This window comes from Sorex araneus, chromosome 3, assembly GCF_027595985.1.
Source record: "Sorex araneus isolate mSorAra2 chromosome 3, mSorAra2.pri, whole genome shotgun sequence".
NCBI classification, from domain to species: Eukaryota; Metazoa; Chordata; class Mammalia; order Eulipotyphla; family Soricidae; genus Sorex; species Sorex araneus.
This window is the reverse complement of record NC_073304.1, coordinates 100,575,372-100,710,106: the sequence shown is the minus strand read 5'-3', so window position 1 is coordinate 100,710,106 and position 134,735 is coordinate 100,575,372. Positions and strand designations below refer to the sequence as shown.

At 41.4% G+C, this 134,735-nt stretch overlaps 2 protein-coding genes and 1 pseudogene across 2 annotated transcripts; all 3 read left to right on the top strand.

The window, feature by feature from the left end:
- Window positions 1–161, top strand: part of LOC129403477 (peroxiredoxin-1-like) — a 587-nt pseudogene extending 426 nt beyond the window's left edge.
- Window positions 162–15,734: 15,573 nt separating this feature from the next.
- Window positions 15,735–23,525, top strand: TMEM202 (transmembrane protein 202). Its single transcript, XM_004611828.3, has 5 exons — window positions 15,735–15,827; window positions 16,043–16,298; window positions 21,625–21,774; window positions 22,120–22,251; window positions 23,356–23,525. The coding sequence occupies exons 1-5, from the start codon at window positions 15,735–15,737 to the stop codon at window positions 23,523–23,525; spliced, it is 801 nt and encodes a 266-aa protein (XP_004611885.3).
- Window positions 23,526–57,390: 33,865 nt separating this feature from the next.
- Window positions 57,391–131,767, top strand: ARIH1 (ariadne RBR E3 ubiquitin protein ligase 1). The gene is made up of 14 exons (XM_055133913.1): window positions 57,391–58,149; window positions 77,103–77,170; window positions 90,448–90,592; window positions 102,330–102,422; window positions 103,071–103,126; window positions 105,829–105,895; window positions 107,502–107,608; window positions 109,960–110,002; window positions 110,426–110,497; window positions 114,062–114,192; window positions 117,918–117,975; window positions 126,460–126,720; window positions 128,696–128,808; window positions 130,965–131,767. Exons 1-14 carry the CDS (start codon window positions 57,766–57,768, stop codon window positions 131,047–131,049), a joined length of 1,683 nt encoding a protein of 560 aa, XP_054989888.1. The 5' UTR covers window positions 57,391–57,765; the 3' UTR covers window positions 131,050–131,767.
- Window positions 131,768–134,735: the final 2,968 nt, after the last annotated feature.

Genomic DNA, 134,735 nt, shown 5'->3' with positions numbered 1-134,735 from the left:
GGGAGCCTGGCAGTGGTATCATCAAACCTGATGTTGAGAAAAGCAAAGAATATTTCTCTAAGCACAAGAGAGCCCAGAGTCATTTTACGGCTGGCTCACACTGGGCAGCTATCAGAAAAGCCTCTTGTTACTATTATTGTGCTTCAAACACAGTACCTTAGACCCTACCTTTATGTGGTATGAGATTGAAAGAGTCTTTTTTTACGGAGTTTGGGGAGGGACCAGTCTTCCCCATGGCAAGAATAGCCAGTATTATATCACAGGGGAGGCAAACTAATAGAGTAGACATCACCTTTGAACTTTTGTTGAAACCAAAAATTTTTGTTGAAGTATTTAACTTGAACCCAGCATTTACTAAAGAGAAGTGATGACTAATGGGATGCAATGCTGTTTCTTTAGAGTAAGAATAGGATCCTATTCATTCAGCCGTGTATGTGGCTCAGTGAGCGAGTGTGCTTGTCTTGCATGTGAAAGACCCTGGGTTTAATCCTTGGCACCACAAAAATCCATAAAATTTCAAAACAAACTTTTAAAAATTTTTTTTATTAAGTCACCATGTGGAAAGTTACAAAGTTTTCAGGTTTAAATCTCAGTTATACAATGCTCGAATACCCATCCCTTCACCAGTGCACATATTCCACCACCAAGAATCCCAGTATAGCTCCACCCCACACCCCCACACCCCTAACCCCCCACGCCCCTAGCCCCCCCACCCTTAGCCCCCCCACCTGTGTAACTAATAAATTTCACTTTACTTTCACTTTGATTGCATTAAATATTTCAACAAAACTCACTATTATTGTTTGGAGAGTCTCTCCCCTAAAGTCAGACCTGCTGAAAAGGAAGCATTAGATAATTTGTTTTCCATTGCTGAGGATGAAGAGGTATGAGGTCGAGTGACCACACTTAGCGGCCTCTCGGTTTTGGGTTTCTGTATTTTAGTAACTAAGTCCAGAGAGATATCTGCCAGAAGTTGCATCATTGCCAACTTGTACTTCTCAGTTACATTATATTCCACATATGAGTGCAATCTTTCTATGTCTGTCTCTTTCCTTCTGACTCATTTCACTCAACATGATACTTTCCATGTTGATCCATTTATATGCAAATTTCATGACTTCATGTTTTCTGACGGCTACATAGTATTCCATTGTGTAGATGTACCAGAGTTTCTTTAACCAGTCATCTGTTTTGGGGCACTCTGGTTTTTTCCAGATTCTGGCTATTGTAAACAGTGCTGCAATGAACATAGAAATACATATGCCATCTCTACTATACCTTTTTGCCTCTCCGGGATATATTCCCAGGAGCGGTATTGCTGGGTCAAATGGAAGCTCAATTTCTAATTTTTTGAGAATCGTCCATATTGTTTTCCAAAAGGGCTGAACCAGTCGGCATTCCCACCAGCAGTGAAGAAGAGTCCCTTTCTCCCCGCATCCACGCCAACACCAGTTGTTTTTGTTTTTTGGGATGTGGGCCAGTCTCTGTGGTGTGAGATGATATCTCATGGTTGTTTTGATCTGCATTTCCCTGATGATTAGTGATGTGGAACATTTTCTCATGTGCCTCTGAGCCATTCGGATTTCTTCTTTTTTTTAAAATAATTTATTTATTTTTAATTAGAGAATCACCGTGAGGGTACAGTTACAGATTTATACACTTTTGTGCTTATACTTCCCTCATACAAAGTTCGGGAACCCATTCCTTCACCAGTGCCCATTCTCCACCACCCGTAAACCCAGCGTCCCTCCCACCCTCCCCAATCCCATCTCCCCCCCACCCCACCCTGCCACTGTGGCAGGGCATTCCCTTCTGTTCTCTCTCTCTAATTAGCTGTTGTGGTTTGCAATAAAGGTGTTGAGTGGCCACTGTGCTCAGTCTCTCGCCCTCATTCAGCCCGCCACTCCCTTCCCCCACATGGCCTTCGACTACAATGTAGTTGGTGATCGCTTCTCTGAGTTGTCCTTTCCCCGGAACGTGAGGCCAGCCTCGAAGCCATGGGGTCAACCTCCTGGTACTTATTTCTACAGTTCTTGGGTATTAGTCTCCCACTCTGATATTCTATATACCATAGATGAGTGCAGTCTTTCTATGTCTGTCTCTCTCTTTCTGACTCATTTCACTCAGCATGAAACTTTTCATGCCCATCCACTTAACTACAAAATTCTTGACTTCCTTTTTTCTAACAGCTGCATAGTATTCCATTGTATAGATGTACCAAAGTTTCCTCAACCAGTCATCTGTTTTGGGGCATTCGGGTTTTTTCCAGATTCTGGCTATTGTAAACAGTGCTGCAATGAAAATACATGTGCAGATGTTGTTTCGATTGTACTTTTTTGCCTCTCTGGGATATATTCCCAGCAGTGGTATTGCTGGGTCAAATGGGAATTCAATATCTAATTTTTTGAGAATCGTCCAAATTGTTTTCCAGAAGGGCTGAACCAGTCGGCATTCCCACCAGCAGTGAAGAAGGATCCCTTTCTCCCCACATCCTCTCCAACAGCGGTTGCTTTTGTTCTTTTGGATGTGTGCTAATCTCTGTGGTGTGAGGTGGTATCTCATGGTTGTTTTGATCTGCATCTCTCTGATGATTAGTGATGCAGAGCACTTTTTCATGTGCCTTTTGGCCATTCGTATTTCTTCCTTGGTAAAGTTTCTGTTCATTTCTTCGCCCCATTTTTTGATGGGGTTGGATGTTTTCTTCTTGTAGAGTTCAACCAGTGCTTTATATACCATTGATATCAACCCCTTATCTGATGGGTATTGTGTAAATATCCTTTCCCATTCTGTGGATAGTCTTTGTATTCTGGTCACTGTATCTCTTGCGGTGCAGAAGCTTTTTAGTTTAATGTAGTCCCATTTGTTGATCTCTGTTTTTACTAGATTGCTTAGTTCCGTGTCACCTTTGAAGATACGTTTATCTTCAATATCGTGGAGGGTTTTGCCGGCACAAGACAAGGATGCCCACTCTCACCACTCCTCTTCAATATAGTACTGGAAGTACTTGCGATAGCTATTAGACAAGAAAAAGAGATTAAGGGCATCCAGATAGGAAAGGAAGAAATCAAACTCTCACTATTTGCAGACGACATGATACTATATCTAGAGAAGCCTAAAACCTCTACTAAGAAACTCTTAGAAACAATAGACTTATACAGTAAAGTTGCAGGCTACAAAATCAATACCCAAAAATCCATGGCCTTCATATATGCAAACAATGAGGCAGAGGAAAGGGACATGAAAAAAGCAATCCCATTCACAATCGTGCCCCAGAAAATCAAGTACCTCGGAATCAGCTTAACCAAGGAAGTAAAAGACCTTTACAAAGAAAACTACAAAACGCTACTCCATGAAATCAAAGAGGACATGAGGAAATGGAAACATATACCCTGCTCGTGGATAGGGAGAATCAATGTTGTCAAAATGGCAATACTCCCTAAAGCATTATACAGATTCAATGCGATCCCTATAAGTATACCCATGACATTCTTCAAAGAAATGGATCAAGCAATCCTAAAATTCATATGGAATAACAAACGTCCAAGAATAGCTAAAACAATTCTTGGGAAAAAGATGATGGGAGGCATCACCCTCCCCAACCTCTCACTTTACTACAAAGCAGTAACAATTAAAACAGCATGGTACTGGAACAAAGGCAGAGCCGTAGACCAATGGAACAGGGTGGAATATCCCTACACACAACCCCAAATGTATGATCATCTAATATTTGATAAGGGAGCAAGAGATGTGAAGTGGAGCAAAGAAAGCCTCTTTAACAAATGGTGCTGGCACAACTGGACAACCACATGCAAAAAAATGGGTTTAGACCTTGACCTGACACCATGCACAAAAGTCAGATCAAAATGGATTAAAGACCTCACCATTAGACCACAAACCATAAGGTACATTGAAGACAAGGTCGGATTTCTTCTTTAGGAAAGTTTCTGTTCATTTCATCACCCCATTTTTTGATCGGGTTGGCAGTTTTCTTCTTGTGGAGTTCAACCAGTGCATTGTATATCCTTGTTATCAACCCTTTATCGGATAGGTACTGCGTAAATATCCTTTCCTATTCTGTAGATTGTCTTTGTACTTTGGTCACTGTCAAAACAAACTTTTTTTATTTTTTTTAAATTTTTTTTATAATTTATTTATTTTTAATTAGAGAATCACCGTGAGGGTACAGTTACAGATTTATACACTTTTGTGCTTATACTTCCCTCATACAAAGTTCGGGAACCCATCCCTTCACCAGTGCCCATTCTCCACCACCCGTAAACCCAGCGTCCCTCCCACGCTCCCCAATCCCATCTCCCCCCCACCCCACCCTGCCACTGTGGCAGGGCATTCCCTTCTGTTCTCTCTCTCTAATTAGCTGTTGTGGTTTGCAATAAAGGTGTTGAGTGGCCGCTGTGCTCAGTCTCTAGCCCTCATTCAGCCCGCAACTCCCTTCCCCCACATGGCCTTCAACTACAATGTAGTTGGTGATCGCTTCTCTGAGTTGCCCTTTCCCCGGAAGGTGAGGCCAGCCTCGAAGCCATGGGGTCAACCTCCTGGTACTTATTTCTACAGTTCTTGGGTATTAGTCTCCCACTCTGATATTCTATATACCATAGATGAGTGCAGTCTTTCTATGTCTGTCTCTCTCTTTCTGACTCATTTCACTCAGCATGAAACTTTTCATGCCCATCCACTTAACTACAAAATTCTTGACTTCCTTTTTTCTAACAGCTGCATAGTATTCCATTGTATAGATGTACCAAAGTTTCCTCAACCAGTCATCCGTTTTGGGGCATTCGGGTTTTTTCCAGATTCTGGCTATTGTAAACAGTGCTGCGATGAACATACATGTGCAGATGTTGTTTCGATTGTACTTTTTTGCCTCTCTGGGATATATTCCCAGCAGTGGTATTGCTGGGTCAAATGGGAGCTCAACCTCTAGTTTTCTGAGAATCGTCCATACTGTTTTCCAAAAGGGCTGAACTAGCCGGCATTCCCACCAGCAGTGTAGAAGGGTCCCTTTCTCCCCACATCCTCTCCAACAGCGGTTGCTTTTGTTCTTTTGGATGTGTGCCAGTCTCTGTGGTGTGAGGTGGTATCTCATGGTTGTCAAAACAAACTTTTATGCAGTGATACTTTCAGCCTCTATCACAGTTGTCAAATGGCTAAATTTGTTCCTTACTCCACATAGTAAATTGCTTTGCAAACAGTAGGCATGCCATTACAATTTTTAATTAAAACAATTCAACTAAATTCAATTATAGCCAGAGTGTATTACAGAAAATATATCATGGATATGTGACCTTTCTCACCATTACTCCCTTACCAGTCTGGATTGTGCCTCTAGAAATCCCTGTGACTATTCCGTTTCCTTGAGATGGAGTGCTAATTGGTCGTGGAGCTCACCAGGCCTGCATCCTGGTCTTAACCCACTACATTCTTCTAAAAAAGGAATGGTTTTTTACTTTGAATTCACATGACCAACTTTCAACTTCATTTATTGATTGATTGATTGATTTTCCTTTGTTTTGTTCTCTTTAGGGGCCACACCAGCGGTAACTGGCTCTGCACTCAGGAATTACTCCTGGTGGTGCTCAAGAGATCTTAGGGGATGTTGGGGGTCGAATCCAGGTCAGCAAGGCCTACTTGCTGTATTATCTCTCCAGTCCTTAATTGCATTTAATACTAACAACTATTCAAATCTTCTCAAAGTCAGTGTGCTTGGCCAATGCTTTAGTCCCTTCATAGTAATTATCTTCCCAAAAACATTCTTGTTGAGGAAAATATTGAAAAACATTCTTATTTTAGTCACATTTGCTAGATTGTGTAGCAGGAGACTAGTGGCAGGATAAAGACTTATTTTGAGTCAACAGAAAGGTAATTAAAGCTTTAACCGTGGAGACAAAGGCAAAAATAGCAATGATTTATCCTATTATTCTGAGGGATAATATGTAGTATAGGGATGCTTCGGAAATAAAAAAAGATTCCTGGGGCTGGAGCAATAGTACAACAGGTAGAGCGATAGTACAGCATGGCCAGCACCAGTTCAATTCCCAGCATCCCATATGGCCCCTGGAACCCCACCAGGAGTGATTTCTGAGTGCAGTGCCAGGAAAAACCCCTGAGCATCACTGAGTGTGACCCAAAAAGAAAAAATAGAAATAAAAATATTCCTCTTGTTCTATGTACAAAAGCTCAAACACTTGATATACTCATCAAAGGTCCTTTAGTTGCAAGAATACCAACTAGTTAAAGAGCGTGGAGTTTATTATTTTCACAAGCCGCTGAACATTAAGGATCTAATTATATTCAGGGTCAAATAATGTGAAATATCCCAGGACCTGTCCTGCCTCTCATCCCTACCACAGAATATGCTTCTTTCTTCCACCCTTCCTAAATTATTTCCTATCTTGTACTGCATATGAATAGTATCATACACATGTACCCTTTTATGGTCTGGTTTCTTTGACTCAGTATCACACAAATTTCACTCAGCTTTCTCATATGCCTATAGATTATTCATATTGCTGTATAGTGAATGTTTCGTGCTAGGAATGTTCCACTCTCTCCATTCTTCTGTTGGTGGGCAGTTGCATAATTTATAAGTGGGGACCTTTTGAAAGCATGCCATTGTGAGAAATTGTAATACATAGAATACATGTCTTTTGGTGGACATGTGAACTATTTTCTATTGCCTGTCAACTTAGAATGAGAAGGGCATGTGCTAATCAAGATCCAGCAGACATGCCAAGCAGTTTTTCAAAGTGATTATACCAATTTACACTCACAACAGAAGCATAAGACGGTTCCATTTGCTGATCTACATGCCAATACTTTGAGCCACTCTGTTAAGTGTGCAGTGAGTGATGTTGCTTATGGACCTAAACTGCACTTCTCTGATTAATGAAGTTGGACATTTTTTGTTTCTTGGTCACACTCAGCAGTGCGTAGGGTTTATCCTTGCACAGAGCTCAGAGGTCACTCCTGACTGAGCTCGAAGAACCATATGTGGTCTCAGGGATTGCACCAGTCAGCAGCATGCAAAGCATGCGCCTAGCCACTGTACTATCTCTCCTGCCAACCTGAGCATCTTTTAATGGCCCATTTTGTTATTTTGTAAAGATTTCATCAAATATTTTCTGATTTGAAAAGATAAGGGCCACGCCTGGCAGTTCTCAGGGTCTACATTACTCCTGGCTCTGTACTCAGGGATCCCGCCTGGATCCCATAGGTAGTGCTGGGTGTCCAACCAGGGTTGACCAAGAACCTTGACATCTGTAATATTTCTCTATGTAAGAGGTTCCTGATTTTTAAAACCTTCCTTTGTTTTGTTTTGGGGTCATACCTGGCAATGCTCAGTGGTTACTCCTGGCTCTGAACTCAGGAATCACTCCTGGAACTGCTTGAGGAACTATATGGGAATTCAGGGATCAAACCCAGGTTGTCTGCATGCAAGGCTAATAATTCCCTACCTGCTGTACTATTGCTCCAGCCCGAGATTTATTTTTAATTTCCTATTGATTTGCTAGAAGACTTTATATATTCTTGCTACTAGTCATTTGTTAGATGTTCATTTCCTAGCCATTATTGCCTTTTTCAATTCCCAGTGGTATTTTCTGGTTAAAAACATTTTTAATTTTAATAAAACAATTTATAAAAATTTTCCTTTGTGATGAGTACTTTTTATGTCCTATTAGATCCTGGTCTACAACAATGTTACAAAGATTTTTTTCTGAATCAAATTGCTTTTATCCCCCTGAAAAATGACATTACTATTCTTTAAAAACATTTTGTAAATGTTTAAAATATTTCAATAAAATAATTTAAATGTTTATACTAGAATTTTTATAATTAAAATATTTAAATTTTTTCTATTTTGAAAAATATGATAATTGAAATAATTTAAATTAATTTTTTTTTGCTTTTTGGGCCACACCTGGCAATTCACAGGGGTTATTCCTGGCTCATGCACTCAGGAATTACTCCTGGCGGTGCTCAGGGGACCATATGGGATGCTGAAAATTGAACCCGGGTTGGCCGCGTGCAAAGCAAATGCCCTACCCGCTGTACTTTCGCTCCAGCCCCGAAATTAAATTGTTTTTGGGTTTTTTTGCCATACATAGTCAGGCTCAGGGCTTAATTTTGGCTTTGCACTCAGAAATCACTCCTGTCAGTGCTCTGGGAAACATGGAATGCTGGGGATTAAACCTCAGTGAACCGCACGCAAGGCAAGCACCCTACCCGCTGTACTATCTCTCTGGCCCAGTAACTGAAAATTTATTTATTTATTTATTTATTTATTGGTTTTTAGGCTGCACCCCAGCAGTTATTCCTTGCTCTGCACTCGAGGATTACTCCTGAAAGGGTTCAGGGGACCATAGGGGCGCTGGGAATTGAACCTGCATCAGCTGTGTGCAAGGCAAATGCCCTACCTCCTGCATTATCACTCTGGCCCTAATAATTAAAAATTTTTTAATAAACGTATTTTTGGCCTTACAAACTGCACTCAGGGGTTTCAGGGGGCATTGCAGCAATACGTTACTAACCGGCACTATTGCGTGCCAAGGCCTAAGAAGGAAGGACTGCCCCAGCCATGTGGTGCCAGGGACAACCAAGGCACCCCATTGATGCCCAGACACCTCCAGAGCCATAGCTGATGATTCTCTGGGGTCATACCTGGTGACACTGGGGTGGGGCAATGGCATGTGGTGCCAGGTTTCAAACCATGTGTGTTGCACCCCACACCAAAGGATCTGACCCTCTGCGGGCACTGAAAGGATGTGTAAGTCCAGGGGCCAGGAGTGTGGTCAGCCTCTGGCATGCACATTTGTGTTAGCACCACAGGGCCCCCCTGCAAGAAGTACAGCCAGAATGTGCCGCAGCACCACACTAATGTGACTCCAAATAAGCACACAGGTGAGCACCAAAACTAAAGGAGTGTGATCCCCAGTGAGCATGATAACCAAATGTGTGAACACCACAGGCAGGCATATGCGCAACCTCTTATTAGTGCAATGATCACCATAATGGAGAGAAGGGGCAGGGGTAATCCTGCGCTGAAGCACCATACAACAGACAAATTGGCATCACGGCCAAGTCACACCCTTCTCTGCACCAAGACTCACCATTGTTCTCAGTACCTGGCCATATCTGTGCATTTCCAGTGTGATTCATGGCAGAACAAAGCTCCTAAAAGCCCTTCTTCAATTTTTAAAATTTAAATTATTTTAATTAATCACCAGGAGATACACAGTTACAAAGATGCTCATGATTAAGTTTCAGTCATACAATGTTCCAACACTGGTTTCTCCTATGGAATAAAGTAGCTTTTCAGTTCTTGGACATTGTAATTTTTTTTGACAAACATTTTTTTCTAGTGTCAGTGATTTACAACAATCATTCCTTAGTCAAATCATGTCTTTTGGCAAGTGCTTCCCATTCAGTTTCCTTCCCAGGTCCTGTGCTAGGGATGTGCTGACTCTGCATCCTGCTGGGGGTCTGTCGAGTCACAGTGGGGATGGCTGAAGTGGTGGATTGCTATCTGACTAAGTACAGGTTACAGGCCACAGGTTTTTGTTGCTGTTTTCAAAACTACATTCTCATCTATCAAATTTTTTCTTCACAGACCAATACCCAAGCCAGCTGAATCCAGTTCCACATTGAAGGGCCCAGTATGAAAGCTGAGCTCTATACCCCACAGTCTGAACCACTACCATCTTCAGACCTTGAATTTTCTGGTCCAGTTGTCCAAGAATATCAGAGAATGGCACCTGACTCCCCGAGTACTGCTTGGAGGCCCTACACACATACATACACACAGATACACAAACATGCACATACATGCTCACATACAATCACACACTTTTATGCCAATCATACACTTTTATGCATGCACACACACAAGCAGAGGTTCAGGTTTCTGCAGGAAGCACATATAGCCTCACAATCTCCCCACAGCAGCTGTGTGCCCTGGGTTCATTGCTTGAAGCTCTAAGTCCACAAGCTATGGCCACTACTCATCCATATTCCACAAGACTGTGACCAGAGCGATAGTACAGCAAGTAAGACACTTGCCTTGCATGCGGCCAAGCAGGGTTCCACCCCCGGCACCCCATATGGTCCACTGAGCCCATCAAGAGTGATCCCTGAGTACAGAGTCAGGAGTAAGTCCTGAGCACTGTCAGGTGTTGCCCCACTAAGAAAAAAGAAGATTCTATGGGCCCATGAAGTGGCTACATGCATGTCCACTAACTGAGGCTCCCAAACTGCTTTTTGAAAGTAGATGGAATGATGTTATAGACAGAGATGAATGAACATTTGTTCTGTTATTTATATCACAGGCCCTAGTAAGATTTTTAGGCCTGACGTAGGGCTGAGAGTTGAATAGTGCCTAACTTGTTCCTTTTACAAGGGCCAGGAGGATTGGTCCATGGTTGGAAGCCTGCTTGAAGTGTTGGAGGAGAAGAAGACAGTTGGGATAGAGAAGGGACCACTATGACAATGATAGCTGGAAATAATCACTCTGGGTAAGAACTGCGTGCTGAAAGGAGGTAAAGGAACAAGCATGATAAACCTCTCAGTATCTGTATTGCAAACCATAATGCCAAAAGAGAGAGAGAGAGAGAGAGAGAGAGAAGGAAAGTGCTTGTCATTTAGACAGGGGGAGCAGGAGGGAAATTGGGGGTATTAGTGGTAGGAAATGTACACTGGTGGAGCGATGGGCGTTGAAACATTGTATGACTGAAACCCAATCATGAACAGCCTTGTAACTGTGTATCTCATGATGATTCAATTAAAATAAAACTCCACACCTCTAAGAAAAAAGGAAAAACTTTTATTATTCACTACTAATAACTGCAGCTCAGAAAATAAGTTTTCTAGTGAATCTTGGTGGTTGTTCCAGTTCCAGTTCATTAGAGAATGGGTGATGAAAGAATAAAACCTAAGTTGGCTTGCCAGTAAAAAACCAAAAATAAATAAATAAAAGACGTATCACTTACCAAATGAGATACTATATACAGAATGGCTTACTATCCCAAGGTAATTTCAGTTTCATCTCTTTGGTAATTGCTTGTTTGGAGTCAGTCATGAGGGACTGATGGATGAACACATCCTTTCAAACTGCATTCATATCACATATGTTCATATTGGCCTAGGCTAAGGTCATACTCAAGCAAACATGGAGAGAGAGTTTAAAAATACTCACTCAGGGGCTGGAGTGGTAGCACAGTGGGTAGGGCATTTGCCTTGCACGCAGCCGACCCAGGTTCATTTCCCAGCATTCCATATGGTCCCCTGAGTGTAATTCCTGGAGTAATTCCTGAGTGCAGAGCCAGGAGTAACCCCTGTGCATTGCCAGATGTGACCCAAAAAGCCGGAAAAAAAGTTAAAAATGCTCACTGATATTATTTACTGAGAATTTATCAATTTTAAAATATTAACAATAAAATATATCAATGCCAGAGTGATAGTACATTAGGGAGGGCTCTTGCCTTGTATGCAGCTGACACAGTTTAAATACCTGGCACCATATGCGGTTCCCTAAGCTTGCCAGAACTGATCCCTGGGTGCAGAGCCAAGAGTAAGCCCTGAGCCCAAGTCCTTACACTCGCTGTGTAAGGTACCACAGTCAGGTGTAAGTGAACCCCCCCACACACAAATTTATCAGATCTGGGATAATAGTACAGAGATTAAGGCACTTTCCTTGCACACGACCAACTCAGGTTCAATCCTCAGAACTGCATGTGGTCCTCCAAACACCACCAAGAATAATTCTTGAATGCTGAGCCAGGAGAAAGTTCTGAGCGCTGCCATATGTGGACCCAAAGCAAGCAAACAAAAAACAAAACTAACCAAAAAACATTATCAATACTATATTAACATATCACATGTCAATAATATATGCCAATAGCATCAATATACATCAAACAGTATTTATTTTGCACTTATTAGGGCACTGTTAAGAGTTTGATGTACACATTACATTGCTGATGGGAATGCCGACTGGTCCAGCCCCTTTGGAAAACAATATGGACGCTTCTCAAAAAATTAGAAATTGAGCTTCCATTTGATCCAGCAATACCACTTCTGGGAATCTGGAGAAACAAAAAAGTATAGTCGAAATGACATCTGCACTTATATGTTCTTCGAGGCACTGTTTATAATAGCCAGAACCTGGAAAAAATCCGAGTTCCCAAGAACAGATGGCTGGTTAAAGAAACTCTGGTACATCTGTACAATGGAATATTATGCAGTTGTTAGAAAAGATGAAGTCATGAACTTTGCATATAAGTGGATCAACATGCAAAGTATCATGCTAAGTGAAATGAGCCAGAAAGAGAGGGACAGACATAGAAAGATTGCACTCATCTGTGGAATATAAAATAACAGAGTAGGAGACTAATACCCAAGAATAGTAGTATATAATACCAGGAGGTTGACTCCATAGCTTGGAAGTTGGCCTCACGCTGGGGGAAAGTCATACCAAATGGAGAAGGGAACACCAAGTAAAATGTGATTGGAGATCCCGCGTGGTAAGGGAAATGTGTGCTGAAAGTGGACTAGTGACCCAACATGATGGCCGCTCAATACCCCTATTGCAGACCACAACACCCAAAAGCAGAGAGAGAGAACAAATTGGAATGCCCTGCCACAGAGGCAGGGTGGGGTGGGGGGATGGGATTGGGGGGTGGGAGGGATACTGGGTTCATTGGTGGTGGAGAATGGACACTGGTGGAGGGATGGGCTCCCGAACACTGCATGAGGGAAAAACAAGCATGAAATGTATGAATTTGTAACTGTACCCTCACTGTGACTCACTAATTAAAAATAATTTTAAAATGTGCACTAGTAACTTATCAAATCACTGCAAAAATTCTAGGAAGTTTTTGGTGTGATGCTGGGGACTGAATCCAGGTTCATGCATGCAAAAGCATGGTCTGGTCCTAGGAGGTAGGGCTACCAGAGAGATTTCAATGGCTGGAACACATGTTTTGCATGCAGGAGGCCCAAGTTCAATTTATGACACCTCAGAGTTTCCTGAGCACCATTTGGAGTGACCTTGAGTATGATTCAGGATTAGTACCTGAGCATCACCTGTTGTAGTCCCAAAGCAAACAAACAAACGAACATTTTAGAATGAGATAGAAGACAATACAGCAGGTAAGACACTTGCTTTGCATGTGGCAAACATAATTTGATCCCCAGTACCATAAATGGTTTCCCATAAATGGTTTCACTACTACTTCTTGTAGTGATCCCTAAGTACAGAGCCAAGAGGTAAGCCCTGATTACATCCAGTTGTGTCCCCACCCAAAATTTTAATATTTTGTACAATGGAGAATTACAATGCGTATTAGCAGAATCGCATGATGTTCACGGATTTCTGCCTTAAAATACATTGCTCTCTTTGTCTCAAAGGCCCCTCCAAGAAATAAAAAAGAATTTTTGAGAAAACCATTTTGAAACAAAAAGTTTTAAAAGGCTGCCCTCCCACAATTACCAGCCACATTGGTTTCAAATCTTTCTCACTATAACTTCCAGTAAACCTTCCCTAATGTTCCTCTGACAAGTGTTTCTCTGACAATGGTCAGCCTCTGACCTCTGAAATCTCTGTACTTATATCAAAATGTATCACTTATTTATTTGTTGAACATTAAATACTATGTCTTCAAGTTAGTAGGCTAAGTAGCATGGAAGGAAGAGAGTCAAATATTGCTGCCAGAGTAATGGCACAGTGGGTGACGTGCTTACCTAGTATGTGTTTGTCCCGGGTTCAACTCCTGGCATCCTATGTGGTTTCCTGAGCATCTCCAGGAGTAGTTCCTTAGGGCATAGACAGAAATAATCCCAAAGTCTCACCGGATATGGCTCCAAATCACCACCAACAAAAATAATGCTTGTTTCAGAGGTTTAGATACTAAAGCATGCACATAGAGAATAGTTGTTCCCATAGCTGTCCTCAGGAATAGCTTCCAGTTTCAGGGGGTGAGGAGAGACTGAGCTGGACAAAAAGTGAGGCAAGGTACTCTGACTCAGCACAGACTTAGAAACAAAGTTTATCTGTTTATGAACAACAAAACTGATCGTTAAGGGCCAGGGATGGGACTCAGTGGTAGAACTTACCTTGCATGTGTGAGGTCCTGGGTTTGATCCCCAGGACCCCCAGCACTATCATCCAGATGGACATTTATTCCAATGTTTATGTCGTGAAATAAACTAGCATCCTTTTGGCATCTTCAATTAATTTTTACTTAGTTTGGTTTTGAGGTGATACCCAGCAACATTTGGGTACTACTCTCAGCTTGGTGCTGGAGTAGCCCCCACCCTATATTGGAGGCTGAGAATTTTATGTTCTTAAGGGACTGGAGAAATAATACAGCAGGCAAGACATTTGCCTTGCACATGGCCTACCTGAGGTTGATCCCTGGCACTCCATATGGACCCTAGAGCCCAACAGGATTAATACCTGAGCACAGAGCCATGAGCACAACCAGGTTTTTTGGCACCAAAGCAAAACAAAGTCAAGTAAACAAATGAAGAATAAACAAATCTCAGAGTTTACGTCCTTAACCCAACTCTCAGTGGAATTTTCCAACGGCTCACGAACTGCTTTCTCACCCACAGTCCTTCCTGCACCCCTTGCTTGTTCTGGTGCCCTCACTTCAATACTCTCATGAAGCCATTTAAGTGTACTACATCTCTTTTGCTGCCATTGCTGACAGGGTCCACTGGGAAAATGCAGTGTCCCGAGTGCAGGAACCTCCTGACCAATGTCTCAGCACAACCACTTCAGACATTCAGAGGAGTTGTTTGACATACAAACTAGGGGAATGGCCTTGGTGCCACAGTCCACACAGCTTGTGCCAGAGTGTCTCCCAGTCTCTTTTCAAGTCACCTTATCAGCACTGTCTCTAACTTTTCTTCCATCGGGGAGAAAATCCAAAATCAATCCAAAGGCTGCAGAGATGGCCGGAGCTATAATACAGAGGATAGGTGCTTGCCTTATACATGGCTGATCCAGGTTTTGTCCATGGCACCCCATACGGTCCTCCAACTCTGCAAGGAGTGAGTGCAGAGCCAGGAGTAAGTCCTGAACACAATGGGATTTGGCCCAACAACCAAAAAAGGGGTAGGGGGAGGCTAGAGAGACGGCTCAGAGTGCTGGAGCCCATGCCTTGTCTTGAGGACCCAAGTTTAACCCTCAGCAACCACATGGTCCCTTGAGAACCATTGAAGTGTGGCCTCCAGGTTCTCCATAAGAAACTGTGTCTTGGGGGCTAGAGTGATAGCACAGCGGGTAGGGCATTTGCCTTCCATGTGGCTGACCTGGATTTGATTCCCAGCATCCCATACGGTCCCCTGAGCACCGCCAGATGTAATTCCTGAGTGCATGAGCCAAGAGTAACCCCTGAGCATTGCTGGGTGTGACCCAAAAAGAAAAAAAAAGAAACTGTGTCTTGTTCATCTTTGTGTCCCAGGATGTAGTGCAAAGAGCAACACACAGCCACTGCTGACAAGGCACTGGTGGATTGCATCGGGAAGTAAAGCAGCCAGCGGAGGGAACATGTGACATACATGTATGCATGTTTAAATGGCATGTTTTCCTTCAGATAGGACCAGACCTGGAATATGAAACAGAAATGATATCAGAGTCAAGGGTGATGACCCCTTCAGAATCTACCAACATGTGTGAGGTGATGTGGGAAAAAGTTCCGTGACAGTTAGATGGTGCAATGGCTGCTCAGAGGAAGGGTAGGGAAGAAGTGATCATGACCTTCCATATTCCTAAAGTTCCCAAAATTAAGGGGGACCGAAAATACAAAAGGGTAAGGAGGCAGTGAACCGTAGGCAGATGGGCGGAAGAAAGCTCACTTCGAGCAAGGCCTACGAGCCCAAAAGACCGTCCATGTGGGTTTTTAAGGAAGGGGTAGGGAAAGAGTCACAAGCCAAGAGCACCTAGGGTTGCCGGATGTGAGGAGAGGGTCTCCATGGGCATCAGGGTCATCCTTCTGGCCAGGCAATATTTCCCTCATCCTTGTAGGCTACCCTCCCCACCAGCAGTCACCCAGGTGCATCGATGTCACCCCAGAGGCGGCGGCATCATGTGGATCAGACACACATCTACTTCCGAATGTTCTGTGGCAGCCTCTGCGGGTTCGGCATCCTCATGATGCTTAGCACGTCCCCAATGAATTGGGTGGAGCTCCTGGTGATCAAAAGCGGCCATGAGCTTTACGAAGGACTCTGGGTCACCTGCAGCCACGAACTGTGCTGGCGACAAACGGAAACATCATCTTGTGAGTGCCACCAACTAAACGCCATAGGGGCTGTGGCTTCAGAACTTTCTATCATATTGCTCCTTATTCTTTCTTTCTCCAAGACCTTTTGGCTCTGATGAAAGTTGTCAAACTGAGAAGATAAACCATTCTTTGGGTTTTTTTTTTGGTGTCTTCCGTATACTTTTCTTCCCTACTTCCCCAGACTGTTTTCTCTTCCATACTATGCATTAATATTCTCTTTACTTTCTAGGAACTCTTTGGTAGTTTGCATGTTTATTTATTTGTTTTGGGGAGGGTCACACCCAGCTGTGTGCAGGGCTGACTCCTGGCTTCGTGCTCAAGGATCACTCCTGACAGGGCTCAAGGGATTCTGTGTGGTGCTGGGGATTGAACCTGGTCAGTCATACACAAGGGAAGCACGGGCCTGCTGTGCTATCATTTGGCCCCTTGAATGGTATTCTAACAGGCTTTCAAACAGAGAAGTACTTGAGCATACCTGGGAGTTAGAGCAAACGTGTCTTAGTCTCCATCAGATTGAGCTTTCAAGGGCAGCTTGTCCTGCTAGCAATAGAAAAGTACAGACGCGACTGTCAGATATGAAGTCTAAATCAAACGCAGCTATTTATTAAAAAATCATTGGCAGCTACTAGGCGTGAATTAATAATGTATATTTTTATTATTAAATAAAATCTGAAAATTCAGCACAATACATTTTAAAATAAGCTTCAAGGAGGTCGGAGTGATAGTATAGATAGGGCATTTGCCTTGCTGTGGCAGACCTGGATTTGATCCCCAGAACCCTATTTGGTCCTCCAAGCCTTCCTCTGAGTGTGGAGCCAGGAGCACCAATGGGTGTGGACCCAAAAATAAAAAGAAAACAAAAATAAAAGCTTCTAGAGCAAGAAGATGTCATGTTCATGGATTTTCCAGCCAGAGTTAGAGGCAGGAGAGAATTACACTAAACCATTTCCCCATAAATCTCAAGAGATACATTCCCACAGAGAAATAGTTGTCATGAAAGAAAACATATAAGTGGGGCCAAAGTGATAGTACAGCAAGGAGGGTGCTTGCCTTGCACATGCTGACCCAAGTTCAATCCCTAGCACCACTAATGGTCCCCCAAGCCCCGCCAGGAGTGATCCATGAGCATAGAGCAGGAGTAAGCCTTGATCACAGTTGATGTGGCTCAAAAAGAAAAGAAAATGTATGAGTAAATTATTTTTTCTTCTTAGATAAACAGGGGTCCCAGATGTTCTAGGATGGGGTCTTGCCTGGGCCCATGTACAAGGTAGCACATCAGCTACTTGACCAGGAACAATAGTATTTGGAGCTAAAGAACAGAATCCTGAAGCAAGATCTTTGGAAGATATAAAAATAATTGGCAGAAAGATATTACAATTTCAACTAAATAAGAAACAGCAGAAAAAAGTTTGGAAGATAAAAGACTCAAGGTCAGACCAATAGTACAGTGGGGAGAGCCTTGCACACAGCTGACCTGAGTTCAATCCCCAGAATCCCATATGGTCCCCTGATCCTGACCAGGAGTGATCCCTGAGCGCAGAGTCAGAAGTAACCACTGGGCATCTCTTAGTGTGGCCCTAAAACAAAAAAGAAAGAAAGACAGAAAGAAAGAAAGAAAGACAGAAAGAAAGAAAGAAAGACAGAAAGAAAGAAAGAAAGAAAGAAAGAAAGAAAGAAAGAAAGAAAGAAAGAAAGAAAGAAAGAAAGAAAGAAAGAAAATATGATTCAGAAGGGAGAGGGATATAGCTCGGCAGTAAAGCACCTTCCTTGCATGTGTGAGGTCCTGGTTTGATCTCCAGCACCAGAAAAAATAAAAGAGAAAAATATTAAAAATACATATACCTAAAGAAATTAATTTTCTGTAAGTAGAAAATTCACAAAATAGAAATTACAAATGTCTAATAGCCGAAGGCAAAACAATTTCAACCCTAATCATCCCTATAGGAAGGCAAATCAAGTGAATAAAATTTTCACTAAGACATTGCCAGAGGATTTAACTAATCATTTTTGTAGTGTCAGAAATTAAATCCAGGGCTTCACACAAAACAGAGAATTTTATTAATTAATTGATTGATTTGGTGAAGCAATCTTGTTTTTATTGAAACTTAAGATGTGAGGGGAGAGAACGGGAGAGTTGTGTATTTAAGAGAGAACACAGGCGGGGCTGGAGCGATAGCATAGCCGATAGCATTGCCTTGCACTTGGCCAACCCGGGTTCGAGTCACAGAATCCCATATGGTTCCCTGAGCACCGCCAGGAGTAATTCCTGAGTGCAGAGCCAGGAGTAACCCCTGTGCATTGCTGGGTGTGACCCAAAAATCAAAAAAAAAGAGAGAGAGAGAGAATACAGAATACAGGCTTCTCCACAGTGGCAGGCAATACGCAAGCAAAGAAACAGAGAGGCAAGTGACAGATACGTGCTCAAGGAAGAACACGGGCTTAAGCTGCAAGCCAAAAGAGAGAATTTTAAAATGTTATTCATGATGCTGATCATTCTTATACACCCTGGGGTCCATGCAAATGGGGATAACTATAACAATATATCAATGATATTCAGAGATTTTCTCTCATAAATGCCATTTTTAAAAGAAACACAGTAAAAGATAATGAATTTAAACAGCAATTAAATTTGTGTCACCCGGTATCAGGCTAAATAGTAGGTCTTAAGATTATTATCTAGATCTTTAATAGGCGGCAGTCCTGAAACGTTGTCCCTCAGTGTGCAAACAGTCTATTTCTTGGGGCCTTGAATTTACTAAAGATGCTGTTAACTGTTAAAGAAATTTGATAATGCAACTCCTTTAAGTACAATAATTATAAGTCAAGTACCATCCTGTTTTCTTTAGAACATTTTAATGGTCAAATTTATTTTAAAAACATTTTAATGAGGGCCAGAGAGAGAGAGTACAGTGGGTAAGGCACATGACTGACCCAGTTTTGAAACCTGGCACCCCATGCGGTCCCCTAAGTACAGAGCCAACAGTGATCTCTGTGTACAGCCAGACGTGTCTCCAAACCAAAACCAAACACACACAAGAAAAAATTCTTTTGAAGCAACATTTGTTCATAATAGTATATATTTATAAGTTGTACTGCCTTATAAATTAACACTTTTATATACTATATTATGTCTGATTTTCATACTTTACCAAACAATTGACCCTTTTCGCCTGCTTTAACCACAGTGCCTACCCTCTTCTCTTCTATTTTGTTTTTTTTAAGTCCTATTTTTAATGTTTATATTCTAAATGTTTTGGTTTTGGACTACACCTGGCAATGTTGGGGTATTCAGTCCAATTAATGTCCGATGGTATTCAGAGTACCACATAGCCAGGGTAGGCTGCAAGCAAGGCAAGCAAATGAACCTCTGTACCATCTATTTTCAGAGTTAACTTACTAAGTGTAGGACATAAACATAATCAGTGTGTCCAGAGCTCATTAATCTTTGACAATAATACATTAATCTTCCAAATACATTATTGGCTAAATTTGAGAAATTCTAACTTTCACCTACTGAATTGCAAGAATATAACCCTCTTCTATATGGCACAGCCAGTTGTTTCTGAGAATTGCTCAGGGCTAATTCAACTGTGTGTGGTGGGGGGGTTTCTTCAGTCTGAGACCTCCTTTCCTAGCCTCCCCATTTCTAGGGGATTCAGAGCTGCTAACTAGTCAGTAATAAAGGATGGAGGGACAGGAATAAAGGATATCATTTTTCACTTTTATCCACAGACACACCTTTTTAAAAATGTATTTGTGTTTTTGTGTGTGTGGGTGGGCCACACCTGGCAGTGCTCAGGGCCTACTCCCTGCTCTACACTCAGGGATCACTTCTGATGGTGCCTTGGGGACATATGGAGGGCTGGGGATTCAAGCCTCGCTGGCCAATGTGCTGTCACTCAGGCCCAAACAGAGCCTTCTTCTGAGTCTGTCACATCACAGCTGAAGTCAGAGCAGAGTGTAAGGAAAGGCGCTGCCTTGTTTAGGGTGGGAAGGACGGGGAGGGCTCCCAGTGCAGGCGCCGGGCACTCCAGAGCCAGCGCCGTGGAAATCACCAGGCAGACACAGTTCCAAGCTGTGTGTAATAAAGGACTCTGATGCGCCAGCCTGCTGGTGAAAGAATAAATACTAGGCAGGTTTCAGGCCCAGAAGATAGTGCAGCAGTCAACCTGGCACACACCCAACCTGGGCTCAGTCCCTGGCACCACATGGTCCCTTGAGCATCACCAGGTGCAGCTCTGCAGGCCCCTGGGCACTTTCAGGGAGGTTTGCAGTGCTTAGCACCCCAGGACCCAAGCAGCACTGCTCCCGCGGGACTGGGTGACCAAGTGTTGCTGAAAGTGGCCCTCTGGTCCCAGAGCACCATTTGTGGGTTCCATGCTCATGTCTCAAAATACTAGGCAGGCCTTATACCCTCATCTCCGGGATGTGGGGTCCCCATCCGGAATCACGATTTCTGGGCAGGTTCTATGATTCTGATATGGTTCTGTCTTGGCTTTGTGTGTTGGAAGAAAAGCATAATAGCAGTAGCATGGAGATTTTCATTTATTTGACTATAAAAGTGTGATTCAGGGGCCGGAGTGAAAATACAGTGCGTAAGGCGCTTGCATGGCACGTGGAGTACCAGGGTCCGATCCCCAGCACTCGTAATGTCCCCTGAACCCCACTAGGAGCATTTTCCCCATACCCTTTTAAAATTTTGGTGATTTTGGGAATTAAAATCATCTGTGCTGATTGTTCTAGTCGATTACATATACTGCTAATTCTGGATTGCCCAGCCTTCAGAAAATGTGCTGCTCTCAGGTTTCAGTTTATTTTGGGAGAAATGTGGGGTCACACCCAGCTGTGCTCAGGAAGGTTTTACTTCCTGTCTCCTTAGGGGTCACACCTGATGGTGTTTAGGGGACCATATGGGGTGCTAAGGATTGAACTCCAGGAGTGTGCAAGGGAAGTGCCCTTCCCGCTATGCTATCTCTCCAGCCCCTGGTTATCATTATTATTTTTTTGCTTTTTTGGGTCACACCTGGAGATGCACAGGGGTTACGCCTGCCTCTGCACTCAGGAATTACATCTGGCGGTGCTCAGGGGACCATATGGTATGCTGGGAATCGAACCCTGGTTAGCTGAGTGCAAGGCAAATGCCCTCTCTGCTGTGCTATTGCTCCAGCCCCAAGCCTCTGGTTATTAATGTAGATAACTTGTTGGGATCACAGAGCAACTCACCTCCATAGTAGGGATGTATTTTCTCTGAATGGAAATCACTGTTACTGATCCTTCTACTAAGTGCTAAACTCCAGACTTTTATTTCTCCTTCTCTTCACAGATTATCTCCAATATTCCAGGGCCACCTTCATCATCTCTGCCCTCTTCATCCTCAATGCACTTGGCTGCCTTATCGCCTCTTGCCTCCCTAGACGAGGAGGCATAGTAGACAACCTGGATCTGAAGCTATCCATACTCAGTTTCCTGTCAGGTACAGACCTAGAATGACAGGGTAATTATCAGAGTAACATTGTCACAAGGAAAAAATGTCTCTATGGGGTATCCTCCTCCTTCACATGCCTCTTTTCTCTTCTTCAGTACCACAACACATTGCCAGCTACCTGCCCTTTCTTAGTCTATAAACATAATTTGGCTGACTTATCCCATCAGAGAAGGACAAGCCCCTTTCGCTCTTCCATGTTGGCTAATCTCCCAATTGGGATCCTTTTGATCCGTTTTGTACTTATGGTATGTGTGGAAACAGAAGATTCGGGGGTGGCAATAAAGGCAAACTGGAGACACTGAGGGGACCTGACATCTTTTCTTCTGATCCTAGCCATCTGCTTGCTCCTCTGCCTCGTCCTATTTCTGGAACAGGTTAATTGGCACGCGAGGGATATTATGGAGGTAGATTTTCTATGGACTTATCATCTTAATTGTTGGTGTGACCTCTTGTACACCCTTGCTGGTGAGTCATTTCCTTCCCTTATGCTGGAAGAATGGAAGAGGAATTTACTTCTTGCATGGGAGATAGCATCCAGTAGAGGCATAAATGCTGGCTAGTGCTTTTCGGAAAATTGATACCTTGATAGGCAGGTGTGTGCTTGCTGGGGCTTGCACTGTTTAGTTGTGGTACTCACTCACATATGGTTGTGTGAAGCTAGAAAGAATGGTGAAGAAATATGGAGTTTGGAATCTAAAAACTTACTTTATTTTCTGGGGGTTGGTCCATACCTTGCAGTGGTCAGGACTTACTCCTGGCTTAGAAGACCAAAAGCAGTGCAGGAGGATCGAACTCAGGTTGATTATGTGCAAGGCAAGTGCCCGATCCCGTACTATTTCTCTGGCCCCTGAAAGCCAACTATTTATTATACCTCTAACTGAGGTAGATATGTTGATAATTTGTTGATATGTTGGGTAATTTGGCCAAGACCACACAGATATTAGTGGACCTATGGTTTAAATTCATGTTGTTGGGGTGCTGGAGTGACAGCACAGTGGGTAGGGAGTTTGCCTTGCATGCAGCCGACCTGGGTTTAATTCCCAGCATCTCATATGGTTTCTCAAGCACCACCAGGAGTGATTCCTGAGTGTAAAGCCAGGAGTAACCCCTGAGCATCGCCGGGTGTGACCCAAAAAGCAAATAAATAAATAAATAAATTCACGTTATGGGGCTTTTTATTAACCATGTGAGAAATACTGTAATGCAGTGGGTACACAGTAAGATAAAATAATTCTGGGGCCAGGGCTATAGTACAGCCGGTAAGGCATTTGCCTTTCATGCAACTGACCTAGATTGGATCCCTGGCATCCTATATGATCCCCCAAGTACTGCCAGGAATAATTCCTGAGCAGAGATCCAGGAGCAAGCCCTGCATATTGCCAGTGTGACCCAAAAAGCAAAAAAAAAATTCTGCCTGGTGGGGGTTGGGGGTGTATGTGAGAGGGGTGAGTCTTACTGGAAACAAGGGTTTTTGTTTTTGAGCCAAGTATTTATCCAATGAGCAAGAATTTCAAAAGCCAAAAGATCTGATGTCTACTGAACTTCACATAAAATTCTTTACTTCTCTAGGGATTATTTCCTTCCTCAACCACCTACATGCCAGACAACTTCCTGAACAAAATGTCAGTGCGAAACCTGTAGAGAAGTCAAGGCTGGGGGTTGGCCCTGTGACAGAAGCAGAACTGTTTGAAGTCAAAGGACCAGCACTTGAGAAAGAAGCTTTACCTGTGAAGACATAAAAAACCCAAATGCAGAACTGTGATGGCTCCAAGAAAACCCTTACCTGCCTTATAACACACACATTGGGGAGAGGCAGATCGGGCTCAGAATGATTGTGCAGAACCTAGGAAACTCCTGATATCATGTCTGCATTACTGAAGGAGACAGAATTAAAGCTGATAAATGTCCTATGTTGTGCACTGGGTCAAAAATATAGAAGCAAGTCATAAAGAAACTCACAAATCTCCCTTAAAAATATTCTGGGGGGCTGGAGCGATAGCCCAGCGGGTAAGGTGTTTGCCTTGCATACGGCCAACCCGGGTTCGATTCCCAGCATCCCATATGTTCCCCTGAGCACCGCCAGGAGTAATTCTTGAGTGCAGAGCCAGGAGTAATCCCTGTGCATCGCCAGGTGTGACCCCAAAAAGAAAAAAATCTAGGATTGGAGCAATAGTAGAGCAAGCAGTTGCACACAGATGACTTGAGTTTGATCCCCACTATCCCATATGGTCCCCTAAGCCTGCAGAGAGTGTTCCTTGAGTGCAGAGTCAGGAGTAAGTCCCGAGCACTGTTGTTTGGGGCCCCAACACAAAACAAGGAGGAAAATTCTAAAGTAAAATATAATTGTTGAGTGTCATAAAGGAAAGAAACCAGCGATCAAGGCAGTGTGGGGAACAAAGATCTTGCTGGTCTTCAGGGAATCTTCTGGAACAAAATGGTCTGTGGCGAGAAATGTTACCCATCTGTTTGAGATTTTCTTTTTGATGTGTAACTTTGGATTTAGTCAAGATGGAAGGAACATGAACACAAATTATTGAATTTGAACTGGAGATCATTACCAGAAATGGAATGATCAATTCCACTGATGCCAATGAAGATAATACCTACTACCCAAAGGAGTTAGAATTGGGGATGGGGTGGATTCTAGAGAATCAGTTTCTTTGAGGATCCCCATTTTTTTGAGGGTCACTATTTTGAAATCAATCAATTATGTAAACTTACTATCTTAGGCTGGGAAATACCTTGACTGTGCATTCACAAACTAAAAAAAATTGTGAGAAATCAGAGATATAGTCCAGTGGGTGAGGAGAACTCACCCCATATGAGTGAGCCCGGTGAGCCCTTCCAGGAGTGAGCCCTGAGTGCAAAGGAGTAAGCCTTGAGTACCGCCAGGTGTGACTCAGAAAATGTTGTTGTTGATTTTGGTTTGGGGTCCTGCTCCTGACTTATCCCTGGCTCTGTGCTCAGGGATTACTCCTGGTGAGGCTCAGGGGACCATATAGGGTTCTGGGCATTGAACCTGGGTCAGCTGCATGCAAGGCAAGCTCCCCACCCGTTAAACTACCATTCCAGCCCCAACCCCAAAACTTTATACAGAACTTCCAACACATTTTTCTGTGAAGGCGACCATAGACTATATCAGATAGTTGACATCCATTGTTATCTATTTCAAGCTTATTGGTTTGTTGTTTTACTTTTGAGGGGGAGGGACCACAGCCAGCAGCGCTCAAGACTTACTCCTATTCGTGTGCTCAGGGGTCACTCCTGGCAGGATTCAGGGATCATATGGGGTTCCAGGAATCAAACCTGGGTAGGCCATGTACAAGACAAATTCCCATACCCCATCTTTGGTTTTATTTTTATGATTTTGCTTATTCTCCATTTTCCTTCTTGTCTTTGTGATCTCTTGATGTTGTTGCTGCGGTAACCAGTGTTCTCATATGTGTGCTTGCACATGTGCTTTCTGGGGGTTCACATGCCTGACCACAGAGTTTTCACATCTTTTTTGGTCATGTACTTGCTGAAGGGTGCACCTTTGGGTTGCAGTGCACACACATACCTGCCTGTGGTGCAGCTGGAAATGACTTGTGAGAGCAGAGCCCCAGGATCATGCTCAGCGCATGCAGCAGCAGCAGGGACCAAACTCATGGCCTCGTGCTTGCAAGGCAGGTGCTTTATTCATTGAGTTATCTCCTGGTACCCTTGTTCCTTAGGCATCAATTACATTTCGTTAGCCAAAAGGGGCTAAATACCTTCTTCAATTGGTGTGTGTGTGTGTGTGTGTGTGTGTGTGTGTCTGTGATAGGGATGGAGGGAAAGAGAGAGGAGGGAGAGAGGGGGGGGGTACAAAAGACTGACATAGCTAAAAGGTTTCTTTAATGTAGGATGCTTCTTTTGCACAGGCCTGACCCGGGTTTGACCCCAGCCTGGTTTGGTTCCCACAGGGCTCCTGCCCCAGCACCCTTGGGCCCCAGCAGCACACCATCCCCTGTCCTTGTCCTGAATGCCGCTCACTATGAAGAATCGCTGCTTGGGTCCCCAGGCCTCCTGAGCATACTTGGGCGGTTGGTTCCCTCAAGAAAGCTTAAAAAAAACTCAACAAGAAATCAAGTGGTAATTACATAAAAAAGTTCAAATTTTCCAGTAATTAGGGAAACAAAATAAATCAGCAGTGATAAAATGTTATTATAATAACATCACTACATATTATAGCATTTAATGTAATATGAGAGTCAGATGCGTAATTAAGTATTAAATTAAAAAGCCTGACATTAGCAATTGCAAATTGGAATTTTATACACCACTGGTGGTAGTGTAAATTGCTTTAAAAATGCTTTGATTCTCCCAGAAGAGAGCGACATAGAACGTTCTGGAGCGTACGGCCGCTCTTATACACTGCACAACTGAGTATACACTATACTCATGCACGACCTCTTATACACTGCCCCCTGATGCACCAAAAGTAGCACACATTTATTTGGGTTTAACATACATGCTTAGAATCTCTTCTATAAGGGCTTAAATGGCTCCCCAGATGAAATACAACAATCTTCACACACTTTCCTCTTATATGATGTGAAGGTACATTATGGTGGGATTGGTGCTTGAATATTAACTGCAATGAACTATAGTGAACAACTTTAAAAAAATAAAATAAAATAAAATAAAATGCTTTTATTGGGCCAGAGAGAGAATGTGGAGACAAGGGACTTAGCATGCGTGTGGTGGATGCAGATTTGATTCTCGGCAGCACATATCATCCCCTAAACCCCAATAGGATCCCTGAGCAGAGCCAGGAGTCTTGAGCTCCCCAACCCTCCCTCATTTGTTAACATTCTGGAAGATACACACAACCTACCTGTGGCAAGCTACCCGTGGCGTATTTGATATGCCAAAAACAGTAACAATAATGGGCCTCATTCCCCTGACCCTGAACACGACAGGGATGAATGAGACATTACTGGCGCCCACTCGAGCAAATCGATGAGCAACAGGACGACAGTGATACAGTGATATACACAACCTATAACTTACTAATTGAATCATTTGTTTTGTTTCTGGGCCACACCTGGCTCTGCTTACTCCTGCCTCCGTGCTCAGGGATCACTCTTGGTGAGCTCGGGGGACCTTATGGGATGTCGGGGATTGAATCAGCGTCGACCAAGTGCAAGGCAAGCACCCTACCTGCTGTACTATCTCCCCCACCTATAATTCCACCTTTAGATAGCAACCTTCAAGAGAGATGTTGGCACATAAATAAAGGCATATATAAGGGTCTTCAGCATAGCATCATTTGTTACAGTCAAAAATAAAAAAAGAAATTAGAAGTCAGGGATAGTACAGCAGTTAGGGGTCATGCTTTCCACTGGCCCAACCTCATTTTTTCCCTGGTGCTGCAGGGCCTTCTGAGCACGACAGGGTACAGCCCTGGAGCGCCCCAGAATCATCTGGGTGGCTTTGTAATCCCCAGTACTGCAGAGTCAGTGCTACACCATCTCCTCAGGCCTCTGCGTTGAACTACTGACCAGGTTGGCGGAGTCTTGCTGGCAGTAGCCCCTGGGATTCCTGAGCACTGTTTGGGATCTGCCCTCCCAACAAATTAAAAACAACTTCAATATGCCTGGACAGAAGAAAGAATTTTGTATCTTACTGCAACCTCCTGCTCATTCTGCAGTCATAGCCATTTCCTCGTACTTCCTTGAATTCATCCAACATGCTTCCATCTCGAGGCTTTTGCATTATTTCCTGCCGTGCTACAGCATTAACCCTGAAACCTACTCATCCTACACCTGCACTTCCTTCAGGTCTGCCCAAACGTCACTTTTCAGAGTCTTTCCTTGGCCATTTTATCTTAGAAGAAATTGCTCCTTCCACTCATCCTCTATGCTCTTACAAAGCTGTAAATTTGAGATATGTATATATATAATATATTATAATAATATATAATATAGTATATTGTACATATATCTGTACTTTCTGTCTCATACTCTTTCTTACTTATCATTACTTGCTTCCTTTCTTTCTCTCTCTCCCTCCCTCTTTTTCTCTCTCCCTCCATTTCCCTCTTCCCTCCCTCCCTCCCCCTTTCTCTCCCTTCCTTCCTTCCTTCCTTCCTTCCTTCCTTCCTTCCTTCCTTCCTTCCTTCCTTCCTTCCTTCCTTCCTTCCTTCCTTCCTTCCTTCCTTTTCTTCTTTCTTTCTTTCTTTCTTTCTTTCTTTCTTTCTTTCTTTCTTTCTTTCTTTCTTTCTTTCTTTCTTTCTTTCTTTCTTTCTTTCTTTCTTTCTTTCTTTCTTTCTTTCTTCCTTTCTTTCTTTCCTTCCTTCCTTCTTTCTTTCTTTCCTTCTTTTTTCTTTTCTTTCTCTCTCTCTTTCTTTCTTTCCTTCATTCTTTCCTTCTTTCTTATTTTCTTTCTCTCGTTCTTTCTTTCTTTCTTTCTTTCTTTCTTTCTTTCTTTCTTTCTTTCTTTCTTTCTTTCTTTCTTTCTTTCTTTCTTCCTTCCTTCCTTCCTCCCCTCCCTCCCTCCCTCCCTCCCTCCCTCCCTCCCTTCCTTCCTTCCTTCCTTCCTTCCTTCCTTCCTTCCTTCCTTCCTTCCTTCCTTCCTTCCTTCCTTCCTTCCTTTCTTCCTTCCTTCCTCTCTCTTTCTTTCTTTCTTTCTCTCTCTTTCTTTCCCTCCTCAGGTAAATTTCTTGCACAGAATGAGTTGTATAAGCAAACACTGAATAGGGCTGCAGAGTCCAGGGGAATTAGCTTAAAAATATTAAAGATCTAGAGAGAGATACAGGGGTTAAGTGCTTACCTTGCATGTAGCTATCCCTGGAATCATATATGGTCACCCAAACACAGTCAGGAATGCCACAGGATATGGCCCTAAAATCAAAAAGAGAAAAAGAAAAATCGAAGATTCAGGACATCATATTAAAAAAGAGCAGTCCCCAGTAACTTTTTCAAGTTTTTTTCAGAAGATGACACAATTCAGTTTGCTTTATTCTGGGAAATCTCATTAAAATTCGCCATGGGATCTGGAACTTTATCATCATATGCTCCACAAGCAAGTTAAACTTTTCCTTCCACAGATTGTTGGGACAGAATTGCAGCCAGGCTCTGCAAACTCACTCAAAACTGTAGTTATATGGGTTTTTTCTTGGTTCATCACTCTGTCACCTTGTTAAAGCAGAAATGGAGCCACATCTTTTTTTAAAAAAATATCATCTGATAAAACTGTTCTATAAACCACAGCCACCTTCCTCTGCGTGTGAGCACTTCCGGTCCTAACAATGCACACATATGCATGCAGTTTGATGATTTTTCACTATTTATTTTTTGGTAGGGGTTGCTCCTGATAGTGCTGAAGGCCTACTTTGGGCTCTGTACTCAAGGATCACTTCTAGTGGGGCCAGGGGGACCATATGGGGTCAGCTGCAAGCAGGGCAAGCACCCAACCTGCTGTCCTATCTCTCTGGCCTCTTTTTTGGGGGGTGGGGTGGGGATGGGAGTAAACGATTAGAGTTTATATCCTTTATTAACCTATACTGCTAGTTATTTGTCTTATGTTTTGTTGAAACAATAAGACAGACAACATTTTCCATACTATCCGTCAAAATAACTGGCCATAGGAAGTCATCTGAAGAGCATTTGCAGCAAAGAAGACTTTTTGAATGTATACGTTAAAGTTTGACAAAAGCTTGGGGGCTGGAGTGATAGCACAGCGGGAAGAGTGTTTGCCTTGCACGTGGCCGACCTGGGTTTGATTCCCAGCATCCCATATGGTCCCCTGAGTACCTCTAGGAGTAATTCCTGAGTGCAGAGCCAGGGGTAATCCCTGTGTATCACTGGGTGTGACCCAAAAAGCAAAAAAAAACTATTTAGAAAGTTTGACAAGTTTGGGACTGGAGAGACAGTATAGCAGGTAAGGTACTTGTTAACATTTTCTCCAAACCTGTGCCTCTACACTCAGAGATCAGTCCAGGGGAAGGTCCTCGGGCCCACTATTTTATCAATGATTTATTTCATGAACTGGATATTTATTACATAAAAAACCACCATATCTGAGCCAGGAATAACCCCTGATCACAAGATGTGGTTTCCCACGCGCCCTCCCTTCCCCCCTCCGCAATAATCATTATATCTGCATGTCACCAATTTTCTATGTCATCTTCTAGTTTGGTAGCTTTTTACTACACTGAGATCTATAGTTCACTTTGAGTGAAATTCTGTGAAGAGTATTAGCTCTCCATTTAAAAACATTTTTCAGCCTGTGTATGCCCAGGTATTTCAGCACAATTTGTTTTCTTTTTAATTTAAAAAAAATTTTTTTAGTTTTTGTGCCACACCTGATCGTGCTTAGGGCTTACTCCTGGTTCTCTGTTCAGGGATCACTCCTGGCCAGGCTTCAAACTCAGGCTAGGGCCCTTCCTGCTGTACTATAGCTTCATCCCCCAGTCCCGTGTGTTGAAATACTATCTTCTATCCCTTGCAAGTCCTTTGTTCTCTGTCAAAGATCAGCTTGTCAGCTAAATTTTCTGTGGGTTCATTTTGTAGGTTCTGATTGCTTCCATTTCTAGTGGTGTATTCTTCCTTCATTATAGTCAATATTTTCTTGATTGCTGTAGCTTTATGATGAACCTTGAGGTTAGGTAGTATCATTCGTCCAACTTTGTTATTCTCCTTGAATATTGCGTTGGTTGTGCTGGAGAAGCAGTATAGCAGGTAAGGTGCTTCCCTTGCACACCTCTGACTCAGGATCTATCCCCCAAACCTGCTAGGAGTAATTCCAGGAGCACAAAGCCTGTGAACACAGGAGAGTAATGGGCCCCCCAAAATGAAATAAGCCATGATCACACACCTCTTATTTGCCAGAGATGCAGCTTCACCTTATCAATGTTTATGCCACATTGTTGCCATTGGGAGAGAAAAAAGAGAAGGAAGTAGTTTGTGGTGGAAGATAACCCACGGGGTTTAAGAGGAGGGGGAACAAGCATTTTTGTTGATAAACATTCTTGTTGGGTTTCAAAAGCAGCTGAGCCAGAGGGCAGTGGAGGTTCCCAGACTGATTTGGCCTACCTCTTTCCAAATATTCTTTACCTGAACAAACAGAAAGCATCCCACGCCAGCTGCACCTGAGACTACTGCCACCTGCCTGGATCGCTTCATTGCCACCCCAGTGCCCCCCACCCCACCGGGGCAAGTATCTCCCACCTGGGAAAACACTGGGTTAGAGTTAAGGAACATGTGAGGTTGCAGGCTTGGGAGCTGCCTGAGGAGAGGAGCGGGGAAGGGAACTGGCAAGGATGCGATTCTGGGGAGTACCGGCACGTAAGGGACTCGGGGAAAGGGGCTCGAGAGAGAAAGGAGAAGTTTTGAGAAGAGGGTCAGTGATGAACCCGCCACATCGTTCTAAAATGGGTGCCACCTCCTCTGCCTGGAATCAGATCTTGGTGGTGCCTGTGGCTTGCGTGTGAGTGGCGGGCTCGCGTCTCTGCCTCTGTTGCCTGGCCCCGTCCCTGGCTTCACTCCGACCTTTGGAACCTGACTTGCTCTTCTCCAAACAGTCCAAACTCTCCCTTCTAACTAGGCTAGTGTCACTGTGTCCAGAGACGATTTCCTTCCCGGGATCTTCACCTGTGCAAACTCCTTGCATGGACTTCGTTGTCTGATAAATCTGACCTTGCGTTTAGGATCCTTCAGTCCGGCCTTTGAAACATTACCGCCCGGCCTCCTTTTCTCAGCCGAAAGCAGTGATGCCCCTTCGCTGGCATAGAGCGTGGGAATGGGTGTGAGCTGCCTGAAGAGCCGCCCCGCCAGCAGTGCACAGAGGGACCAGGATATTGCCGCCCTGTCCAGAGCCAGGGCCCGGCCTGGGACTGTTGCCTTAGGGCTTTCTCTCCCAAGACTTCTAGAGTTTACAGGGATTAGGTTAACTCAGAGTATCTCGGTGCCGCAGTGGGGAAGAACCTTCGGAAACATTTTAGAGACGGGCAGTAGGGACCACTGTCCTTGCCTCTTAGGCATTTAGAGTCCAGCTGAGGCACCCGGCCCCCTCCCCTCCTCCTCCAAGTCAGGCCTAGGTCGGGTCCCTTTGCCCTGTGTGTGCAGCAGCCTCGTGCTTCAGGAATTCACCATCTAGTGCCTTGCTTTGTTTCCCATTGTTTTCTTGCATCTGTGTTTGCTCTCCAAAATCTTACATGCATTTCCATTGGAATTCTACATGTTTCACTTGAGTATAATTTTTGTCTTTGGGTTCTTTCACACACTCCCTTGATTTCCTCTGATACCAAAGCACTTGGATTAGAGCAATAGCACAGGGGGTAGGGCGTTTGCCTTGCAAGCAGCCGACCCGGGTTCGATTCCTCTGTCCCTCTCAGAGAACCCCGCAAGCTACCTAGAGTATCCCACCCACACGGCAGAGCCTGGCAAGCTACCCGTGGCATATTTGATATGCTAAAAACAGTAACAGCAAGTCTTACAAAAACAGTAACAGCAAGCCTCACAATAGAGATGTTACTGGTGCCCTCTCGAACAAATCGATGAGCAACGGGGATGACAGAAGTAATAAGGATTATAAAAGAGGTTAGCACAGAGTGCTTTATCTGCCTAAGATCTAGGATTGAGGATTGGATTCAGTGACATCTTCCTGGAAAAGTTGAGACTGAAGTATCTGTATATTTTTAGTTGTGTTTTGGGGTATTTTTGCTTGTTTGTTTGTTTTGTTGTTGTTTAATTTTTGACTGGTGGCACACTCAGCAGAGTTTCAAGGCTAATCCCAGCTCAGGCTTGGGGGGATCATGCAGTAGCTGGGATCTTACCCAGGCCTCTGGCATGTGGAGCAGGCTCTACAACATGTTGCACCATCTCTCAAGCTCCTAAAACCTATCCTAGTAGGAGCTGGAGCAATAGTATAGCGGGTAGGGTGTTTGTGTTCCACGCAACTGACCCGGGTTCAATTCCCAGCATCCCATATAGTTCCCCCGAGCACTGCCAGCAATAATTCCTGAGTGCAGAGCCAGGAGTAACTTCTGAGCCTAGCCGCGTATGACCCAAAAAAGCCAAAAAAATAAAAATAAAAAATAAAAAAATACAACCTATCCTAGAATGCCATTGACAGACAAAATCAGGTGGGAAGTATAAAAACCCCATGGGGAAGATGATACTATTTGAACCCTGTGCAAAGGAAGGAATATGTTTGATTTAGAAAAATGCACGGGAAAAACAACCCTTTGGAACCCCAGCCACGAAAGGAGAGAAAGCACCTTCGTGTTGCTAGGGCTTCAGATCCGATCCATGACAATAAGGAGCAAGCCCAGCAGGAAACAGATGGTTTACTCAAAGAAGGTAATCTGGGAGAGTTAAAGGATTATTTGCAAAGTCTCTTTTGAATTAAAAAGGATTTGGGGGAAGAATCTTTACCATCCCTAAATCTGATCTCTTAAGGGAATAAGTAAACTGACAGAAAAGGGTAATTCCTTGGAGATGGTGGTTTTCCAGGATCCTTAGGTAAAGAGATGCAACAACTCTCGGTAATCGGGTAAGAAAAGAACCAGTGCATCAACACATTGATCACTGGACCTTTGATCTTCTGACTGTAGCTGCCATTGATCAAGCTGACTTAGAGGCTGCAGGGCAATGAAAACCACAGAAGTAGTCCTTATCAGTCAGCGTCCCTAAATAAGGAAGGAGAACAAATACAGATGAGACAGGGGAGACGGCCAAGACTTCACTGCTGGAACCCAAGTAAGGCTTTGGCATAGAGGAAGTATTTAAGGAGGTTAGAGAGCCACAGATATTTAATCTTTTTTTTCTTGCTTTTTGGGTCACACCCGGCGTTGCACAGGGGTTTCTCCTTGCTCATGCACTCAGGAATTGCTCCTGGCAGTGCTCAGGGGACCATATGGGATTGAACCTGGGTCAGCCACGTGAAAGGCAAACGCCCTACCCGCTGATATTCAATCACACCAGCCCCCAGATACTCAATCTTGCGAGTTTACTAACTCATGCTCATATTTTAACTCAAACCTAATCTCATGTTTATGTGGAGAATCAGTATTTAAAGCAGTGGACATTACGTTTTGCCTTTTATTTTATTTTATTTTGCCACACCCAACAGTGCTCAGGACTTATCCTGGCTCTGTGCTCAGGGGTGCCTCTTGGCAGGGCTGGGTGGGATATACTGAGTGAAGGTACAGGAGGCCAAATCCTGCTGTGAGCAAAGCAGGCACGCTGCCCATTGTAGTAGCTCACTGGCCCAGTGATTTCATTTCTAAAAGACTGCTTAGTTGCACTGTGTCTAAAAACCCAAGGCTTAGCAGTTTTCTGTGGGTATCTGGGCCTCAGCCTAGATCTGGGTGGGAGAAAATCACTCAAAGTGATCAGCAAATGAGGCAAATACACTGTGCTTATGTTATGTGTTCTATCCCCTGCATGGGGGGAGGGTAGGAGAGGGTGCAGGGTCCTGTGGGTTAGATTCTATGGCAGTTGAGATCAGCCGTGAGTCAGAGCTAGGATGGAAAGCAAGAAAGTACACTCCATGTCTTCCTTGGACAGTGCAAACTGGGTGAGGAAGCCTGTTGCTGGGGTCATGCTCGCGCCCTTTGAGGAAAATGCTTGTATGTGGTCTGGGGAGAAATGCCAAGGTAGGACCCACAAAGCTTACACCCCCTGTCTTAAATTGAAGGGCAAATAATAAAGAATATTTTGTGGGGCCAGGATAGATACAATGATTAGGACACATGTCTCGTATGTGTCCAACTCAGTGCTCAGGGCTTACTCCTGACTCTCTGCTCTGGTATCACTCCTTGTGGGACCTCATGGGGTGCCAGAGATTGAATTTGGGTTGGTCACATGCAAGGCAAACACCCTACCTACTGTACTATCTCTCTGGCCCCCAAATAATTTGTCTTTTTAACTGTGGGAGACTCTCGCGCTGGAGTAGAATAAGACCCTGCAATCTGGAGGGAAGAGTCCCCTGGAGCAGAGGACCAAGGGCATGTGTTTCTGAGAGCGAAGAGATACCCAGAAGGAATTCCATTTTTTTAAAAAAATTTTATCGAATCACTGTGAGATAGTTACAAGCTTTCATGTTTGGGTTACAATCACACAATGATCAAAGATCCATTCCTCCACCAGTGCACATTTCTCACCACTGATATCCCCAGTATACACCTCCTTTCCCACCCTCCCCCTGCTTCCATGACAGACGATATTCCCCATACTCTCTACTTTGGGGATTATGACTTGCAACACAGACATTGAGAGGTCATCATGTTTGGTCCATTATCTACTTTCAGCACACATCTCCAATCCTGACTGATTCCTCCAGCCATCATTTTCTCAGTGATCCCTTCTCTATTCCACCTGCCTGCTCCCCTCCACTCATGAAGCAGGCTTCCAGCTATGTTCTCCCTTCCCCACCACAGCCGGTTCTTCCTCACCACCAGTACCACTACCAGGGACACCTAGAGTTGACCTGAATCTTTGCCCGCAGGTTCTATCTTTCCTCCTGGGCTTCAGCACAGTTCTGCTGCTCTCCAGGTCCCCTTCACAGTGCGTGCAGTTAGAGGAGCCAGAAAAGAAGCAGCCACTGATGGTGGGCTCCGGACCACATGTGACAGTGCTCTGTGCCAGAGCCAAACCCTGGAAACACTCTGTGAGCACTTTCCAAACCTGGCTCCACAAGCTTGTCTCCCTCCCTTCCCAAACCTGCCCATTCTCCCCTTTGGATTCACTCGCCTGTGAGGAATGTCCCCATAAGCTGGGTGCATTTGATCAACTTTGTTTTTATTAAATGGCCCCTTTTTCGCCTCCATGATTGGAAAGCCACACCCTCTGGATGACTAGAGGCCTTTGGATTTCTCTTAGTTTTGCGCTCACAACTTCCCTCCAAAATTTCTTTCCACTGTTTTTGGAAAGTTGCCTCAGACTTGTCAATATTATACTTGCAGTTTCAACTTTTTCTCACTATAGAGGCAAAGATTTCTTTGCTTGTGAAGAGAATTCCAGGCATTACTGAAGAGGTGGAGGAAGGGTCTGACTGGTATTGGTACTGTCTGCTGAGCACATTACATGGAGGGTAAGCCCTGACTTCATCCACAGTCCCTCACTCTCTTTCCTAACTCTATTGAGTCCTCTTTAAGGCCAGTCACCTCTCTTTCTCCTTTCCCCTGACAGACCACCTCCATTGGTCCAGGTCCTTCTTCATTTTTTACAGTGTCACCATCTTCTTTTACTATTGTGTGGGTCAGATCCTCTCTCACTATAAAACAAAGAGACAAAACCCACATAGGTCTTGGCACATCCATCTCCAGTTTTGTTGCAGGTAATGCATAGCAAGGTTGGAAAATTTTGTTCTCCAAGTCCTTGCATTACGTTCCCTTCCCACCCAATGGCCCCATCTTTTACTGAGTTATCTCACACACAGAAATACTGCTACTATGGAACCCATGTTTCTTCTCAAAGGGAGGAAATCTTTTGGATCAACTTGGACTCCTCATTGAGCTATTGCCTTTTAAAATAGAGGCACCAAAGGGGTGATGCTTAAACTATCTTAAACATCTCTAGGAGTTGTTACCTAGTGAACTAATATGGGGAAATATTGAGACTGGAGGATCTTCTGGCTTCCACAGAATTGCCATACAGCCACCTCTCCCCCTTGACAATCTTATTATAGTCAAAGCAGAAGCTCTTTGCTCTCCCATGTTGGTAATTTGCTAAGTAGGTTTTCCCAGGAACACTACCACAAGAGACCTCTGTGGCATAGTTAAGAGGATTGAGAATAACAAAAAGGAACAAAGGCAGGGAGGAGGATGCAATGGGAAGGAGAATAGAGGCAGGAGGTGGGGCAGGGGTGAGGGAGTGACGATGAACAGTGATAGCTCTCATTCTGACCGTATTTACCTTCCTAAAACTCTGCCTCATTTTGTTCAAGATCAAGTAAAATTATTTACCAAGAACTTATTGCAAGCCCATCATGAACGAACCTACCACCTTAACAGGTGGGGCAGTGTCTTCTGCTTGATAATTGGTGAGTTAATATTCTTGTTAAATGCAATTAATTTTCTTGTTAAATGAAAGTACAGAAAAGGTAAATCTACCTGGTTGTTCTTTTTCTCTCCTCTCTCTCGGCCTACTGGTATGTCATCATTTGAAATGGCTCCGAAGGAGTCATTTCTGTGTTGCAATACTTAATAGAAAGTGCTACTTACTCTATCTAGCACATGAATTTGTGATGTGACATCTGACCCTGCGGGTACAGGAGCAAAATTCAAGAAGTAGAGGAAGTAATTTTCTTCATCGGCCACATACCTAGAGTTGAATTACCCTTCTCTCCCAGAAGGGAGCATAATATGATGCACACCATAACCATGCCGCCAGCCCCTGCGCCAGGCTGCTTCACTTGGGGCACCTGGAGGGGGGCGGGTGAGACCCAAGGGACCCAGCCCCAGTAGCCGAAAACCTCCGGAACTCAACGGCTGCCATGCTCACAGCCGTTCTCCACACTCTGGGGCCGAGCCTCACCCAGAAGTCAATGTATTTCTGTACTGTAAGGCTGCATTTGCAGCTACAAGACAACTCATACCTCATACCACCCATACTCCAAGAGTACCACACCACATTTGATGGGGTTTAAAGTAGGAGGCAATCAATCTTAGAGGTACATATTTATGCATATATATGTATATATATACACTGTCACTGTATCACTGTCATCCCATTGCTCATCGATTTGCTCGAGCGGGCACCAGTAATGTCTCCATTGTGAGACTTGTTACTGTTTTTGGCGTATCGAATACGCCATGGGTAGCTTGCCAGACTCTGCCATGTGGGACAGATACTCTCGGTAGCTTGCCAGGCTCTCCGAGAGGGACAGAAGAATCGAACCCTGGTTGGCTGCATGCAAGGCAAACGCCCTACCTGCTGTGCTTTCGCTCCAGCCACACACACACACACACACACACACACACACACACACACACATAAACACAAGCCTCAACCTTTAACAACATGTTAGTGATTTTTTATAGAAGGGCTTAATGGCCCCTGGTGAAATACAACAAACTCCACACTCTTTCCTCTAAGGAAACTTATTGGAAGAATTTCAGCAGTCTTTCATAACAAACAATACAAAATAAATGATTTTGGTTCTGCTTTGGGGCAGGGGTTGGGATTTGGCATGGAAGTATCTGAAAAATGGTGGCGGGAAGGTGTAATGGTGATGGAATTGGTATTCAAATGTTAAATGTAACCAAATATTGTGAACTACTTTATAAAATAAACATTAAAAAAATTTAAACTTTTTAAAAAGTAGAGGAAGGCATAGATGACTGAGCTCTTCAAAGTTCTTCCCTTCCAGAATACAGCGCCTAAGTCCCCTGCATATTTTTTATCTCTCTAACCTATCTATATGGATATCTAAGATAAAGTGTGAGCATATGATTCTCTTTAATAATTCCAACAAATGCAAAATCAATAGCATAGGAATTTAGCAGGTATAACACGTCCCCTTTTTTTTTAACCCATATACATTTTTTGAGGGGTAGGTAGAGTCCTACCCAGTGGTGCTCAAGACCAACTGCTGGCTCTATGTTCAGGCATGACCCCCGGTGGTACTCATGGAACCATATGTGTTGTCAGGAGTTCTGGCCTCCACTGCCACATGCAAGGCAAGAGCATGCTCTCCTGTTCTGTTGTCTTTCCAGCTTCCACATGCCTGTTTATTTTAACTAATAAGGTACTAACTTCAGTGGTCTCCAAACCATTTTATCAGACACACACAAACACACACCCCATAAAACATTCTATTTTAGTTAGCATCCCCCAAAATACATGATTATTTTAAAATTTTATGTATTACAGTACTTATTACTTATATATCCATAAAAATACTCATATATAACACTTACGACATGATTTGTTAGAAATACAAAAAGAAACTTCTTTCTTATGCCCCAATAAAATGACTTTCATATTCCCTGAAAAACACTGAATTACAGGTAAAGTAGGATAAATGTTTTGATCCCCAAGACCCCTGTAGATAAAGAACAGGATATTAAAATATTTTAATTAAATCCCATTGTAATTAAGCAAGTGCTACTCTTCTGGGGTGTTTAATACCTTGGGATTTTATCTATTTTTTTTTTTTTTGCTTTTTGGGTCACACCCGGCGATGCACATGGGTTACTTCTGGCTCTGCACTCAGAAATTACTCCTGGTGGTGCTCAGGGGACCGTATGGGATGCTGGGAATTAAACCCAGGTCGGCTGCGTGCAAGGCAAACACCCTTCCCGCTGTGCCCCAGGATTTTATCTATTAATCTATTTTCTATTATCTATAATAGAAAATAGATTCTATTATCTATTATCTATTTTATCTATTAAGCAGATAGTTTCCTTTTTTCTCTAGGATTCCTTTCTGGATTCAATCACCTAAATTCTGATTTCTCCTTCAAATCCAAACTAGTTCCCTATGACAAGAATGATGATGGGAAATGCACTCTCAAAGAAGTGGAAATAACTAAGACAAATGTCGGTGAGTCTGCCTAAACTGAAAGATGGTTCCCCAAAATGGCACAGCTAAGGAGCCAAGCAAAGGCAGAGACCTAGACAGGGTGAGAGAACTCTAAAGTACTAGAAAGTTAGGACCAATCAGGAGCACAAGCTATATCAAGGACCCTGGCGGAGCCGCTGGTAGGGTACAAATTAGTCATCAGAATCAGATTAACAGCTCACGCAAGGTTAGCTACTGAGATAAAGCCAGCTGACATTGCAGTTAATGCCTGAGATAGAGATAGTATTAGAGGTTGAGACAGGTAATAATACTGAGTAGCAATGAAAGGAACATGACTGAAAACTGGGATAACAACCACAGAGACCCCCTTCAGGAGAATGCTTACTTGTGGCTGAAGTGACAGTACAGTGGAGAGGGTGTTTGTCTTGCTCGTGGTGTATCTGGGTTGGATCCTGGCACCCTGGTCCCATTTCCTCTGAGCATCGTCAGGAGTAATTCCTGAGTGCAGAGCCAGGAGTAAGCCCTGAGTACCACGGGGTGTGGCCCCAAACCCAAAAAGCAAATAAATAAAATAGAATAAAGATAAAGAGTGATAAGACAAATATCCTTAATGGAAGTTAATAGAGAGAAGAAATACTTTAAAATAAAAATAAAAGGGGCAGGAGCAATAGTACAGTGGGTAGGGCGTTTGTCTTTCATATGGCTGACCCAGGTTTGATCCCTGGCTTCCCATATAGTCCCCTGAGCACCATAAGGAGTAATTTCTGAGTGCAGAGCCAGGAATAACCCCTGAGTATTGCCGGGTATGGCCCTAAAACAAACAAACAAACAAAAAGAAAGGAAAAAAAGAAAAAATGCCAGGTAAATTGTTGGCCTGCTTGAAGAGCAGAAGATTATTAGAGGTAATTCTAAGACAACTACATAACCACTCTGTGGAAGCCTTCTTAGGGTAAACGTCAATATGGAACATGTTGATACAATGGATGCATGAGAGTCATTGGTATAGGTCAAAGGCATCAACAATTAAGAATCCTAATGAAAGTGATGAAATGCTCATTAAACATTTGATGTTGGAATGTGTGCTGTGACTGGAGAAAGCTGGCAATAATTAGATGCTCATGCCACCAAGTCTTGTCAGATTTCCATGACCCTGCAGCAGGACATCTCAGCAGAGTGGAAAGAGCATTCTGTTTGGAATTCAAAGTCTCACTTTTAGTCCCCTCTCTCTCTTAATTATTTAGATGGACTTTTGGAAAGAGATGAACTTTCTTGAGCTTTAAGATTCTTCATTGACCCGTGAGACAACAAAGATTTCTCTTGTGCTTTTTTATGCTGGTAACGATAAACAATAGAGAAGTTATTCTTGTTAACCCACACATTCCCAGGTTATTTTAGTGGGCAAGTTAGTGTAATCAGTAATGAAATTCAATACTCTACCTCTGAACTTAACTTTTGGAAGCTTACAAAAGCAGAGTTATTTTTTATTTAACTATAAATTCATAGATGATTCCCACTATGTTCAACTAGTTGCAGTAACTAGAAAAGGGCAAGAAAACACATAGAGTGGTCCCAAAAGATAGTACAGTGAGTAGGGAGCTTGCCTTGCACGTGGTCAAGCTGAGTTTGATGCCTATTATCCCATATGACCTCCAGGACTGATCTCTGAGGACGTCAGAGATCAGTGACGTGATCCCCAAACAAACAAGACCCAGACTGTCTGAAATAGACTGTACCATCTACGCCTGGAATTTGAGTGAGTCCTTCAGTGGTTGTGCCCTTGAAAGCCAAAGTTAGTCGTTTGGTCAGAAATATTGGCAATTTACCAGGAAAGTCTACTCCTAACTTTCTACTACTGCTGCTTCCTGCATGTATGTGTTTGTGTTTGTGTGTGTGTGTGTGTGTGTGTGTGTTTTAAGGGCCACACCAGGCTGTGCTCAGGGCGTACTTCTTGGTCTGTGCTCAGAGATTACTTCTGGATGGCTCAAGGGACTATATGGGTTGCCAGGGTTCAAACCTGAGTCAGCTGCATGCAAAGCAAGTGCCTTACCCGCCGTACTATCACTCTAACCCTGCCTGCAACTCCTAATGGTCAAATTATCTAGCCTTAAATTGTGTCATTTCTGGGGCTGGAGCGATAGCACAGCAGGTAGGGCGTTTGCCTTGCATGCAGCCAACCCAGGTTCAATTCCCACAATCCCATATGTTTCCCTGAGCACCGCCAGGAGTAATTCCTGAGTGCAGAGCCAGGAGTAACTCCTGTGCATCGCGGGGTGTGACCCAAAAAGCAAAAAAAAATGTGTCATTTCTATAAGTAGCTTTTGTTTTTGCTTTGTTTGTTTGTTTTATTTTGCGGCCACACCCAGAGATGCCCAGGGCTTATTCCTAGGTCTGTGCTCAAGAATTACTTCTGGCAGTGCTCAGGAGACCATATGGGATGTCAGATATGCAAGACAAACGCCCTACCCACTGCACTATTGCTCCAACTTCACAGCCCCACCATTTTTATGAGTAGCTTTACCAATTGATGTCATACCTTTCCATATAGTTTACTTTCTGAACCATTAGAAAAAAGACTAAGAATGAGCAAATGACAGACAGGGCAGGAGGTATTCCAAGATACCGTTCCCCCTATACATAATTAGCGAATGCTAATTTGAAAGTATAAATCCTCTAAAGGGATTAGTTAAAATATTAATCATACATTAATTTAGGTTACTTAAATTGATCAATTACATAGTCAAATACCATGAAGTTGATGTGTTGAAAGCAGAGAGAAGTGAATGAAGAAAACTTTTGCAAGGCCTGGGAGACAGTACAGAGATTGAGGCAGAAATTGTAAAGGTTGCATCCCATGAGCACTAAGGCTGGAGGGAAAGTACAGCTGGTATCCCTGGCACAGCATATGGTCCCCCAAATAATGTCAGGAGAGATTCTTAAGCACAACCGGGTATGGCCCTTCCCAAACAAAAATCAATAAAAATAAGCATGTAAGTATTATATAATGTAGCAAATACACTCTAAGGCATTCATCCTAGAGACAGAAAACAATCTGTAAAAATATAAACATGAATGATTGTAGAGGTTTTATTCATAATAGCGCAAATCAAAACCTAAGTGCACTTCAGAGATTGAGAGGCTAAACTGTGTTCTATAAATAACAAGAAATATTGTCAATTAAAGGAATAAATCAATGGTAACACAATTTGGATGGATCTAAAGGAATTATGAAAAAATTCCACAGCCCCATAATGAATGATTATATTCATATAACATTTTTTGTTTTCTTTTCCTTGGCCATACTCAGCAGTTCTCAGGGGTTACTTCTGGCTCTGTGCTCAGGGATCACTCCTGGCAGGCTCAGGGGGCTGTATGGGGCATATGGGATGCCAGGGATTGAACTCAGGTCAGCCACTTACAAGGCAAATGCCCTACCCACTGTACTATTGATCTGCCCCCCATATTTTTATAACATTCTTGAAATGTTGTATCAAAATGAAGGAGAAAATTTGGGCCACGTAGAGGCCTTAACGGACTGGCGTGCATGTTTTGTATGCAGACCTGGGCTGGATCCCTGGAATGACATGGTGCCCAACGTACTTCCAGGAGTGACTCCTGAGTGCAGTCTGGGGTGTTACTCCAAGGTGAGGAAAATGATTTTGGGGGACTTTTGGGTCATACCGAATGATGCTCAGGGGTTATCCTTGGCTCTGACTCAGGAATTACTCCTTGTAGTGCTTGGGGTTGCCAGAGATTGAACCCGAGTTGGCTACGGGTAAGGCAAATCCCCTACCCACTGTACTATCACTCCAGCTCCCAGAAAGCGATTTCTTAATGAGTTAGGTAGAGGCAGTAGAGGCAGTAGAATGAAAGGCTGTTACAGTTATTAAAGGACAATCAAAGAGACCCTTATACACCCTGTCCCATGTCTGGTGTCTGGTGGCTATGCCAGACTGGTGATTAGACTGCATAAAACCAAATACAATAAGGCTACAGAATAAAACTCAAGTGGATATATTTGTGACATCAGGCTGAGCAAGGACTTTTAAGCAGAGTCTCTCACACTGCCACCATAAAATAAAACCACACACACTGGATTTCAGTCACTGTCACTGTCATCCTTTTGCTCATCGATTTGCTCAAGCAGGCACCAGTAACGTCTCCATTGTGAGACTTGTTGTTACTGTTTTTGGCATATTGAATATACCACGGGTAGCTTGCCAGGCTCTGCTGTGTGGACAAGATACTCTCGGTAGCTTACCGGGCTCTCCTAGAGGGGTGAAGGAATCAAACCCCGGTCAGCGGCATGCAAGGCAAACGCCCCACCCGCTGCACTATCAGGCAGCTCCACTGGATTTCAGTAAAATTAAAAATTTTATGTCCATCAAAAAGTAACATTAATAAGGGGGAAATTGAACCCGGCATATGACTCTGTAGCATGTCTTGTATGCACGAGGTCCAGAGCTGGATCCCTAGCACACAACAAAAAATAATGGGCAGAGAAATCATGTCAACTGGGAGAAGATAACTGAAAAGTGACTTGAATTCATGGAGGAGATTAGTTTGAACTTTTCCTTTTTAAAAAATCGCATGTTATTATATTACTGAGCAATCCTATTTCTAAGATTAGGATTCTTAACAAATGTATCTTTGTGTTCACCAAATTCTATGCAAAAATGTTGGAGAAAGAAAATAATATAGCTGATAAGGTGTTTGACCTGAATTCAATCCCTGGCACCATATATGGTCCCTTGAGCCCACCAGGACTGACCCCTTAGCACAGAATCGAAAGAAAGACTAGAATATGGCTGGAGTGTGACACTCCCTGCCCGCTCCCACCATGCTCGCCCCCCCACCCCAGCACACACACAAATGTTGGTAGCAGTTTTATATTAGCCACAAGCCAAAAACACTCAAAATGTCCATGAGAGAATAATGGATAAATCTATTTGGTATTTTCATACAAATGGAACACTACAAAGTAATTTCAAAGAAACACTGATACAAAAACATGAATGAATAGCACAGATGCTATGTTGAGCAACAAAGACAGATGCAAAAGTTATGCCTACGTAATCATTGTATGGAGTAAGCAAAATGAACCAACAGGAACAGAAAGAAGAACACTGATTACTTGTGGCAAGGGACAGTAATGAGCAGGGTATTGGACATGTACATGTTATCTTGGGGAGGAGAGATAGTATAACAGGGATAGTGCTTGTCTTGGATGGGTTGGACCCAAGGTTCAATATCCAGCACCCCATCCAGTCTCCTCAGTTGGCCAGGAGTGATCCCTGAGCTCAGAGCCAGGATTAAGACCTGAGCATAGTTGGGTGTGGTCCAAAAGCAAACAAAAAACCTGACAAAACTATAAAACATTGAAGGAAGCGAAAGATCTAAATAAAGGAAAGATCTCCTTTATCCGTATATGGAGAGACAATGTGTAGAGAGAAGTCTTTGCCAGATTAATTTTCATCCAGGTTCAACACAATCCTTATCAAAACACCAATTTATTATTTCCTTATAACAAATGTATAAGCTGATTGCAAATTTCACACGGCAATTTACTATATCTAGAAGGGTCTCCATGAAGTAGGGAGTAGGCAGTGGAGTGGGGAGAAGAGGGAGATGACTCAAAAGGGCTGGAGCACTTGCCTGGCATTCACAGCATCCCGGGTTTAACATTGGGACCACTTGCCCTCTCCAGCACCACAGGGTTCATCCTCGGGATCAGGTGGAGGCAAAATCCATAAATAAAAACAAAGAGTCATTATGAGACTACTATATGCTGACTGCTTTAGCCTGATAGAGCATGAACTAACAGGCACAGTGTGTATGTATATGCGAGGAGGGAGAGGGGATTACTGTGTTTGCACTAGTTAAAATAAAGCTCCTTAGGCTATGGATTAGGTTAGCTTCAAAGAATCATATAGACTTCATGAGAGAATTAAGGATAATTGAACAAAAACAAGATTACTTGGAAGGAGAAGGGGAAATTAATTCTGAAATTAAGTTACATTCCTATGCTATTTATAATAGTCAATAGCTTTTATAATAACTTGCTTGCTTCTCTACACATTTCTAAATGATATATCCAATGACAGATTGATAGATTTTCTTTTGTTTATCAAGTCTAACTTCATTTACTTTCATGAATTAAGACTGAGGGCCAGAGGGCTGGAGAGATAGTACAGCGGGATCCCCAGCATCCCAATGGGTCCTCTGAACACTGCCAGGAGTTAACTCCTGAGTGCAGAGTCAGAAGTAACCCCTGAAACCTACTGGTTTTGCACAGCATGAAAACTGGTCCCCACACACTTGCTCTCAGGAAACCATGGACTCAGGCTGGAGTGAGGAATTGCTTATATTTTGTTTCACTGGTTGTCTTTGAGCCACACCTGGAGATGCTTAGAACTTATTCCTAACTATGTGCTCAAGGATCACTCCTGGGCTTTTTCAGGGAACCACATGGGATGCTGGGGATGAAGCCCAGGTCCCTTACTGGTTCTCACCATATTTACAAAAAGCAACTATTATCTGCGGGTCAGAATTTGGGTGTGGCTCAACCTTATCCCCAGTCTGTCCACAAGCAAACAAAACAGATGTTGGCCAGGACTATCATCACAGGTATTGGAGGCCAGAGCAACAGCTCAATGCCAAGCCAGTAAACCCCTACCACAAATAAATAAATAAATAAACAAATAAATAAATGAAAAGCAAAAAAAATCCCTCAGCTAATGCTTGACTTTCAAATTTGCTCATGTGATTAATTATATGTAGCATTTATCTACTCAGAGGCTTTGGAAGCAAGATTTCCAGATTTTTTTTTTTTTGCTTTTTGGGTCACACCTGGCGATGCACAGGGGTTACTCCTGGCTCTGCACTCAGGAATTACCCCTGGCGGTGCTCAGGGGACCATATGGGATGCTGGGATTCGAACCTGGGTTGGCCGAGTGCAAGGCAAACGCCCTACCCGCTGTCCTATCGCTCCAGCCCCAAGATTTTCAGATCTTGATACTTAAGGATTCATTCCTTTCCAGGCAGTTAGCAGGAGATATACCTCAGCTCCTTGACACAGAGACCAGGCAAATTTAATTTTGTCCTGAAATTGGGTACTTTAATTTTGAAAAGTGGTTGAGAAAGAATATTGTGGCTGAAGAGATACACAGAGGGCAGGGAAATTGCACTGCACATGGCAGACCTAGTTTCAATCCCGAGCACCACCAGGTATGAGTCGTGAGCACTGTACAAACCCTTTTATTGTTCCCCACAATATTTTTTTTGCTTTTCATTTATTTATTTGTGGTAGGGGTTTACTGGCTTGGCATTGAGCTGTTTCTCTGGCCTCCAATACCTGTGATGATAGTCCTGTTCCCCACAATAAAAGGGTTTGTACAGTGTAAAAACATAACATTCAAATTCCTAACTCTGTAATGGGGACTAAAATGAGTGTGTACACTGTGAACTTTCTGACTGGCATACTTCTGGACTGTGTATCAAATAATAATGTGAATGAATGAATGAATAATATTAATAGAGAATTATATACTGGAGAGGACAACAATTTGATAACAGATAATAATGGCAGAGAAGCTTGAGATGATGATTGTAGGCTAATGTTGAAATAATCTATGAACTTGAATTTCTCTTGCAACAATCACATTATGGTTATAGCTTCAAATTATTTTCTATCTCTTTTTCCCTCCTCATCATCCACACTAATTGCAGCAGCTCTGAGCTAAACCAAAAGTATATCTAGCTCTGTCTCTATATCCACATAACTATTTTTTGTTAATGCTATGTTTTATTTTTAACTCAAGGGATTTAATTTTTAATTGTATGTGATCTTTGATAGAATTTTACCAAAATTCTAATTTGGAGGCACCTTATATGGTCCCCTGAGCCTGGCCATGAGTTATCTCTGAGCACAGAACCTGAGCACTGCTAGCTGTAGTCCAAAACTTAAAAAAAAACAACTAACACAAATGACCAGGGGTCCTCTATCTATCTATGCGCAGCAATGGTAAGGACCTATCGCCCATCTCTCTAGTCTCTTATCAAATGCTAAGACCAGACTTAGCATTGAAGTCTTACCCTAATAATTTTAAATTCCTAACATATACAGTATTGACACCCCCTCCTCAAGACGGCAAAAACTTCTTTGAAGGGTAAGTAAAGACATGGGATTTAAAAATTATTTTATTTAAAAAAATTTTTATGAATCACCGTGATGTACAGTTACAGACTTACAAACTTTCGTGCTTATGTTTCAGTCATACAATGATCAAGTACCTATCTCTTCACCAGTGCTCATTCTCCACCACCAATGATCCCAGTATCCCTCCCACCACCCCTAACCCATCCCCCCCACCGCCTCTGTGACAGGGCACTCCCTTTTGCTCTCCCTCTCCTTATGGGTGTTGTGGTTTGCAATAGAGGTATTGAGTGGCCATCATTCGGTCTATAGTCTACTTTCAGCCCACATCTCCCATCCCGAGCGGGCCCTCCAAGCAAGGACCTGGGAGTTTTACATGTAAAGCAGAGATATGCATGTCCCAAATAAATATACACTATATATCATATTAAATTTTCATGTGATCTGGGTAGAAAAGTCTAAAGATGTTTCACTAAGGTTGCTAATAAAGGAGGAAAAAGTGAGGACTAGACAGATAGGACAGTATAAATAGGATAGATAGATATTTGCTTTGCATGTGGCCAACATCAGTTTGACCCCTGATACCACACATGGTTCCTGGATTTGTGCCAGGGGTGATTCTTGAGCACAAAACCAGGGCTTATACCTAAGTACACTTGGTTGTGAAGCCCCCCCAAAGAAATTTTAAAAAGAATAAGACACTCTGCTATAGTGCTAAGCTTACCAGCAGTTAAAAGAGCTCTCTTGCATTCTTTGTTGTCAACCCTTCCAATCATTTCCTACATTAGAATGGAACTTTTACACACTTTGGTGGGTGGGCACATTTTTTGGTTTGTTTTGGTCCACTCCCAGCAGTATTTAGGGCTTACTTCTGGCTCTGTGTTGAGGAATTGCTCTTGGAGGTGCTCGGGGAACCATATACAGGGATTGAATCTGGGTCAGCCATAGGAAAGGCTAGTGCCTATTCCCCTAGTGCCCAGTCCAGCCCTTCTTTTTATTTTTTATTTGTATTTGGAGAGGGGTTTTGGGGTCACACCTAGAGGTGCTCTGGATAGACTCCTGGCTCTGTGCTCAAGAATCATTCCTGGCGGGCGCAGAGAAACATATGTGGAACCGGAGATCCAGCCAGGGAGAGAAGTATGTTAAGCAAATGTCTTAACCCCTGTACTAGATATCCAACAGAATGTAAGTTTTTTTAAGGGCAGAAAATATATCTTTCTTGTATTTTTAATAATACCTAATGCAATTATTTAACTACCATTGTACTCAGTAAATGTATTAATTGAATAATTCATTGAATTAATATGGAACATAACTCCTTTTTAATCGCATCCTATTGCCCCATATAATCTAAACGTAATAATGAAAATTAACAGAGCAATTAATGTGACATTGTCCCTCACAACAATCATAAGAAAATAATGAAAAGCTTGATTAGAAGACTACAAAATCTTCACTGTACGTTATCCTTTGGAAACAGACAAATTAGGACTTGGATTTCTACCTCTACTGTTGTAAGTCGTAGAACCTCTAGTCAAGTTATCTGAAGAGGAAGGGGAATGAGAAAAAAAAAGAATGGGCAGAGGGAGAAAAATCTCACAGGGTAAAGAGAAGGGACAAGGACATTTGTAATTGTCTTCTATATACAGCCACATTTCAGGAAGTTTTCCAAACAGGTCATGTTTAAGTTTTCCAGGTACTTTTTTGGCTTTTTCTTTGGGCCACACCAGCAGTGGTCAGGGTTTACCTGAGCATTACCTAAGCTCTGCATTTAGGGCTGACTCCTGGCAAGCTCTGGGGACCATATGGAATCAAGTCCAAGTTGGCTCTGTGCAAGGCAAGCTCCTTACCTGCTGTACTATCACTCCAGCCCCCTCTATACACTTATATATATCTTATTTACATACCCTACACACTTCATATCCAGAACATCAAGTATATTCCTCTCTAATATCTAGTGCAGGTCACACCTAGTCACATGTCAGGAAGCCTTCCAAAGCACCCCTGTCTGCCTCCCACACTGAAATGCCTATCTTCTTGCTTCCCAGAACATTTAAACCATACTTCCTTATAGTAGTTGTCATGGTACAATGTAAAGAATGGCTCATGTGTCTATTTTCCTCACTTGTCTTAGTGTTTTGAAAACTAAAAATAGCTTTACCTGGGGCTGGAGAGATAATACAGCAGGTAAGCTACTTGCCTTGCATGCTGCAGACCTGGATCCAATCTCTTCACTCCATATGGTCCCCTGAGCCCCACCGGAGTGATTCATGAGTACAGAACCAGGAGTAAGCCTTGAGAACAGCTGGGTGTGGCTTAAAAACAAAATAATAACAATGAGAATTAAAAAACAGCTTTATCCTCTTATTGTCGACATCTAGCACATGGCCTGACATACTGTTGATGCAAAACTGGCTTCCTGAATTAGCTAATAAAAGGACAAGCACACAAGAAGAGCACAGAAATGTCTTAACAGCACATTGAGAAATGGATAAGGGTCTATACTCTTCAAAAGGCCACACTTTAGTGGTAAATAATCACCTTGGCAAAATCTCAGGTCAATAACCAAGTGCTGTGCTCTCTGTGCCACATGTGCTAATTTCAGTCCTATGTGTTAGCTCAGGTCATTGGTACAATCCAATATAAAAGAACCTATTTCAGTTAGCATTTTTTTAAAAAGAAAACCTGGCCCTGAAGGGAGTAATTTTACTAAAGTAAATTTACTAAAGTCCTATCACAAGTAAGACTTCTAAGGGGCCACAAAGATATTACAGGAGGTAAGGTGCTTGCCTTTGTTTGAGGCTGACTGCAGTTCAATTTTTCCACAATGCTAGGATTGATCAATGAGTACAGGGTCTGGAGCTTACTAAGTGTGACCCAGAAACAAAAATCTAAATGAAACAAATAGGTGGGACTTCTAGTCCTGGAGACCATGGGGCTTCACACTACAATGCATCTTAAAGCCAGCCAAGAAAGAATATTTACTTTTGTACAAAATGTCCATTTGTACATGTATATTGTACATATACCATCTACAAGGAAACAGATTTCATACATACAGTTTGCTATGGTTGATAAAAATATCTTCAGGGGCTGGAGCAATAGTACGGCAGGTAGGGCGTTTGACTTGCACGTGGCCGATCCATGTTTGATTCCCAGCATCCCATACGGTCCCCTGAGCACTGCCAGGGGTAATTCCTGAGTGCAGAGCTAGGAGTAACCCCTGTGCATCTTCGGGTGTGACCCCAGAAAGCAATAAAAAACAAAAAAAATATCTTCAAATATTTGTGTCAATTTAAAATGATATTATAGGGACCAGAGAGCTAGTACAGTAGGTGGGGCACTTCCTATGCACATGACTGATGTAGGTTTGTCCCTGGCATGCTCTGTATTTCCTCAGGCATAGCCAGGAGTGATCCCTCAGTGCTGAGCCAGGAGTAATCCCTGAGCACAGGAAGATGTGTCCCCAAACCCCAAAACCAGACCAAACAAACTATGTTATAACTCTTTAGGAGGACTCCTTTTAAATAATATTTAGGTACCATGTAATGACTTTAATTATTTTATTGACCTTTCAAAATCTTTAAAAAGGGAAGTCTGTCCATTGTTCCTAGGCTTTCTAGGGTGTCCAACCATGCATCCAACAAGGTGAATTATCCTTTCATGAAAACAAAATGTGAAACAGCTCATAAAGAATCCTGGACAAGGAACCATGTACCACAAGTCCTCCCTTATTACCTTACTGATGATGTCTGAGGGTATAGTTGGCAGAAGAGAAAAACCGGTTCTTGCCACATTGCAAAACAACTGCAAGGAGTGGCGTCTGGTTCCTGGAGGGGGCAGAGGCGACTATGCCTTTTTAATCATGGCATTGTCTCAAACTAGATAAAAAACCAAACTAAGATCGAAATCAAAGAAGAAAATAGAAAGCCAAAAAGAATGTGCAAAGATTTCATTTCTAAAAGCTGCACAGGGAGGCAGATTTTCCAGGTTCTGCTGGTTTCTGGTTTCCCTTGACTAGGCCACTCTTCAGGTCCTTAAGGCACTTTTTTTTGGCTTCCTACTTGAGTTTTTGCTCATTCATAACCAGGTTATATCAGTGTGTCCAATCTGTTGAATTCCAGAACTAATCCTGTTTTGTTTGAAATATAAAATGCCCAACTACCCCTGAGGGTGGGAGAAGTGAGATGTGCAATTACCCCTCCCCACCAAAAAAACCAACAAAACTGAGTATGGAAACTGTGGAGGACAGAACATTATGCCTCCTCCTTGGTCACGTACCCTTCAAGTATTCATGGAGCCTTGGAGAATAAATAGGTAAGATCACCAGTGTTCATAGGATAGCTGCAAGATTCAATACACATTGAGGAATAAAGCAATTACCTATTGGTTTACAGCTTTAGATTTATGTTGATCTATCAATCAAGACTGTCTAAATCAAGATAATCAAGACTATCCAAAGCTTGGAAGTTTGTTAGAAATGTTATATACATAGACAATTCAAGTTTTAGAAATAAATGGCCAAGAGGGCCAAAACGATAGTACAGTAAGTCAGGAGTTTGCATTGCATGCTGCCGACCCAAGTTCAATTTCTGATATTCCATACGGTCTCCAGAACACTGCCAGGAGTGATACCTGAGTGAAGATTCAGGAATAACCCCTGAGTACCACTGGGTGTGTCCCAAGACTATGAAACAAATAAAAAAAAAAAGAATAGAGTAGAATCTTGTAAATAAAGGCTAATACTTCAATTTTATCTTTATTTCCTAGTTTCCAGAAGGAACGAACATTGCATACAGTCAATGTTTACACTGCCAATCTGGACAAGGATATACTTGATAGCAATTACTCCATTATAAAACTACCAAAATACATTTTAGAACAGGAATAAGAACTTATAATTACTGAGAATTACATGGTAAAAATGGTGGCCTTGAATTTGAAGAACTTAGATTTGAATCAAATCTTTGCCACCTATTTTGACTCTGAAAAGTTATTTATTTTTTATCTTGGCACCTTTATCCTCATCTATGAAATGAAGTAAAGAACTTCGATTTCAGAGTAAGAACAGTGGGCAAGGCACTTGCTTTGTATGGGGCTGACCCAGGTTCGATCCCTGGCACTCCATGTGGTCCTTGGAGTCTTCAAAGAGGGATCCCTAAGCACAGAGCTAGAGAAACCCCTAAGCATCACTGGGCATGGCCCCCCAACAAACAAAAATTTAAAATTTCACCGAATCATAGTGAATCTACTAATTGTGGTGAGTCAATATTACCCACTTCCCCCCATTCATCAAATACATATGATACCATAGAGATACTGTGAACCATCGGGAAACTTAGTCTTTTCAAGGATACTGACTGTTTCTTCAAGAGGTTTTGTCTTGGGACAGCCACATGATTAGTTGGGGATGGGGATGACTGCTCAGCTACTTTTGCTGGACTAGAAGCACACAATTAAGCCACGTAAATGTGTCTTGCAATTACAAGGAACACAGACATCATGGTTTTGCACATTCGTCTAATTGTATGATGACATGTACTCTAGTTTTAGTCCCAACATCATCTTACCACATGCTGTAGATAATTATTTGAACAAAGACACAGGCTCAGTAATAAAGTCCTTAGGCCTGGTTGTTCAGAAGAAAGATAAGACAGAGAGTTATCTTAGCAAAAGGAATTCCAGGGTCTATTTTTTGCTATTTCTATCTCTACCAGACTTACAGTGAGGCCTGTAATCTTATTTCTCTAGGCCTTGTTATTATTTACCACAAAAACTTGTATGATAAGATTTAGTTCTCCAAAATCATATATTTTAAGGTTGCTCAAAACAAATTTTGAAATACTGATATAAATAAAAGCAAAGTACTTTGTACTTTTGCTTAATTTTAAATTGAATTTGTATTTAATTATAAATTATCTTACTTTCCTGGTTGGTAAACTTAACAACAATGAAAATATCTTTTTAAAATTTTATTTATTTATTTATTTTTGCTTTTTTGGTCATACCTGGCGATGCATAGGGGTTAACTCCTGGCTCTGCACTCAGGAATAACTCCTGGCGGTGCTCCAGGGACCATGTGGAACTCTGGAAATCGAACCTGGGTCGGCTGCATGAAAGGCAAACACCCTACTCGCTGTGCTATCACTCCAGCCCTAACAATTAAAATATCTTTAAAAATAAACAAAGTGAAATGTGCTGTATCAAAACAGTTTATAAACAAAATTACAAAAAATAATTTTACATAAATGTATTTCAGTTATACACATATAATTTTTAGTAGGTCTTATCTTTCCTTAGAAAAATTCCAATGTCACTTAATTTTCTTTCTTTTTTTTTGCTTTTTGGGGTCACACCCAGAGATGCACAGGGGTTACTCCTGGCTCATGCACTCAGGAATTATTCAGGTGCTTAGGGAACCATATGGGATGCTGGGAATCAAACCTGGGTCGGCCACGTGCAAAGCAAATGCCCTTCCCACTGTGCTATTGCTCCAGCCCCTCCCTTCCTTCCTTCCTTCCTTCCTTCCTTCCTTCCTTCCTTCCTTCCTTCCTTCCTTCCTTCCTTCCTTCCTTCCTTCCTTCCTTCCTTCCTTCCTTCCTTCCTTCCTCCCTCCCTCCCTCTTTCCTCTCTCTTCCTTCCTCCCTCTCTCTTCCTCCCTCCCTCTCTTCCTCCCTCTTTCTTTCTTTCTTTCTTTCTTTCTTTCTTTCTTTCTTTCTTTCTTTCTTTCTTTCTTTCTTTCTTTCTTTCTTTCTTTCTTTCTTTCTTTCTTTCTTTCTTTCTTCCTCTTTCTCTCCTCCTTTCTCTTTTTTCTTTCTCTCTTCCTTCCTTCCTTTCTTTCTTCCTCTTTCTTTTTTAATGAGGCAAATAGTTCCCTCTCCCCCATCTCTTTCTTTTTGGTTTTTGGATCACTTCAGTCCTAATGAAGCAAAGAGTTTTATTTAAAGAAATTTACTTAGAGAAATGTAAGGGGGAGAAAAGGAGAGGTACTTATTAAAGAGAACATACAGGAGCTGGAGAGAAGACAGTACAGCAGGTGGGCCACTTATCTTTCAAGTATCTGACCCAGGTTCTATCCCCAGCATCCCGATATGGTCCACTGAGCCCTGCAAGGAGTAATCCCTAAGAATAGAGTCAGGAGCACCACAGAGCACCACTGGGGTCCTCTCCGCAGCTCCCCTGCATACATATCCTTCCTGTTAGTACTACATCCGTGATCTTTGCTGCACACACACATAAGTATGGTTTGGCTCATGACTAAGTTACATGTGTATTAAGTTAGATGTATATTTTCACCTTACTAGGACGTGGGGGCAGTGGGAGCACTGGATTACCTCCAACAATTTTTGGCACTAATGGAAAAGTAGCAAGTTCATCGCCTTTTTCAAGGACCTTTTCCTGTTATTGTTTACAGACTATTATAATCACCATACCCAGTAATCACCATAGCTGAGAAAACAGTAACACAGGCAATGCCTTTAAGATCAAGTCACTTAAAAAAAACATTGTATGTGGGTCATCCCTTGGCCAATTTGGGACCAGTGAGAAGTTGTTATACTGGTTTCTTTAAATAGCACTAAACCTAACCTGATTCTAAGAGTTTCCAAAATATCAATGCCTTCAAAAATTCAAAACCTTAACCTTTAGCTTTTCCTTCTCAGTACCTTTTCACCTCTCTTAAATTCTGTCTCCCGTCCTAATTTTTCATGAACTTCATTCTTGTGCATTAGTATGTAGACTTGCCTGCCCTCATTATGTGTAATGAACATATGAGACCTTTACTTTAATATGTAACAAGTACATCAAACAAAATAAATAACCATTCAGTATAGTTGCTTAAGCCCCCAATCTAGTAGGCATTCTTGATTCCTCTATGAACTTGTTAAGCCATAAGCAAGTTTGCTGGTTCTGCTTTCAGTTGTACTTTATTCTGAGTGTTTCTCATTATCATTACAATTCCAAATTGTCACTATCATTCAACTTATCTGAACTATTTAGAGAACTATCAAACTATTGAGGTTTCTATTTTCACAGTCCATTCTTCATCTCATTTTATTTATCTGCTTAAGACTTTAAGGTTCTTTCATTGCAATGATATAAACTTAAGATGTCAAAATACTGCCTCCTGACTTGATTTACCTTTTTAAGTTTATATTTTTTGGGAGAGTACACTCAATGATACTCAGAGCTTACTCTTGACTGCACAAAGGAATCACTTCTGGTGATGCTCTGGGGACCATATGGCATACTGGGGATCAAACTTGTATTGGCTGTGCTCAAAGGAAGCACCTTACCTGCTGTACTATCTCTCCTGCCCATTTTCCTTTTCAAACACCCTCCTCCCAGAACCCCCAAATTTTTTCCTTAACATTCTCTTCTTTGCTCGGCTTGCAAAAATGTTCCTAAAGGAACATTGGTCCTTGTGACTTCTAAATGATGTAGAGTGACATCTACTTTGACAGAATTGGAAGAACAGACAGGGTTTTGAGATAATTGGTGAATATTTTAAAGAGTTTCCTAGAGTGAAAAGAATAAATTAGAAAAATGTAACAGGATTGCTGAATGGTTGAAGGTTCAGAGTGCTTAGTGATTGTAAATAGTAACAATGCTTAGGGTTATACAAATTTCTCCAATAGTGGCCAACTGCTCCAGTAATTGAGGGCAAGATATAAATAGTAGAGTTCATTAGAGGTAAGGTATGATGAAAAGACAGGGCAAATGGGGTTAGGGAAATGGCAAGTGATACTGAGTTTTTCCAACAGGAACATAATATTATGAGTAGAGGGGAGGGAAGAGAAATGACAACTTTTAGTTATCCCAGTAGAGTAATAAGTAAAATTGCTAAATAGAAAAATAATCAAAGAACCAAGCAAGGATGGTAAAAGGTTTAGTTTGAAAATCCTGAGGGTTTTTTTTTTTTTTTTGGAGGGGGGAGGCATATCCTAGGGGTCCAGGAGTTGTTCCTGGGTCTGTGTTCAGGTGACAATCTGTGGGAGCTGGAGATTCCAAATGGAGTTCGCCACATGCAAGGCAAGCGCCTTAACTCCTCTATCTCTCCAACCCTGCATGCTAGTTTTCCTGTGTGTGGCGGCGGTGGGGGGCCAGGGTGGGAGGGGGGAAGGCATACAGGACAGTGTTCAGGGATCACTCCTGGCAAAGCTTGAGGGTTCATCTGCAGTGATGCTTCCCCCACATGAAAGGCCAGCGCCTCTCCTGCTCTCTCGCCCTCTCTCTGCCCCAGATTATGCATTAACTGTGATTGACATCCTAGCTGGCCCAGTGGCCGCAAGTTTGGCAAAAAATTTTGGGCAAGTTGTTCTGTGGTTTAGGCACAAAGTGTGGTTTAGGCACAGTTGTTCTGTGTCCATATCGGAATGGGAGATCACACACGAAGCTCTTCTGCAGTGCTCCGTTAGGAGAAACTGGGCCTGCATACACCACCAAGCCCTAAGAGGGTGCTTGCTGAGTTCAAGAGAGCCTTTCCCCCCCAGAAATGGTGTCACTAAAAAACTTGAAATCCACGACATGCGTGTTCCGGGGCCCAGAAGCAAACAAACCAACGGCCTAAAACGCGGGCCCCTTGCCCATCAGAGGTTCCACAGGAACCAGACTTCCACGCAGTAGCCCCGGCAACAGGAATCTTCGCTGCAGCGCTGAGAACTCCCGGGACTACTCCGGGGCGGCCAGGCCCTTCCCCACGGGAGCGCCGAGGGCGCGATCTCGATGGCCGCGGGGTCCGGACCCAGGGCCCCCCCGCGTCTCCCGGCGCGACTCCGCAGGGGCGCCGGTCCCCGCCCCCGGCGCGCCGGGACCAGAGCGTCACGGCGGCCCCAGCTCCGGGGCGACGCCCGCCCGGTTCGGCCGCCTGGGCTAGGCCGTGGGGCCGCCGGGGTCTCCGGGCGCCGCGCGCAGGGGCGGCGGGCGGGGCGCGGTGACGTCAGAGTGACGCGCCGACGCAGCGCGGCGCGGTGACGCACGCCCCTTTGTTGGCTCAGTAGCGGCAGCAGCGGCCGAGGAGGTGGCGCCGGGGACTGTTTTCTCTCGGACGCCGGAGAGGAGCCGCGTCTGACTGAGGCGGGCGGCGAGCGGCCCCCTCGCTCCCTCCGTCCCTCCCGCCTCCGCCGCCCTCCCCGCCGCCGCCGCCCGCCGCCAACCGCCAACCGCCGCGCCCGGGGAGGAGCCGCGGCCCGCGGGGCCCGCAGCCAGGCCCGCGCCGGGACCTCCCGTCGGCGAGCGCCGCGGGAGCGAGAGCCGGGCCCGGCCGTCCCCGCCCTCTCCGCCGCCGTCTCGGGGCCCGCGCCGGCCGGCGGGCGGCCCCGCGCGCGTCGCACCATGGACTCGGACGAGGGCTACAACTACGAGTTCGACGAGGACGAGGAGTGCAGCGAGGAGGACAGCGGCGCCGAGGAGGAGGAGGACGACGACGACGACGAGCCGGACGACGATAACCTGGACCTGGGCGAGGTGGAGCTGGTGGAGCCCGGGCTGGGCGTCGGCGGCGAGCGGGACGGGCTGCTGTGCGGGGAGACGGGCGGCGGCGGCGGCGGCAGCGCGCTGGGGCCCGGCGGCGGCGGCGGCGGCGGCGGTGGCGGCGGCGGCGGCGGCGGCGGGCCGGGCCACGAGCAGGACGAGGATTACCGCTACGAGGTGCTCACGGCCGAGCAGATCCTGCAGCACATGGTGGAATGCATCCGGGAGGTCAACGAGGTCATCCAGGTGAGGGTGGCCGCCGTGCCCGCCGCCCGGGCCGCCCCTCCGGGGGCCGGCCGGCGACCCCCGGGCGGGCGGGCCCGGGCCTGGCGGCGCCCCGGCTGGCGGCGCGCCGGTGTGCACCGCGGGCGGCGGAGGCCGACGTCCGCGGCCGGCCGGGCGCGGGGAGGTGCTCGGGGGCGGTGCTTTCCGGGCGCGGCTATGGCGGAGGCCGCCCGGGCCGCGGCTCGCGGGCGATCGCGGCCGGTGCCCGGGCCCGGTGTCCTTCCCGCGGACGGCGGACGGCGGAGGGCGGAGCGCGGCAGGAAGCGGGGGGCGCCCCGCGGCTGCCTGGGCCACGGGCACTTCTGGAAGGGGTGCTTAGGCCCCGGAGCGGCCCGGTGTACGGTTGCCCCAAGCGGGCACCGGTTAATAAAGAAATGGATCTGCTTGGCAGGCTTAAGTGCCTGCCTGCGGCGGGGGGAAGGGAGCGGCTTCTCGGAAGAGGTGCTGATGGGCTCGCTTGCATCTTTTTACGTCTCTGCCGGTCGCTTTGGGACTTAGCTGCTACTTCTTCCGGCGGTGCCAAAGGACTTATTGAAAGACGGAGTAGTTTTGCAGACTGCAGTGGAATGGTTCTTGCAGATTGCGAACCCAGCCTTGCAGCTCACAGCGGCCACCACCCCGACAACGACAGGACGCTTGTTTTGTGTATTCGCTAGCAGAGGCCTTTTCTGTTTCTGGACGACTTTTCACTTGACGCTCTGGTCGTTTGTTTCGTGGTCCGCAAGTTAGGCCCGGTGGCAGTTGGTAACTTCAGCTCATTTGACCTAGTGGCACCGAATTTTACTTTTCGGAACTTTGGGAAATTAAAGGTTTTCATTTGTTTTAGGGGAGAAAAATAGGGCTAGAGGTCTGGGGAGCGATTGAACAATAAAATTGCAATCTTGATTCAGCGCTACTTCCAGGAAGCATTACAGTAGTTACCTGGAAGGAGCAAGTTACCATTGCCTACTTGTCAGTTACTTTTTTTCTTCGCTTAAAATTGGTTGACTACTGATGAATTAGCAGTGAGTCATTTTCATTGCTTTTGTTTTGAACTTGTACGATTTAACAGATTCTTAGTAATTAGCACTGTGTTTTGAATATTGACCCGTCTCTTTAAAGAGACCCATCTGAAATTAATAGATTAAATTTTTTCCTGTTACTGTTGGGTTTTTGTTTTTTGATTTTTATTTGTTTTTCATTTGGGAGCCGCACCAGGCAATGCTGGGGCTTATTACTCCTGACTCTGAACTTCGGGATTACTTATGGCCGTTCTCTCAAGATTGTATGGGATTCCAGGAATCAAACCCCTGGTCTGACGGGTGAGGCAAGGGCCCTACCTACGCTGTACTATGTCTCTGGCCTCATGGCACTGTGTTTTTAAACTGGAAAATTCAAACTTTCGTAGATAAGTTTCAGGAGATAATGCACTTTTAGGAAATAAAATGGTGGTGGAAGGTAAATTTTACTCCTCTTTCTGAGTTTAGAAGTATGACAGTTGAGTTCTGTGGTCACTGAATTGAGCACTTTCTTTTTGAGACAAAAACTTTTAAAACCTTGGTTTTTATTTTACTACTATATAAATAATGTTATGTTTTTAAATAAATGTATTTGTTTATTGGCATCTTAGATTTGTGACATCACAGAGGTGTGGCTACTGCATATGATATTATTCTTTCTTTGGTAGTTTAGGAGAAAGAGAATAAAGTTAGATGAAAAGAATTCAGTAAGGATTTTTTTTAATGCCCTGCTTTCCCCATGTTTCCATGCCTGCTTTTTGAGAACTTTCCTAGTATGTTATTTTATGTTAAGGATGCTCTTGATAGAAATTTTTTTGTTTTTTTTAACTTATTATTTTTATTTTTTGGTGACACCCATTGGTGCTCAGGACTGACTTCTACTCTGCATTCAGGGATCATTCCTGGTGGGGCTCTGGTGATTAGATAGGGTGCTGGGGATAGAACCCCAGGTCAGCTATGAGGCGCCCTACCTGCTGTACTGGTCCCCCAGGAATCCTGATGTTACAAATACATATTTCTTGTTAAATGTTCATATCTCAGAATATTAGTAAAGGATAGGTTGTGTCCCTTATCTCAGAGGTCTTTTCTCCAAATTACATCCTTACTAACTTTAAACTGCTGACTATGTCGTAGGTTATGATGGTAGATTTAAACTTTAAAAGTTATGCAGGGAGCACATGTAAGAGGGAAAAAAAAATTTCTGCCAACCAGAGAGATAGCCCTAAAATTAGCTTTAATAGGTTTTTACTAACAGAATTATTGTGTGTCATTTGTTTTCAACAGAGAAAGACAGGTAACAAAAATAGTGAATCTAACTTTCTCTCAAATACTCTGTGTACAGAGCTTGTCTTAAATCAGTCTGTTATTGGGCTTCCTTTTTTTTTTTTCCTAGTTTCTGGCTTTTATAAATTTAATGTAAGAATACCCTCACAGATAAGTCTCTGAATGGTTTAATATATATGTGTATATTTCTTTATTTGTTGGTTTTTGGGCTACACCCGGAGGTGCTCAGAGCTTAACTTCTGACCCTGCTTAGGGAGCACTGCTGGTGAAACTCTGGGGACATATGCCTTGCCTGGGATCCAAACCAGGTCTACAGGGATCTAAAACAAGTAGCAGGGCAACTGTTCTACCTTCTATACTGTCTCTCCAGTTCCTGATATTTCCTTAAAATAAGGGTTGCTGAACCAAAGGATTTTCTTATTTTTGTGGTATTAAGTATCACCACAGTGCTTTCAAAAAAATACCAGTGTTTCTTTCATCATTAGTTAGTGCTTGATTGGATAGAACAGTTAGCAGTGATTATTTTCTTTTCATATCATTAGTAAGGACTGGAGCGATAGCACAGCGGGTAGGGCGTTTATGTTGCATGTGGCTGACCCAGGTTCAATCCTCTGTCCCTCTTGGAGAGTCCGGCAAGCTACAATTCTTCCGTCTCTCTCAGAGAGCCCAGCAAACTACTGAGAGTTTCCTGCCCACAGAGCCTGGCAAGCCACCCGTGGTGTATTTGATATGCCAAAAACAGTAACAAGTCTCACAATGAAGATGTTACTGGTGCCTGCTCAGGCAAATCAATGAATAACACGGGACAACAGTGCTACAGTGCTACCAGTAGTAAGATCAAAGTTTCAGTGTGTTTATGTGTATGGGTATATTTTTTATAAATTGCCTGTTGCTTTTGCTCATTATATACCCCACTTGGGATATTTCTCTTTTCATGATTACAATACCTATGTTCCATCCTTATGGTGCTGGAGATTGATGGAATGCCCAGGGTCTCTCAGATGCTAGGCAAGTGCTCTACCATGAAGCCATATCCCTAGCCCTTATAAAATCTCCTTACGGAACTTCAAATGTCATTTGTCTAGGTTCGTTCTCTCTCTCTCTCTCTCTCTCTCTCTCTCTCTCTCCCCCCCCCCCCCCTCCCTCTCCCCCTTTTCCTCTTTTGCTTTTTGGGTCACACCAGATGATGTTCAGGGGTTACTTCTGGCTCTGCACTCAGGAATTACTCCTGGTGTTGCTTGGGGGACCATATGGGATGCCGGGGATTGAACCCTTGTCAGCTGTGTGCAAGGCAAACACCCTATCCACTATACTGTCGCTCTGGTCCCATGTCTAGGATTTTCAGTTAAAAATAAACTAATGCTAGAGCTAGAGAGATAGTATAGCAGGTAAGGCACTTGATCCAGGTTCGATCCCCAGCACAACTTACGGTCTCCTGAGAGCCCTGCCAGGAGTAATCCTTGAACACAGCCAGGAGTAAGCTCGAATACCTTGGGGTATGGCTCCCCCAAACAAATCACATCCCTCCAGTTAATGTTGGTTTTAATGTGACAGGTTTTAAGATGATCAGGTTGAAACTTTGATTAGTTATTATTGGTTTGCTGTTTATTCTGAAAGTATTAGTCCCTGAACATCACCTTTCTATGTGAAATCAGATATATGTTACTAGTAAACTTAAATAAGTTTTTAGGAGAAAAAGATTGAAATGTAAATTGCCAAATTATTTTGAGTTTTTCTTGGAATTTGATTGCTTTTTTTTCTTGAAGAGTGTTTATGGGCCTCAACAGATTATCTGCAGGTTCTAATCTGTACACACATATACACACACATTGCCATACCTGGTGATGGTCAGGGACCTCAACTGGTGGTGCTGGTAGACCACATATGGTGCCAGGGATTTGAACCAGGGTCATGACTACAACTGTGTGCAAGTCAAGTACCTTGACTTCTGTACTCTTTTCAGCCCAGGATTATTAATTTTATATTTAATACTATTTTTTGTTTAGGGGCCACACGTGGAGATGCTCAGGGGTTACTCCTAGCTCTGCATTCAGGATTACTTCTGGCAGGGCTTGGGGGACCATATGGGATCCTAGGGATTGAATCCAGGTAGGTCCGGTGCAAGTCAAGTGTCCTACCCATTGTACTACCTCTGTAGCCCCAGACTATTATTTTTATTATTTTTGACTTTAGACTATACCAATGATAGATAAATGCTTAAATTAACACTACAGTTCTGTACTGTGCACTACACTTTGTGGAATGTATAAACATACTAATTTCTGTTCCTGCCTGATTTTTAATAAATGCTGGTTGTTAAATGCATGTGCCAGTCCTATTAAAGAGCAGAGGACATGGTTTTTTGTCTTTTCCTGGTAATTTCAAAACCTTAAATTCTGCATTTATTTTTTAGAATCTGGGTAGTAAAAAATTTAGAATTTACTACATTGGTCTTTAGAGTTTATTTAATATCCTTTACAACCTCAATTGCTTGATGCTTTTATTATTATTATTAATGAATTGAATTCAAGGGCTGGGAAATGACAAGTTATAAAACTGGAGTTCATGTTTTGCATATGGAGGCCCTGAATTTGATCCCCCAGCACCTAGAGTTCCCTGAGCACTGCTGGGTGTGGCCCTAATGAACTGCCAGGCCTGAGCACTGCTTGGGAATTCTCTTCCCTTTGGTGAGCCCGGCAAGCTACCAAGAATATCTTGCCCGCACAGCAGAGCCTGGCAAGCTACCCGTGGCGTATTCAATATGCCAAAAAACAGTAACAAAAGGTCTCACAATGGAGATGTTACTAGTGCCCGCTTGAGCAAATTGATGCACAGCGGGATGACAGTGACAGTTGGGGTGGGGGTACAGAAAGAAAATGGTTCAAGAAGCCAGATAGGTAGTACAGAGAGTAAGACATTTGCTTTGCACATGACTGACCAGGTTTATATCCCCACACCACATACAGTCTGTCCCTGGAGCCATGCCAGGAGTGATCTCTGAGGGCAGAGCCAGGAAGTTAAGCCTTGAGTATCACTACATATGCTCCCCTCACCCACCAAAAAAAAAAAAGAAAAGGATTCAAGTATGTATCTCAAGATCCACTTAAATTGACTAAAAACTGCTTTGGGTAGGTGGGGAAGAGGTGGAGATAAGAGGAAGACATAGTTGGTATTAAGCATTTTCTGTAGTTGATTTCTCTTGAAATTTTTTTGTCCTATCCCAGTAGAGCTGTAAGTCTTAAATTACATTAATTTTTGTTCTTGCTTATGGCAAAAGGTCTTTATGGATTAGGAATACTAGAGATGAAATCCAGCAATTTGAACAGGGTGGTGCTGAATCAAGCTAGTTTGAGAGCCACTGATCCACTGAAGTTTAACAGCAGTGTTTCTTCACATGTAGGGCTAGTGATAGATTATTACAGAGCTAGGTTAAATAATGGAAGATATGTTATTTAAGAAACTAATAAAGAAAATTTCAAGAGCTTGGACATACATTGTATGATGGATGTTTGTCAGCTTTACTGCTCTCCTTATATTGATTGGTTTATCTTAAGGTGGTCTTTATTTCAAATATTAAAATACCTCACATTAGATTGGAGCACTTGATGGGGGGAATATACTCTGCAGTGCTCAGGACTGGTTTCTGGCTTTGCACTTAGGGAGCTCTCCTGGCAGTGTTGGAAGACCATCTGGGGTGCCTAGGATTGAACTGGTTCGACCACATGCGAGGCAAACCTTCTGTACTATAACTGACCCCTAGAGTGTTTGGGTTATTCTGTTTTTTTTCCCCACCACAACTTATTTATCTTAAGGATGGGGGTAGGGAGGAAGAATGAGAGAGAGGGAGATGTAAAGGAAGAGGGAATGTAACTTTTTTTTAAAAATCTTTGTGCTACATCTGGCTGTGCACAGGGCTTACTCCTGGCTGTGCTCAGGGATCATTCCTTCCAGTGCTAGGGGAACTGTATGGGGTACTAGAGAATCAAATTGGAGTCTGGGATCTGCTGCACGCAGGGTAGACAGGAGCTTTATCCAGCTCCACACCCTTAAGTATTGACTTGAATGTAGTTCTCTAATTTAGTTTTTTTAACCCTGAGAATGTTTGTTTTGGGAGGTGCTACACTTGGTTTGCACAGGGCTTATTCCAGCCAGGTAGGCATGAAGGCTCTCTTCACACCTTTCCCACCCCCACTAAGTGAATTCCAGGAGTTTGGATCAGGTATTGTCATTAAACAAATCACTTATTTTAATGCAGAACCAGGGATGAGATGCTTTTTTTATTCTGTGTCTTTAAGAATCTGCTCTGTAACTTTCAGGTCTCTAGCTACAGATAAAAGACAAATTTTGCCACTTAGGGGATTCTAGTGTTTAAGGCTTAGTTTGTTTTGTTGATTTTTGGGCCACACCCAGGAGTTCTTAGAGGCTACTCCTGGTTCTGGTAGGTGCTTAGTGTTTTCTTGATGCTGGATCAAACCTGAGTCAGAAGTGTGCAAGGTAATGCAACCACTCTAACAAAACTGGTAGTTAAGCTTCTTGCCTGTGGCTTTTCAGTGTTCTGACTGGTTTTTTTTCTTTCCAATTGAAATTCAAATCCTCTGAAGTAGTATTGTCTCCCATTATTCTTAGGATTTGCTTGGTTTTTCTTTTGTTTCTGGGCCACATCCAGTGGTTCTTAGAGCCTGTTCCTTACTTTTGGGCCACATCTCGCAATGCTTAAGGGTTACTCCTGGCTCTGCACTCAGGAATTACTCCTGGTAGTGCTTGGGGACCATGGGATGCCAGGGATTGAACCCCAGGTCAGCCACATGCAAGGCAAGCACCTTACCCACTGAACTATCTCTTCAATCCTATAGCGCGCTCTCTCTCTCTCTCTCTCTCTCTCTCTCTCTCTCTCTCACACACACACACACACACACACACACACACACACACTCTCACACTCACACTCTTCCCCCCTCTCCCCCCTCCCCCCGCCGTGCTTTCCCATTTTCAACAGGTGTTTATTAAATAAAATCCCTGGTGTGGATATGTTATGACTTCTGACATTTTTGATGGGTATTTCTTTGAAACTCCTTTGAAAAGCCACATGCACTGCCATTTCTTTGACCTATATACCAGTTTACCATTACTGAAATTTGAACATCTGTGACTAATTTTTCTGCATTTCCCACATCCAGTTATCCCTGATGAAGTTATCCCTAAAATTTGTCTTAACAGCCTCCCCGTTGTTCTTTTTACTAATCTTAATAGCACTTCTTTATTTTGACTCATCTCTATGTTTTCATGTGTCATAGTACCAAATGAGACAAAAAAGCCATTTTCCTGCTAGAAAGACATTTTTGTATCCCATACCTCACCTCCCTTTATTATAAGTCTAGTCCTGGTTGCTTAATGTGGCATTAATAACTTTATCTTTCTTTTGTTTGGGGCCAGTATTAACTAGTTAGCTCCGAATAAAATGTTCTGCTTCCTTTTTGATCTCTGGGCAGTTTAAGTGCAGTGCATACTTTTGTGAATTAGGATTTTAAAATTTTTACAGAAACTAAGTTGCATGCTGCCGCCATTATAACTGATCTCCATACCCTGAGTATTAATAAACTATTTTAAAAACTATTTTTTTTTGTTTTGATTTTGGACCACATGTGGAGGTGCTCAGTGCTTACTCCTGGCTCTGAACTTACTCTTGGCTCTGTGTTAGGGAGTCTCTCCTGGGCTGGGCTTTGGAGGGCCATGTGTAGTGCTGGGGATCAAACCTGGGTCAGTTGCATGCAAGGCAAGCACCTTACCCGTTGTACTATCCAGCTCCAGTGCTTCTATTTTCTTTTTCTTTTTTTAAAAATTTTTTATTTATTTTTTGCTTTTTTGGGTTACACCTGACAATGCACAGGGGTTACTCCTGGCTCTGCACTCAGGAATTACCCCTGGTAGTGCTCAGGGGACCATATGTGATGCTGGGAATCGAACCCGGGTTGACCGCATGCAAGGCAAACACCCTAACCGCTGTGCTATTGCTCTAGCCCCCTGCTTCTATTTTCTTAACTCAAAATTCAAAAAATATGAAAATCAAAGTAAGACATTTCCTACCATCAAACATATTACCTTGTTTCCTCCATTAGAAATACTTAAAAAGAATTTTTGAATTGAGGTTCTGTGATTTACAACGTACAGAACCTCATGTATCATAAATGATGGATTCCAATTTCAACACTCCACCTATCATGAGTGTATCTGCCTCCCTCCCCCATGGACTCCAACTACAAATAAAAAAGATAGAAGAACCATCCTTTATCTAACCCATTTTTTGTTTTCCCTTTAGTATTCTACATATTATTATGATTTTATGACTATCTGTGTTTAGTGCATCCCTAAAAATAATGTTTTTGTTTAGTTGAGTCAGCATATAAGTTGGAACTTCATAAAAATAATTTTGGTAGGGAGTGGTGCTTGAGATTGAACCCAGGGTCTTATGAGTGCAAAGTATGTACTTTACTACTTAGCAACATCTCCGCACGCCATGATTTTTACCATGCAGTCATTTGTTTAGCTGCTATGTTATACTGGAAGAATAGAGATACTGAATAGCTCTTTAAGGAGGCATGTATAGGAAAATGATAATGTTACAGGTAACAGTAGCATTACAAGGTCAAAGGAGTGTGTAATGCTATTTTCTGGAGCTACTTACAAATCCCTCAAGGTGGAAATAGGTGTGAAATGTAATTTTGAAAAATGAAATAAATAGCTAAAGAGGCAGATATGGTGGAGAAGACATTGGTCGGGAAGAATAGGCTTGTGCATATACAGAATCTATTAATGTCCTGGCATGTTGTATATTAAAATTATTGGAAAGTAGGAGCTGTCTTCCTTTTAGGAAAGACTTTAGTGCTACATGAGATGGATTTATTCCCCTCAGGCCAGGTGAAACAGCTGTAATCTTTGGGATTAGTGGATTAAGGCCTCTTTACCTTGGTATCACATGTTAAAGACCAGTCGGAAGTCCACTGTGTTGGTAGTATAGGGAGTAAATGAGAATAGGATAAGATTAGGAAGCAGGATGAGTAGTAAGAACTCTATTATAGTAATATGAAGAAGATACAAGTTAGCAAGACTGCTGCCCAGAGGCATTCAAGGTGTATTGGAAGATCTAGTCAGTAAAAATTTGTGCACTATTTTTATAGGGAGATGGAAATAGCTTGTCTTTGGCAAAATAGCTTTCAGTTCCATCTTTTCCTGTTATTTGTGGGGCAGGCACATCTGACAGTGCACAGGGCTTTCTCCTAGCTCTGCTTGGACTGGCAGTTGAATCTGGATCTGCCATGTGCAAGTCACCTTACCCACTTAATTTGAGAACTTTATGATATGTGAATAATTGTTTGAATGGATTGTAGATAAGGGGAAACATAGCTTTTCTAAACATACTGTTCTGTTATATGTTAATAGTCTAAATGGTACTGTTTACACATGTATTTTAATAGAGACCTGCAGTGTTTTAATAGAGACCAGAACACCAGGGCCACATTCTGTGGTGCCGGGTTTGGGGTCATTGTGTGTTGGGAAGCAAAACTCAATGCCTCATACATAGCAGGCGTGTACATTCGAACCTATACTGTTCGAACCACATCCCTTGCCCTATACATTGAGCTATCTGCCAGTGATACTAACAACCATTGTAACAAAGAATATTGTAGGATAAAGATAGGATAAAATATTAATTTGTAGAAGCACTGCACTGTAACACTATCTCTTTTCATCGATTTGCTCTAGCGGGCACCAGTAACGTCTCCATTGTGAGACTTGTTACTGTTTTTGGCATATTGAATATGCCACGGGTAGCTTGCCAGGCTCTGCTGTGCGGGCGGAATGGTCTCATTGGCTTGCTGGGCTCTCCTAGGGACGGAGGAATCGAACCCGGGGCAAGATGAAATGGTGAAATACAACTTTTGTTCAGTTATTTCAAGCATACACCAATCACATAGACTGTGGCGTCACAGTAGAAATTTTCTGAGTATGACTATTACCATTTTAATTTTGTATAATTGGAAGTTGTTCTGGAATGTGAGTTTCTTGGACTGGAGCCATAGTACAGTGGGTAGGGTCTTGAACGTGGCCAACCTGAGTTTGATTCTGAGCACCACCAGGAGTAACCCCTGAGCACAGCTCGGTGTGATCCAAAACCAAAACCAAACCATTTATTTTTAAAGTGAGTTTCTTGTATATACTTTGTGCATTAAAATACACAGTGTTTACCTGTGGTAGCAGAGATAACACAGGTGTTAAGGCACTTGCCTTGCATTTGGCCAACTGCAGTTCAAATCCCTGGCACCACATATGGTTCTCTGAGCATTGTCGGCAGTCAGTTCTGAGGACAGAGCCAGAACTATCCCTGAACACTGTCAGGTGAGGTCCACCTGCCAAGAAGGAGAAGGCTTGAAAAAAAATACAGGGACTAAAGCACTTGCCTTGCATGTGGCCTACCTGGGTTGTCATTGTCCTTTCACACCCCCCACCCATTCTCTCTACTGTATAGGGTCACCTGAGCACCATTGAGTGTGGCCCAGTTAACCCCATCTCAGTCTTCCCTCCTCCCCATGCCCTGCTTTCACACACCTTCTGTTTGGAGAAATTGTGTGGCATGGTTACAGAAGTGCGTTTTATAAATTAACAGATGGTGTTAAAATACCGGTTATTTTGTCTATTGCATTGGCACTATTTCTGCTTGAAAAGAATAAATCAACAGTTTATTTGGGTATGTGAATGGGAGAGCTGCAAGTATCGATTTCAGATATTTTATTATAGATTACTGGTGGATATCTTTTATTCTGTTTCCCCCTCCCTTTTATATACCTTGATTTTAGTTTTTTATCAAGTCTGTCTATCTGGCCTTTGCCGCTGTGGCCCATTGATCTGTCCATCTGTCTGTTACAGTGCATATTGGGTACTTCCAGAAGTATGAATTCAGTGATGCAAAGGACAGGCGGGCTGCAGCAGCAAAGGTAGGACAGAATCATCCCAAAGACAAGTCATTAAAGGACCATTAACCACATATATTTGCACGCACATATTGGTAGCAGTACCTCATTATTTAAAGGGCACGTAGTTTTTTTTTAGTCGGTAAATATTTTTGGGGAACTTGTTCTTACATGAAAAAAAGTTTGTTTTTTTTTTTTAATAAAGGGCCCAGTTTTGCTAATTGTTAAAGCAGAAGCTTGCATTTGCCAACATCACTTTTCTAAAGAAGCTAAATTGGAGAAATTTAATAAGTGGGGGCTGTTAATGGTATTTGCTCAATTCATAAACTTGGCTCATTTTCAAAACGATGGTGACAAAGGATTTCATGGTAAAAGTGAGAGCAGAAACATAGAAGGTTGATCTGGACATGTGTTTAATATTTATAGCTCCAGATTTAAAATATTTTGATGGGGAAGGAATCAGTCTTGCTCTTTAACTTCACCAAAGAGGATTAAGACTTTTTTTTTTTTTTTTTTTTTTTTTTTGGTTTTTGGGTCACACCCGGCGATGCACAGGGGTTACTCCTGACTCTTCACCTAGGAATTACTCCTGGCGGTGCTCAGGGGATCATGTGGGATGCTGGGATTAGAACCTGGGTCGGCCTAGTGCAAGGCGAACGCCCTACCCGCTGTGCTATCCCTCCAGCCCCAAGATTAAGGCTTTTTATTTAAATATTTGTACCATTTTCTTAGATACTTGTATCCATTTCCTTGCTACATGATAGCAGTTGTAATAGGAATTCCTGGTTTCTTTTAAAATACTGGCTTAGAATGCGAGAGCAATAGCATTTTGTATTATTTGTTGTGGAGCTGACTCACAGCAGTTCTGGAGCCACCAGGGCTCAAACTAGTGCCACATAATGTGCAAGGCAGGGGCTTGACCACTTGAACCAGTTGGGGCAAAAGGCCCTAACCCATGTGCATCATCATTTATCTAAGGTAAATGCTAAGATCTGAACCACAGGCAGGTGTTAAGGATATAAATACAATGTATTTTGAAGAAAAATGGAAGTTTCAAGTGCTAGATTGTTTACTTTTATATTGCTTTGGTATTAGATGTGGAGCAAATTACTTTAGGGATTTAGCAGAAACAAGATATTTTTATTACTTTGCAGTTAGGTTTCTGAAAGGAAGGTGTTATATTTTTATAAATAAGTTAAGTGTTTCTCAAGTCTTTTCAAAGAGGCAGGAAGACTTTCAATGAGGATGCTAGCTTTTCAAAATGACCTTGAAAGATCTTTTTCAATTTAAATTCTGGTCCAAAATGCTGATTGTTTTATGGGCTGGGCTGTGGCTTAGCAGTAGACTAACTACACCTCATTTTCCTCAGACCCTGGATTCGATTCACAAACCCCTATATTTTTGTGGTCTGTTACATTGATTCTTGGGGGGCAGTGTTGGGCCACATCCAGTGATGCTCAAGGGCTTATTCCTGACTCTGCACTCAGAAATCACTCCTAGCAGTGCTAAGGGGGCCTTTTTGGAGAACTTGAGATGAAAACTTTAAATGACAAATGTAAATCAGGGGGGTCCAGAGAGAATATACTGGATAAGTCACTTGCCTTACCTGGATTTGCTCTTCGTCATCCCTGAGGACCACCAGGAGTAGTTCCTGAATACAGAGCCAGGACTAACCCCTGAGCATATCTGGGTGAGAACCCAAAGCTTTTAAATAAAAACTAGATACAAGCCCTTTGTCAGATACGGTGATAGACAAATATTTCTTGTCTGTGGTGTATTTTTAGGTAATAGTGCTTTCATATTTTGATGAATTCCAGTTTTCAGTAGTCATCAGCTATTTTTTTTTACCTATTTGTTTTTTGGGCCACACCCAGCAGTGCTCAGGCTTAATTCCTGACTGCGCTTAGGGGCCAATCCTGTGAGCTCAGGGGACCATGTATGGGATGACAGGGATCAAACCTGGGTCGCCCGTGTGCAAGGCAGACATTCTGCCCAGTGTACTGTTACTCTGCCCTTAAGGATTCTACTTTTAGTATCATTTCTCATAACTGTTTCCCTGATTTATGGCTACTAAGATTTTCCCCTAGAAGTTGGTATCTTATATTTGACATTTGTTTCATCCATTATTCTGTAAAGTCTGAGATGCAGGTTAAAGTTGATTTAAAATAACACGTGTGTTTCTAGAGCTAGGACTATAGTTTAGTCTTGAGTACTTGCTTTGCATGCAGGAGCATTTACCCTGGCACCGCAAGGTCCCCTGAGCATCACCAGGAACAACCCCTGAGCAACCTGTAGGAACTATTAGCCCCTAACTACTGCTAGGTGTGGCATCAAACCCCCCCCCCAATATTTCTTACTTATTACAGAAGTAATGGATATTTTCAGTCCCTATTGAATTGTTTTAGCATCTTTGTAAAAATAAAAACTTTAGTTGATCTGCGTATTCTTTTACCAATTCTCAAGGAGATTTCTTCCTCCCCCTCTACCCACCCACCTGCTCCCCAGAGTTCTTTGGGCATGGTGGATCTACCAGGACCCCACCTATTGTTGCACGAGACCACCAGGCTTAAGCATGATCTCCTTGGAGACCTTGTGGTATACTGGGGATCAAGTTCTGGGTGCCATATCAAGACCCGGGCCTGAAGTGTTTCCTTGGCCCCTGACTAAAATATTTTTGTATATTACTGACTTTTATAAATGTACCTTTAGTTGTGACTTGCAGGGAATTCTTTTGAATGCTGAATGTCCTATGCCCCTTCTGAATGCAAGTCCTCTATTGTATGATCTTGTGATTTTCTTCACATCTTTCCTAATGTATTGCTAGGATTTACTTTTTGATAATTTGTTGAAGATTCTATATCTTTGTTTTTAAATTTATTGCTCTTTTTCTTTTTCTCCCCTCTACTTCCTCCCCCCTCTGCTTGGGGGGCCATCTGGAGTGTTGGGGATAAAACCCAGGTCAGCTGAGTGTAGGGCAAGCTGCCTACTCCCGGTACTATCTCTTCAGCCCTAAAGTAATTTCTTAGAATGTCTGACTAGTTTTGATATTAGGGTAATGCTGGTCTTGTAATGAGAATTGAGATAGTTCCCTGCTGTTCTGTTTTCTGGGCTAGAATGTATAAATGTATTTGTTGTTACATTAAGTAGTAGAATGTACTAGTGAAACCATTGGATATTGTGTTTCTTTGTAGAAAGGTCTTAACTAACATGTTCAGTTTGTTTCATAAATGGAGCAACATTGATAAGTTTTTTCCAGCAGATTTCAGTAGTGAATTTAAGGAAGTCAATTTTGTTTTGGTTTGGCTTTTGTGCCACACACTGCAGTGCTTAAGGCTTACTCTTGACTTTTCGTTCAGGGATTGCTCCTGGCAGTGATCAAGGGATCATAGGGACTTCGGTGATCAGTCAAGGCAAGCACCCTACCTACTGTACTGTGTACTGGCCCCTAAGGAGATTTACTTGAAGTTGTAGTAGTAGCTTTTGATTTTGTTTGCTTTTGGTTTACAAGTCCATTAATCTTCACTATTATTTCTTTCTTCTTTTAGGGTTTAGTTTTCTAGTTTGCTTTTAAAAAAGTAATATATGACATTTGATCAGCAATTAGTCCAATAAAATTTCTCTTAAAAGTTAGCTACATTGAAAAAGTTTTGATGTTAATTTAAATTTTCTCCAACTCAAGATAATTTCTATACTGAGTGTAGAATTCTATGCAGCTTCTGACATTCCACAGGACTTTAAAAGACACCCTTCTTTCTGTGTGTGTGTGATACCAGTAATCAAAATCAGCGCTCACACATAGAAGGCATGTACTCCACAAAAACCGCAAACTCAGCTCCAAATATTACTTTTTAAAAAAAATTGTTTTGGTTCACACCCAGCAGTGCTCACGGGCTACTCCTGGAACATTACTCAGAGGATCTTGCAATGTAGGGAATGAGACTTGTGTCTACTGTATGCAAAGACTGTACTCCAGGGGCTGGAGCCATAGGACAGCAGGTAGGGTGCCTGCCTTGCACACTGCTGATCAGGGTTCATCCTCAGCATCCCATATGGTCCCCCAAGCACTGCCCAGAGTGATTCCTGAGTAGAGAGCCATAAGAAACACCCACTGGAGCAGCATCTGCGCGCGCGCGCGCGCACACACACACACACACACACACACACACACACACACGATGTATTCCAGCCTTTTGCTTGTCTCCTTGGCCCTCTGCTGTAGTTTTCTTGAGCACACTGTGCATTGTAATTTCATGGCTGGCTGTCCTCAGAGAGAGCTGAAATAAAGAGAAAGGGCTTTCAGCTTTTTGTCATATCCTTTTGAAGCAGAGTCCTGTGGGTGGAAAGCTGACCCATAGAGTTGTGGCATGTGCTTTGCATATAGAAGGGCCTGGGTTCAATACATGGCACATCATGTGCTCACCTATAGTACCCTGAGTACTGCTAATTAAAAATTAGGTTCAGATTTTCCTAGGGTTGGAATTCACAGGTTTTCTCTGTGTTTTATTGGATATATATATATATATATATACATATATATATATTATATTGCTTTTTGGGTCACACCCAGCGATGCACAGGGGTCACCCTGGCTCTGCACTCAGGAATTACCCCGGTGGTGCTCAGGGGACCATAGGGGATGCTGGGAATCGAACCTGGGTCGGCTGCATGCAAGGCAAACGCCCTATCCGCTATGCTATCGCTCCAGCCCCTTTATTGGATATTTTTGTAACATTTTGGAGACTGATCATATAGCTTATCTAAAATAAGCTGTATGATCCTTTAGGTGTGAGTTGAGGGGGGGGCGGGCAGTGGTCATGACATCCAGCTGTGCTTAGGGATTAGTCCTGACCTGGTACTTCGGATTGCTTCTGGTAGTGCTTGGGAGACCACGTGCTGAGGATCAAATTGAGGCCTCCGGCATGCTCCAGAGATACAGCCCATTGATCGCTCTCATCAGCCCCTTACTTTAATCTTTTAAGAATTAAATGATTTCTAAAGTTCAAAGGTCTTAGTAAAATTGTTTGATGCACAGTAGGCTTTATTTTCCTGGCACTTTTTCTGTATTGCAGTGCACATAAATCACTGGAGTTTAACTGCACTGAAATGGTGGTGTGGATGTATTAATTTAATTTGTATTCTAAAATCCCATTTCCCCAGTGCTGGTTGAATATAGTTGTTTTGATATTATTATGCTATTGTAGTTTTGAATTTTTTCCAGGACTGGAGAGGTAGTTTACAGGTAAGGTGCTTGGATGGCATGCTTCCAACCCTTGTTCAATTACTGGCACGACTTATAGTCCCCCAGCACTGCCACAAGTGATCCCTGAGCACGTCTGTGTGTGGCCTCAAACTCCCCTCACCCCCCCAGCCCCTTAATGTTTTTCTCTTGAGAAATACCTTATTGGGAAAACTTTTGGAGTGTGTATGGGCAGTGTGGTCAATCTCAAACATGCGATGCATCACACAAGTTCTCAAAGGACAAACCGTTGGTATCCTGTGTTCTTCACTGCTGCAGAGGAATAAGCGTCTGGGTCCTCTTGGTAGTGAGCATGTTTGTAAAGGTCCTCTTTCTAAACCTATATGAGTGTGGAAACTAGGAATTTGTTTTATCAGTACCAGTAGCAGACTTGAGCCTGTGACCAGTGCTACTAACTGAGTTCAAGTTTAATGCTTGAAATCAAATAGAAAAAAACAGTAGTGACATCAAGTCAGAGAATGCATTTCTTTGTCTAACCCCTTTCCTTACCCTTTCTGCCAGGGCCTTTCAAATGCAATTCAGCAATGTGGTATTGCTGAACTTCATCTCTGGGCCCTTCTTGTCTTTTTTTACCCCCCTCTGTAAGTTGAGACTATTGTAACAATTACTGAAATAGTTTTCTCCATACTCCACTTCTAGTGGCAAAAAGTACAGTGTTTTGGGTGCCATAAAATTATAGTCACAATTCTAGAGAAAACCAGTAAATTTAATTTTCCCAGGAGTTATAATTAATGCCCATATTTTACCAATTACTAGTCTGTCAATGCAAGAGAAACACCCTGTCTGCTTTACTAAGTCTATGGACCTGAGTGAGTAACTTTTATTTGTAGTTTCTGTTATCTAAAATCTTTGTCGGGCTGGTAGGCTGTGGGGTTTTGGGGTTTGTTTGTTTTTTTCTTTTTAAATTTTAAATCATATTTCTAAGAGACGTGACAATGTAAAATTTGATATAAAAACATAGCTCAATGTTCTGTCTTTCTCTTCTGTTTTTGCTTTGTTTTGGGGCGACTGCTGGGAGTACTCAGGGATTACTCTTGGTTTTGTGCTCAGTAATCATTCCTGGTAGGCCTTGGGGGACTATATGCAGTGCTGTGGATCAAACCTGGGTTGGCCGCATGCAAGACAAGCACCTTAGCCTCTGTACTATCTCTTCTGCCTGACAAAGATTAAATGAGAGTAATCTATTTTTTATGACTTTTTCATACAGGATCACTTTAAAACTAAATTAGTATATTAATGAAGTCTGTGCTTTTACTGGTGAAATAAGAGTAGTTTGTGTAACAAGACTTTTAGAAATACTCTTTGATGCTGATACAATAAAATTACGAAATACAGTCCTAGTCCCAGATTTGAGTTCCATCTTTAATATTATCACTGTGAGCGCTCTCTCTCTCTCTCTCTCTCTCTCCCCCCCCCCCCCCCCCCAATAAATGGGTCAGGCTTTTCCCATCTTGTGGAATCTTCATTTTATTTTTTTATTTTTAGTTTTGGACTACACCTAGCTATGCTTAGGGCTTACTTCCTGGCTCTGCCCTTGGGGTATTAGGGGTGACTTACAGGATGCCAGGGATGCCTGGGTCAGCCACATACAAGGCAAGCACCCTACTAACTATACTATCTCTCCAGCCCCAGGACCTACATTTTAAGTGATTGTTTATTTTTAACCATGCTGAGTAAACTCACTAGCTTTGAAGGAAACAAAAAATATCTATGAAAGCATTGAAAGGTAGAGTAGTAAACTTTAAATCTTTTTCATGGCATTTGCTTTTTTTCTAGAAATGAAATAGCAACCTAAGACTATACCTCATGAATTACTTCAATACATATTTTGTCATTGAAATAAAATAGCTTTGAAGTATAATTTGAGTTAAAAAATTGTGTATGAGGACCAGAGTGATAGTACAGCGGGTAAGGTTTTTGCCTCGCACGTGCTGACCCCGGTTTGATCCCTGGCATCCTGTATGGTCCCTCGAGCACTGACAGAAGTGATCACTGAGTGCATAGCCAGGAGTAACCCCCTGAGCACTGTCAGGTGTGGCCACCTCCCCCACCCCCCAAAAAGCTGAACTTGTGAACTATTCAATCTATAAGATGTGAGAAATTTTATTGGAAGTATATTAATGTGGCAGTCTCTTAAATCTTAATTGAAAATTTTTATTTTAACCAGTGCTTGATTCAATACAGTAATTTTCCACCAGATTTATTTTTCACTTATCTTGAATTATACCTTAACATTCTGACAGTGTGGCAAACTTTTAAAGTGGTGTTGATTTTTAAGTTTTGTGGATTTTTTAGGGGGAATAAAAGAATCTTGGCTAAGTCATACAGAAATTAAAATGCAATCAGAAAGTTCATGGCATATCATTACATTGCTATTACCTTAAAATGACTTTTTTTCCCCTTCTTTAGAATCCAGCAACTATTACAAGAATACTCCTTAGCCACTTCAATTGGGATAAAGAGAAGCTAATGGAAAGGTAAGAAACTACATTGTCAGCCTTGGCTTAAAAGTAAAACAGAAATCCTTTAAAATGAATTTGCACGAAGGAATTGATTTTTGCATATCAATGTGTGAACAATGTATGAACAACAAACCAACGTGGAAGTGGTATTTGCTTTACATTTTTCCATCTCTGTTAAGTATGTACTTTAAAGTATAAACTTAAGGAAACCCAGCAGTCTTGTGTGTTTTTTTTTTCTCCCTAGAATAGAGGTGGGGCTGTGCTTCATTATTTACACATGACCTCAAGTACTGAGAATAAAGATTTAGATAGTACTTGTTACATTCTTGGCCATATAAATAAGATCTTTTAATGAAAAGTTTCTGGTTCGTTGGTCGGAGCAATGATAAAGGTGGGTGGTAGGATGCTTGCCTTGCAAGCCTGAGTCTGCTAGGAGTGATTCCTGAGCACAGAGCCAGGAGTAAGTTCTGAGCACTGCTGGGTATGGCCTGAAAACAAAAAACAAGTTTTTGGTTTGTAAACCTTTAAATTTCTATGAGGCATACTAATGACATATATTCAGTATAAACAACATAAAAGAAGTTGCTCAGGTAACCTGGCCACCAAAACAGATATTGATACTAACTCTCTGATTTTGGTGTGGGATTATATGTTTCATTAAGGGTTTTTTTTTTTTTAGTTTTGGGTTGATTTATTTATTGTTTTTCTCTTTCTGAAAACCACTAAAAGGGGGGAAATATTACTGTGACTAAAAAATGCTAATCTTAATGCTATTACTAATTTTTACTCAAATTGGAAATGTTTTAAGGTAGTAATGGCAGTCTGTATTTATTCTGTTAGCCTCATTCTATCAATCTGAAATTATCCATCCTGATTTGTGGGCGGGGAGCATTTGAGTCATACTTTGCTGTGCTTGGGGCTCACTCCTGGCTTTGCTCAGGAGTAGTGCTCGTGATGGTGCTGGGGAGACCATGCATGGTCCTGGGAGATTGAGTCAGTGCCCACTGTGTGCAAGACAAGTGGTTTTTCCATTGTGCTGTCTCTCCAGCTTGTAGTTCCAATTTTAATTTAAAAATTAGCTGGTTGGAAGCTGAAAACTAAAATATTGGGAGAAATAAATAGTAAATATTTTTCATTTGATTTCAAAATTGAGAGTACTTTGTATTATAGTCTTATACCCAGTCACAGTTTAATAATCTTAATAGTTAAGGGGCCAGAGTGAAAGTACAGCAGGTAGGGCTTTTACCTTTCATGTGGCCTGCCCAGGTTTAATCCCCAGCATCCCATATGATCCCTTAAGGAGTGACCCCTGAGCATTGTTGGGTGTGACCCCTCCAAAAAACTTTTAATAGTTAAATAGTTCTCTCTCTCTCCCCCACTAATTATTGAGCCCTTTGTGCTAGGCATTATTTCACATTCTTATAGATTTGGGGGGGTTAGAAACTATTCATGTGTAATTGGTTTGGAAATTAAGGTCTAAAGCTTAATATATTTAATTCAGTTTTGTAATAATAAGGAGTTGACAATCAAATTTAGATATTATATACTACACAGCTTTCCTAGAGTCAGTGATGATGAAACTGATCATTGGTTGTTGTGATTCTTCCCTCTTGACATTCTCTGTCGACGGTGGGTTTGATCATCTCTTTTGAAATCAAGGTATTTCTTAATTTTGTAACATGGCTTATTCTCTGGTACCTCTGTTAGGAAAAGGAGTTTCTTTGTTTACATCAAATACTCTTCTAGTGTAGTAGACTCACTCAGTTTAATCAAATGTGCTTGTCCAGAGGCATTCTTGAGAACTTTGTTCCATCACACTGACATTGTTGTGAGAGCATTTTTCACTAGCAGTGAAAAGGTACAATTAAAGGGCAGATAGCCTCTAAGAAATTGAGAGCACAAACTTTTGATTGTGTACATACGTACATATATACATACATATGTGCGTGTGTTTGTGTGTGTGTGTACACGGTTTGGGATTTTGGGCCACACAGTGGTGCTCAGTGTTTACTCCTGGCTCTGTGTTTAGTGATCATATCTGGCAGGCTTGGGGAACCATAGGAGGTGCCCGGAATCAAACCCAGGTCAGCTATGTGTAAGGCAAACACCCTGCCCACTGTACTCTCTCACTAATTCCTAGTGTATACTTTTTCATTTCAGTTTTTATATATGTATTCTGAAGGTAAATTTTTTGGTACATAGAAATCTTTAGTGTTTTATAAATTAATATGCAATATCTTTTATTTTAACGGGTTTCAATGTCATGTTGCTTGATATGTGCCATAGTTTATGACTACTAGTATGTTTACATATAACTTGCCACTTTAAATTGTTCTTTATAATGTTTGTTATTTTATTGCTTCAATCAGGTTTACTCCACCCATCCTCAATTAATTTCCCAGTTAAATAAATTTTTTTTTTGCCACCCTCTAAATAAACTTTTTTAATGATCACCCTTACATTTTGTGTATGCGTACTTAAAAACTATAGCACTGCACTGTTGTCCCGTTGTTCATTGGTTTGCTCCAGCGGGCACCAGTAACATCTCCATTGTGAGACTTGTTACTGTTTTTGGCGTACCAAATACACCACAGGTTGCTTGCCAGGCTCTGCCGTGCGGGCGGAATACTCTCGGTAGTTTGCCGGGCTCTCCAACAGGAACGGAGGAATGGAACCCGGGTCGACCGCATGCAAGGCAAACACCCTACCCACTGTGCTATCGCTCCAACTATACTTTAATAAAATGTTTGGTGTTTATTATTCATGCTCTGTATGGGACAAAAGTGGTGGTATATTTCTATGCTCAGCTTGATAGGTTAGTAAGATTTGAATTTTTGTACATTTAACTGTTTTACTGTTTTTTTTTTTGGTTGCCATTCACTATTACTGCCATTCTGTAGATTGACCACTTTTCCTCTATGTCATTTAATTGTTCAAGTTTCATATCTGGAAAGTTACTATTTTAGAGAAATCCTTAATATTCTGAGAGTTGGAATGGATAGTGAAAACATAGCCAGTTGAGATGAGGGTGTTGTTTGGTATTTAGTTCAAGAAAATTCATAGCTGTTTTTTCTTCATGAGCTTTTTTCTCCATTCTGATAATTATTTCTGGAATTCCTGTTAGTATCCTATTAGAGTTAAAGTTGCTCTCTTATAACTCTTACATCACTATGTGTTTTATGTATATATATATATGTGTATATGAGTGTATATTGTTTGTTTGGTTTTGGGTTACGCCTGCAGGGCATATGGTTTATATGCAGTGACAGGGATCCAACCCGGGTTATCCTCTCAAAAAGCAAGTGGCCTTTCCCCTGCTCTATCACTCTGGCCCCAGTTACCTTTTTGTTTTTCTGCTATTGTTATAAAACTTCTAGTTTATCTTTTCTTTTACATTTTTGGGGGAATATGTTGTGGCCACATCAAGAGATGCTCATGGGTTACTCATGGCCTTATATCAGACTGGGGTTGACCACGTGCAAGGCAAACACCTTAACCCTTGTACTATCTCTTCAGCCCCTACCTTTTCTCCCTACCTTACAACCACCTCACTCCATGGCTAAGTGATTTATTTATTTATTTAATGACAGGGCAAAATAATTTAAACCACTAAACCATTTTTTAGCCAGTCTTTAATTTTAACTTTAATTATCTAATAAACTTTTATTAAAATAAGTTATTTAAACTATATCCAACTTCTTTAATCATTTTTATTTTGTAAGTTGCTATCTCTTGTCTTGATATATGATTATTTTATTGTTTTCTTCTAGATTCTTTATCAGTAAGCAATGAGAATTTAAAGTATTTTGGTACCTTTAAGAGTGTTTTCATGGCCACAGCCAATAGGGCATTATTTGCCTTGCATGCAGTCGACCTGGCTTTGAACCCTGGCATCCCATATAGTGGGAGCTAGGAGCAATTCCTGAGTGCAGGGCCAGGAAGAACCCTTGAACATCTCCGGGTGTGACCCACAAAGCCTCTCCCCTTCCGTCTCCCCCAAAATAAATTGGTCACATTCTAGACTGTAATAAAGTCTAAGGAAATATATATTCTATATTAATACTTTTAAATACCTTAGATTCCAAAAGTGGAATCACTAAAATAGAACTAAAAATTGAGAGTATGTATGTTAAATAGGACTAAGGGGGGAAATTTATAAACTTAGTATTTTCATAAGAAAAAATATTATACCTTTTGCAACAGAAGAAAATTACAAAGTAAACCCCAAAAGAATAGAATAAGAAAAATGAACATTAGTGACCGGCTAGAGAGATGTTACAGAGGTTAAGTGACATGACTTGGCATGCAACTGGTCCAGGTTTGGTCTCCAGCACTGTATGATGCCCTGAATATCTGTGATGCAGTCCTGAGGTGCACTGTCACTGGTACAACTTAGGTCATCCCTGACACTTGCTGCAACACATCCTTGGGCTCTTATGTTAGCTAGGAATGTAGAGGCGAGCCCTTCCCTCCAGACTCCTGAGCATCATTTAAAAATTCTCCCCCTAAAAGGAAAGATGATGCGGGCCCAATATAGACTAGAGACTGAACACAATGGCCACTCAACACCTTTATTGCAAACCACAACACCTAATCAGAAAGAGAGAACAAAAGGGAACACCCTGCCATAGTGGCAGTGTGGGGTTGGGGGGAGACAGGACTGGGGGGGGGGGAGGGATGTTGGGTTTACTTTTGGTAGAGAATGGGCACTGGTGAAGGGATGGGTTATCAAACTTTGTAAGGGAAAAACATGAGCACAAAAATGTATAAATCTGTAACTGTACCCTCACGTTGACTCACTAATTAAAAATAAACTATTAAATTAAAAAAAAATTCTCCCCCTAAAAGGAATTTCAATAAACTGGGCAAAAAATAATAAATTTCTGGGCTGTAGAGAGAGAATACAGGAGGAAGGCACTTGCATTGTGCACAGCCAGCTTGTTTAAATTCCCTGGACCACCAAGAATGATTCCTGAGTATTAGCAGGTATGGCTCAAAAACCCAAAAAATAAATGAAAGTTCTTGAAATAGATTTAAAACAAAGAACATAGAGAATACACAGAACTAAAGACTACAACAGAAAAATTTCAATTTAAAAATGAGTGAAAATTGGCTTAGACACCTCACCAAAGAAAATAGACAGTTTTTACAATTAAAACAGCATGGTACTGGAACAAAGGCAGAGCCGCAGACCAATGGAACAGGGTGGAATATCCCTACACACATGATCATCTAGTCTTTAATAAGGGAGCAAGAAATGTGAAGTGGAGCAAGGAAAGTCTCTTTAACAAATGGTGTTGTCATAACTGGACAACCACATGCAAAAGAGTGGGCTTAGACCTTGACCTGACACCATGCAAAAAAGTCAGATCAAAATGGATTAGAGACCTCAACACCAGACCACAATCCATAAGGTACATTGAAGACAAGGTTGGCAAAATCCTCCACGATATTGAAGCTAAAGGTATCTTCAAAGATGATACTCAACATCAACCAAGTGGAAACAGAGGTAAACAAATGGGACTATATTAAACTAAGAAGCTTCTGCACCGCAAAAGATACAGTGACCAGAATACAAAGACAATCTACAGAATGGGAAAGAATATTCACCCAATACCCATCTAATAAGGGGGTGATATCAAGGGTATATAAGGCACTGGTTGAACTCCATCTACAAGAAGAAAACATCCAACCCCATCAAAAAATGGGGCAAAGAAATGAACAGAAACTTTCTCAAGGAAGAAATATGAATGGCAAAAAGGCACATGAAAAAATTCTCTTCATCACTAATCATTGGGATATGCAGATCAAAACAACTATGAGATACCACTCACACCCCAGAGACTGGCACACATCCAAAAGAACAAAAGCAACAGGTGTTGGCGTGGATGTGGGGAGAAAGGGTCCCTCCTACACTGCTGGTGGGAATGCTGACTGGTTCAGCTCTTTCGGAAAACAGTATGGTTGCTTCTCAAAAAATTAGAAATTGAGCTCCCATTTGACCCAGCAATACCACTTCTGGGAATATATCCTGGAGAGGCAAAAAAGTATAGTCGAAAGACATCTGCACTCATATGTTCATCGCAGCACTGTTTACAATAGCCAGAATTTGGAAAAAAATGGAGTGCCCGAGAATATATGACTGGTTAAAGAAACTTTGGTACGTCTACACAATGGAATACTATGCAGCTGTCAGAAAGATGAGGTCATGAACTTTGCATGTAAGTGGATCAACATGGAGAGTATCATGCTAAGTGAAATGAGTCAGAGACAGACATAGGAGAATTGCACTCATCTGCAGAATATAAAACAACAGAATAGGAGACTAACACCCAAGAATGGTAGAAATAAGTACCAGGAGGTTTGCTCTGTGGTTTGGAAGCCAGCCTCACATGCTGAGGGAAAAGGCAGCTCAGAGAAGGGAACACCAACTAAGGTGTGGCTGGAGGGCCCACTCGGGATGGGAAGATGTGTGCTGAAAGCTGACTATAGATTGAACACGATCGCCACCCAATTCCTCCATTGCCAACCACGACACCAGAAGGAGAGAGAAAAGGGAATGCCCTGCCACAGAGGTGGGGGGATGGGATGGGGAGGGTGGGAGGGATGCTGGGGTCATCAGTGAAGGAGAATGGGCACTGGTGGAGGGATCGGTCCTCAAGCATTGTATGACTGAAACACAAGCACGAAAATATGTAAATCTGTAACTGTACCCGCATGGTGATTTATTAATAAAAAAGTAATAAAAAAGTAAAATAACAATATTTGAAATTAAAGAAGAGAAAATAGATAGTTTTTGAACAGAGATTTGAATGAAAATGGTGAATTTGATCCCTGGCACTGCATGCCTGCCTGCTCAGTACCCCAGGGTGTGGCCCATCTATTTAATGCCCAGGTGGACTCAACCTCTGTACCTTTCGGGACCTGAACCCCCTCTTCAACTGCCCTCTTCCCCCCATCCAATATAATGTATCATTTAGCCCATTTTTCTTTAAAAAAAAAAATTTGGGGGGGGGTCACACCCGGTGTTGCTCAGGGATTATTCCTGGTAGTGCTTGGGGGAACCATATGGGTTGCTGGGGATTGAGCCCAGGTCAGCCATGTGCATGGCAAATGTCCTACCTACTGTACTATTGCTCTGGCCCTCATAGACACACCTCACTAGAAACACCTCATAAGAGTGTTTCTAATTAAAGCAAGACATCAACAAAACTTACAGCTTGGAGACAGTCTAGAACATCAGCAACACTGAACACTAACATGGTGTGGAGCAAAGGAATTGATAACTGTTGGTGGGAATACAAAATGGTCTGGCCATTTGAAAAGACAGTTTGTTATTTCTCACGTACTGTATACAGTCTGGAGTCACATTTCTTCATATTGATCCAAATGAGTCGAAAACTTAAAATCACAGAAAACTGCATATAGATGCTCATAGCAGCTTTGTTCACAATTACCAAAAACTTGAATGCAACGAAAGCATTCTTCAATCAGGGAATGGGTGAACAAACACTGGTACTTTCTTTTTTTTTTTTTTTTCCTTTTTGGATCACACCTGGCGATGCACAGGGGTTACTCCTGGCTCTGCACTCAGGAATTACCCCTGGCGGTGCTCAGGGGACCATATGGGATGCTGGGATTCGAACCTGGGTTGGCCGTGTGCAAGGCAAACGCCCTACCCGCTGTGCTATCGCTCCAGCCCCAACACTGGTACTTTCAAACAATGGTATATTCATACCATTTAGATAATGGTGTGTGTATGTGTGTGTATTTTTAGCAATTAAAAAAAGATGAAGGGGCTGGAGAGATAGCACAGCGGGTAGGGCGTTTGCCTTACACGCGGCCAACCCGGGTTCAAATCCCAGCATCCCATATGGTCCCCTGAGCACGGCCAGGGGTAATTCCTGAGTGCAGAGCCAGGAGTAACCCCTGTGCATCGCCAGGTGTGACCCAAAAAGCAAAAAAAAAAAAAAAAGATGAAGCCATGAAAAGAAATGAAGACGTTTTAATTGTCTACTAGTATAAGAGAAAGCTGGCCTGAATGAACTACATGTGATATTACTACAGAAATACAAGTTTATTAAAGGCATAATCATGGAAACAACAAAGTTACTGTTGGTGGATTGCAGGGGAGGAGGAAAGAAGCAAAAAGAATTGTTGGGGCAGTAAAATTGCACTGTACGAAACACTGTGGTTGAGACATGTCACTGTACGTTTGTCTGGACTCAGTGGACAACACCGAAAAAAATTCCTATTGTGAGTCAGTCTTTGGTAGGCTCATTGATTGTTTCATATGTACATTCTTGGTGCAGAATATCAGACAGATGGGGGTGGGAGGAGGAAGAGAAGAGAGTGAGTGTGTCTGTGTTGAGTAGCTGCTTTTGAATGATCAATGCTTTATGCTCCAGTCACCACAAAAAAAAAAAAGCACCTTACTTTATATAAATGGAAGAAAAATAAAACCTTGGCAAACATGATGGAGGTGAGGCAGAAAAGCACAAACAAATAATTTGGAAAAATACATAATTATGGAATGGAAAATGTAAAGTTAAAATGCTGTTAGCCACTTTTACCCCCAAATTTTGAAAATTTAAAAATGAAAGCTTCTGTCTCTCCCCACAAGAAGTATAACCATGAAAAGATAGTAAATATACTGAGAAACAAAACCACCATCTCTCCCTCAAAAGCAGTAACTGGGGTACGTGTATGTTTCTTTGTCTGTCTTTTTACCAGGGATTGAGCTCAGGGCACCGCACATGCAAAACAAGTACTCTACGACTAAGTGTGTGGCTTGACAATGCATGATACAGGCTTAGGGAGGGGATCCCAAGTGATGCTTATGGGACGAAGGGCTACCATTCCATTGCTAGAGCCCTTGAAGTTGTGAAGCTGCTTGTCCCTGTTGATCTGGGAATCAGACTAAGGCCTGGTCCTTGCATGTGTTCTAACCGTCTCCCCAGGCTCTATTCTATCATAGATCATTTTATGGACAAGTTCTATCTAATAAACCTAAGAACTATCAGTTTCTATTAAAAACTATTTGAGATCTAAATATTTGCATTTAAGTATATGACTTGTTATAACAAAATTTGGTTTTTGATTTTGGGGCCACACCCAGTGGTGCTCAGGGCTTGCTCCTGGCTCAATACTCAGGGATCACTCCTCGAAGTCCTTGGGGACTCATGGGATGTCAGGATTGAACCCAGGTCAGCTTTGTGCAAGGCAAACACCCTAGCTGTACTATCTCTCTGGCTCCATATCATTTGAAACTCTTGTTAGCTACATTAGTAGTAGTATATTGTATGACAGTAAAGTTGTAAGATATGAAATATAATTTGCTAGAAATCTGGCTGTTGTAATGGGATTTATTATTATCCTTCTATAATGGTTTTGGTTTCTTATTTTTTTTTTTTGCAGGGGAAGGGGGTTTGGATTTTGGGGCCACACCCAGTGAAGCTCAGGGTCTCTGCTGGTATCGACCATATGCCAGGCAAGCACCTTGATAGCCCTTCCCACTCCCCCTGCTCTATTTCTCTGACCCAATATAATGGTTTTTCATTTTTAAATGCTTCAGCGGTTTATGTTGGTGAGCAGTTTGTGCAAAGTGGGAAATGTGTCCTCTTTTGTTAAAGTGGTCACACACAGGGGAGCTCTTACCACTGACTGGAACTTGGGGCTATTTCTCTCTTAGTCACCATTTATGAAGTTTCATTTCTTACCATTTTGTTATCCTTAATATTTTTACTACCTGAATAATAAATAAATTCCAAGACTGTTTTGGTTTTTTGATGACAGGGATGGTGCGTACAGTTTACTCCTGGCTCTACCCTGAGAGATCAACTCCGGGAAGGGCACTGGGAGCAGTATGGGGTGCCAGGGATCAAACTCAAATCTGCCATGTGCTGGGAAAATGTTTTATCCATTTAACTTGTTTATTCTGGCCACCCAACAATGTTTTTGAATATCATCTTTGTTGAAGATTGCACAGGGCTTTGGTGTTACAATGTTCCAGATACACAGTTTTACTAAAGAGAAATAATATATTTTTTGAATATATGACTTTCTGAAAGGATTTGCTGATGAAGTGACATTTGATTGAACTTAACAGGGTGTGGGTTATGTTAGAAGCTGGAAATTTCAGGTGTAGGAAACAAGTGCTTTGTGGGAGTTGAAGAGAAAGGGCTTGGGGATCACACTAGTGATGTGGATAAGATGTAGAAAGGAAATACTTTTTAGATTGGTTGTCATACATTAGAAAATGGAGATGAGGGGCTGGAGCGATAGCACAGCGGGTAGGGCGTTTGCCTTGCACGCGGCGGACCCGGGTTCATATCCCAGCATCCCATATGGTCCCCTGGGCACTGCCAGGAGTAATTCCTGAGTGCAGAGCCAGGAGTACCCCTGTGCATAGTCAGGTGTGACCCAAAAAAGCAAAAAAAAAAAAAAAAAAAGTAATACTAGTTCTTATTGGAGGGAGGATAATGATCTTAAAATTTTTAAAAACTTTCTGTTGTGGAGCTTCTTCCTGATGGGGAGGGAGTAGGGATAAATGTGTAAATTTACAGGGACCAGAGTGATAGTACAGGAAGTAAGACGCTTGCTTTGCACGTGGCCACCCAGATTCAATCCCCAGCACTCCCTATCGTCACCTGAGCCCCACCAGGAGTGATTTCCAGCTTAGAGCCAGGAGTAAACCCTGAACACTGCAGCATGTGACCCAAAAACTGAGGGAAACAAACAAACAACAAAAATAGACTCCGGGTCCACTTGACAGGTGGGAAGTCTTAATTGTGATGGGGTCACACTGCTTGTGCTGGGAAGAGTCTGGGGTCTCTCCTACTTGTGCTGGGGTGAGATGCCATCTAGAGCCAGTGTTCAAATTACAGAATCCTGTACATGCACGCCATGTGCTCCTTCACTTGAGCCACATGCTCCATCTTAGAAAAATCTTAAAAATCTCAAAAAGAAATGACCATTAAAATTTGTTTTAAAATACATGAGATACATTGGGGTGGGAGTGATAGCACAGCACGGAGGGTGTTTACCTTGCACATGGCCAACCTGGGTTCGATTACCAGCATCCCATATGGTCCCCCGAGCACTGCCAGGAGTAATTCCTAAGTGTAGAGCCAGGAGCAACCCCAGTGCATTGCCAGGTTTACCCCCCCCCCCCAAAAAAAATACATGAGATATATTATTTAGAACTAATTTTAAGGCTTACACAAAAATTCCCATGCTTTGGCGTGGGAGGGGGGCAGTGGTGGGGATGGGAAGGTTGGGCATTCCTGGACATAGCCATCAAGGCAGCTGCTCAGTGTTGGGACCTTGGATGTGGTCCCAGCAGGGCTACTTCTGAGTGCTCTTGGGCCTCCAGAGCTCGCACCCAGAGGTGTGCTGGGATCAAACCTGCCAGTGCTTGGGGACCATATGTAGGCCAGGGATTGATCTGAGACTCACCCTGTGCAGGGGCACATTGCCTTTACTCCTGCACTATCGCTCTGCCCTCCCTTCTCCCTTTTGTTTTTTTTTTTGTAAATGAAGACAGGTTATGGTCAAGGATGCAGTAGAAGACTTGCCTTGCATGTTTACTATCCTGGATTCAATCTTTACACTCGAAAAACTATAGAAAAATGGTGCTTAACTTTTTTTTAATCTAGTCATATTGTGTTTTGGCTTCATATCATGTTTGCCTTTCAGATAAACTTTGGTTCTCAGATGAAATTTTTAGGAAAGCATTTGTATGTTTAGTATTTTGATTTTTGAATCATTAGGGATTACTTTATATAAAAAGTGCCTTTTACAGTATGTTGGCATTTTGGTTGATAATTTGATTGTTAAAGTGTACTATGAAAAAATATTTATTAAACAGATGGTCTTAGAGCTGTTTCTTACACTCATTTTAGTGATTTTAGTGATTTTCTGTATACTGCTCAAAAGTAAGTGCTTTGACACAGAGCCTGATAGTCCTTCAGTACAGTTTTTTTGGGAAATCTCTTCGAGTATAATTTTTTTAAAAATTTAAGCATCTCTTTAAGAAGGTCTTTTATATTTTTTTGGTGGGAAGGGGTTAATTTTTTGGGTCACACCTGGCGATACTCGGGGGCTACTCCTGATTTTGCACTCAGGAATTACTCCCGCCGGTGCTCAGGGAACCATATGGGATGCCAGGGATAAAACCCAGGTCTGCTGCATGCAAGGAAAGTGCCCTCCCCCACTGTATTATCATCGCTCCAGTCCAGGTTGAAAATTCAGCTTTGCAGCATAGTTCTTTGGAGAGTCTCCAACCCCACATATGATCTCTGAATACAGTGAGGTGTGAACCCCAAACCAAGGGGGTGAAAAGTAATTGGTAGGGGCTGGAGAGATAATATTGCAGATTAGGTGCTTGCCTTGCACACAGCAACCTATGTTTAATCTACAGCACCCCATATTTTTCCCTGAGTGCAGAGCCAGGTGTAATCCCCAAGCATTGCTTGCTGTGACTCCATAAATAACAACAACAATAGTAATTGACCAACTTCTGATCAATCTTTTTACTGGATACATTTAATTGTAGGTTCTTTTAAGAATATTACAAGATTTGTGCTCGCCTTGGCAGCACATATACTAAAATTGGAATAGTACAGAGAAAATGATGGCTGGAGGAATCAGTCGGGATGGGAGATGTGTGCCGAAAGTAGATAATGGACCAAACATGATGACCTCTCAGTGTCTGTGTTGCAAGCCATAATGCCCAAAAGTAGAGAGAGAGTATGGGGAATATTGTCTGCCATAGAGGCAGGGGGAGGGTGAGAAAGGGGAGGTATACTGGGGATATTGGTAGTGGGGAATGTGCACTGGTGGAGGTATAGGTGTCTGATCATTGTGTGATATGATTGTAACCCAAACACGAAAGCTTGTTACTATCTCACAGTGATTCAATTAAAAAGAAAAAAGAAAGACAGTAAAATGGAAATAAAAGCACCATTACTCTTCATTATGTATTAGAGATAGCAAAACTTTCAGCTTTAAATTGTAGTTATTATAAGACTATAAAAATAATAGCTTACTTTATGAATAAAAATATTTAAAAAAATCAAAATAGCACAGAAACTTAATACCAACTTTCATGTATCTAAACCGCTGAGTACTATAATTTGTAGCCATGCAATTTCTTTCCTCTAACCAAAAAACAGGTTATGAACTTGGTATGCTTTTAAAATTCATTACTTTCCCCTATAGAAAATCAGATTTTGGAGAGCTCTCATAGTGTGATTTTGCTGGCTCTCATCCTTTCTGTTTAAATGATGCAGGTACTTTGATGGAAACCTGGAGAAGCTCTTTGCTGAGTGTCATGTAATTAATCCAAGTAAAAAGTCTCGAACACGCCAGATGAATACAAGGTCATCAGCACAGGATATGCCTTGTCAGATCTGCTACTTGAACTACCCTAACTCGGTGAGTATCTGGTAGTTAGCAGGCTAGCACTGACTCTTGGGGGGTTAAATAAATTTTTATTATTAGACAATGGAAGATCTGGGTGTCTGAGAAAGCAGCAACATATCAGTATGTTAAGGATAAACAAAGGAAGAGAAATAATAAGAGTTTGTTCTCCCTGACACTCCCCTTTGGTTTTTACTTTTTATTTGTATTTATTTTTTTAAGCAGCTTGTGATTATACACCCAAATCTTTTAAAATTTCTTTACCATCAGCAGATATTATTCAGTAGGTAGACTGCATTGTGTAGAATTATTTTTATTCTAATTAAAATAATTTTAAATTCAAGTTATTTAAATCTCCAAAATATGAATGTCTTTTATAGTTACTTTGGGGAGTTTTCCAGATTTCATAAAAAAAAGTTGCACTTGTATGGATCTGTTCTAACATGCTTAAATACAATAATGACATTTGGACAGATACTAAGACCAAAGTAGTTGATGTTTCTTTGAAGTAAAGGTATCCTTAATTTTAAAACCTGTTCAATTTAGATTATTAACTTGTAGTAAAAACAGTTTAGGTTTAAGGATAATGTTTTTTAAAAAACTATTAGGAACCATGTTAAAATTGTTTTCGGTAGATAAACGTTTCTAATTACTTGGAATTCACCTTTTAACATGTTTCAAGATACCTCAGCAATAACTTAATCCTATGGTAATTATAGCTATTTTATTTTTAGTATTTGCCTTATTAGCACTTTTTAATAATGACTAGGTTTTATCAGAGAATTATTGTATATTTCACCACACATCATCACCTCATAATTGTCTTATCTGTTTTTAAGTATTAGCAGCACATTACAAAAAATAAAAGACTTCAGTAATGGCCTCAATCCACTTTTTCCCAAAAAAATTGGTATAAAATCTTCAATAACTATATAATGAATTGTAGTACTTTAATGCACTGAAGTACTGCAGAAAAATATATCTGACTGAGTTTCATATATTTCTCTAAAGAGACCGATTTGAAGAAAACTAGTTTCACATGTACAAGAGTTTAGCAAAAAGGGTTAAGAAAAAGTTTAGTAAGTCCACTTAGAAAAAAAAATTTAAATAAAAATAATTTAGATAATATTCTGAATTTAATTTTTCAATTTCTCAAGTTTTGCTTATATCTCTTAATAGCTACTTGAGGGTTGGAGTGATAGCACAGCGTTTAGGGCATTCGCCTTGCACAAGGCTGACCAGGGTTTGATTCCCAGCATTCCATATGGTCCACCGAGGACTGCTCGGACTATTCTGAGTGCATGAGCCAGGAGTAATCCCTGTGCATCGCCGGGTGTGACCCAAAAATTGAAAAAAAAAGCTATTTGACTTTGGGCAGTAGATTAATTTTAGATAGGCCTCAGTTGTTTTATCTTTCAAATGAGTTGAATAGACAATTAAAAAAGGGCTGGGTATATGACCCAGTAGTAGAGCACTTATGTTGCATATGTAAAGCTTTCAATTTGATCCCTAGCAAGCCCCGGTTCCCCCCCCCCACACACACACACAGATATCTAAATCCATTGGGGGCGGCGGGGGGAGAGAGAGGGAGAGAGTTATTTTAAATTTTCTTCCAGCTTAAGAGTTTTTTTTGTTTGATTTTCAAGACTAATGAGAAATCAATATGACTATTAATATGAAGTTAAATGCATGTTTTAGCCTTTTTGTTTTGCTTTGTTTTAGAGCCACCGCAGTGGTGCTCAGGACTGTGTACTCAGGGATCACTTTAGGCAGTGGGGGGACCATTTATGATATTGGGGATTGAACTCAGGTTGGCAAGTGCCCTGCTCTGTTATCTCTATGGCCTCATGTTCTTGGCCATTTTTATCCATAATATATTCTTTGCAACTTGGCCTTCATTTTATATTAATTTATAAATATTCCTGTAGAATATCACTGGAATTTAAATAATGTGTTGTAGGTCATACAGTTTTTCTTTTCTTTGGTCTTCCACTGCTCTTTCAGTCCCTCCATAATTTAAATCTTAAATAAAATTTGGATACTGAAAGGTGTTTGCAAATCCATAACTTTCTCAGTGACCTTGGTATAGTGTAACAGTTAACAAATTAGAATTGAAAATCATGAGATTTTCAGTGTAAAGTTTGCTTGCAGTTCTAACTGATAATGAATAATGCATTGTTTATTCAACACAGCAGGTACTGTCCTAAGTATTAGAAACAGTAGAAAATGGAAAAAGCATAATGCCTGGGACTGGGGATATTCAAAGACTGTCTTGTGAAGGCCCCAGGTTTGAGTCCCTGTGTTTCATGGGCCTTCACACACCACCAAGGAGAACCTAGTAACTCCAGCCCCAGCTCCCCCTGAGCACTGCTTGGGATACCCCCAACCTCAACCCCATAATAATAAAGATAAAATGCCTGCCTCATGTAATTTGTAAGCTACCTGGCAGACACATAAAGTGATATATTCAGACACATAAAGTGATATATTCAGAAAGAATGAAACTAATTTTGATGCTATGGAGACATGTTAGACATCTAAATCCACTTGGGATCTGGGAGGGCTTCTACAGACGTTGGCTAAGTGATCCAGAAAAAACTAGAATGGTTAGTGTTAAAAAAGTGTCAGAGAAAATAACTGAAAAGTGAACTTGGAATTAACAATGAGAAATGTAATGACCTTGGAAAGTTACTTTAAGAAGGTGGTAAGGTGAGAAAAAACTGCTTGCACTGAAGGGGGATTAACTTGAAGGTTGGAAACGAAGTGGAAGGCAGTATAAAACAAGTTAGGAAATTTGGATTTTCAGTAAGAGCACAGAAAACAAACAGCAACATGGGTTGGAAAGTGAATTTGAAGAGTTATGGAAACTATAGTGGGTGTTATGAAATATATAGCGCTGTCATCCCATTGTTCATCGATTTGCTTGAGCGGGCACCAGTAACGCCTCCATTGTGAGACTTGTTGTTACTGTTTTTGGCATATCGAATATGCCATGGGTAGCTTGCCAGGCTCTGCTGTGCGGGCGGGATACTCTCAGTAGCTTGCCGGGCTTTCCAAGAGGGATGGAGGAATCGAACCTGGGTCAGCCACGTGCAAGGCAAACACCTTACCTCCTGTGCTATCTATTGCTCCAGACATGAAATATATACTTATGAAAAAACTAGGACTTTTTTCATAACAGCTTAATTTCCATGTATTCCGTTTTAGAAGTAAAGCAGTTTTTCATTGAAGCTTTATTAATTGAATGACTGGTTTCTTGTACTGTGAAAATCCTGCATTTCAGTTTTCCTTTTTCTCTTCAAACACTTGTCCTTGTTTTGGTGCCAAGAGTTGAACCAAGGCCTCACATAATGCAAGGCAAGAACTTGACTCTAAAATGCATGCTTGGCCCTATACTTGCTTTCATTATGCACTTTTCTTCTCAAAAGCCTCTAAGCTTTATGTGGTGCCACACAAAAATGGGCTTTTAACTTAGTTAAATAACTTTAGAAAAAGGAGTTTGCTGAGACTTCTTATGTTCTCCATCCCCTTTTTGTTCTACATATATATATACATACATATATATATATATGTATATACATATATATTTATTTATTTATTTTGGTTTTTGGGTCATACCCGGCGATGCACAGGGTTTACTTTTGCTCATGCACTCAGAAATTACTCCTGGTGGTGCTTGAGGGACCATGTGGGATGCTTGGAGTCAAACCCGTGCAAGGCAAACACCCTACCGACTGTGCTATCACTCCAGCCCTTCTACCTATACTTTTTACCCTTGGGCTATTGTATTTTTTATGAAGTAATTGATATAAGAAAAAAAAATACATTGAAGATAGTGAGGGTAGTCTGTTCTCCCTCCCTCCACCCCCCAAATTGGGAGGACTTTTCACCTCTCTTCCTCTTTAATTTTTAGCTCAGTCCATTTGGTAAGGGAATTACTTCCCTGATTATTTTTTCATTACTTTTTAAATTAGAGATTTTGTGGACAGCATGAAACCTTGCAATACCAAGATCTAACTTAGGGTTAGCTGAGTGCAAGGCAAGTGCCTTAACCCCTATACTATCTCTTTGGTCCCAATATAATTTTTTCTTTATAGAATGCCCTTCTCATTATAGCCTTGAAAATCATCTGGTGGTCTGGCAACAAGTTAGCCCAGTTGTCCTTCACTGGTGGGGAATAGTGGGGATATCTTTGTTTCCTAGCTCACCCTTGCCTGTCCGTCCCTCTCCCTCCCTACGTTCTTCCTTTTTCCCACATCTGGAGGTGTTTAGGGCTTACTCCTAACTTTTCACTTAGGGACCACTTCTGGCAGTGCTCAGGAACCAAATGGGGTGCCTGGGGTTGAACCTGGTTCGGCCCCATGTGTAGTGATGTCACTCTGGCCTCCCCCTGCCTTTTTTTTTTTCTTTTAATAAACACGAGCATTGATTTTCCTAATGTCTATCTTCACCTGTTCTATGAATTAGGTTAAAATCATTGGCTATCTTAATAGTAGCATATTTTGCTTCTCTGTTCTCAGCCGTGCTCTGAGAATGGTTCGGTGTTAGAGATTGGGCCCTGGCCTGGGGCCTGTGAAGTACACACTCGGCCCACTGCACTCTCTTTGGCCCCCCGCTATAGAAGTATAACCTGTTGCTTGCAGTAATGCTATGGGGACCATGTGGTTCCAGGGATTGAATGCAGAACTCCTATCTATAGAAAACAGACAATAGCACCAACAAAAAGCCACAAAGGGTTGAAGAGATATTTCAGGAGGTAAGGCACTGGCACTGCCCTTACATGCGGCTAACTCCAGTTTGACCTGAGTATGACATGTGAGTACTGTTAGGAATGACTCCTGAGCACCACTGATGTGTCCCAGGCTTTCCTCTTCTCCCAGCTCCCCCAGCACACACACAGAGCAACAGAAGCAGAGTGGGGATGTGTCTTAGTGGTACAGTACATGCTTTTTATGTGTGAGAGCCAGACTTGATCCCAGTAATGTGCACATGTTCACAGCACACAAAGAACAAAGGGAAGTAGGAATAAATTTGGCAAGAATGTGAAAAATCTCTGAAAGAACTTTGTTTTTTTTGTTGGGGTCATTGCCCATCAGTGCTTAGGGTTTACTCCTGACTCTGCATTCAGGAATTGCTCCTGGTTGGCTTTGGAGACCTTATGGGATGCCAGGGATCAAACCTGGGTTGGCTCCATTCAAGGCAAGCGCCCTACCCTCTACTATATTTTTTAAGTAAAAAATAACATTTCTAAGAAGGAACTTGAAACACTAATGAATAAAGGATAATGAATATTTTATTTTATTTATTTATTTTTTTAATCTTTTTATCTATCTATTTTTTAACTTTTTATTAAATCACCATGTGGAAAGTTACAAAGTTCTCAGGTTTATGTCTCAGTTATACAATATTCAAACACCCATCCCTTCACCAGTGCCCATATTCCACCACCAAAAACCCCAGTATACCCCCCCGCCCCTGCCCCCCACCCCCTACTGTATAACTAATGAATTTCACTTCATTTTCTCTTTACCTTGATTACATTCCATATTTCAACACAAAACTCACTATTGTTGTTGGAGTTTCCACCCAAGAAAGACAGCCCTACTACCAAGGAAGCATTTGATAATTAGTTTTCCATTGCTGGGAATGGAGAGATATGTAGCCCCACTGCTCCAAGTACATAACTCTTTTTTTTTTCTTCTTTTTCCTTTTCCTTTTTTTTTTTTCCCCTCATCCCCCTTCCCGCACCTCATAGTATGGTGTATGTCATGCCGCGTTTCTCCCTGAAAATGGGAAACAACCTGGAAAGAGGGATATTTCCTCTTCTCGGCCGGCGTGGGGCTTTTGCTTAGTTCACAGTCCAGAGAGGTGGCTGCTACATTAATAACCTTCAATATTTCAACAAAAACTTACTGTTATTATTTGGAGTTTCTCCCCCCCCCCAAGTCAGACCTGTTCAAAAGGAACCGTTTCACATTGCTGACAATTATAGATGTTAAGTTGCGCGGACGCGGCAGCGTCCTCGCGGTTTTGGATTTCTGTATAAAGTCCAGGGAAAATTCTGCCAGAAATTGTATAGCCCAGCTCACAGTCCCAGTGCATTGCTGTAAGAAGTCTCTGGAATCTAAGTCTTTAGGTGCAGAGGGTCCGCTTCACTCTCGGCAGCTCCGAATTTATCTGGGCCGAGGGCGTGCTGGTTACACCCACTTCCTATGAGTCCCTAGGAGCCCCACGTGTAAAAATCGAATGCCTCTGGGTTAGGATTCTTAGAAGATGGCGCCTGCCATGTGGGTGCCACCGCAGCCACCGTTTTCCGTGCAGGAAGACAGGGTGGGGAGGAAAAATCCACCCCCGGGCAGCACAGAGTTGCAGCCCAGTTCGCAGTCCCAGTGCATTGCTATTAGAAGCTGCGCTGGATGCCCTAATGTGTTAGGTCTCTGGAATCAAAGTCTTTAGGTGCAGAGGGTCCCGGATAATGAATATTTTAAAAGAAAAATTTAAAAAATGTTTTAAAAATAATAGATTGGTGCTGGGCTAGGTGGAAGCTGGTCATTCTTAGAAAAGGTGATAATAGGAGAATTTAGTATATAAAGAAGGATACATTTCAGGTTCCCTGGAGTTCATTGAGAGGTTTCCTTGTCTTGCACATGTCCAACCTAGTTCAATATCTGAGTACATCCTGCATCATTGACCAATAACTGCGGTCCCTACCTCATCCCACCAGAAAAGAACCTAACTTTGTTTGTTTGGGGGAGGCTACACCCAGTAATATTCAGGGGTTACTCCTGGCTCTGCACTCAGGAATTAACTCCTGGCGGGTTTGGGGGAACCTTGTGGAATGCTGAGGTTCAAACCTGTGTTAGCTATGTGCAAGGCAAACACCCTGCCTGCTGTGCTATCACTCTGATCCCAAAAGAATAAGGCTTCTCGTCTTGTTTTGGGGTTTCTTTGGGGGCCGTGGGGGGAAGCACACCTTGTGATACTCAGGAATCACTCCTGGCAGGGAGTCAGGGACCATATGGGATGCCATTGAACCTGAGTTGGTTTGAACCTGAGTTGGCTGCATGGTACACAAGCATCTTAACCTGTTTTACTATTTCTGCCATCAAAAATAATCTAAAGAGGATGCATTTCACATCAAATGGGTTATTTAATTGATGAGTCTGGAACAGTTCTGATTACATCTGTGTTGAAAGAATGACTGAGGGAGAATTACTTTTAAACATGATTTCCAAATGAGATGAAAACTATGCCTATATAGTCCCATATCAAAACTAATTGATTTTAAAGCTTTATTATTTATTTTATTATTATTATTTTGCTTTTTGGGTTACATCCAGCAATACTCAGGGGTTACTCCTGGCTCTGCACTCAGGAATTATTCCTGGCGGTGCTTGAAGGACCATATGGGATGCCTGCAATTGAACTTGGGTTGGCTGTGTGCAAGGCAAATGCCCTATCCGCTGTACTATCGCTCCGGCTCAGAAGTTTAAATTTATATGATTACATTTTGTTGCATCTAAATAAAAAGCTGCTACATAACAATAACTAAGAACAATAAAAGCTAACACTAAAAGAAACTTAGAGCCATTCTATTTCCTAAATAAAATTTTTGAAGATAGTATACAGAAAAAGAGCTATATAGCTCTAAAACTTTTTTCAAATAATTAAAATTTACTCATAGTAAAAGGAATTAGAATCAAATCTGATAAAATTTGTTCATCTACCAATTAGACTGGTAAATATAAGTGGTTGGATCACATACCATGTAGACTCATTATACTACCATATAAACTGCCATAGCCTCTGTGGATGAAACTTGCTGATGTGTCAGATTGTATTTGGGTGCCTTAATGATTCCACTGGTACAATTTTGTCTTTAGAGACATCTATAGGACCACAGTATGGGTCAGTCACATATGTCGTCAGTGCAGTTAGTGGAGCAGCACAGGGAAGAAATTTGGCTGCCTAAATGTCCATCCATGTTGGTTATATAAATGACTTGTGGTGCTCCAAACATACTGTAATAAAATGGTGAGCCCACTATACTAATATTAGTACCCCATCAAACAATATTTTAATTTTGAAAGTGTATGTAGAAGAGAGTGTGTTTTCTTCATTTTATGTATGTGTGTTCCTGTGTGTATAACCTTTTCTGTAAAGATACGGAAGGTAATGTAACTAGTGATTGCTTTTAAGTAAAAGAAGTAGAGGGAAGGTATGAGAATGAGGATGGCTTTTTTCCCACCACTTTGTTACTAACTTAAAATAATTTAATAATACTGTAAAATATTTTTTAAAGTAGGGGAAATAATTGAGTTTTTAAAAAAATTATTTTATTGAATCACCATGTGGAAAGTTACAAAGTTCTCAGGCTTATGTCTCAGTTATACAATGCTCAAACACCTGTCCCTTCACCAGTGCCCATATTCCACCATCAAATACCCCAGTGTACCTCCCACCCCCACCCCCCCACCCCCACCTGCATAACTGATAAATTTCACTTCATTTTCTCTTTACCTTGATTACATTCCATATTTCAACACAAAACTCACTATTGTTGTTGGAGTTCCCCTCCCCCCCAAAAAAAAAGCCCTACTGACAAGGAAGCATTTGATAATTAGTTTTCCATTGCTGAGAATGAAGAGATATGAAATTGCCCTGCCGCGGTAATGGCCATGCGGTTTAGGATTTCTGTATTTTAGTATTTTAGTAATTAAGTCCAGGGACATTTATGTTAGAAATTGCATAATTTCCCTTCCTGGGGTAGTATGGGACAATGGCTTAGTTCACAATCTAGAGACATGGCTGCAAGCAGTTTCTGGGACCAAAAGTAGTCTATCTGGCCTCCGGATCGTGTTCAATCAGCAGCAAAGCGGCCACACCAAAGTGTGGCCGCCTGGGTCGAGTCTTGGTGGAGTGTGAGCTGGTATCGGCCCTGGCCTGAGACTGCCCAAGAGTCCCGCTGTTCCAAGTACATAACTTTTTTTTTTTCTCCTTCCCGCACCACCAAGTTCATACCTGCTTATAGTCCTCATAATATCAAAATAATTGAGTTTTTAAAAACTAAAGTTTCTTTAGCAATTATTTGTGGGGCCACGATTAGAAATTGAGCAAATCAGGGAGGTTCACAACACAAAACTTAGGGGCCAGCCAGTAGAATGGCAGGGGTGGGTGGTGGGTGGGAAGTGGCACTTTAAGGAAGGAAATAAAAGTCAGGAGGTCACAGTTGGAAAAGGGCTGAGAAATACAGCTCTAGACTCTCCAGTACTGAAGAACTTGTGTAATATCCCATAGCAAAGTTTACTTCCTTTAACCATCTCTCAAATAACATTTCAAATCATATAATCTAGAATTTTACCAAAATGTTGCTGTTACTTAATTATCTGAATAATCTTTGGGTTTCCAAAGTATTTTATTTTTTAGGTTTTTATTCCACACAATTGCACTCTTTTGTGTGACCTTTGCCGGTGTGGGGAGCAGGCTATCTAGTGCCTCTCAGTTTGTATCCACTCCACATGATACTCAGCCGTGGGGCCAGCAGTTCAGTTCCTGAGGAAGCCTGAGGTCTTGCAGAACCTGCTGTGCTCAGGGCCTACAGAGCTACACCCAGCAAAGTGCTTTGTGCTTTGTAGGCCTTGTGCTTCTGGAATTGAACTGGGCATGTATCCTAGCCCATATACTATTTCCTAGGCCCCTGTGTCATGTTTTTTATAATAGCTTTATTACTGCTATTCAATTATATATAGGTATCTAGCATATAGTAAATATGATGCTATACATACAGTTTACCTGTATATAATCGGGGGCTGGATTTGAGCCACACATAGCTTTGCTGAGGGATCACTTCTGGTGTTGAAGGATAAGCATATGAAGTTAGGCGCCTTACTTGCTGTAGTATCTCTCCACCCCCATCTATGTCTATATCTATTAATTTTTTAAATATACTGTTTAGTAGGTGTTAGCACATTTTGTGCAGAGGATATTTATAACCAAAAGAAACCCTGTACTCTTGTACGGTCAGTTTCCAATACCTCCCTGTACTCCCAGCCCTCGGCAACTACTGATCACAACTTTACCCTTAAGTTGCCTATTATGAACTTCCTAATTGGACACTGTTGTTTTTAATGACTCTCTGCTTTTACTTAACATGTTTTCAATTTTCAGTCATGTTATAACTTGTATCAGTATTCCCATTTTGTGGCTGAATAATATTTTGTGGATATTACATGTTTCATTTATCCACTTACTAGCTGTCGATCATTTTAACTTCTTTCCATTTTTGGCAATTACAGATACTTGTTGCTGTGAACCATGATTGTACCAGTTTCTGTGTGAATGTGTTTTCATTTTTTGCGTATGTACCAAGCAGTGGGATTGCTGGATTGTATGTTCCTAATTTAATCTTTTGAAAAAATGCCAGAGTATCTTCAAAGTTTTTACATGTTTGCATTCTCACCTGCATAGTATGAGCATCTTAATTTCTCCCACATCTTGCCAACACTTTCGTTTGTTCTTTTTATTAAAAAAAAAGTAAATGTGGGTGCATTGGTAGTGGGAAATGAGCACTGGTGAAGGAATGGGTGTTGGAACATTGTATGACTGCGACTCAATCATGAACAGCTTTGTAACTATATCTTTAGGTGCTTCCATTTTTTTTTTTTTTAAGTAGGTGTAGGTGGAATCATCTTGTGGTTTGGGTGGGAGGAGGTGATGGGTGTTTGTTGGGCTTCACCTGGTCCTTGCTCAATAATTACTTCTCCTGGCAGTGCCAGGGATCAAACTAGGTTTGGCTTCTTGCAATGCAAGTAATGTTCAGTACTATTCTTTTAAAATGTCATTGTGATTTTAAGGCTGTTTTGACTGGAGAGACAGTACAATGGGTAAAGGCATTTGTCTTGCGCTCACCCTGTTGGCTTCAATTGTTGGCACGTTGGCACTCCTTATGGTTGCCCAAGCTCCACCAGGAATGATGCTAGAGTGCAGAGCCAGGAGAAATCCCTGAGTACTGCTGGGTGGAGCCCATAATTGCAAAGCAAAACAAACGCTTCCTTTTGGGGGATGGTGGGGGTGAGGGCAGTTTGGATCACACTCCTGCTCAGGCAAGCTCTCTGCTCAAGAGTGACTCCTTGTGGTTCTTGGGGAGCCATGTAAGGTGCTTGGAACCAAATGAGTAGGCTATGTGCAAGGCAAGCGTCTTATCTCCTATACTATCTTTTAACCCCCTATTTTGTTTGAATTTTTTATAATGCTTGGGATTGAGCTCAGAGATTCACATCTATCATATGCTTCTTGGTATATAACATTTACAATGTAATACAGGGTCTGAAGAGATGATACTGTGGGTAGGGTGTTGGCCCTGCAGGCAGCTGACCCTGGTTCAGTCCCTGGTATAGCATATGGTACGGAGCAATCCCCTGAGTACAGAGCCAGGAGTAGCTCTTCAGCGTAACTGGATGTGGCCCAAAACAAATAAAATTTATACAGAGTTAATAATAATAATGTGTGCCTTTCCTAAAATTATTAATGCTGTAGATTCACTTCCCATTCTCATTGGTGTTTTCTGTTCATTGCATATGCGCGTCTAGATTTTACCACCTAGAATTTAATTCTGTGAACTCATCTATTATTAAATAGGTATTATAGGTACCATGAAAAACATGACCTAAAATAACCTTATAGGGATTTTTCTGGTAATACAAGGTATTTGTTTAGTTGTTGTTGTTAAGTGTTTGTTTTATTTTTGTTACAGTATTTCACTGGCCTTGAATGTGGACATAAGTTTTGTATGCAGTGCTGGAGCGAATATTTAACTACCAAAATTATGGAGGAAGGCATGGGACAGGTAAAGATGCCAACTTGGTTGTAGTTTTTATTCAACTTCTACGGTGTCTGGGTCATTGCATAAATATAAACAGGTGAGGTTTTATGGATTATGATTACATAGGAGAGCTTGTTTTTTATTTATTTATTTTTGCTTTTTGGGTCACACCCAGCGATGCTCAGGGGTTACTCCTGGCTCATGCACTGAGGAATTACTCCTGGCAGTGCTCAGGGGACCACATTGGTATGCTGGGAATCGAACCCAGTCGGCCGCGTGCAAGGCAAATGCCCTACCTGTTGTGCTATTGCTCCAGCCCCAGGAGCTTGTTTTTTAAAGATTAAGATAACCAAAAGATAATTAATGCCTTTTTTTTCTATTTGATACGGGGCGTTTTAGTGTTAAGATCCAGTCTAGTAATTCTCAGCAGACGTCAACTTTTATATATTTCAACTGTTTCGTCAGGTTACTTGCTTTTGCCAGAAACCAGTTACTCAGGTCAATAATGCTAGAACCTTGTGGTGATAAATAACTTGACGTAAATAGCCCATACATTTCCTTTAATACAAGGTTGTCAAGAACCTACCAGTGTTGCTGCTTTCCTCAAGTGTAACAGTGGTGAAGGTTCAGTGAGTATTTGTTGAATGAAGACAGTTTAAATTTCTCTTTCAGACTATCTCATGCCCTGCTCATGGTTGTGATATCTTAGTGGATGACAACACAGTTATGTAAGTATTTCTTTTAGCTTCTGCCTGGTGAATATTAGTGAAGCCAGATTAATTTAGAACTTTAAAATTTTTTTTTTTTAACCTCAAAAGAGGTGAAAAGCTTAGTCTGAAGGGCTTTTGCAATTTCTCATTTGTGTGATTTAAAATCCATTTGTAATTGGTTAAATTCCTTGTCACTATTCTGGTAAACTTGGCAATACATAATAGTTCCCGTAAACCTTGAAATTGTAGCATAGTCTATTGAGGTTCTCAGGGAAGCATGCTTCGTACTATTAAAATAAGATAAGGAGATTAACTCTTGACAGCTTTGATACAGGGTAAGGAGAATGACAAGTACACCAGATCTTGGTGTACATCTCATACCATTAAAGAGAGAGAAAGAAGGAAGGAGAATTCAGTAGGAATAGATTTGCAATTGTCTCTCACAGTCTCGTGGGTGACCCCAGCACGTAGATTGCCCGCAGAGGAATGCCTTCAGAAGTAGGAACGCCCAAGCCTCAGGATCCTTAGCCTTCTCAGTCCTTAGCTGTGAATTATGTGGCAGAAATGTGGCCTTCACTGGAACATTGCTTCAGATCCCAAAGACTGCTCAGGGGCCTGGAATGCAAGCTTCTCAGGGTCTTGGAATGTGCCCCTAATGATGAATACTAAAGCTAGAATGTATGTGAACAAAACAAAAGGGGTTATCGCCTGTTGAACACTGAAACTCATTGTGGGAGCATAGCCACCGAATCTGTATGTGAACCCCAGTTATTTCAACGAAAAACAGGGACCATGGTTAGAGTTTGCATTATCCAGGTATATCCTGTTATTTTATGCTCTGATCTGTCTGACTTACTGGTCACTCCTACATAAATTCATAATATTAATACTTAACTCACTGTGTTTTTCCAAAGTTTGTTGCCATCCAAGGTGCTTTCAGAGCTCTTTTTATAGTCCATTATATACATCAGCACTTTGTACAAAACAGAGTGTACAAAACATAGTCTTTATGAAAGATTTTAATGAGGTTGGACTCTGATGTAATTTTCCTGCCTTTTCAGTGGTTGCTCTTTTTTTTTTTTTTGAGTGTCTTTCTCATTTATTGTTTCTCTCTTTAATATATATTTTTTTAATTTTATTGAATCACCATGTGGAGGGTTACATAGTTCTCAGGATTGTGTCAGTTATACAATACTCAAACACCCTTCCCTTCACCAGTGCCCATCTTCCATCACCAACCCCCCCAGTATACCTGCCGCCCCCTCCCACCTCCCCAGTCCCCACCCTTGTAAGTGATAAGTTTCACTTTGTTTACGCTTTATCTCGATTACATTCCATGTTTCAACACACAACTCACTACCGTTGTTGGGGTTTCCCCCAAAAAAGAAAAAGACAGTCCTATTGCCAAGGAGGCATTTGATAGTTCTCCATTGCTAAGAATATAGAGATATTAAGTCCCGCTGTTTGTTACATAGCTTTTCTTTTTCCCCCTTGCCCCGCGCCACCGAGTTCACGCCTGTTTAGTAATCGCCACGCTGTCTGACAAAGGGAAAAAAACCGAAGAGGATGGTTATTTCCCGTCATCAGCAGGCGTGGGGCTCTGGCTTAGTTGATAGTCTAGTAGAGTGTCTGCAAGCAGTTTCTGGAACCAAAGGTCTTGCGCTGGTATCGGCTCCGGCTTGAGATTCCACCAGCGTCCCACTGTTCCATGTACATAATTTTTCCCCTTATATCCCATTCCCACGCCGCCAGGTCTGTTTGCTTAATGGACATCACACTATGGTTGACGCCACGCCGTGTTTCTTCCTGAGAAAGAAGAAAATTTCTTCTCAGCCGGCGTGGGGATATAGCTTAGTTCAGTCTAGAGAGATGGCTACCACTTTGATTGCCTTCAATATTTCGGCAACAGACTTACTATTCTTGTTAGGATCTCCCACAAAAGTTTGACCCATTAAAAAGGAACCATTACATATTGCTGATGCTAAGATGACATTAGGTCGAGCGGCCGCTACCGTGGCCACGCGGTTTTGGGTTTCTGTATAAAGTCCAGGGAAAGTACAACCAGAAATAACATCACTACAAACTTTTACCCTTTTATGGTGCTCATAAGATGGAGAAACCTAGAGAGAGGCTCGGCGTCTCCATTTTGCGCTCAGAAAGCCGCGGACCCTGCACGGTGCTTGGGAGGAAGGGGTTGAGAGAGAGAGGTTAAAAGAATTGGGGGATGCCCGGTTTCCACTGTTTCAGCCCGCCGTGGGTTCTCCAATCCCGTGCCGGAATTAGTTCAGTGGGCTGCTTGGAGTCCAAGGGCGCTTCCTTGGGCTCTTCCATCATGCTCGCTCCGCAGCAGGGTCCAAAGGGAGTGGTTGCTCTTTGTTTCTCTTTAGTATCTTTCTTAAAACTGGCAGAAATGTTTATCATTTATACTAGTGAAACAAATTTTAAGGTTCATTGTTTTCATTGATACCTAGAAATTGCTGTGAATTACAGAATCTTCTAGATTGACGAGAGAAGCCTAGAATGCATGTTTTGCAGATTTGAGGCCTGCTTTTATCTGTGGTACCACATGGTATACCTAGAGCACCACTGGTGTTAGCCACCAAATACCATCAGCCTTCATGGCCACCAGTAGAAATTTCAAATTATGGCAGGTTTTGTTTTGTTTTCTTTGTTGAAATATTTAAACCCTTAGCTAAAAATGACTCTTCATTGTTTTTCAGGCGCCTGATTACAGATTCAAAAGTTAAGTTAAAGTATCAACACTTAATAACAAATAGCTTTGTAGAGGTAAGTGATTTAGGTATTTTTATTTATTTTCTTTCATTTGCAATTCTGCTCCCCCTTCCTTCATTGTAGATATTGATGTTTTGCTCTACATGCTTGGCCATGTTGCTTGCACATTTTAATTTTATTATTTTTTAAAATTTTAACTTTTTTTGGTTGGAGTCTACACCAAGCTGTGCTCAGGCTTACTCCTGGCTCTGCACTGAGGGATCACTCCTGGCAGTGCTCAGAACCTTATGCCATGCTGGGGATCAAACCATGGTCATCCCTGTGCAAGGCAAGCACCTTAACTCATGTACCGCCTCCAACCTGCTTGCCCATTTTCAGCTGTTCTGTTTGGTGGGATATTGCATCAGCTTGTCTTGCTTGCACTCTGGGCTGCTGTGCTCATTGAACTTTTATTCAGTGCTTACACATGTTCTTGTCAGGATTGTTCTTTTAGTTGAGACATAAAGCATGATATGCTTGCTTGCGGATTTACTGCAATGTTCACTGGGGGTTCCACTGTTTTGTTTGTGATGCTTGCACACACCTGGCGCTGGAATGCTCAGAAATGGCTTGCAGAAGGCTTGCCTTGCACAAGGCTGATCCAGATTTGATCCTGCATCCCATGTGGTCTCCTGAGCACCACCAGGATTATTTTCTAAGTGCAGGGCCAGGAGCAACCCCAAGCACTGCCAGAAGTGGCCCAAAAAACAAAGGAAAAAAGAAAATAAATTGCTTATTGTGGGGCTGGAGTGATAGCATAGCGGGTAGGGCGTTTGCCTTGCATGCGGCCGCCTACGTTCGATCCCCAGCATCTCTTGTGGTCCCCCGAGCACCGCCAGGAGTAATTCCGGCGTGCATGAGCCAGGAGTAACCCCTGTGCAACACCGGGTCTGACCCAAAAAGCAAAAAAAAAAAAATTGCTTATCCTGTACTGGCACTCACACACAGCAGAGCTACTGGCTAAAATAGCAAAATTGTCAGGATTATATTTGTCACATGGGATACTGTGGATTTTAACTCATGATCTCTGTGTTTCTCAAGGCCCTTCCTGCTTTTAGTAAAAGGAATTTTGTTTAATCATGGAAATACTTGTTTTTCATTTGTAAAAGTAATTATGTCAGAGGGATAGTATAATGGGTATGGCAGGAAAAATGCCTTTTCAACAGCCAGTCCGGCTTCGATTTCAGCTACCTGTACGGTCTCCAGACCCCTACCAGGAGTGATCCCTGAACACAGAGTTAGGAATAAGTTCTTAGCACAGAGCTGGGAGTAGTACCTGAACACCACCAGGTATATCCACAAAAGACAACTTACAACCTTTTGAGAAAATTAAATTACATTTTGGCTGTGGTTAGGAATTGGTTTTGTTTATTTTTGTTCTCAGTGGAATTTTGGGATGAAACAGAAGCTATTTTATGAAACAGAGTTCAAAGGATCTATAATCTGAAAATGTGCATCCAAAAGCATTGCTATAGGACCAAATACAGGAACAGTATTTGTCACCATGTTCTTTTACCCCTTTCACTAGAGAAATAATAAAAATAACTGCTTGTTGTGCTAGGAAATCTTTCATTGTGGCTTAATTTACTGTCAGTTTTTAATTGTGTAATTTGTATTTCAGTGCAATCGACTGTTAAAGTGGTGTCCTGCCCCAGATTGTCACCATGTTGTTAAAGTCCAGTACCCTGACGCTAAACCTGTTCGCTGCAAATGTGGGCGTCAGTTTTGGTAAGCAGGTGATTTCATAAGTCGGAATGGTGCCCTTAATTATTCTGCTCTCTCTGTTCTCGGTAGAAAACAGTAGAAAATTTGTTGACCTCAGGTGGGTGATGTTACTCTTTACTTTTGAATCTTTGTTGGGGGTGGTATGAATTAGGTTAAAATGCCTCATCTTTTAAAAATACATATAGAAAGCTAAGTCTTAAGTGAGTTTTTGTTGTTGTTGTTCAAGTTCTGTATTTTTTTAATGGGGGAAAATACAGCTACAATAACTTTTTTGTATGCTTCTCTGAAACATGTATGGTAGTGAACTAACTTAGAGACTGGGCAAGACAAGAACTCGGTTGTCCTTTCTGGTTGATTATTCTGTCAAATGATGTTTTCCCTAAAAGCTTATCATGCTTCTAAAATTATATATATAGTTAAATTTGAAAAGATAAAACTGATTAGTTGTGCTTTTTTAAAGTAAAATGTGTTCTTCTCTGGCTTCTTTGGCCCTAACTTTCATAGTAACCTGGGTTTTTTTGAAAACTCTTAACATATTCTTCAACTTTTAAATTCTGGATTTGACTAACCAGAAATTCCCAAAACTGTATCACAGCCTTTTTTTGTGAGTGTTTTAGGAATGCAGTCTAAAACAGTGCTGTAGCAGTAATACAGCAGGCAGGGCACTTGCCTTGCTAGGGTCCATCCAGGTTTGGTCCTGGCATCCTGTACAGTTTCCCAAGTCCACCAGGGATAAGTTCTGATGACCACTGGGTGTGACCCAAAACAAAGCAAACAAAAAAGAATATATAATAGAGAAATAGCTTAACTGGTTGAGAATGTATTTTTGCTTGCAGGAAGTCCAGGTTCAATTCCTGGCATCACATGGTCCCTCAAGTACTTCCAGAAGCAAACCCAGAGCACCAAGTTGGGAGTAACTCCTGAGCACTACCAAAAACAAAGAGAGGTCAAGGTCAGGAGATGGCTGAAAGTGCTAGTGCTCATATTTTCCTTAAACCCTTGCCTCAGATTCAGTTATGGCATGGTGTACCAGCACTGTTGGAGCAACCCCTGAGCATCTCTGGGTCTGAGCCAAAAACCAAGAATGAGAGGCCAATCTAGAGGCTCTGGAGCTAGCATATAAGCACTTAATTAGTATCTCATACCATTCTATTTTTTTCTCCAGACATCTAGAATGAGATGTTCATTTTCTTAATACTTCCAGGGGCCAGAGCAATAGATAGTACAGCCAGTAGGGTACTTGCATTGCACATGGCTAACTCAGGTTCAATCCCAGATACTCCATATGATCCCCTCTGAGCGCTGCCAGGAGTGATATCTGAGCACAGATCCAGAAGTAAGATCCAGGAGTAAGCCCTGAGCATCCGTGGGTGTGGCCCCCAAACCAAAAACTTCTCCAAAAAGCAGGCAAATTAATTCAAAGTATGTATAAAATATGCATTGAAAGTTCATTCAGTTATGCAGCAGTATCTTCATTCTTAACCTACTTTTAAATATAACTTAAATTTTAAGCATTTGAATCTTAGATTTAGACAGAATAATTATGAGTACTTAGTAGCTGTAATATTGTTGAAGGTGGTTTTGGTTTGTTTTTTTTTGGGGGGGTGGGGGTTGATTTGGCCATATCTGGCAATGCTCAGGGATCTCTCCTGCCTCTGCACTCAGGGATCATTCCTGGACCATATGGCATGCCAGGGATCAAACCTAGGTCGACTATGTATAAGGCAAGCACTCAACCCAGTTTATTATCTCTACAGCCCTTCGTTTTCTTGTTTTGCATCTTGTTCAGTACAGTTTATCGATTATGTTGAGATTCATTTGTGTGGATTATGCAAAGATATAGCTTGTTTGCATACCACATATAGTTTACTGTATATTAGGCATAATAAATTATATCCAAGTAAGTATTAATTCATACTAAGACATGTAAAGTCATTTCAAAGCTTTAAAAAAAAGATAATGTATACTGATTTGTTGTAATTAGACTCAAATTAATAAAAATTATTTGTTCAGTTTCAGTTAAAGAATGGTTGCAGCAAGAAACTATATTAAAAAACTCAGGAAAGTACAGATCTAACTAAACCGATTTTTGTCTTACCAGTTTGGTAGCTTTTAATTAAGATAGAATTATAACAAAATATCCCTTCATACTTTAATCATTCTTATACATGTATTGAGTACTCAGTACATACTTGTCCTAGTACTAAATTCTAAATAACTTACTGTGAAATAAAGCAGACATGGTTCCTCTCCTTGTTTTGTTAGTTACTAGGGAACTATAAATCATGACACAGTATGTTTACCTTCCTTAATAGGTGGGACTTAATTATTTTAACTCTTGTGTTACTTGACAGCTTTAACTGTGGAGAAAATTGGCATGATCCTGTTAAATGTAAGGTGAGTTTTGCATTTTCATTTTTAAGAAGCATAATACATGTATTGCTTTGGCAAATTGTTCACGATTTGTTACTTAAACAGTAGTAGCTAGATTTTATTTTGTGGTTTTTACTTAAGATGATCATTGCCTGGGTCTAAGCTCTTGTACGGGTCAGGCGCTTGTTTTGCATGCAGTCACCCAGGCTTGATCCCCAGCACCACAGTTGGTGCCCTGAGTCCACTCGGAGTGATCTCTAAATACAGAGCCAGGAGTAAGCCCAGAACACCAAAATAAATAAATGAAAGGAAATAAACTTATAGATAATCATGTTTGGATTTTATATTTAAGGTTTATTATATACAAATATATTATTTGTTAAAATGATTTTTTAATCTTTAGCCTTAATCTTTTGTTGTACTGTAACAATTGTTGTTTTCACACAGTGGTTGAAGAAGTGGATTAAAAAGTGTGATGATGACAGCGAAACCTCCAATTGGATTGCAGCCAACACGAAGGTTGGTATTTTTCTTTATTAAATTCTATCACTAATGAACCTGATAATGATAGTTGTTTTAGTTACCGCAGAGTCAATAAGATTTCCTAGTCATGAGTCTTGATTTATATTTATCTCACTTATTCTCCCCCCTGATTAATTTTCTGTTAATTTTTCTTTGAGTGTTAAGTTTTTGGGTTTGAATTCTGTAATGCTTATAAGTGTAGTACTCTGCTATAGGAGATTTTAATTAGAAAATAATTTCATTTTTTAAACACAACTATAAAAAACTAAAGCGACACTTTCTGTCATCTTGGACTTTTATAATGCCTTCTCATATTGTTCTTGGCTTCCTTTTAGTAGAAATAGATTGTATTAACTCAGTTGGTTTTATTAATTTGTTTCTTTTTCTATTACATTTCTGCTTATAAAAATTTCCATTCTTTAATATTGAAGGAATAATTCTTTAAAACAGCAGTCAAGCAAAGTAAACTTTTATTATGCAATGGAACTGACCTCAACAAATTTATTTCATGTTCAGTGTACTAAATATGATTTATTAAGAGATTTTTCCTGAGAAACAGATTTTTTAGTAACAGTGTCCCTTGGTTTTTTGTTTTCTACTTCTTGTTTTCTGATACGTTGAACTTCGTTAACACTTCTTAATGTCTTAGAAATGCAAGTACTCTTCTTCTTTTCTATCACCAAATAATAGCCAAAAATTTGAATCACAGCTGTGTACCAATCTCTCAATAAGAAAATTTTATAAATATGTAATTGTTAATTGAATATTCATTCTGTTTTTATAGGAAATTACTTGGGTATGAATGATAAGGGTATTCATGTACTGTTAATTTTTATATACAATTGTCTCTCGCCTGTAAAGATAATGCTTTAAAGAATACTGAGTTGTTTGACCAGTATTAACTAAGGCTTTGCACTATTTCATCATTCAGTCATAGGACAACAGTAGGAAGCAGTGCTTAAATAATAAAATTAATGAACCAAATTTTATATCATTTTATACCTGCTACCCCAAAAATATTATCACTTAAGTATACATTTTGATTTCCCAGAAAGCATTAGCAGTGAAGCAGTAAGTTCTTTCATATAAAACAAATGCCATATCTTTGAGGAATGTATAATTTTAATATTTGTGTGCTTTCTGAGACTTGTGATAAATAAATGTCACACAAGAAAACATTACAAAATACATAGTGTAATGCCAGAAAATAGCAATTACTTTTGTTATTGTAAAATTTTCCTGGGGCCAGAATGATAGTATAATAGTGGGTAGGGTGTTTCCCTTCCATATTACTGACCCAGGTTCAATTCCCAACGTCCTATATGGTCCCCCAAACTACCAGGAGTGATTCTTCAGTGCAGAGTCAGGCGTTAAGTCCTGAGCATAGCCAAAAACCAAAAACCAAACCAAAACAAAACCCTCCCCAAAATTGTTTTCTAGCCAAGCATTGTCTATTGAAAATAGATTTATATATATAACATATATAAGTAATACATATATCCATTAAAGTCCCCAGATCTTCAGATGTTTTTTGAAACAATAGAATATGTAAGAGTTATATTTTCACTAAGAAGAGTGATTAGACTGTAGCCCTCATTCTACATTTAGAGAAATTTGCAAATACTTTAAATTTCCAAAATGTATAAAATAGGAAGTACAGGACTGAATATGGTAGACTAAGTTATTTATACAGGAAAAATGGTAATTTGTAGTAACAGATTTATCAACTTGGTAGTTCGTGAAAAAACTGAAAATTTATTCTCCTTAGAGATTGTAAAGTTTTATTATTACTGCCTTAAGATTTTAATCTATAGAGATTGATATCATGTGGTTAATTATAATAGTATTATGTGGTTAATTATAACATGTAGAATAAAATGTACTTTTAGGCTTTGAATTTGGGAAAATATAAAATTTCTTATGTGTAATTTAAATTTTTGATTAAAAATATATAGTTAAACATTGTCAGGCCCAGTGAGATCACTCAGTGTTCAGAGGGGATAACTTATATGCTTTAGGACCTGAGCTGGATTTTCAGCACTATATGACCCATCTCTCTAGCACAGCAGGGGATAAGCCTGGTGGCCCCAAGCACCACTCATGTGTCTTCTCTTGTCCTGACACATCACCCTGACACCAACCAAGACGACCTTGCAGATCCAGGCAGTACACATTGTTGGACCCAAGCATTGACATCATAGACCCAGTTGGCCAGTTATCAGAGTGCCCCCTGAGAACATCTTTGGAGACTTTGCTAAAAACAACAACAAAAAAATTGGGGGGAGTGGTGAGACTCTTTGGAGTATTTAAAATTACTGTTGTTTAGATATGGAGAGATAGTACAGAGGTTAAAATGTTTGCCTTACACACAAGAGACCTCAGTTTGATCCCCCACATTGCAACTGGTCCCTGGCAACACTAAGAGTGATCCCTGAGTGCAGAGCCATGAATAAACTCTGAGCACTGCTGGTGGCCCTCAAACCAAAAACTGATAATAAAATTAATGTACTTTTTATAGCAAAGTATTCTGTTTCATAGAGGCTGAATTATGCAAATAATGTAATAAATAGTGATTGTGCCTCCTGCAGGAGTTTCTAACATCAAATGCAATCTTTTAATTTTTATACAGTTATGTTAAGAATGAGTGTTTTCTTTTTTAATTTCGAGAAGGGAAAAAACAGTAAGCTTGTAGGGCAATGACTTTAAGTCCCTAGCAGTCAAGAAAAAGATAAAGGTGGGGTATGGGGGGATGTGATCACTATAGAATGGTTGTAAACAGATCACAGTAAAAAGAATTAAAACATTGTATTTGACCCAAAATAGTAGTGGTGACCACAGAGTTCAGTAACCTCAAAAGAATTTACTAATAATCCCCCTCTCCTAACTCTTGAGGCCACATTGCTTGGGTTTGCCTCCTGACTATCATTTGCTACCTATGTCACCTTGGACTAGCTTTCTTTATTATTTCTCTTTCCCTTAGTTTATTCATTTGACACATTGAAATAGGAATAGCACTATGATAAGGATTATGAGTTAATGCATGTAAAACACTGAGAACAGTGTGTGGGGTACAGGAAGTTCTCAATAATTTCTAGATTATATTAGAGGGTGTGATTACATTGAAAAAGTTTTCCCATGGTGTTGGAGAGATATCTCAAAGAGCTGGAGGGCATGCTTTGCATGTGGGAGTCCTGGGTGTTTGAACCCTGTCAGCACACGATCCATCCCCCCAAGCACTGCCAGGTATGGCCTAAAATCAAAAAAGTTTTATCTCCCATAAAAGGTTTTTGTACTATATGCATGGTTGAAGTACTTAAAATGATTTTTTTCTGCCAACCCCACTAAATTCTTAAATTAATTGCACATTATAAAAGCCAGTAATAATGGTAAGCTTGTTTTCAATGGAATATAAGTGTTTAACACTGTTCTAAGTGCTTTGCATGTATTAATCACAGTAAAGATGATATATAAAATAAACCAAATCTAGAATTGGCTTCTCCTCAGTGGTAGTAATACAACCTAGTGTAGCATTGACACCAACTTTATAGTTTCTCTTCATAGGAATGTCCCAAATGCCATGTCACAATTGAGAAGGATGGCGGTTGTAATCACATGGTCTGTCGTAACCAGAACTGTAAAGCAGAGTTTTGCTGGGTGTGTCTTGGCCCTTGGGAACCACATGGATCTGCCTGGTAGGTTGGGGAAATGAAGGGAAGATTATGTTCACATAAGTATGTGATATGTGCCGCGTCTTATGATTAAGGTTCTACCTCCTGGAAATCATGTAACTTGGGACCTAAATAAATGAACACAGGGTGTGGTCAGTGTTACAAGAGAGGTATATGAAGATCTACAGAAAGGAGGATTTATTGGGCATATTTCACAGGGGGCCTAATAATTAGGTTAAATTTTAAAGAAGGACCAAGAACTGAAAATGTGTTAGGAAAGGTTAGGAAATCTATAGATAAGTGATAGAATAAAAGTGGTAGGAAAAACATGTAGCCTGAAAGGAACATCATAAAGGCAGAGTGATGTGAAAGGAGTATATTGTCTGATTTGTCTTTTGACAACCAAGAAACTTGACAAAAACTACACATGCGTGTATTTTACTTAATATACATTACTAGGAAAAAAATCTTGCCCAAAACTTAAAGAAAGTAAAAAATTACTTAACATAACATTGAAACATTGAGATTTTTGGCTTCTCTTTGAAACATACACCTGTTTTTTAACTTCAAAAATCAAATTGGGGCCAGGGATAAAGTAGCAGAGTATTTGCTTTGTATGTGCACTGGATTCAATTCTTAAAATCCCATGTTCCTTTAAGTAAATTTTAGATTGTGGCTGCCTTGAATGTTGAGAAAATTGGAACTTAACACATCTTGCACCAAAATAGAACATATCTGGTATAATGATATGTATATGTGCCACTTCACTAATTTGTGTTACCTGCTTTTCTCCTTTTGGCATTTAAGTTTGTGACTTCATAAATTATATGGAATAGGAAAAGAGAAAGTAGACTGGATTTCTGTTGGCGTTATCAGAAAGCTTTTGAGTTAGAGTGATACAGCAAGAGCTATAATTATAAAGTCTTGTATTATGTATCTTGTATACATTGTTAATAGTTGCTTTGTAGAGTGAATAGGACGGGAAGAAATTAGATAAAATAAAACACAGGTCTTCTTAGTTTTATTAAATTTTTATTAGATTCACTGGAGGAACAAAAAGAAGGGTTATTGTGCTGAAATTCTAAACCAGGTAAAAATTAATTGGGGAAGTGAAAGTAAAAGTAGACATGATTTAGCACTGTCAGCCAAATAATGGATTTGAGTTTATCAGTTCTGTATTATAAGGAGTGACTTGGAAGATTAATGTGTTCTCATAAATGAAGTTCACCATGGTGAATTTAAACAAGCCTAGTGAAGAGGAGCAGTATTAGAATAGAGGAGTTACTGAAGATTTGTTATGTTTGGGGAGGGTGTGTGTGAGTGTGTGTGTGTGTACATAAATGTGTATGTACATGATAAATATCCTTGATCTCAACTTATCTTTTAAATGAAGAATATTAGAAACTGTAAGGGATATAAAATAAATTAATATAGAGGAATGACTAATAGTCTGAGCCAGGAATGACATAGTGTTATTTCTGTTCTACCATTATTAATGGCAGACACTACATATGGGAAAAAACTTTTTTTTTAAAATCTTCAAAAGAGCATTCCAAGAAGCACTGATTGTTCCATTTGAGTTAGAAGTATAAATAAATCTTGGGGCCAAAGAAATAGTACAGCTGGTGTTTTGCACGGGCCAACCCAGGTATGATTTTCAGCATCCCATATAGTCCAACAAGTACCACCAAGAGTGATCCCTGCACACAGAGCTAGGAGTAACCCCTAAGTACATCTGCATGAGGCCCCAACCACAACAACGGTATCCTATTTGCTTTTTTGTCTTTAAAATCCTTGATAGGAGTGTTTAATATATAACTATAAGTAGCTATATCAAAGGGAGGAAAGTTTTTAGGGATTGTATGAAAAAGATGAGGTGCTTATTTATAGTTAACCAGTAGAGGGGAGGAAGGCATTCTTTGAGTTAAAGTTCATCTAATCAACACTGGTAAAAGAAGCCTGTGAGCCATTGTTTGTTTTTTTTCTGAGTAATTGCAGCTAATAGGTGCCAAGACTGGAGAGATTAAATCTGATCCTGATTTTCCAAAATTTGTGATTGATCTACAAATGATATGAACCACATAACTTGAGTTTTCACTATGTGAAATCACAGAATCAAATATATCATTAGGGTGATAGTTTATAAAATGTTTTATTAAGGTTGTCAATATAGACTAAGAAGTTTGAGGCCTAGTCTGTAAATACAGAGAAGAGTTAATTGACTGTTTCTCGAAATATGAGAGATTTGAGTCCTCCTATTGGAATGCATTAAGGATTTGCTGAAAGGTTTTATCCTTACCTTTTTTGGTTTGTTTATTCATATAAAGTATATGCTTCTTTTAAAGACCAGGGATGTGGCTCATTAGTAAAGTGTATGCCTTTCATGCATGAGACCTAGTTTGATCCTTGAGACCTCAGGGCCAGTGGTATATACTGCTTTCTGACCAGTTTCTTCAGTGACTTACTTGATTGAACTAAGAATTTTGTATATGTTTTGGAGTAACACCAAAGGGGGGAGAAATTGAATACATAGACAATGAAAATCATGAATGAATAACGACTAGAATAAAAAATGGGTAATTTAACAAGATTAAAATTAAATTAAATTTCTTTTTAGTTCTAAAAAGATGACTAAAGATGTTGAAGACATGATAACAGCATGTGAATTATTTATTCACTGGTTAAAGGGCACAGTCCACTTGGCAGATAAGCATATGTTTAATTTTTAGCTCTAAAACTTCTGTGACTTTAATGTTACAATGCTTATCTTCTCTGAACCTAATTTCTCATCTGCTAAGTGAGAATAATACATAATTTCTTGAGGATTATGTATTATTCGATAATACATAATCAAATTCGATAATAAAGGTTTAAAGTCCCTATTAAGTGGATGGGTTTGTGAAAAATCACTCAGCAGTTATCAATGATTCCTTTGTTATATATTTACATCATTGTACACTGACATGAAGGAAGAGATAGAATAATTTGGAAAGGAAAAACTAATTTATCTTTACTCTGAGTTGACCTCACTGGGCAGATCTCCCCCTTCCTTCTTCTGTTTGCATATTCAGTTTTCAGTGAGTCTCAGAGTATAAGCATGTAAAGTACATAGCATTTCCTGCATGCTTTTATGGTTGTCCCTTTGGTTTATAATAAAAGAAGGTGAGTAATATTGGGTAAATTGGCGATATTTTGTGGCTGGAGAGAGGGCTCAGCAGACTGAGCTCATGCTTCCCATGCAGCACGCCTGGGCTGAATTCTCAACACCACATAGTTCCTCGGCACTGCTGGGAGTGACCTCCAATCACAGAGCTCAAGTGTAACAACAACAAAACACTATTTGGACCCACTCAGTCATACACAGCTTTCTAGATGAGATAACATCTTCCTTCATAATTTGGGTTACAAGCTCACATTATAGTCAGTGAATACATGTTCTAGGATGACTGTTCCTCAATGATTATAGGTGGACTGATTTGGAATAGAATGCCTCAGAAGGAGGGGAATTCTTGAATAGGAAACTGATTATTATAGGTGGTTCAATAACAATTTTGGTTTCTTTCAGTGTGGTAATTCTGTGCTTTCAGTGGTAAAACTCTGGGTATTTTAACACCTCAGTTTATCTCTGTGTAAAGGAGAAAATTGGTCTGGATAACTCTCTAAAACCAGGCAAAAATCTCCACTTGTGGTTTGGTTTTGGTTTTTGCTCTTGTTTGTGGCTTTATGGAATTCTTTTCATTTGCTTTAAGGTACAACTGTAATCGCTATAATGAGGATGATGCAAAGGCAGCAAGAGATGCACAAGAGGTATGTACATTGATTTTCAGGGTGGTGCCTTGTGTAATCTTTAGGGAAAGACTTAGCAGAAGTTTTCAATTCTAAGAAGTTTGTAGAAAAGCATTTCAGTCAGTGCTGAATACCTGCATACATGTATGAAGGGATTCATTGAAAATGCCCGGCAGGAGCTTTCCTAATGTAAGTTTGTTTGCCTTTTAAAATCTAGTCACTTAGGGGCCAGAGAGAGTGCAATGGATGAGGATCCTTGCCTTGCATGTGGCCAACCTGTGTTGTGTTTGATCCTTGGCACCCCATATGGTCCCGGAGCCTGCCAGGATTAAGCCCTATACAGTGCTGTTGTGACCTCTAAATCAAGAATAAAATCTAATCACTTAATACAATTATAGGTTTTGCTAGTCTTGGACAAGATTTTCTTTCCCTAGGGAAGAATGTAAGAAGTATTTGTTAAATATGTTAAATATGTATGTAAGAAGTATTTGTTAAATTGGTAGCTCTATTGCAATTTATTGGTAGTGTAATATTTTTAATAATTTAACTTTTACATCATTGTTTATTGGGTAGCTCTGATAAAGATAGATAAGCTGATCATAAGTGGATTTGTTTCAGGAGGGAGGAGGGAGGGAATTCACTGTTGCTGGATAGGAAAATAACTCATTTATCTAAAGGGTATTTAAACTGTAGGTGTGGATTAGACCTATCAACAATTTTAGCCTGTAACTCTGTAATCGAAAGATATCTTCATTCAGTAATCCTATACTGAAACCCCCCAGTTTTATCCCAGAAATACTCTATCCTGCACTATTTTTGCCTTTTGTCTTTGGGGTCACCCCCATGGATGCCCAATAGATTCAGGGTTATTCCTGAATCTCTGCTCAGGGGTCACTCCTGGTGGTGCTCAGAGGATCGTATGTGGTGTCAGAGATCAAACTGGGGTCAGCTGCATGCAAGGTAAAAATACCTTAACTTCTGTTAATCTTATCCCCCAAATACTTTTTGAGTATTTTTCCTTACCAGGTTGCAGTCAAGTTAATCTTTGATACTAAAAATTATTTCCTCTTTTCTTCCTTTCTGCTACTGCGATAACTAGGGGTCATACACTCTGGGTTGTGGTGCTTACATAAAATTTACTCAGGATTGTTCTCGTTTGGGGGTTTGGCTTTTGATTTTGTAGAAGGTGAATACTTCCCAAGCATTACTTAAAAGGTCTGGGGGCAGCTTTCAGGGCACATCTCAGCCTACTGTGCATGACGGCCCAATGCTAGGGACCACTGATACATCATTGCGCAGGACAAACCCCCTAGAGTCCTGGAAGTGAACTGGGGGTGGGCTTTACAGTGCCAGGATTGAACTCAGGGCCCCGTGTGTGCAGTGTTGACTGTGAGATCTCTACAGACCCCATACTCATTTTAGTTGTGTTGTTTACATGCATTTTTGGTCTTAAGCTTGCCCAGGGGTTACAATGATGCTTCTAGTCATAGTTCTCCCACATCTTTTTAGATGTTCTTGCTAGGGGCCACACCTTTTTTTAGGGTTATGCCTTCCTGGGGGCCAAACTGCACTTTACATACAGGAATTTGAGGATGCACTGTTGTTTGGGCGTGGTGGCCCTGGCCATCCATGATACTGAGGGGCAGCACTGGAGATGTAACCAGGGTCAGCCATATTCCTTGTGCCTTAATCCGCAGTTTTGTCTTTGCAGTCTCTATTGTTAACACCTTTGAAAGTTGTTTCTTTGTGTGTGCCCTTGTGCGTGGGCATGCTGGTGGGGGAGCTGTTCGAGAGCCCGTTTATTGCCAGCAGTCAGTCTTTGTGTGCTGTGCCAGAGTGATAGCACAGTGGATAGGGTACTTGTCATGCATGCAGCTGGCCTGGTTTCATCCCTGACATCCCATAGGGTCCCCCAAGCCCACCAGAAGTGATTCCTGAGTACAGAGCCAAAGGTAACTTCTAAGCCCGCTGGGTTTGTTACAACCCCCCAAAAAGGGTGGGGGAAGGCAAATTGGTATTCCCCATGCAAAACACGAACTCCGTCCACTTGAACTTACTTTATAACTTGCACTTAATTTATTTAAGCTTACTTTATAGAAATTGCTACTAATTAGAAGTAACTATATATAAGGCCAGAATGACCGTATAGTGGGTATGGTGCTTGCTTTGTGCATGGCCAACCCAAGTTAGAGATCCCTGGCACCCCAGATGGTCCCCAGATCACCAACCACCAGATGTGGCCCCCAAACAAATTCTAAAAAGAAATAGCCATAAATAAAATATTATATAATTTAATGTTACTTTTTTTTTATTAAAGATTGAATCTTATATTTTGTTTTTTAAAATGATAACATGATATTTTTACAAACTTCCATTTTTGGTGATTTTTTTTAAGGGAAAGAAATCACAAATTATAATGTGAATTTTACGTTTGTTTTATACAAGAAAGATAACACAGAGGTGAATGCACTTGCCTTACCTATGGCTGACCCTGGTTCAATACTTGGCACTGTATATGGAGCACTGAGCACATGAATCCTGAGAACAGATAGCTGAGTGTGACCCAGAAGTAAATAAGTTACATTAACTGCATTGTAACAAATGTATAAATAATAAAACTGTTTTTTTTTTTTAATTTTTTTCGGAGGGGGGAGGTTCACATTCCATAGTACTTGAGGTTACTCCCGGTTCTGCACTCAGGAATTTCTCTAGTGAGCTTGGGGTTCCATAAGGGATGATGGGGATCAAATCCATGTTGACCATGTGCAAGGTAAAGCACTCTTACCCTCTGTACGATCTCTCTCAGCCCTAACTGTACACTCTTTAACACCTATATGACCAAGGTAAGAAAAGTACAGAATCACTGAAACTCAAGTTGGAATTTTACAGATACATCATGTATGTAATAACTTGTTTTCCTACCAATTTTCTATAATTTCTGCTATACATCTTAATTTGACTGAAATTTATTAATATGTTTTAATCATTTGTTTTTCTAATTATGTTGGTATAGTTAAATATTGCTTGATGCCATTTCAAAAATATAAGACATAAAGTAACAATTTGGTTCTTAGTTATAAGTGCTTTCTGGTGATCCACACTTCACTTTTTTCCCCTCTAGATTTTCATACTATATTTAAATTCTTTAAAATTTTGTGATCTAAAGCTAGGAGATGGCTCAAAGGATCGGAGCACATGTGTGGCATTCAGATGCCCTGTGTTTTTTTGTTTTTTAAAATTTTTAAGAATTTTATTGAATCATCGTGAGATAGTTAACAAGCTTTCATGTTTGGGTTACAATATCACAATGATCAAGCACCCATCCCTCCACCAGTGCACATTCCCCACCACCAATATCCCCGGTATACCCCACTTTCCCACCCTCCCCCTGCCTCCATGGCAGACAATATTCCCCATACTCTCTCTCTACTTTTGGGCATTATGGCTTGCAACACAGACACTGAGAGGTCATCATGTTTCGTCCATTATCTACTTTCGACATGTATCTCCCATCCCAACTGGTTCTTCCAGCCATTATTTTTTAGTGATCCCTTCTCTAATCCATCTGCCTTCTCCCCTCCGCTCATGAAGCAGGCTTCCAGCTATGGGGCAATCCCCCTGGCCCTTGTATCTACTGTCCCTGGGTGTCAGCCTCATGTGATGTTATTCTATACTCCACAGATGAGTGCAGTCCTTCTATGTCTGTCCCTCTCTTTCTGACTCATTTCACTTAGCATGATACTCTACATGTCTATCCATTTATAAGCAGATTTCATGACTGCATCTCTCTAACAGCTACATAGTATTCCATTGTGTAGATGTACCAAAGTTTCTTTAACCAGTCATCTGTTCTAGGGCACTTGGGTTGTTTCTAGATTTTGGCTATTGTTAACAGTGATGCAATGAATATATAGGTACAGATGTCATTTCCACTGTGCTTTTTTGCATCCTCAGGATATATTTCCAGAAGTGGTATTGCGGGGTCATATGGAAGCTCAATTTCTAGTTTTTGAAGGACTGTCCATATTGTTTTCCAGAAAGGCTGAACCAGTCAGATGCCCTGTGTTTGATTTTGAGGTTTCAGCAGTGCTCGTGGCCTGTTCCTGGTCTGTGCATAGGAGTGACTCATTATTTGGTGCTGAAGATTCAAGCTGGGGTTCGCCCCACACCGTGCAAGTTTCTTAACCCCTGTATTGTATCTTCACATGCACACCCCCTCCATCATGTGATTGTCTCTTAGAAGTTCTGCAGTGACAGTCATGTGTTCTCCAACTTCCCATATGAACTCGGTTGTACTGCAGGGTTTGTTTTTTTTTTTTCTTTTTGAGTCACACCTGGTGATGCACAGGGGCTACTCTTGGCTCTTCACTCAGGAATTACCCCTGGCGGTGCTCAGGGGATCATATGGGATGCTGGGAATCCTATGACGTTTGAAAAATGTATTATATTTTTTTGGAATGAGGGAGAGCTAACTCAAAGGTCTGAGAGCATCCTTCACATGCTAAAGACCTTAGTCCCTAGTACCACATGGTCTGCAGAGACCTCCAAGTATGGCCAGAACAAAAAACGAAATCGTTAAAAAACGATTTTTTTTTATTCAGTAGACCACTACAAAGCTGTTCATGATTGGCTTTCAGTTATATGATGATCCAGCATCCATCCCTCCACCAGTGTACATTTCCTACCACCAATATTCCCCACTTTCCTCCCACCATCTGCCAACTCCGGGCCTACCCTGCCTCTGTGGCAGGTGCTTTCCTTTCTCGCATTATGGTTTGCAGTGCAGGTGCTAAGGGGTCATGGTGTTTGCTCAGGGAATTCAGTGTTTTTATCAGGACGGTAAGGCTGGAGTAGCTTTTTAACGGGTGTCAGGTTTGGAGTGTGGGCGTGACTGCTGAGGCTTCCAGAAGTCCTGGGAAGTGTGGGGATGTAGCCCATCCTGCCCCCCCGCCCCAGCCCCAAGATTTCAGTCACAAAGCCCGCATACCCAGATTTTCAGCAGATTATATCTCAGTGAGGTCTGTCCCGAAAGGATGGAGTTTGTCTAGGGGCATGGATTGTAGAAGCAAGTGGCTGCGGGGGGCTCTGCTTGGACAGGCACCAGGCTGACCCTCACCCACCAGCACCCCTTCTGATTTACCCCAGTCTGTTTCATCTTGCACAGGTCCCAAAATAACTGCAGCTTTTCATATCTTTGAGATTTATATATGAGTCTCTGAAGCAAAGCCTGTCAGAGCTTACGTGATGGCGCTGGAGTTGGTTCATGGGGTAGACTGCCATTGTTCCAGTCTAGGGAAGTGGGGAGAGTAGCCCATCCCAACTCTGAGAAAGCCTGGGGATTTCAGTCCAAAAAAAATCTGCATATTCAAATTTTCAATAGATTAATATCTCCGTGAGATCTGACCTGAGCCGGTGGATTCCAGCCAGGGCCATGGCAGTGATTTTGGATTGTGGGAGCAAGTGGCTGCCAGGGGATCTCCTTGGGTAGGCACCAGGCTGACCTGCCCCCATCTGATCTGGTCTGTTCAGCCATGTGCGGGTCCAAGATTAACTTCAGCTTTTGATCTTTTTTGAGATTTATTCAAGGGTCTCTGAAGCACTGCCGATAAATGAGCTGGAGGTGGTTTGTGGGCATGACTTCCACATACTTTTGACTATTAAATTTCCCAGGAAGCTTGTTCCCAATTTTGTTGAGGTCTGGTGAGAGGCACAGCAGCAATTTTGCCATCTCAGGAAGCCTGAGACGTCAGCAGGCGCTGATGCACTCACCCCGTCGTCATAGGTACAGGTTGACTTGCTGGCGGCACTACTCCCCAGAGCCTTTTTTTTTTTTTTTGGTTCTTTTGTTATTTTCCTTTTGGGCCAAATCCAGAGGTGCTCAGGGACTATCCTGACTCCATGCTCAGGAGTAATCCTGACTCTGCTCATACATTGTGCCAGGGACTCAAATCAGTCGCAGTCACATGCAGGGCCTTGTACTATCTGACCAGTTATTTTTATAATCACTTTTCTAAGTCAGAAGAGAAAGATTCTTTTTCCTCTTAAGCTATATTGTTTTTTTCTAACTTCTATACTGGATTTTACATTTTCATTTATCCTGAATAAAAAATCAAAGTGGAGGCTGGAGTGATAGCACAGTGGGTAGGGCATTTACCTTGCACGTGTCCGACCCGGGTTCGATTCCCAGCATCTCACATGGTCCCCCGAGCACCGCCAGGAGTAATTCCTGAGTGGAGAGCCAGAAGTTACCCCTGAGCATCGAGCGTGACCCAAAAAAGAAAAAAAAAGTCTTGTGTGATCTGAACAAGATCTGAGTGTTAAAAGTAGGTGAGGGGATATTCTTAGTAGCCTTTCAGTATGAGCATTGTAAACCACAATGCCCAAAAAGGCAGGGAGGGGGGGGGGGCGGGCAGAGAGAGCGAGGGACCGAGAGCATGCCTCTAGGGTAGGGGATGATAGGAGGAAACCTGGAGACACTGGTGCTGGGAAATGTGCATGGGTGGAATGTTGGTTGTTGGAATACTCATGACTACAATCCAGTCATAACCAGCTTTGTAAGGGTATCTCTCACAGTGATTCAATCAAAAAGTAAAAAAACAAAAAGTGAAAAAACAAAAACAAAACAAAAAAAAAGTGACAGGGGAAGGAAGTAGTCTAGCTAGGACTAGCCAGATAAATTATTTTATTTATTCTTGGACTCACTTGGTTATTGTTATTGCTGGTAGAATCACTTTCTGGGATCTCTAGGGGCAGATGGGTTATTTTGTATAGCTTCTATATCAGTTTCTACTGGCTAGAGTTGAGATCTTGTAATACATCGTTTTGTGGCCCACAACTACTGGACTAAACTAGTCTTATGGGCTGGAGATAAGGCACTGTATAGTCTTCAATCTCCATCAACATTATAGTATACCAATGCTCTATCTACATTGGTACAGCAGGTAGGGTACTTGCTTTGCATGCTGCCAACCTGGATTTGATCTCCAGCATCCCATATAATTCCCTGGAGTGTAACATGAGTAATTCCTCTGCAGATTCGCAGCACTACTGAGTGTGGTATAAAAATTTTTTTTTAAATTAATTGGCTGGAGCGATAGCACAGCAGGTAGAGCATTTGTCTTGCATGCGGCCGACCTGGGTTTGATTCTCAGCATCCAAATGGTCCCTCCAGCACTGCCAGGAGTAATTCCTGAGTGCAAAGCCAGAAGTAACCCTGAGCATCGCTGAGTGTGACCCAAAAAGCAAAAATTATAGAATAAAATAAAAGAAATAAAAATAAAAATTAATTAAACTAGCCTTTTAAGCCTGTGGGTGGGCATACAGGGAAAGATTTCTCTTCTGTAACATGTTAACATGGATTGTAGTACTGGTGGCTCACACTAGAATGTGGCTTAATTAACTCAGAAATTGCAATCTTCACATGAGTGTGTTGATGAGAGCCATTCCTCACAGAATGGGGCTCATCTTCACATTTCCTTCTCGTCTCTTTTTTTTCTCCCTCATTTCTCCCACTTTTTAACTCTGGCTTACCATTTACCAAAGTAGTATTCTCTTTAAAATTTTTGCTTGAGGTACCATGATTTATAATGTTAATGACAGGGTTTCATGCATACAATGTTTCGACACTACACCCTCCATCAGAAGGGAATTGTAATATTAAAAAGGTACTGCAAGATGGGCTGAAGCAATAGTATAGCAGGGAAGGCACTTGCCTTGCATGTGGCTGACCCAGGTTCTATCCCCAGCATCACATAAGTTTCCCCGAGTCCCGCCAGGAATGATTCCTGGGCTCTGTCGCGTGTTGCCCGAAGAACAAAAAATTAATTAAATTCAAAGTACTATAAGATTGACATACAGTTCAGAAAGAACTAACTTTTAGCTTTGGAAAGATGATGATGCAGAGAGATAACCATCTCAGGCATATCAGTTGGGGAACACTTGAATTTTTTTTTTTAATCTTGTAAACTAGGAATTAGCACTTTATCTTGAAGGGCTAATTATTACATACTTAAAGCATACTGCCACTCCGTCCTGCCTTTCCTCTTAAAATGTTAAATTAGCCATACACTTTAAATGAGTAAGAGTGTTGCAAGTAAAGTTGTTTACCGAAACAGGCTAGGTTTGACTTGCAGGTCATAGTTTATCCTAGCAATCGTATTTGGTTAAAACTTTTTCTTTCCTCAGAGTGGGTGTGTTCAGGCTTCTCAGTTCAGATTCTGGCATTTGATTAGAAAGTGATGGTGATAATGGGTTTTATTTCATGTTGAATTTGAGAGTGATTTTAATAAGGCACTTTCCAAATTGCTGTTCCCATTAAATCAAGCCTTTTAGTATGGTGTGGTGATTTTGACTTTTCTTCTTGTTGTGGAAATTTGGCAAGTTTTGATAGGGAATTTGACAACACTTGATTGTTGGAAGATGAGATACTAAGCTGATTGTTTTTAGAATGTGTTTACATAGTATATTCATTCTTATATTATCTTCCTTTTTTTCTCAATGGGACAGCGTTCTAGGGCAGCCCTGCAGAGGTACCTGTTCTACTGTAATCGCTATATGAACCACATGCAGAGTCTACGCTTTGAGCACAAACTGTATGCTCAGGTGAAGCAGAAAATGGAGGAAATGCAACAGCACAACATGTCCTGGATTGAGGTGCAGTTTCTGAAGAAAGCAGTGGATGTGCTCTGCCAGTGTCGTGCCACACTCATGTACACTTATGTCTTCGCTTTCTACCTCAAAAAGAATAACCAGTCCATTATCTTTGAGGTAGGAATAGTTAACTGATGTTTCCTTTGTAGGATTTCTAGGTCTTTGATTGGAAAATATGCATAGAATTTGAAAGGTTTCTAACTGCTTAGAAATGTATAAACTTGTAGTTGTTTATTAGGAAGAGGATAGAAAAGTTTCATTTTCTTGTCTGAAACTGTAGCCAAGTAGATGTGACTTATCATCCAGTGTGATGTGGTTTAGTTATATCCAATGTGGTTAAGTGTGAAGGCTTCAAGTTAGCCTTGAATGTGAATCTTGACTTGATCTCCTTTAGCTCTGTTGATTTTAGCAGGTTATTTAGTGCTCTCTCTCGTGCTCTCTCTCTCTCTCTCTCTGTCTCTCTCTCTCTCTCTCTGTCTCTCTCTCTCTCTCTCTCTCTCTCTCTCTCTCTCCTTTCCCTTCCTCTCCCCCCCTCCCCTCCCTTATCCCCTCCCACTCCCTCCCCTCCCCTATCTTTCAGCATACCCAGTGGTGCTCTGGGCTTATTCCTAGCCCTGTACTCAGGGATCATTCCTGGCAGGGTTCAGGGGACCATATGAGATACTAAGGATTGAACCCATGTTAGCTGTGTGCAAGGCCAGCACTCTATCCACTGTAATAGCAGTCTGTATCTATTTCCTTATATTGTTATAACTATATTAAATACATATTTAAGCAATATATATTAAATGTATTTTTATATATTTGGGATTCATACCTGGCGGTACTCAGGGCTTACTCTTGGCTCTTTGCTCAGGTCCTGGTGGGCTTAGGACCATATAGGGTGTTCGGAATTGAACCCAGTTGGCCACTTGCAAGGCAAGCACCCTATCTGCTGTTCCATTGTTCCAGTCCCTGTATTTTTTTTGTAAATGAAGTTAATATCTTTTGAGCATGTTAGGTTTAAGTGAGAGCATCCATGTACCATGCATTTGGTTTATTTGAGATTCTCAATAAAACTCTTTATTCAGACAAAGTCTTTAGACAATATTATCATGGTTTCCTGTAGTAGAATAGTAATGACTAAAGGAGGATTTTAGCAGTAAAGGTTTCTCAAGGCGTTGATTTAAGTTTGATGCATGGTGGGTCAGGGAGATATTTCAGAGGGCTGAAGCTATGATTTTTGTGCAGGAGCTACAGTTCTAATCCCCAGCATTGCATGGTCACCAAGCACTGCTATGAGGAATCCAGAAAATAAATGAAGTTGTTGCATTGTCTGAGGGATTTAGCTTTATGGGAGAGTGCATGCTTTGCATATGTGAGGTCCTGCATTTGACCTCCAGTTCATAAAAATGAAAATAGAATTAATGCTTCCATGCTTTCATTGATTTTCATAGATGATAAAATAGTATCAGATGGTTGTTCATATGAAAAGAACTTGCCATATTAATAAAGAGCAAAATTCTAATACTTCATATAAGATTTCCTTATAAGAAATAGTATGACAAATATAAACAAGAATGGCTTTCTATTTTTCTCGTCATTTTCTTTTGAACTTTACTAGATAGCAAGTCTCAATAAGATGATTCCAAAATATTGTATTTTTAAAGTCTTAAGTACTTTAAAACTGACCTTGAGGAATGAGTAAATATTTGGGTGTTTTGGTTTTTTTTTTGCTTTTTGGGTCACACCCAGCAATGCACAGGGGTCATTCCTGGCTCATGCACTCAGGAATCACCCCTGGCGGTGCTCAGGGGATCATATGGGATGCTGGGATTTGATCCCGGGTCGGCCACGTGCAAGGCAAACGCCCTACCTGCTGCTCCAGCCCCCTATTTGGGTTATTTTTAATATTAAAAATCACTCTGGAAAACAAGAGAGGGAGTTTCTGGAAATGAAAGCAATGAAGAGTTTTTAATTGGCACAGTTACACCACTTGTGAAAATTACAGAATCAATTTTTGCAATCTCTGGAAGCAAGCATAGGGATAAGGTGGTTTTTCTTTTTGCTCTCCTTTGCAGCAAGAATTTACTATGTATTCTTCCTCTTGCAGAATAACCAAGCAGATCTAGAGAATGCCACAGAGGTGCTTTCGGGCTACCTTGAACGAGATATATCCCAAGATTCCCTGCAGGATATAAAACAGAAAGTACAAGATAAGTACAGGTGAGTTTTTGTGGGGTTTTTGTATTTTGTTTTCCTTACAGTGAACTGAACAAAATCTCTTCTGGTACTGATCAAGTCTGCATGAACAGAGAGTATAGTTAGGTGATAGAGAACCTTGGGTTTAGTGTATTCAGTAAATGAACTTCTGCTATGTTTCATATGGGTTTGCTTTTTTCTTTTGGGCAAAAAATTGCAGAGAGGGGCTGGAGAGATAGCACAGCGGGTAGGGCGTTTGCCTTGCACGCGGCCGACCCGGGTTCAAATCCCAGCATCCCATATGGTCCCCTGAGCACGGCCAGGGGTAATTCCTGAGTGCAGAGCCAGGAGTAACCCCTGTGCATCGCCAGGTGTGACCCCCCCAAAAAAAAAATTGCAGAGAGGTATCCTGAGTACGCATAACAACGAAATCAGCCATTTATCCCACTGGCTGATTTTGCTTTACTTCCCTGAAAGATGAAAAGGGCCAAAAAAGGACAAGTGACCATTAGGGTAAGGGTGAGAGTAGAATGCTGGTCCTGTCCTGGTGTCAAGGCTATTGGCAAGGAAGCTCCCCAAACCTGTAAAAATAAGGTTGTATTTGCTTTTCTTTTACTTTGTTTTGTTCTCATTGGTGGCAGAGGCCAATCTCAGATTGCATGCACTTTATTTTTTGGGGTCCATACATACCTTGTGCTCAGGATTAAATTCTTGTTGCACTCAGGAGTGATCCCTGAGTGCAAAGGTTCAGGGGACCATATTGCAGTGCTGGGGATCGAACCTAGTAGTGAGCATTGCAAGGCAAATTCCTTACCCACTTGACTATTCCCCATGGCATGCTCTTCATAAATCATATCTTCAGGCCCTCGTTTACCCTTTCCCCTTTTATTCTTGGGTGGGATCCCTCCTTGCTGTGTTTGGAGGATTATGTGGTGTTGAAATTAGAATCCAGGTGAACCATATATAAGACTACCTGCTATACTCTCTGCTGTGCTGCCCCCCTCCACCACATTTTTTTGTTAGAGATTTCCTTTGTCTTGCAGATTTCATTTATTTATAGACCCACCTTACCTCCTAAGCTAAGGATGCAAAATAATTGTTTTCTGAACTGAAAGCAAATACTGAAGATACTCATTTTCCTCCAGAATTGTTTCTTGCCAGCTGCTGTTATCTTTGTTTTGGTTTGGGGGCAACACCCAGCTATGCTCAGGGCTTACTGTTGCCTCTACACTCAGATCATTCTTTGCCATGTTCATGGGACCATACGGGATTCAGATAATTGAACCCAGATCAGTTACATGCAAGGCAAACATCCTACCCACTATACCATTTCATCCTGTTATCTTTTTAATAGTTATAAAAATTTTAGGAATCTAAAAACCCGGAAGATTTACTTAACAAAAGAAGTTTTATTTCCGTTAGACAATTGACACTAATGATAAATACTTACACATTTGATCCATATTTTACAAATTAAATAAATAACCCCTGCTTGAGATTTCCTCTTTCTGAAACTGTTGGCCTATATGTAAAATAACAGAGTTGAGTCAGGTGATTTCTAAGGCCCTTAGAAATTACTAATACTTAATTGCTTTAGAATTCTCAAAACTGGGAATGATGACTTTCATATTTATCACATATAATTAGATTGTTTGTTGTTTAGATATGAAGATGTGCCTATTAAAAAACAAGTGCTTAGAGCCTGGAGAACTAGTGCAAGTGCTTTTTTCCAAGTCTGAAGAGATTGCAGGGAAGCCTTTAAAGAATAGTGATGGGGGGAGCCAGACAGAGAGTATGCTGGTTAAGGCACTTGCTGTGTACATGGCTTACTCTGGTTCAGTCCCCTTTATCACATGTGGTCCTCTGGCTAACACCAGGAGTGATCCCTGAGCACATAGCTGGGAGTAAGCCTTGAGCACCACTGTCTATGGCCCCAAAACAAAATAAATCTTTAAATTTTCAAAATAAAAATAAATGATAGGTTGATTAGATATTACAGGAGGATAAGTCCATATTTTTCATGCAAAACTTCCGGGTTTGATCGTCTAGCACTGAGTAACCCCTCAGCAACAAGCCACGAATAACCCTGAGCAACAGCCAGGTGTGCCCCCATCGAATGTCAAAGAATAAATAAATAAAAATAAGTGAATCCCTTTCTCTCTCTCTCTCTCTCTTTACAGATACTGTGAGAGTCGACGAAGGGTTTTGTTACAGCATGTGCATGAAGGCTATGAAAAAGATCTGTGGGAGTACATTGAGGACTGAGAATGGCCCCTGCATAAAATGAACTCTGAAACCTTACCATCTAGAGTGCTCATGCAATTAAAGCAGACAAAACAAAACAAACACAAACAGGAGGCCCTAAGCCTATTCTGACACCGCTGGTCTGTAGTACCAGAATTCTGTTTTGTTAACGGAAAGTTTAAGTAAATTATATTGTAATAAAAAAAAAGGTAGATAAACCATTGTACAACAGTATTCTAGGCCGCCAACAGAAGTGTGACAGACACACTTAAAAGCCCTCCAACTTTAACTTGTAACGTAGCTTCATTCTCAAAGCTGACTCCTTTTTTCTTTTTCTTTTTCCTGAATGTAGTACAGTTAAAATTTAAAACAGCTCCTTGACACTGCTTTTCATTTCCAAACCAGCCATTTTGTTGTACTTTGGTAAAAATCTCTTCCCCTTCCTTCCCTACACATACAGATCCACCCCCACATACAGACTGACACTTTCTCTCATACCCCATGGTCATGAGTGAATGATGATTAGTTCCTTGTAAAGAAAATTCTTGGGGTGGGAAGTGGGGTAGACAGTAAGAGGATTAAACAAAAATTCTTTGTATATGACTTTTAAACAAGATGACAACACAGTATTTTTCAAAATTGTATATAGCGCATATGCATGGACAAAGCAAGCGTGGCACGTGTTTGCATAATGTTTAATTACAAAAAAATATTTATTCTTTAAAAATCTTCAAGATTATGTCTATTTGCTGTGCATTTTCTTTCAGTTTGCTTTATCTTTCCAGGGTTAAGGGTTGGAATAAGAGGCGTGATGGTTTAGCACCTCTGGAAGACTTAATTTGAGCTCTTTGATTTCCCTTTCCTGAGATTATTTTGCCCCTTTTGGTTTTGATATGTTTATTGCTGGCTATGAGCCTCATGCCTTGCACTCCCAGCTCTCACCGGGGACAAGGAGGACAAGCTTTGGCTGAATACCATGGCCTGATTGGATTGCTGCAACAGGCAGCTCTGTTGCTACATACAGTTCAAGAATGACCTAGTCCCCAATCTCACCCGCTCCATGGCCTCATAAATCGCTTGAAGCCTTTTTGTTGTTTTTTTGTGCCCATGTCATGTGCAGGGACTGAAGGATCCTAAGATCCCTATCACATCCAGCGAAAACTTTTTCAGTTTTTCTCCCTCCCCTTAATTGCTGCTTTGAGCCTTTTGAGGTTTTAGTTTGTGGCTCTTCTCTCACCCTTCACTATGTAAGGGTGTCCAATAGAATGTTTTTGCTTTAAATATAAATAAATAGCCATTCTCTTAGCTCCAGACTGTGAGTCTAAAATGGCGGTTATTGAAATTGCTTGTGTGTATTACTGTGGGTTCAATTTGGAGGCAAACACCCCTAGACCGCGATATTCCCATCTAGTGCATTTAAAGTAAAAGCACTGAGTTTGCTTCTTTTATATTGTCAGCAGATAGAGTTAATGCATTTTAGCTGTGATGTCCATTTTTATGAAATTTCTACTAAGAGCTATGTTAAAAGTAAAGGATGGTGGTGGTTTTATTAATCATATGTCTGTTTAGGCCATTCTGGTCGTGGTATTTTTCAACGGGTCAGCATCCCTAAATCTGTCAGTTTTATACAGGAGCGCAAAAAAGAACTAGGCACCTAGATTGAGTTCTTAATAATAAGTACCAGTTTTGACTGAGGACCTCTTTGTCTTCCTTTCAATGTCTTGTGCCTAGGAAGTGTTTACCATCATGAAGCAGCTTCGTCTGCTCTTGCATCGTACATCTTATTACTCCATTGGGAAGTAGGTTCACTTTCCTCTGGCCTTTTGCCTAAGTTAGGCTTTGCTGAATCAACCCTACTTTTCCTTTTAGAAAAGGTTGTTACATGAGATGTACTTGCAACTGTGCTTTTCCCATCTGAAATCAGTGAGTGTTTGCTGAGTATATTATGCTGCTTCCTTAAACCACTTATTGCTTTAGGATCAACTTTTATCCGTACCTTTTCTCCCCTCCCTTTTACCTCAGGTGCAAATCTGAACTCAGTGTCTGCTTCTTCCATTTTCTTTTCTCTTCCCTACCTACCTTTTCATCCTTTTGACTTTATTTTAAGTGATTGTATCAAACTTAAGACATTTAATAAAACTTGGGTTGTTTTTTTTTTTTTTTTTTTTTAGAAAGCGTAAATAAGTTCCTTTCCCTGGTAATCTTGAAAACAGCCAGAGTTGCTATCTCTATATTATGTGGCTCCCTTAAGATGTTTCGTGTATGTGTGGTGTTTTTAAAATACCTTACCAGTTAACTTTGCAGTGTGTAGATACGAGTGTCACAGACCCTCTTTACACTCTCCCCTTGCGACAGATACCCAGACACAGTGTGTGCATTTGCAGTATCAGCCCTGCCAGTAGAGGAACAGTGCTTCTTAGTGCTTCTTAGTTTAGTGTTGGCACGTTACCTGCGTGGATTGCCATTGTGAGTGCATCCCTGATTCAAACGAGTTAAGGTAAACTGACCTCTTTATCCATGCTTTCAGTAGCTAACTCCATGTTTGACTGAATTCCTTTGTTAAAAGTCTCAGTGACCCAAACTTGGTATAGGCAAGCCATACCATAGCTTCCCTATTTCACCTACCTACGTCTTTCTGTCAGAGGGCTCTCTTCTCAGTAAGCACCGGGGTCTATCCTGTCTTCTCGAGGGCAGATACATTGTCTTTTGAAAAGTGCATGCTTCATTTGAACAATTCATTAAGCAGTAGAGGGACTTTTACTGATTTACAATAAAATTTTGATCCAAAGCTCAGGATATACCACAGTGGTAAAATTAAGTAGCATACAGTATCAGACTAAATTCTGTGTAATTTGCTGCAACCCAGATTGTATGTGTTTTATGTGTGTTTAAATAAATACATTAAATGCACATGTGTATACACACACACATATATAACAATTCCAAAATTGACTGACTTGATTTGAATTGGTTGAATCTACAGTGTAAAATGTAGTTCAGCCTTGGTTAGGAACTGGAATTTAGTACAAAAGAGGGGTTAAAAGAACTTGATGTAAGAAATTCTTTTAGCTACAAATCCTGCTATAGAGCACTTGGGGGATGGGAGGGGGTGGGTTGGTGAGACAATCAGATTGGTAATTGATTAAATGCTCCTAACCCTGTAATTTTGTGCATAGAGCACCCTGTGCTGTGGAAATAACTGTTCTTAGATTTTCATTGTAACTGGACTGTTCAGGTTGCCCAGAGGGAAAGAACATTCCTAATTCTAATAAAATAAACTTTTATTTTGTTACTCCATTAGTTACTTACGTTTATTTTTATAGTTAAAAAGGAAAAAACACAAAAAAATGACATTGGTGGCCTAACAGTCACCTATATTTTGTGCCTTATTCACTGTTCCTATTTAATATAATGTCAAGATTCGGTTTAGTTTTTTGTGGGTTTTTTTTTTTTTTTTTGGCAGGGAACTGTGAATGAGACCATTCCCAACACTTAACTTGGTTAATGAAGCCTTCAGGGCATTTTCTGAAGCTCTTCAGTATCTGTTTTGAGCTTTAAATTGATATTGCTGTTTTGTCTTATAACAGTGATAGATCCTCAGATCATTTTAAGTTTTTAAAAGATATTTAAAAAGTCTCCCAAGCTCCTTCACATTTTTCCATTTAGCTTTCTCAGAAGCCTGTATCTCCCATTTTTGTGGAATGAGA

Excerpts from the sequence above, each read along its gene's own strand:
- TMEM202 (XM_004611828.3), top strand. The coding sequence starts at position 15,735 with ATGGCTGCTCAGAGGAAGGGTAGGGAAGAAGTGATCATGACCTTCCAT. Across the intron at positions 15,828-16,042 it reads GGGACCGAAAATACAAAAGG|GCTACCCTCCCCACCAGCAG; the intron begins GTAAGGAGGCAG and ends TCATCCTTGTAG. Across the intron at positions 16,299-21,624 it reads ACAAACGGAAACATCATCTT|ATTATCTCCAATATTCCAGG; the intron begins GTGAGTGCCACC and ends TTCTCTTCACAG.
- ARIH1 (XM_055133913.1), top strand. The coding sequence starts at position 57,766 with ATGGACTCGGACGAGGGCTACAACTACGAGTTCGACGAGGACGAGGAG. Across the intron at positions 110,003-110,425 it reads ATGATCCTGTTAAATGTAAG|TGGTTGAAGAAGTGGATTAA; the intron begins GTGAGTTTTGCA and ends GTTTTCACACAG. Across the intron at positions 114,193-117,917 it reads GAACCACATGGATCTGCCTG|GTACAACTGTAATCGCTATA; the intron begins GTAGGTTGGGGA and ends ATTTGCTTTAAG.